The following is a 144179-nucleotide window of genomic DNA, read 5'->3' on the forward strand; positions in this document are numbered from 1 at the left end:
GTTCATAACTTTCATCTATACATGCAAATTAAGAGGTGAAATATGCAAATTAGCAGTTTGCTGATTAGCTGATACAGCAATGCATTAAGGCATATACACTGTATATGTACATGTACCTACGTGTTCACTTCTGTTTTTAATCATTTTAACAAGTTATCGGGCAATCAAAAAGTACTTGGTGTAGGAAGAGTCGAAAAAAAATTAATCAATACAAAAGAATTGAATTACACTTATGCAAATATCTCTGCAAATTGGTATACAAGAGCTGGCAGGATTCTGGATTCTACAATGCATTGCCGGGAGTGTAATAAAGAGATACAAGAACCAATTTTTTTAAATTAAAATACAATATTGCATCTCATTTGCATAATGAATTATGCAAATATTTTTCAATTTTCTCAACATAATTTCCCCTAGAACAAAGTTTTGCTATCAAAATGTACATTGGTGGACTGAAAAATAGATATGCTATCGGTCAAATAAAGTGTACATAGTGTCATGTGAGTCCGAGAAAAATCTAAAGTACTGGCATCAACCAATTCAGAATAAAAAAAAACAATGAATAACAATATTTGCAATAACGTATGCAAATTGGTAATACTAGCTTCGGGATTCTACAACACATTGCCGCGATATATGAATCTGAATCATTATAGTTATAATATCAAGACATAAGTTGATGATTCTTTTGTGATAAAGAGATACAAAAAACAGCTATTAGACATACCCTAATAATCTAATTTCCATAATGAATTATATAAATAGTTGGCCATTTCTATGGATATATTCCCCTAAACAAAGTCTTGCTATCAAAATGTACCTTGACGTATATACAAGTTATTGGGCAAGCAAGTTGCACATTATGATGTCGTCAGAGTCCGAAGTAAATCGAGTACTGGAATCAATCAATAAAGGAGAACTGAATGACACTGAAAGGAAATTATGTTTGCAAATTGATATTCAAGAGGCCGTAGACCAGGAAGGTTTCTAGATTCTACAACGCACTGCAGCAATATATGAACATGTTTTTCTTTTTAACAGTTATAACATCATGACCTGTTAATGATTCCAGGTGTGATTAAGATATGCAAAAATTAACTGCAACTACTAAACAAACACACATCTATTATCTCATTTGCATAATTATGCAAATATTCACCATTTTCTATGCATATTTACTACCAAAACAAGGTCTTGCCATCAAAGTTATCGGGAAATCACATTAATATACATTAGATTTAAAATCAAGTGGCAACTTTCATAATTCTCATCTGCAAACATAATTTATGTGGTTTTTTTTATCTATCTCTTTACCCACTCTGCAGGCTCAAGCAAAAAAAAAAAAAAAAAAGAATTGTAAGAATTGTAAGAAATCTCGGACAGTGTCGGAAACAGAAACGAAGGATGAACTTTGTAATTCTTGTCATCAACGCTTTTATATTTTGGCTGAAAAGAAACATAGTCTGAGTCGAAAAGTTTATTTCTCAATCGAGTTAAATTGATCTACGTTCCTGCAAGGTTTGCACCATCACATTGTTGCTAACATGCGCACTCTGCTGTACATCGTAGGCCTGATTTGTGACATTTGCATCGAAATGTTCTGCATTGCTTTCGCATGCACATGAAATCATCTAAATGCAACTTTGCAGGATTGGAACTAGATATATCAGTTGTACAGGCTGTAGACCAGATCAAAGCGTCCCTACCCATTGTCCAATGGGGAAGAAAGATCAGGTATGGCACAGTGAGCAGGATTTTCTTTTCTTCTTCTTCTTCTTCTTCTTTTTTTTTTTTGATACAGGAGTATTGTCCTTGAGCTGCTTCCGCAAGCGTTCAGTATACTTCTGTCGGTAAAATGGCGGAACATATTTTGTATCAATCGAGCTTGTGTGATGCATCTTTTGAATCGAATATAAGTTTATTCTTATAAAGACGACTGATAACAACCATCACCATGTTCTTGGAACCCTTTATTTTTCTTCTCGTACAAGCAGCATCCTTGATGATTGTGAGTCATTGATCACTTGCTTTGATAAGAGTGCTACTGTCAGTATCAATTTGGCAGAAATTGCACAACTCCAGTATCTACGGAAGAAGGTCTCTTTAAGGTAGCAATCGGATCGATGTTATCTCTCAAGGGAACAAAAGTAACTTCATGTTCGCAAGGTGATGGAAAACCCTGATCCTCCATGAAAAGATCCATTTCCTAATTCTTGGGCAGTAATTCAAGTGACAACATGGATATTCAAAACTATACTTGATAAAGCATATAATGAGAGGCAAAATGGCGACCATTTACGTCTGATACGAAGTGGAATCTTCTGTATGTAACATGGTTTCTAATGAGTATTCATTATTCCTAGGTTCTTACAATCCACTGGCCCTTAAAGCTAGAGGCCTGTTTGCTAATAATGTCATTTCTATGATCTGAATCACACCAGGTGAGATATATCATAAGTCAGACAGACAAGGGAGCGTGGCGACGTCCAGTTAAGAATGAATTGAAATGCATCGAACCTGCATGGTGGTTATCACTGGCGACATGTTATCCACTCATATTGAAAACAAAAACAAAAAGGAACAGGAAGGTGTAAACCCCTAATTTCGCAGATTGCACTGGCCGAGGCAATTTCAGAGTTCGAACTGTCTTAGAAGTTGACTAAGTTACATTCTTATACAGATGTAGAAGGATAAAATATAGGTAGATGTTTGCCACACTTTTTTTCCCCGTTTTTTCTCCGTCACTGCTATTCTAACATCGTTATTTGATTTTATCATGATAACGCGCGATCAGAGTGGCAAAAGATCGCAAAGTTTAAGATCGCGAAGTCTTCACGATCTTTTGTTGTCCGGTCACAATGGCAAGAGATCGAGAAGTTTGGCGGGGACAGCATTATAAAATGAAATATACCTAGCTGTAGTGGGAAGTTTAGAGGAAAGTTTGCAGTCACACGCACTTGAAAAACTTCAAGATCTTATAAATTGCGATCATAAACTTTCCGATAATTTGCCAATTTACCAATTTGGCCACGCCTTTTGAGATCTTGGAGATCGCGATTTTAAACTTCTTGATCTTTTGCCAGTGTGTGATCGCGCCTGTTCTATAACTTTCCAATGGATCCTTCTCCAGTCTTACATATATATATATATATATATATATATATATATATATATATAACTTCGTCTAACGGACTTACAACATAATTTTGTTTATTTATTGGGGCATCAGTAATGTTTGTTGTGACATTAGAAGTATTTTTTCAATTTGCAAGGAAAAAAAAATTACTCTTCAAGAGAAAATAGAATAAAACTACCTATCCCATTTCAACCTATAGACGAATGTTTGCTATATATATAAAATCATATGTAATCATATATCTAAATATGTATACTGTATATGAATATCAGATGTATATGTATATAATATATATGATTACCATGCTCTGGTTAACTGGGAACAATACAATAATGGATGTTGCATATGAACAAAATGGCATTGATCGATGACATTCCCCCATCCCATAAAAAGTTGGGTCATGATCCACGTAGAGAAAGTTTTCATCAATTCGTTTGCGATTATCAATGTACTATTTTTTTTTTTCATGGAATGGACAATTATATGGCAATATTGCAACTATTTTATATGTATTATGCAAATTAGATGTTAAAGTGCATTTTGCTTGAAAAAGATATTTTTTTTTTGTTTTTTTTCCCCTAGCGCAATCAATTTTGGTTAAGAATCGGGTTCCTAACTTGAATTCTTAAAAAAAGGACCTTTTAAGAGGCTGAATGAACTGCATGCACACAAACCTCATGAAGCCTAAATGTAATTTGCATACCAATTAAAATATTTGCATTTATTTTGATACCACTGAGAAGGGATTTTGGTTTTTATCTAACCCTCAAAACCTTAAAGTCTATATATCTAGTGTTTTTAACTTCCCTCTCAAGAAAAAAAAATATGAAAAATCTTCCAGTGTTAATATATGATTATTTGCATATTTCAGTACTCATTTGCATAATTATGAAAGAAATATATTATTTACTACCTGAGAAACGTTTATCCCTCCAGTTGGTAATATCAGTGTAAGTACATAGATTTCAAATCACTTTTCCAACTCGTTTACAAAAAAAAAAAAAAAAATCTAGAAAATGCATGTCCGAAACGGTAAAAACTATTTGGGCACCCGTCCCGCTTCATCATGAATGTTCATCATCTTCATGTATCCGTAATACCGTGGAAATACATGATTTTTACATTTCCCGCAGCGTTTTTACATTTTCCGACAAAACCGAACATTTTTCCATCTCCCGGCGAGACGTTTTAACATTCCCCGTTTATGCAATTTTTCGAGACTTTTATATTTCCCGGCAATACGTTTTTACATTCTATGGCACGTATCAAGCGTTCTGCCATTTACAGTATTTACAGTACAGTATCTTACTGCCTGATGAATATTCATGATCAAGCGGGACGGGTGCCCAAATAGTGCTTACCGTCTGAAACTCACAATTTCTGTGGCTTGGCAGCCATTTTGTTTATGCAATTTAGATGGTCAAGATCCATGAATTTCGATTGGGAACCGGAGTTTTCCTAACCCTCAAAACCTTAAAGTCTACATATTTAGTGTTTAGCTTGCCTCTCAAGAAAAACAAATTAACGATTACTCTTCCAGTGTTAATATATATTTATCTGCATATTTCAGTACTAATTTGGATAATTATGAATAAAATATATTATTTACCACCCGAGAAACGTTTATCCCTTAAATTGGTAATTCTATTCTCTGTACAAACATTTCAAATCCCTTTTTTCCAGCTCGTTTGCAAGAAAAAATTATAGAAAATGGGTGTCTGAAACTGATAATGTCTGTGGCTTGGCAGCCATTTTGTTTATGCAAATTAGATGGTCAAGATCGGTGAATTTCGCTTGGGTACCGGATTTTTCCTAACCCTTAAAACCTTAAAGTCTGCATATTACTTAGTATTTAATTTGCCTCTCAAAAAAAAAAAAATAAATGTCAAAATTACTCTTCCAGTGTTAATGTATATATATATTTATCTGCATATTTCAGTACTAATTTGCATAATTATGAATAAAATATACTATTTACCACCCTAGAAACGTTTATCCCTTAAATTGGTAATTCTATTCTCTGAACAAACATTTCAAATCACTTTTTTTCCAGCTTGTTTGCAAAAAATTTCTTGAGAATGCGTGTCTAAAACTGATCATTTCTGTGGCTTGGCAGCCATTTTATTTATGCAAATTAGATGGTCAAGATCGGTGAATTTCGCTTGGGAATCGGATTTTTCGGATTCAGCATACTCAAATTAGGTAAAAGAGACCGGTTCCCAACTTTTACTCAAAAATGCCTCTCACACCATTTTAGAGAGCCCTTTTTCAGAAATCCCGCTAGACTATAAATACAAATGAATATACAATGCTATACCAAACTCTCACTTCGAATGAATCTCATAAGATGTTGCCACGAGTATCTCCCCGGTTTTGTAAAAGGGGTAAGGGTAATGTATGGGAGCCGTAACACGACAATGCGAGCTACTGAATACTAATTCTGGTCTTTGGTGTTTTATTCCCGATTCAAGGGACGGAGACGTGGTGTTCTTGAGACACCGTCAACCCCCCTCCACCATCTGGATGAACACAACTCCTGCATCTGCAAATGAAACTGGCTGGTCAAATTTTACTGATAACAATATAGCAATTATTAAATCATTATGTTACCTTTGCTGTCTTGATTGAGGTCTAGTAAAAAAAAAAGTACAATGAAAGATATATGATTTTGTGAATGTCGTAAACGTTTGCCGTTTGCGATACAACTCGGTTCAAACAGAGTCGCAGATTCAAAATAAGTTCTAGTTAAACACGATGTACGATTTGTAGAAATTGTAATTAAACTTTTGACACAAACATGATCCGGGCACAAACTGGAAATCGTTTGCCAATTAAACTTCAAAGTGAGCATGTGAATCGTAGGCGTACAAATAATCGCAGTGATCTAAAGATCTGAGATGAAGAAAAAAAAAGTTGATAAACATGATAACATATCTTCGCCTGTAGGATATAAAGGCAACTCGGCCATGAAGACAGTTCCTGCATGGTAAGATTTTCCTTTATTTTTGTTCCATTTTAGGCCTTCGTCAGTGTCAAAGTATAAGCTGACAACATATTTACCATGTCTTACAAAGTAGGAGAAAAGTGACTTAGAGTACAACTCGTTTGTAATGTCTTTAGTCTAGATGAGAGGATCTTAGACCGTAAAGACTTAAATAAGAGATTCTAACAACATTCAACTCTGAACTTGTTGTAAAGTACGAATTACCAGAGTGTAAATTTGACCATTTTTTCTATTCTTTAAATTCAATTCAATTCAATTCATACGTTTATTCAGTAATAAAAATTGTTTGGATATAAAATGTTTTCAGAATGTAGCATGTACAGTTCAGAGAAAGCCAGAGGCTTGTTGAAATAGAATGTACCATTGAAAACAAATCATGCACATATTGCAATTTAAATATTAAAATACCAAATGATAAAAGGTACCAACAATATAAAAGGAGCACAGACAAAATAAAACATATTGAAATAGGCACGAAATCAAAATTGACAAAAGTTACCGATAACATCAAGGGAACATGGAGAGAATGAAACATACTAAAACAGAGGACAAAACAAAATTAAACACATGAAACAAAGCAAACAAAACAAAACGAGGTATCAAACAAGACTACATTTGTATACGTGTTTATAGTAAGAGAAAACATTACTGATTGGAGCACATGTAAAGTACATAATTCAATAAAATATGTAATTCTAATTCTGTAAATACTTCTGTCTGCTGATGATCTTATCAAGAACAAACTATTAACAGTACACATGTTTTATAGGTACACAAGTATACTGCAGATATGCATCGACGTGAAATATTGTGCATTTTACCTTTATGTGGCTGTAATTGAATGGGTGGTATAGTTTTTGTTGAGATGGAGCTTTAGGATTATTTTTTTTTTGTGAGATAATGAGAAACCTGTTATATGTAAGAACTTGATTTGATAAATTGGTTTTAAATTGGCTAAGATTTCCAAGATCAAAGAGGTACTTATGAAAGGTTAGGTCCCACCTTTTATTAGGACCACTTTGTTTTACTTTGTTGTTTTGATATCTCAGTCGTTTAATTCGAATTTTTCTACGAATTTTACGTTCCTTTATTTAATGTTAAACTGGTTTCTACTTATCTCTCAATCAAAATTTTACCATCCCTTTAGAGTAAATTGAAACTGAAAAAAAGTATGCAAATATAACTACATCTCCTCCCTATAAGTCCCCAAAAGTGCAATTTGGGGAATTGTCTATAAGTTTTAATTCATAAGGAAATGTTTTGATACATTTAGTAATATTTAAGTCTCCGCCGTAGATCAATCTTATCGGCAAGTCCTGCGTTTCATGTGTGCATATTCATCGTAAGCTATAAAATCCTGACATACAAAAGGTCTTACAAAAGAACATTCCGTTTCCTATGGTATTGCAAAAGAGTAAGATTGCTTATCAAAGTACGAATGAGTTTCATGAAATCTATGATTGATTTTAAAACTAATTTCCAGATTTTGGTCAAATGTGAATCCTCTGTACAAAATCGAATTTTACGCAGGAACCAATGATGTGTATGTGAGTGTGTGTGTTGTTTTAAAGAACGAAAGAAGAGAGAGAGAGAAAAAAAAATGGGGCCATATACAAATAATTTGCCCCAAAGTGTATGTGAGTGTATGTGTGAGTGAATGTGAGTGAATGTGAGTGCCCCAAAATGTATGTGAGTATGTGCTTACAATGACTCTGAACAATAGACATGAATACCACGAATACCACCTTTTCAGAGCTCTGCTGATTATGCTTCTGGTCTCTTGCTTCAAGGCATATGAATGCTTTATTCATAATTCATGATGGATCGCCCTGGGCACTGCTAGTCTGAATTCATGGTAAAGGATAAAATGCATGCACGTGAAAAAAAAAGTAAGCACATGTTTTCATGTGTTTGCATGCACTGGGTACATTTTGGGATGAATAAAGACTAGCTGTGATAGTGGAATTTCTCATCAATATGTAATAGAGCATTCAAACCCTGGCTATTGTTCAGAACCATTGTCTGGGTGTTAACCACACACTCCCATACACACCAATCGACGCCTGTTCAAAGTTAAAGATTTGTGTAGAGGGTTGAAAATAGAGCAAAATCTGAACCCTAACTTTAAAATCCATCTTGATTTTGATGAAACTGAATTATGCCTTCATTTGTAAATTACCTCCAGCCAAAATTATACACTACTCAGCTATTGCTCGTATCAATGTCAGTGTAATCTGATATATAGTTCTTGAACTATTAAGGATAAAAAGTGGGAAATGTTTTTTTTTTTTGGTAACACCTAGTATATTATATCATATATGTATGTATGTATGTATGTATATATGTATATATATATATATATATATATATATATATATATAATCTATATATCTATCTATCTTTCTTCATACACATGTATAAATTGTTCATTTCATCCCATTACTATCTGTAAAATGATCGTAGTCATAATGTATGTTTTTTGTACAATTCCGGGTTTTTTTTTTTTAATTTAAATGAACATTTAAGTGAACTACTATTAGGCTCCATTTCTCTATAACTCTGACACTGTCTGAATCGCAAATACTTCTTAAAATATACTGAGAGGGCATACGGATAGGATGCACAACTTGCGGCCACAAAGTCCATACTAGCTTTTGTTCACCCGATGTTTTATTTCTTTAAAAGTTGAGGTGATTTTTGTTCGAATTTATCCAGGTGGATGTACATGTAGAATAATCATATTTCATGCCATAAATGATTTTGCACATAATCTTCCTAAATTTTGTACATATTTTTCACATAATGAATCATATCTCTGTGTTATTACTGTTTCCTTTTTTGCTTTATTTTTCTGAAAATTTGCTTAAGAAATTGCATCAAGTTTGTATTGTAGGATCGGCATTGTTAGTCAATCATTTGATTTGCAGCTGTTGTTGCTTTTTACCACAAAGGTGATCGATGGCTTATATTTAAAGCATTATTGCAAATGAGGTTAGATTTATTACTGACAAGATCTATCGTCATACAAAACTTTCGTTTAGATGTAAGATGTCTTAGGTAAAAATGTGAAAGGTGAAATGTGTTAAACTGTTTTGTTAGGTGTAATGAATGCCAGAGATAAAACGTGAGAGGTAAAACTGCTACGTGGGAAATTTTAGATGTACAAAAATCAGAGGTAAACGGATTGAATGGCAGATGTCAAAATTTCCGAGTTGAAAACATATAAAGTGGTGATATAATTATGTTCGGGGTAGAATGCTCTGAGGTGAAGATATAAGAGTTCACAATATCACTATTATAGTACTAATGCAGAGGTGACTTGATCATAAATAAAATACTAAAAAAAAAGTATTCAAAATCTTTCAGTGGCGACAGTTAAAAAAACAAATCATAGGGTACCATTTAAAGAGCATTAAGCGTGAAATTTAGTAATGTTACACGTAGGCCTAAAGCTGTCAGGAGAAAAGCGTGTATAAGGCTAAGGTAAACCTAAAACCTCGCAATTCAACGCGATTCATTTAAAAGTATAATAATAAGTAGTATTAATTGCCCATGACTGCTAACATTTTCTTTTCACAAAAAATCGTCATAGCATAACACATTCTTTGTGAAATCGACTTCTTCATCTCTTCACCCAGTAATGCTTCAGAGAATATAGATTGAAATCATAAGATATAAGGATGATAGTCTTTGACAGTTGCACTTTACTGTAAAACGTAATCCAACCTAATCATTAAGTAATTTGGATAATGTTTACGTCCATTAGACAAAGACTATTATCCTTATATCTCATGATTTCCAATCTATATACTCTGAAGCAAAATTGGGTGAAGAGAACTAGTTCTATTCTTTCTCTTTGGAGTGCTGTTGCATTTTACTGTAAAACATACTCCAACCTAATCATTAAGTAATTTGGATATTGCTTTATCGTGTGAACCCATTTCGATGGATTTGTTTTGTGGTGTCATGTTTTTAATTACTCCAATTCTGACCCAATGAATATCTATTGAATTAATGAGTTTTTTAGTTCATGTAAATCCAGCTGATTATTAAATGTTCTTAAAGCCTGGAATATGTTAGATGATGTCATTTCTATTAGAGAAAACCAATAACAGGCTATGCTGTACTGCTGAATCGTCTGTTTCGTTTGTTTTCTCCGTTTTTATTCGTACATTAGTTATGATGCATCTAGAACATATTATTTTATGTACATATTATTATGTATATATATATATATATATTTATATACACACATTATACATACATATACATTTGTGTATCAATTTTATACGTGTATGTGTGTGTGTGTGTGTATGTGTGTGATTGTAGTTAATTGCTAGACAGGGACACAAAAAAAAAAATGCCGACAGACAGAATTTTGGCGCAGTGAGGAAATAGACCAAAAGCCTCTATAACGGCTTCACCGAGACTTCGGTCCAAAGGTGACAAAACTGAATACCTCTATTTCAAAATCTACCAATGGGATTTGGCAAATAACAATAAGCTGTCTAAAGAATTATAGTAATATAATGATGCATTTGGGAATCTTTCTCATCCATTATGTATGACGATCGTCACGTAAGCACACACAAAGAAATACATACTCTCACATAAAATATACAATATACACACACACTTACACACACACACACACACACACACACCGCGTTATATGACGCTATCTGTTGTTTGTACAGTTGTATAAGATGCATATTTGCACGCAGCCATCGTGGAGGTCAAAGTGCAGCAGTTAGCAACGATGATTCTTGGCAAATTCAGCCCTGAACTTGTTATGAAGTTTTTGACAATTATAGTTACGACAATGATACTTAACTTTTTTTTTTCAAAATACGCTATTACAATTCTTAAGAGTAATTCAGAATGGGATCACTTTAATCCACTAACTTGTCCTATGATTTCTCCTATTACGTCTTCCGTGTATTAGTAATGCATAGTGCGGTGCCGCTCTGTATGTGACGCTGAGATCATATATTTAGTGTAGTATGCGTGATGAGTGCTGATGCTACGATGCTGCTGCACTGCTGTGCTGTATGTTGTAACAAAATGTTCTTCCATAAAGAACTAGAAATTGCTTTCACCCATACTTTGGTAACCCATAGTACAGCGGTAAATGAATAAATCAAAAAAGAGGAATTTCTTTTTGGTAGGCCTACCCTTTAGCTGGGGTACCGAAAAAGAGAACATAAAGATTGCAGCCGACGCTTAAACCCCATTAATCCCAAGCTATTTTGACCCTTTCCAGGCCCAAGGGGGGGGGGGGACACATTGTGCCCCATGTAACTTTATCATTATTTAATGTATCATCGTCATATTTGCCACGTGGGTAGAACAACTTATATTCTACATGACCGTACATTTTAATTTTCTCAAGGTCACCCATGGAGGGCGCTATTTACCAAAATATAAATAAGTACACAGGAAATATAGAATTGAATTGAATTGAACAGGTTATGTTAAAATCCTGCCTGGCAGCCAAGGGCTTACATGCACATTTTTGCAATCATAAGGAGCTCACTGTCAAAATGCTAACACACAGCTAATCACTGAAAAACACCGTTACCATATCAACTATCAATTTCGAAAAATGAAATTTACCCACTCGCACATCACATGAATCACATGTGCCAAATTTCAAATGAAATACATAAAACACTGAACATTTTTTATAACTATTATCATGACAGCTCATCGTTCAACATGAATGAAACATTTCTTTTTGCATATCAAAAACCTATATCCATCAGAAAAACTAAATCTCAAATCAATACCCGAAATACTAAAAAGCTAACTCAATCAACAAATCAGTTTTGTTTTCATCATGAAAAATACGGCTACCATAACAACACAATATTCAACATTAAAAAGAGAAATTTACCCGTCTACGCTATACCAATCATTAATTTTATGGCTCAAAACCCAATACCCATATGCCAAATGTCCAGTCATTTACTCAAATCCGCAATACAGGTGTATTTTATGTATTTTTCTATTACAAATGATCTAATCAACACAGAAGAATGGACTGATGAACAAACAGCCAGAAAACATTATACTTAAAGTGCAACTTATACAGATACATAAAAACTTCTAATCTTTATTATTTAGTAAATTAATGAAATACGGTATTGCACTGTCCTGAAACCGTTTTGTTTTACACTTACATTGCTGGTACATTTACCTTGTGTTTGAACGTAATACGTATTGATGCCCTTGGTGTTTAGCAGGGAGCCAGTGGAATACGAGTGGGTTTTTAGCCATACGACAAGCAATTCAATTTTAGACTCAGCTGTCTTCTCCTGTCGACTAAAGTGCCCAACTTGCAGGTTTCAAGAGCTGTCATGTACGATGTGTAGTTTTTGCCTAATATTATTCTGCAGGCTCTTTTCTGAATCATTTCTAACTGACTTTCAAGTTTCTTTGTGAGGGAGCCATTGAAACCGGGCAGCCATACTCAAGAACAGGACGTGGATCCTGAGTATACAGTTACTAAATCAGCTGTGGGGAGGTTAAAACGTTTAAAGGAACGAAGCATGTATAACTTTTTGTTGCACTTTTTCAGGACCTGAGTAACATGGCCATCCCATTTCAAGTTTGACTGAATCACAACATCTAATATTCTTGCCTGAGTGACAGTACCTATAGTTCAACATCTGCAATGGACAAAGCATTATGCAGAGGAGGATTTTGCAGAAAGTTATTATCATTGTGACACACTTTAAAAGGTTCAGTTTCATGTTGTTGTGTCTGGTCCACTGGCTAATTTCATCCAAAGCTTGCTGCATGTTGGATGGTTGAGTCATTTTCCTACTTTCAATCAAAGTCATGTCATCCACATACTTTAAATGCTGGACTGGCACATTTGGACATGCATCGTTCATCATTATCAGAAATAAACTTGGTTTAAGTTTAGTGCCCCGGGGGACACCTGCATTGATGTTTTTCCAGCTCGATAGCTTTCCATGGTACTTAACACATTGAGAACGAAATTCAAGAAAACTCGCGATCCAAGAAACAAGGCAGGGTCTTACACTCATGTTAAGCAACTTCTGTACAAGAATGTTATGGTCTAAATAATTATGTTATCGAATGCTTTGGAAAAGTCGGTCAACACAATCGTTGATATCGCCTTTGAACTTTCAGCATTTTTCAGTATTTGGTGGAGTAACTGGACGAGGTAGTGATTAGTTGACAGGACTTTTCGATTACCGTACTGGTTGGGATCAATATGCTGAGCTATTTCTTCGACTAACCATTCAGCAAAGAATGAATCCGCAATTTTGGCAAAGTAACTAGTGAGAGCTATAGGGTGCAAATCCTGTACTGTGGGGGATACACACTTGGGGATCGGAACTCTTTCAGCACATTTCCACTGATGTGGTACTATTTCGGAAAGAAGCATTCAAAATATCGGCAAGGGGAGAAGCCAATTCACAAGCGAACTCTCTCAGGATTCGTACAGGTAGGTCTCCTGTAATGCCTTTCCCTGGTTCAATGTACTCAAAATTTTATACACCTCCCAAAGCCGAACAATAGGGCACTGATCTTGGGCTGGAAGGAAGGCTGGTAACCTGCTTCTGTCCAGTGAAGGACAGGTAAGTCAGCTGCTATCGAACAGAAATATTCATTGGTATAATTGGCAATTGACAGGTCATCAGCTGTATCATTGTCTGGAATGTGGATGTTAGTATGATCTTGCGCACCATGTGTGATGAGTTTTATTTGTCTATACCACGCTGCGGGAGATCTTGCCCTCAGATCGCAAATTCTGGTGTTGTGAAAGCGAATTTGTTGCTTTGGTTATTGCCCGTAGTGTCTTGTTTCTTAAAGGTGGCGCCACAGAGATAGTTGTTTACCAGCAAAAGCTATCTGCCTGCGACGTACATTTTATGAGGGTTTTCACTTTAGCAGTAACCTATGGTTTATCTGATTTGTGCAGCCGAATGGTCTTCGTTGGAAGGTAAGTGTCAAGACGAGAGCCAATGTTTTCCAAGAACACATCACATTATTCGGAAGGATCATTATTCTGCGCAAGTTCTTCCCAAGTATGGTGAGTAACCCAATCTCCAAAAGACCCCAATCCACTATCTTTTAGGGGACGTACGACTCTTTTCTTTGTTGTATTTCAACTGGACGCGATCGGTTGGCTGGAATCCAAAGAACACAATGATCGCTGACAGCAATAGGAGAGATAAACTTAGACGTGAGAATATATATTGGCATGATTAGTCACTATCTTATCCAAAACATTGTTTCCTCTGGTGGGTTCCATCACTACTTGGGTAAATTTGTTATTAACGAGAATCGTTTCAAGATTCAAATCGTTGAAATCCCCCATGAATGATATTCCCGCTCCAGGATACTGTAGCATTAGTGCGTCTGTGTTGTAGATATCAGATGAGCGATATATATTGTTCAACATATGGGTGGCGAGGTGATTAGAGAAGAGAGAGCAGTCAGGCAAGGAATATTGTTCCAGAGGTGTCAGTGGCTCAAACCATGTCTCTGTCAGGGCGATAACATCTGCATTAATGTACGTGACCATAACCGTGAGATCATCAAATTCATTATGCAGAGATCGGACATTTGACAGTAACACTGTAGGCAAATCGTATCATTTTACACGAGACTGATGGAGTGGTGTATATTAATGTTAGTGAGGAATCGTTTCCATTTGCGGTATTGTTGAAATGGGAGAGACTCTTACTCTCGGTCTCTGGATCACTGGAATCTTTTGACCAACATTGGGACTTGTGCACAAAAGTTCAGGAGTGGAGGTCATTTTGTTGATTTACCACCACGCTTCCCCCTGTGTGATTTAGGTTTAGAATTGATTCCTAGGTCTGTTATGACCTTCCATGTTTGAGGCGATACCTTCATATCTCTACATTGATCTCGTTTGCTACGTAGGTACTCCATGAATATTTCAGTCTATCCTTGGATATTTCAGGCAAAGGGCCGTGATTGAGATTGACATCGCCACACTGAAGAAGTAATGAGCGGAAAGTGGCGGTAGAGTTGGCGGTGTAGAGGACCCTTTTCCCCACATATTTGCTGGAAACAAGTATACATGTCCGTTTGTATAGTGATGCACCCAAGGGCTTGTTGAGAGTCACAGAAATCCCTGTCTTATTCACACAAATTCCTATGAAGAGAAGGGGCAACAGGAACAAAAGCGTTGCTTTCATTGTTGGGTAAGTATCTCATTCAAGTCGACACTGATAATCCCCTCTCATAATATTGTCAGCTCCAACAGGTACAAACAAGATTCAAAAAGGGTGGTGCTTGATGAGCCTCCGGGCTCATTGACTTTCTTCTTCTGAGCTGCTCTCGGTTGAATGAAAATGCTCGGTATATACAGCAAGATATCTGCCAGTCCTTCTGCAGTTACAGGTGAGGAAATTTGCTTCACATTTACAGGTACGCTGCTTGAGTTGGTGCTTTTAAATTGTCCAGCAAATGTTCCAAACGTTCTACTCATGGATCGTAACAATTCCAGACTGAAGCCAACAGTAATGAGAAAATGGCATGGAAATCAGAGCACCAAGATGAGTGTGTCAGCCGTCGAGGCGAGCATTTCACCAAAGCGGTTGTTCACTTATTGCCTTTCATGATGCCGAGCTTTCGACCATTTTGTCAATTAGTTGCTATTTCAGGTGTGAGTTTCTTCAGTTTGTCTCCCTCTACAAATTAAATTTGTTAAGATCACAACTGCTGATCTGTAAATTAACAAACATGTCGGAAGCTGGGGTATTTGTTCCATGTTCATCGTGTCACTGCCGGCAGCCAGGGACAGCCTGGTGGTAGTGTCGCTGCCCGGAAAGCAGTAGATGACAGGTTCGAGTCCCATTGGTTCCTTTTTCCGACATGTTTGTAAATTTACAGATCAGCAGTTGCGGTCTTAACAAATTTGATTTGTAGAGGGAGACAAACTGAAGAAACTCACACCTGAAATAGCAACTAATTGACAAAATGGTCGAAAGCTCGGCATCATGAACCTTCACCCCTCTGAATAATATCTTTCTTTCATAGTTGCTATTTGTTATATTCACGTCCCAAGCCCCGACGAATACTTGGAAAAAAGGTCGAAAGCTTGGCATCATTAAAGGCATCAAGTAAACAACTACAGTACAACGTTTGCTAGCTCTTCCTTCGTCATGACTATATATATATATGTATATATATATATATATGAAGAGTTTGTTTGCAAAAACCGATAAGTCCATTTTTGAAGATTTTGAAGTACGGTCTCTGTCATAAAGTACAAAATAATACCTTTTAAATGATATATTGGTCACTACATAATAAAGGTATATTTTTGAAGTTATGGTCAAAAGAAGTAAAAAATTTCTTATTATTCTCTTTATTTTTCTTGACCTTTAATCGCAAATATCTCCATTTGACAAATATGGACTTATCGGTTTTTGCAAACAAACTCTTCATATATATATATATATATATATATATATATATATATATAACATTCATTTGGTAGCATACAATAGATCAAAATACAAGAAGGTTGGCAAATCTGGAGCTCAGAATCACGAAGAAAACACTCAAACGTCCTTTCAAAGAATATCATGATCCTGTAGTTAGATAATAAAATGATGAATATGAATGAAAAAAAAAAAAACCTGTTATTCGTGTAACATTTTTGAATACTTTCCACTATTCAATTAATCATTACAAGAGGACCTGACTGATGTAGAAAAATGGTCACTATTAACCTGGCAACTCCCTCTTAACTCTCAAAAATGTGAAACCCTTCACAACATACACAGTTTGTTGCGACACGGATTGTCGCCCCTACACGGATTGTCGCCTCCTGCTCGGGGCGACAATCCGTGACGGGCGCTGGCGGCACGGATTGTCGCCCCCTACACGGATTGTCGCCTGGCGACAATCCGTGACGCTTGTGCAGTTCCCAGTTTTTGACCTCGAAGGCGACAATCCGTGTTGGCAAAAAATTTGTTGCGACACGGATTGTCGCCCCGTCACGGATTGTCGCCCCGGGCTCGGGGTGGTTCCTCCGTTGTTAAGCTTTGGTGGGATGGGTATGACTGGTAAGTTATGCGTGTGTGTGTGTGTGTGTGTGTGTGTGTGTGTGTATTGTGAGCTGCATGATATGTGATGTGTATGATTTGTTGTGTATGTGTGTGTTTGTGTGTGTGTGTTTGGAGTATAATAATACAATATGTAAAAACTGTGCATGTGTGGTGGTTGCATAGTGGTAGTGGTTTGTTTGTCTGTGTGTATACGTGTGCCTGTATGTTTACGTGTGTATGTGGAATATAATGGCGCTACTGTGGCAATACAAACGCCTTCAGAGTGTATGAGCACGTGTTTAAAGAATTCACACCAGCGTTGTTCTAAAATAGTATTGGTGTGTCAACCAAATATCAGCGGTGAGGCAGGCTAGGCGAGAGAGAGACCGAGAGAAAATACATACGAGGGAGGTACTCTCCCCAAATGTTATTTGTCTTTGTTCATTTTTCCCTGCAGTCATTTTCTTCCATCAGTCTTATAAACTAGAACGTCCATACCACTATTCTTTGTCCCAGAATAGGTTTGGCATGCTTTATGCATGAGCGAATAATTTCCACACGCCGTAAAAAATTTGTCAATCGTTACTTGATTTTAGCACAAACGAACTGCACACCGCTAATACATACGTAATACAAACAAACACCAACAAACACTCAAACAAACCTCATAATGCAAATAAACCAACTCAACACTTTTTTCCTTGATATTTATTGATTTCATTCAAATCATTCATAAATCGACCCATTCTGGGTGCAACATGAACAAAAAAAGTTACAAATGGCAATTCGAAACAAAAGCAAATCCATTTGTCAATTTATACCACAAATAATCTCACTTCAACATAGATAACTCGATTATAGACCAACCCTACTAATAATTTCTTCACGAGAAAGTTTTGACATGTATAGGGCCCTACCAAACCTATATTCCTTGAATATATTGGTTTGGATCATGTAACACCTTCTTACTTACAAGGGCATATACATAAAAAAAAAACACACAAATATATTACACAAATCTAGAATGAAATCAGTCATAAAAAACCCGACCACCCCCTCCCCTCCCAAACCGAAACAAATCTAGGGCCTACATCTATCCTAAATATTAAATCCTACCAACATCCGTCATAAAATTTATAACTATCCTTCTTCAAATCCAATCCCCAACCCACCAACCCCTGATTAAACAAAACCTAAATCATCCCACACCCACATTCAGCGACCCAAATACATACATACATACACACACACACACACACATACACACACGAAGGTTCGTTATTCCGAAGTTTTGTTTTTTCCGAGGCTTCATTTATCAGAAACACACAATTCCCTATACCTAGTGGTTCATTGATCCAAAAATGAAATTTGGAATAACGAACCTTCGGAATAATGACCCTTCGGACGAATGAGCCTTCAGAATAACAAACTTTTGCAATAACGAAATGTAACCCCCTTCCCACATACCGACGCACACCCGAACCGATACCACATCCTTCCTAATGAAACGATTTCCCAATGTTGATAAATAAGACATAATGGACCGTATGCAGAAAAGCAGCATCCGCCCGACCGCAAGCTCCACTCCGAATTCATATACAAATCTGCCAAAGAAACTCATCAAATTCAAAGCTGCTGATAAAATCAATATCAATGTTTATGCCAGCAACAGCTTACTAGGTATCCCTCACCACGCGCAGCTAAAAAACACATACGCAAAAAACTGACATAATAAACACATTCTTCCATCACACACACACACACACACACACACGCACACACGCACGCACAAACGGACACTAAATTATCATGTGCACGCGCACATACACACTTCCTTGAAACCTCACCATGACTTTTTACATGGCATGTTTGCATGGATATAGCCATGTAAGTTATGTGTTAGTATTTCAATGATTATGTCCAGAACGATATTACCCAGCAAAATGTGCTTCGAGGGCGGGCGACAATCCGTGCCGCGAGCCCCCTACACGGATTGTCGCCAGGCGACAATCCGCGTAGGGGGCGACAATCCGTGCCGCCAACGCCCGTCACGGATTGTCGCCCCGAGCAAGAGGCGACAATCCGTGTAGGGGCGACAATCCGTGTCGCAACACAGTTCCTACTCGATTGAGAATGTTACATTTGATGATGTCAACTGTGAAAAGGACCTGGGTGTTTTGATTGATAGTGAGCTCAACTTTCGCCAACACATCTATCCAGAAGGCTAAGCAAATGTTAGGCCTTATTAAACGTGCTTTCGTAAACGTCAAACTGATATTTTCCTGCCACTGTACAAGGCTTTGGTTTGACCGCATTTGGAATATTGCAGCGTTGTATGGAAACAAAGGTTTATGACTGATGACAGAAGGATCGAAGCTCTTCAGCGTAGAACAATCAAACTGTTTCCTGAACTCAGCACCCTTTCTTGCAGTGAGAGACTTGTGAAGCTTAATTTCTATTTTTTGCATTACCAGAGAGAAAGAGGGGACATGATCCAGGTCTTCAAAATACTACATGGTATAGACAGAATCAACCCACAGTCTTTCTTTGAACAATCACAGTATCATGGAAGTACCTTTACACTCCTAGGTCGGCAGTATATTAGAATACATAAATTGGACACACCATGCACCACCTTTGTTTATTTCGGAGAGATCATTTACTCACGAACAGAGTAATTTACCAAAGAGCAATAGCTTTAAAAACAACCAACATGAATGAAACATGATTTAAAGAGTAAATTGAATTTCCGAGGACTTCAGTTAAGCGTGCAGAATTATCGTTGTATAACTCCTTAATTTTGCCTAATGTCATCATCCGTTCCGACAGATGGCGACACTGTGTACGGTTGTCATGACAACACAATGCCTCGCATGATATTGGACATCAAATTATTTTCCGGAACATCGATACCGCCCCTTTCCCCTCCCTCTCCGAAAAAGAACAAACGAGCCATTCTGCAAAGAATATTCATTCAGTACTCTTCAGGGGGTTGGGTCTTTCAAATTTTGGAGTCATGACCACAAAGACTGTATCTAGTGAAAGTTGCACTACCGGTAAATACTTAGGAGAAAAGTGTTGTTGCAGTTTAATTGCCCATTGGTATGAACAAACTTGGGTTCTTTCACAACTGTCAACAATGCCCATGGCGTATCTGATCAGGGCGAAGGGGTATTTCATCAAGTATGTCAGTGATGATATTCATTGACAAATTTGCTCTCAGCCAATCGGATGCAAGGATTCAAGTAGCTCAAAACACTCTTGTCAGTTACTGACAGGTTTCACGAAACGCTGCCCAGGATCATTCCGCAGCTAAAACTACTATTCCTCTGTGGAGAGAGACAGTGTGTCAGAAAGACACTCCCTCGTTTTAATACTTCCTCCTTCTTTCCTGCATGCATGGGTCATGCTGATCATAGACAAAACATCTAGTTTATAATGAGCTCAGACAAAGTGTAAACATATGCCACTTGGTGGCTTATCCAAGTTGTGAGAAAGACCCATCTGGAAAACCTGGTGTTTTGCAACTCACTAAATACTGATTACACGTCAAAAAACAGAAAGAAATAAATCATTCGTTTCCTTTCGCTTGAACTACAGTGAAGATTAAGCAGACAAAGGACATCGAACGAGCTGGATTCATGACAGTCAAATTCTGAGTTACTTCTTCATCCGCACATAAACGGGAAAATGGTGAGCTTTTGTCAATGATGCCTTATGACGTATGATGTTTACATGAACGTTAATATTGTCAATTAACGATACTTTATTCGTTTATCCACTGCGATCTGGCAAAGACTCAACCTTGTTATCTATCCTAGGGACTCTTGCGCAGGAAACAAATCCAAATCCCACAGAGTATCTCTGACAGTTTTCCAAAAGTTTTGGAAGACCGTTCTCTTGAGTGATTAGTTGATCACGACATAGTAATTATGCATTAGTCATTAGTTATCCCCTCTCCCTTGATCTCAGTTTGATATCATTTCAAGAAGGACTGTGATGTATGTACCCTCGTTGTGAGAGCTAATATCATAAGTACCAATATTTTTATTGCATTGTTTTCTACCTTCCAATCGCCTGAAGAGATACGGCTCAATATTTAGCCTTATTGTCAATTTCGGCAAAGAATTCCTGTATCTTGTAACGTTCGACTGACGCAATATACGTTTAACTTACTAGTAATTGCAATGAAACATCTGACTGAACGGAAACTCAGCGCAGGCATCGAATACACTTCCAAAGGCCATTGTAGAACTCATAATTGCAAAGGAAATGGGAAATAATGTGGATGGTAAGGTGATACGGCTGTTTGTATCAACCATGCTATTCGTAAGGTGTAATACGTTGAAGATCCTTAGTGTTCGAGTGGTTGCAGGGGCTTTTGTGAAAACATGCATGTAAAAAAAAGTAACTTCTGTAACCTGCTTTTAACACGTTCTATTCTAACCATAGCCTTGTAAAACTTATCACATTCCTTTCGTCTGCTTTCAAACTGTATATTGGCATCATGATTAAGTTTGATATGTTATTGGAATTCAGTCTTTTTATTGTCTGTATTGTATACATTATCATGATTAAGCTTCTTCGCACGCATTGTCAATTTCAAAAGACTGAAATATGTTTAATTGTAGCATGGTATTGATTGCAGCATTTATACAACTTTATCACGTTCTATACTGCCACCCCGTGGAGGAGGCGTAGAACTAGGGATAAGGGCTTAAATTAACGAGTACAAGATGCTCTTTTCAAATTTCACTGTAAAAACTTTGAATATTAAAAGAAATGTTTACTAATTTAAACTATGATGATATTTTAGCAGTTGTTTTTTTTTGCATTTTCTAAGCGCAGATCGAAGCAAGAGTTCTAATCACGGTTAAACGGATGGTTATAGTATTGGTTGAGGTGAGGATTCAGATTCTAGGTTTTGTGAGATACTTAGAAACTATTTTATGAAATGCTAAATAAAATATACAATTCTATGAGGAATTCAAAGTTTATTTGACGAAAACTGGTTTTGAAAATAATGGCTGAGATGTCCAAAACAAAGCGATCCTAATAAAAGGCGGGTCCCACCTTTTATTAGGATCGCTTTGTTTTGGAAGTCTCAGCCATTTCAAAACAAATTTTTGTCAAATAAACATTGAATTCTTCTTAGAATTGAAACCTGAAGCCCCATCTCAACCGAAACTGTACCATCCATTTAACCTTCTCTGCACGCGAAGTGCCGTATATGGTTTTACCTTTTAAAAGTTAGTTTCAAACTTAGACAGATGCAGCTTCATGGCAGTCCAAAAATCAATACCAATATCATATTAAGAATATTAAGATAAGGGATTACAGTCATAAAATAGTCACCACTCTATAAGTAAAGCAAGGTTCCAAAGTCAAAATTGAATTTGTGACACCACGCTTATGAAAAGTAATTTCTATTAACGATTATGAAAAACCATCGAATACATTTCAGTGCATCAAAACCTCAGACATGTTAAGCTCAAAATCCCCCAAATCAGCCTCCTCAGCGGTCGGGAGGCGAGTATTTAGCCAATTGCTGGGCTTTTGATCGAACCTCGCTGTGGTAGTCGTTGAGGCACAATCAGGAGCATCGTAGACCTCGTTCACGGCTCAGATGCAAAGCAAAAGCGTTGTTGTTGATGGCCAAGGAGCAGTACAAGGGGCATGACAACAGCTGTGTACAATACATCCCTCCCACCTCCCCCTTTCCAAATGAAAAAAGACAAGAATATTATGTGGACACGTATACCAGACTGAGAGTCGTTTTTCAACCCATTTTCATTTTGAAGTCGGAGTCTGGATATCATACGGATGTTATTTTCCTTTTTATTAAGCTCTAGTCTAGAAAAAATAGAATAAATTGTATTTTCCATTTTCGATGTCGACAACAAGTACCGACAGTATCGCAGATAAACGATGAGACCTCTTTGAACTTGCTCACATTAATGAATATATCACAAATTGGATTGTAGATCCATTCTCGATTTTTAAATTATCTATGTCTTCATAATCATATTGGTATCATTATTATCATTATTTCAGCAGCTGCACGATTGCTGCTTTTTGCATTAATTAGATATATTGAACATCTCTGTGTGATATATTTACTGAAAGTAGCAAGTGACACACACACACACACACACACAAACACACACACAAATAACGTATTTTTTTTTTTCATGACATCATTTCCATGATTAGGCACCATTATCCTTCCCTGTGAGGATATTAGTATTATAATAGACACACAATTGAAGGGGTCGGCGAAACATAGTGCTAACCCACACTTTTGTCAAAATTGGGTTACATGCATTTTCATAATCCTTATCCTTCACTCTAACCTCCGTGAAAATATCATATTTGAATTCAATTAATAAGATGGTTAAAAATGCATGCATTTATGTTTTATTAATGTACAATGTATGGACTTTCCAAACATTCAATAGCGATTATCTCAAAATGACTATTGTGTGGGTTAGCACTATATTGCACCGACCCCTTCAATTATTGTGTGGGAGTGCATGTTAGTGTGTGTGTGTGCGCAGCCAATATCATGATTTTGGGGCTACAAATCGTCTCCCCATTTAGTTCGAATTCATTCGGGAATTAATTCCATATCTTTCGTATGGCATGTTCAATTTTGATAAAATGTTTATGTACCCAATTCATTAATATGTGCAGCGTCTTTTGGAAGACGTAGTATAATGTGAATCATTTTCGGTAGGTCAGTATCTTATGAAGATAGATGGATATCAAACTGCTATGTCAATTAATTAACAAGTTTGGTGCTGTTATTTCAATGTCAGTGTTCAAAGTAGAACGATGAGAGGACGAGAAAGAAGAGACTCATGGTAACCATGTCCCTTAACAGTGCTTAATCTCCATGCACATACATTGGTGACGTTTTGAGCATGGCTGCTTAACCTTACAATGTACCAATTATTTCCTCACCTGTTCAGGGCGGGCCATGGAACGGACATCATCACATGGCCTTCGGTGTCATAATCCTTGCCGGTATGCTAACAGGTAAAGCATTGAAACGTGCTATCTCTAATGGTCCTCTTAATCCTTATTTGTATAATTTGACGAATACGGTTCTCGGACAATTACCCCCTGGTGCCTGGACAACTGCCCCAGACCCTTCACTTTACCCTAACGCTAATCCTAACCCCGAACCTAATAATAACCCCAACCCACATGATAACCCTAATCTTAACCATAACCCTAATCTTCACTCTAACCCTATCACTAACCAGTGGTTTTTTGGGTATTAAATTTTCCTATACCGAGGAAATTATACCATATTCTTCAAATCTTGGGTTTAAAGTCATTTACATCATATATCAATAAGATTCGATACCATGACATGTCTAGCAAAGGGCTTTTCAATGTCCTATCGACTATCCATTCCTTTGATAATAGGCATTAACAGAGTTATGTTTTTTGTTTTGTTGTTGTTGTTTATTTCTTTTGGGGGGGTTCTTTTTCTTTCAATTCAAACCTATAGTCAAAACATTGCTTCGTATAATGCAATCAGAGCTTTAGATAGGCTTGAATCACACCCCTTCAATTTGCTATGACATGTTTTTAAAACACAGACACACACAGACACACACACATAAAAAAACCCAGAATGATGACATGACCTTGTGTCACGGTTCTTGTGTTATGCATAAATGTTAATTGAGTTAATAAAGCTGGAACGGAAACCAATTTTATTATTCTAAATTCCAGCCTATCTGCCCTTGTGTACTTTCAAGCACTTGCACGCACATTCACCACCATCACACATCAGAGTTTATTTTCTCCTGCTACAATTGTATTTTCGCAGCAGAATTTGTACTGTGGAACGAATCTAGTACGTCCCTACCTTTTCCTCGGGCCGGCCATCTATTCAAGCCATGCTTACAATGGCGGCCCTCTGCATAATCGCTTCTTAACTAAAATTGTTGTTTTAATCCCCGCTGCAAAGACATGCATACAGTATATCATATCAATAATTTCCTTATATCTTTGTTTATTGTAAGTCAAACGACCCTGTCTTGAATTTACTTTGTATATTTCCCACATGTTGATGATAATGTACCTTATGTATATTGATTTGCTGATTGATTTTATGATTTGCAGAAAATAAAGTATCTATTAAACAAACAAACAAATATCTTCGGTGGTCACAATGCCGGAGATAAAGGTTCCCCGGTAATAAAATAAAAACAGAACAAACAATTCAAATGTCTGTAACAGGAGGCGATGTAAGGACATAATGGTCACCAGTGGTAGAGCACAGAAACTTTGCTGATTCACATAAATGATATCAATGCTCTAGGAGCTGAAAGTGATATTCCGACTTCAAAAAGAGCAGGATGGTTTTTCAAGTACGTTTAATCTCCATTAGATATTCTAATATTCACTGTACACATCACGGCAAACCTTCGGAACCTCATGAAAAGGGAAGGTGACAACACCTCAACCTTAGTAATCAAGCAAATTAGATTCCAGCATTTCCAGGGCTTGGCAACAGTAAAGAGTTTTAGTCGACAATTAACATAGTGAGAAGTTACACTCTGATGGACATGCGTTGCCACTAGCTACACTGTATTACTTGGCATTAGTGTTTTAAGCGACACGTAAAAAAAAAAAAAAAGATTCTTCATTGGACGGACAGGAAAACAATTTTGATAAGACCATCGTCTACAGAAGGATATCCCATTCGATTTCAAACCTTTGCCAATTTAAATTTCTAAATGGACAAACAATTTAAGCGATACCAGTCTAGTCATATCTACTGCTCAATCGAATTAATGCAAAGAACAAGTAATTTGATTTTCGAGCAAGCCCTTTTAATTTCACATTATCATTACTATAACAGAAACAAATCATTTAATATTGGAGGACGCAATTTCGTTTGTGAGCCGTCAAAAGAATAAGACAACATTTTCTTCATGTTACGGTAGAATTTGAAATTTCTGCAATTATATCAAAATGTCATGTGTGGTGAGTGTGTTTCGAGCGTTAAAAGTCGTTTTGGAAAGTCGATTTTCTGTTTCATTCATCCTAACTCTAACTCTAACGCCAACCCTAACCCTGAACCTAATAATAACTCCAACCCAAATGCTAACCCTTATCTTAACCCTAACCCTAATCTCTACTCTAAGCCTATCACTAAACCGGTATTTAGTCGGGGTTGGCCTAATTGTTCTCGGGGTGTTAATCTGTTATGGAGGAATGTACCATATTTTAATCTTTATTGTTTTTGAAGTCATTTACACTATTAATCAATGAGATTGGACACCATGACAGGTCTAGAAAAGGGCTTTTCAATGTCCTATCGACGATCCATTCCTTTGATTATAGGGATTGCCAGCATCCTGTTCTTTTTTTTTTGTACGTGTTTCTGTTGCTCATTTTCAATTCGAACCTAGTCAAAACATTGCTTCGTATGCAGTGAGAGCTTTAGTATGTTGGAATCACATCCCTTCAATCTATACGATGACATGCCTTAAAACACACACACACACCACCCCCCCCAAAAAAAACCCCAAAACAAACAAACAAACAAACAAACAAACAAAATGAAACAGAATGATGACAGTTGTCACGGTTCCCGTGCTATGTATAAATGTTGATTAAGTTGATATAGCTGGAACGAAAATATCTTCGGTGGTCACAATAACGAAGAGTAGGTTCCCGGTAATAAAGTAACAACAGAACAAAAAAATCAAACGTCTGTAACAGGCGGTGTAAGGATATAAACATATGAGTATAATGCTCCAGGAGCTGAAAGTGATATTCCGACTTCAAAAAGAGCAGGATGATTTTTCAAGTACGTTTAATCTCCATTAGACAATCAAATACTCACTGTACACATCACGGCAAATCTTCGAAACCTCATGAAATAAAAAGGGGAAGGTGACAACACCTCAACCCTAGACCCCGTTTACAGTGCGGGGCCGGGCTCGGCCGCGGCTCGGTCGCGGCCGAGCCCGACCTCAATTGCGCGGCCGAGCTTCGCAATTTTGTCCGTTTAGACCCCGTTTACAGTGCGCGGCTCGGCCGCGGCCGTGCCCAGCCCCGCTTCAGTGTAAACGCACAAAAGGCCAAATGCGAGGCCAAAATTGGCCTCGCATTTGGCCTCGCTCTGGAGGTGGTCTCGGCCGCGGCCGAGCCCGGCCTTTTCTTGGTGTAAACGCAAACTGGGCCAAATGCGCGGCCAATTGCGCGGCCAATTTTAGTCTGGCTTCCAAACCCTCTGCATGTATATTTTGCTATTCAGAATATTTACCCCCTCAACGTCGAAAACTAGTATAGTGTAAGGTGGTTTTGTCCTACAAAGGATTATTTCCTTCGGCAAAGGCCTTTGCCCGAACGGCGACTTCGTCGCCACGGAATTCATTTGGCAAAGGGTCTGAAAACCAGACAATACCAAATTGCGTTAGTTTACAAGCAGAGCGCCACTACAACAAAATATTGAAAGGTTTGAATCAAAAGCGCGGCCGAGCCCGGCAGTGTAAACGGACAAAATTGCGGGGCCCGGCCTCGCAATTGAGGCTGGGCTCGGCCGCGGCTCGGCCGCGGCTCGGCCCAGCCCCGCACTGTAAATGGGGTCTTTATTAGACCCCGTTTACAGTGCGAGGCTCGGCCGCGGCCGAGCCGCGGCCGAGCCCAGCCCCGCTTCAGTGTAAACGCGCAAAAGGCCAAATGCGAGGCCAAAATTGGCCTCGCATTTGGCCTCGCTCTGGAGGTGGTCTCGGCCGCGGCCGAGCCGCGGCCGAGCCCTGCCTCTTCTTGGTGTAAACGCAAACTGGGCCAAATGCGCGGCCAATTGCGCGGCCAATTTTAGTCTGGCTTCCAAACCCTCTGCCTGTATCTTTCGCTATTCAGGATATTATCCCCCTCAACGTCGAAAACTAGTATAGTTTAAGGTGGTTTTGTCCTGCAAAGGATTTTTTCCTTCGGCAAAGGCCTTTGCCCGAACGGCGACTTCGTCGCCACGGAATTCATTTGGCAAAGGGTCTGAAAACCAGACAATACCAAATTGCGTTTGTTTATAAGCAGAGTGCCACTACGACAAAATATTGAATGGTTTGAATCAAAAGCGCGGCCGAGCCCAGCAGTGTAAACGGACAAAATTGCGAGGCTCGGCCGCGCCATTGAGGCCGGACTCGGCCGCGGCCGAGCCGCGGCCGAGCCCGGCCCCGCACTGTAAACGGGGTCTTTGACTGCTGGGCTCGGCCGCGCTTTTAATTCAAACCTTTCAATATTTTGTCGTAGTGGCGCTCTGCTTGTATACAAACCAGTGCCGTATATTAATATACGGCACTGAAACAAACGCAATTTGGTATAGCCTGGTTTTCAGACCCTTTGCCAACTGGATTCCGTGGCGACGAAGTCGCCGTTCGGGCAAAGGCCTTTGCCGAAGGAAAAATCCTTTGCAGGACAAAACCACCTTAAACTATACTAGTTTTCCACGTTGAAGGGGTAAATATCGTGAATAGCGAAATAGTACGGGCAGAGGGTCTGGAAGCCAGACTAAAATTGGCCGCGCATTTGGCCCAGTTTGCGTTTACACCAAGAAGAGGCCAGGCTCGGCCGCGGCTCGGCCGCGGCTCGGCCGCGGCCGAGACCACCTCCAGAGCGAGGCCAAATGCGAGGCCAATTTTGGCCTCGCATTTGGCCTTTTGCGCGTTTACACTGAAGCGGGGCTGGGCTCGGCCGCGGCTCGGCCGCGGCCGAGTCCCGCACTGTAAACGGGGTCCTAGTAATCAAGCAAATTAGATTCCAGCATTTCCAGGCTTGGCAACAGTAAAGAATTTTAATAATAATAATAATACAGGGTACTTATAATGCGCCAGTTCCACATAGTTAACGTGCTCAAGGTCGACAATTAATAGTGAGAAGTTGCACTCTGATGGACATACGTTGCCATTAGCTACAATGTATTTCTTGGCATTAGTGTCTTTAAGCGATCCATGAAAAAAAAAAGATTCTTCATTGGACGGACAGGAAAAATATTTTGATAAGATCATCGTCCACAGAAAAATATCCCGTTCGATTTCAAACTTTTGCCAATCAAATGTCTAAATGTCTAAACATATTTAAGCGATACCAGTCTAGTCATGTCTACTGCTCAATCGAATTAATGCAAAGAACAAGTAATTTGATGTTCGAGCAAGCACTTTCATTTCGCACTATCCTTACTATAACAGAATTTCGTTTTTGAGCGGTCAAAACAATAAAACAGCATTTCCTTCATGTTACGGTGTACTTTGAAATTTCTACACTTATAACAAAATTTCGAATGTGGTGAGTGTGTTTCGAGTATTAAAAGTCGTTTTGGAAAGTCGATTTTCTGTTTCATTCATTCTAACCCCAAACCTAGTCCTAATCCTGAACCTAACAATAACCAAAACCCAAATGCTAACCCTTATATTAACCCTAACCCTAATCTTTACTCTAACCCTATCACTAACCGGTATTTAGTCGGGGTAATTGTTCTCGGGGTGTTAATCTGATATGGAGGAATATACCATATTTTAATCTTTATCGGGTTTGAAGTAATTTACACAATTTATCAATGAGATTGGACACCATGACAGGTCTAGAAAAGGGCTTTCAATGTCCTAGCGACGATCCATTCAGACTAGGCATTACCAGCGTCCTGTTCCTTTTTTGTACGTGTTTTTGTTGTTCATTTTCAATTCAAACCTAGTCAAAACATTGCTTCGTATGCAATCAGAGCTTTAGTATGTTAGAATCACATCCCTTCAATCTACGATGACATGCCTTAAAACACACACACAGACACACACAGACACAGACACAGACACACACACACACCACTCCCCAAAAAACAAAACAAAAACAAACAAACAAACAAAGCAAAACAGAATTATGACATGTGTCACGGTTCTTGTGCTATGTATAAATGTTGATTAAGTTGATATATAGCTGGAACGAAAATATCTTCGGTGGTTACAGTGACGAAGAGTAGGTTCCCGGTATTAAACAAAGTAACAACATAAGAAAAAATCAAACGTCTGTAACAGACGGTGTAAGGATATAAACATATGAGTATAATGCTCCAGGAGCTGAAAGTGATATTCCGACTTCAAAAAGAGCAGGATGATTTTTCAAGTACGTGTAATCTCCATTAGACATTCAAATACTCACTTTACACATCACGGCAAACCTTCGAAACCTTATGAAATAAAAAGGGAAGGTGACAACACCTCAACCTTAGTAATCAAGCAAATTAGATTCCAGCATTTCCAGGCTTGGCAACAGTAAAGAATTTTAGTCGACAATTAACATAGTGAGAAGTTGCACTCTGATGGACATACGTTGCCATTAGCTACAATGTATTTCTTGGCATTAGTGTTTTTAAGCGATACATAAAAAAAAAGATTCTTCGTTGGACGGACAGGAAAACAATTTTGATAAGATCATCGTCCACAGAAAAATATCCCGTTCGATTTCAAATTTTTGCCAATCAAATTTCTAAATGGAAAAACAAGCGATACCAGTCTAGTCATATCTACTGCTCAATCGAATTAATGCAAAGAACAAGTAATTTGATTTTCGATTAAGCACTTTCATTTCCCAACCTTACTATAGTAGAAAAAAAAAATCATTAATATCGGAGGACGCAATTTCGTTTTTGAGCGGTCAAAACAGTAGAACAGCATTTCCTTTATGTTACGGTGTAATTTGAAATTTCTGCAATTATATCAAAATGTCGAATGTGGTGAGTGTGTTTCGAGTATTAAAAGTCGTTTTGGAAAGTCGATTTTCTGTTTCATTCATTCTAACCCCAAACCTAGTCCTAACCCTGAACCTAACAATAACCCCAACCCAAATGCTAACCCTTATATTAACCCTAACCCTAATCTTTACTCTAACCCTATCACTAACCGGTATTTAGTCGGGGTAATTGTTCTCGGGGTGTTAATCTGATATGGAGGAATATACCATATTTTAATCTTTATCGGGTTTGAAGTAATCTACACAATTTATCAATAAAATTGGACACCATGGCTGGTCTAGAAAAGGGCTTTTCAATGTTCTACCGACGATCCATTCCTTTGATTATAGGCATTACCAGCGTCCTGTTCTTTTTTTTTGTACGTGTTTTTGTTGTTCGTTTTCAATTCAAACCTAGTCAAAACATTGCTTCGTATGCAATCAGAGCTTTAGTATGTTGGAATCACATCCCTTCAATCTATACGATGACATGCCTTAAAACACACAAACACACACACACACACACACACACACACACACACACACACACACACCACTCCCAGCCCCCCCCCCAAAAAAAAACAACAACAAAAAACCAACAACAACCAAACAAAGCAAAACAGAATCATGACATGTGTCACGGTTCTTTTGCTGTGCATAAATGCTGATTAAGTTGATACAGCTGGAACGAAAATATCTTCGGCGGTCACAGTGACGAAGAGTAGGTTCCCGGTAACAAAGTAATAGTCAAGGCGCTAATTCCTGTAAGAGGCGTAATTAAGGAGTTCGTTCAACCCACCCCGCAGAAAAGGTTTGACCAGATAGGGTGGTAGATGGGACCTCCATGAACATCCCCAGGTAGTATGTGGTTCCAAATTGTGGTGTCAGTAGAATTTTACTGGCCACTTTTGATCATTGTTTTGTTGGAATAAACGTAAAAGGGTCTGCGCACGCCAAGACTATTAGACGCACCTCTAGCACGGCATGCTACAGGCGCCAGTGCCAGCTCTGCGTGTAGTAGTCTTTCTGAATAGCGCACACATACTTTTTCTTCGACAAACAAGGGTTTTGCCTGCAAACTAACTTTTCACGCCAAGCTGGGGTCGGTGTAGTGTAGTTTCTAGCCGTTTTTATTTCGTCTTTATTTCTCCGAGTTGAAGCAAGCCGAGTGAGAGCGCATATCCAGTGATTGCGACGCCCGAATCGCGATCACTGGTATGTGCCCTCACTCGGCTTTAATAGCGTAATACTACGGGCTTCTGCACAATACACAAGCTGCAACTCAGAGAAATAAAGACGAAATAAAAACGACTAGAAATTAAGACCAGGGTCGGTGACGCTTGTCGCTATTGGGGCACTGAAACTGACAAACTTATCACAGTTTTTGCATTTATTTCATGAAGAATTCATCAAAACTGCATAAAACTATATATATACACGTTGCTAAAGATGTCAGCAATACAGTGGGATTCATTATAAGTTATGATATTGTACATGGTTACCATGGTAACCCGGATGCCTACAGGTGATTGGTAACCCCCAAATGCCTCCTACTGCTGCAAACTTTGATTGTTTTTTTAATTTTATAGATGCAATCAAAAAAAAACTTTTTATTGATTATTGTAAAGAAAAAAGTTTTCTTCTGTTGCCAAGGCAACCAGTATCATCCGATCAGGGTTCAGCTGTCAATAACTCAAAAACTAAAGCCCATAATTTCAAAAAGCTCAATAAGCATGTCCTTCCTTCTGCATTGTGTACCACTTATGTGAAGAATATATTGAACCATTCTCAAGTTACAGCAAAATTTGTGAACAAAGGCATAATAAACAGCCATTGAAAGAAAGATATCATTTTCGAATAGTAAAATGCATGAAAAAAATTGCATCCGTCGTACTTTCAACACAAATTTGACTTCAAAGTATATATGCAAATGTAGTTTTTAGTAATGTATGGACACAAATTTCCCTTAAAAATATAGGTGAATACAGAGAGCAAAGCCAATTATATTCTAATGTTAGCTCTTTTGAGTATTTACAGAGCGATGGTTATTCAAAACAAGCCTGGAAAAGAGCAAAGGAAAGCAATAACTGTTCATGTTCGTAAAGGAAGTTTATTCAAGAATGCAGATAAATTCCTTTCTAAAGAAGGAATATACACGTGCGCTGGATTATCCATCAAAGAATTAAGCATACTTTTGTGTTCGTTAGCTTTTGTATAAAAAAAATATAGAATAAAATGAAAAATCATGATATGTATTTTGTATCAAAACGTGCTGTAATGAATTAATGCTTAGGAGAGAATGAGGGAAAACTCTTGGGCGTCCTTTCCCTTTTATCCAGGCTAATCTTACAGTGTTGAGGTATATGTACTTTAAGATCCGATCTACAATGGGTGATGTGCACGCAAGGCAAAAGAAACAAACCTGTCTAAATTCCAGATATCTTGGGGGGTTACCAACTTATAACTTATAACTTATAACTTATCTTGGGGGGTTATCAACTTATAACTTACAATGAATCCCACTGTATTGCTGACATCTCTAGCAACGTGTACATTTATAGTTTTATGCAGTTTTGATGAATTCTTCATGAAATAAATGCAAAAATTGTGATAAGTTTGTCATTTTCAGTGCCCCAATAGCGACAAGCGTCACCGACCCTAGTCTTAATTTCTAGCCGTTTTTATTTCGTCTTTATGTCTCTGAGTTACAGCTTGTGTATTGTGCAGAAGCCCGCTGTATTGCGCTAAGCCGAGTGAGGGCGCATACCCAGTGATTGCGACAAAAAACGGTTCTGGCGTCGCAATCACTGGCTATGCGCTCTCACTCGGCTTGCTTTAACTCGGAGTGTTTCAGACCTGAAAATATCACAAGAAGTATATTTTCTGTCGATGTGTTAAAAAAAAAAATGAAGTAATGTCATTAATTTTCAATCTGTGGTGCCTCAAAGTTTGTGTTTGAGCTGACAAACGTCGTCTATCTCTTTCTCTCTTCCTCCCGAAACATAGTTTTTGCTACTTTAGCTCAAACTTTGTGGAACTGCAGATTGGAAAATAAATGACATTTTCTTCAAATGCATTTTGGGATTAGACAGGAATGACATTTCTGTATGATAAAACGAGATCCTAAGTACATCTCTTCTCCTGTATACCCCCTAAAAAGGAGAAAAAAAAAAAATGAAAGAGAGGCCGAAATACGAAGGCCCAGTGATACGGCACTGATTATGATCACGTAAATATACACCCTCTATAGGTCTGTTACTTTTAATGGCGCAATGGCGCCCGTATTTCTCCCATGAGCGTACTACGCGAAATCGCGGGAGTAACTAGCCCTCATAGCGTATAGCTTCATAACTCTTTGAGACAAACTACACGGTACACATGTCAATTTACTGATGAAATTTTACACGAAGTACTGCAAAAGCTGTTATATAAAATTGCAATACATGGAGCTGAAATAAACATATTAAACAATATTTATTGATTTTTTTTAAAGGAATCTCTTCAAAAGCTTTTTATTTAGATAAAATTTGTGGGGAAAATTCCACATATGAAAAATGAAATTGGCATTGTTATCCGAACGTGCTGCCCATAGAAAACTGTGTTTTACCTATAGCAAGATACCTAGTAAGTGGAACATGATTCAAATCATATTCCACATAATGTAATGAGAATCTTGCTATAGGATTGATCACGTGATAAAGCGTATGGTTCTGCCCATCACATTACCTGAGAAGAAAAGTTCGTTACACTCTATATAATGATAGTCACTTTGTTTCGCTGATCTCTTAGTCCACAAAGTCTAAAGTGTAAGTGTAACGTTAGATGCCTTGTCAATTCACGATCTAGTTGGAACCAGTGCATTTCATCCATAGTCTTGTTTACATCTGTGCAGAGGTTTCATATTATTGGTAGTAATTAAATATGCAAAGGATAATTCAGATGCAGTAAACCTCGGATAAGTCGACGTTGAGTGAGTTGAAAATCACTTAATTCGAAGTTAAATAAAAAGTTCTGATTTTTTTCTTTATGTACTTTCTCAAGAAATATATGCATAAGCTGAAGTGCGGAAGTCGAATTTCGGCTGTGTCGAAGTTAAAGGACCAGTTTACCTTTGGGAGCAGTGATTTCAAAAATGTTCAAGATATCACATTTGATGCATATGTGTAGGTCTGTTGTTTCATAAAACATCCTACGATATGAAATATATGCAATAAAACCTGAAATATAAGGAGATATCAGGGTTTTTCTCAATAAACCGTAACTGTATACGGTTTAGTCTCGGAACATTTTTATTATAACTATTGTTCACATTTTGTGTATTTAACAACACTTAACATCGATTATACGGATTCAAATTTTGACTGTGGTTGTTTCTATCCCCAACTCACATTTTAGAACTATTTTAAAGCACTAATGCTGGGTTTTTGTTTCATCAGCAAATGGTAAATTATGCCTTTAAACAGTCGGTCCCTTTTGTATAAAACACAATAAAATATCTACGTTACTTGAGCCGAAGAAGATTTGTCTGGCATTCTCATTACATTAGAGGAGTGCCGTACTGCTCTGCATGCATGTCGAACACATACACACAGTATATTGATCCATACTTTGTCCATTTACACAGCACATCTATACTTTATCCGTATGTCAAGCCAGAACTCCTTGTTCAAGCCAATCGCTGTTTCATTATTTTTAGTGACAGGCCACGTGGGCGGAGCTTATTTGTGCGTGACTGCAATGGAAGTGGGATGGGCCTGGGATCATCTGTCTCGGGGTTGGCGGAGATGGGGGCACGAGGCTGTGAGGGTGTCCGCCAGTGGTGGCTACCTGTGTTGCACAGTGGACATAACACATGTACACACACACACACACACACACACACACACACACAGGTCAAGTGGGCGGAGCTTGCTTGTCTGTGCGCGTGCATGACCGGCTGGTTGTAAAGTTTGGGGAGTGTTTTGTTTCAGGGTCGGCAGGGATGAAAGCACACAGCTAAGAGAATGTCTGCCAGCAGTGGCTACCTATGTTGCATTATTGACACAGCACATGTATGCACACACACACACACACACACACACACACACACACACACACATGCATGCATGCAAATGTACTATACATGTACATAACTGTGAGTCAAAAAAAAAAAAAAATCGACTCTCGCGAAAGTCGCATTTTCTTTTTTCTTTTTCAGTCCCTAGAGCTTCGGCTCGTGCGAGGTTTGCTGTACCCAGGTACATTTGCCATAGCCTGGAGCTTGTCACTACAATGCATTTTCATGCTCATTGTTGCCTCTCTGTACTACTCCCTCTGAGGAATATTTCATTTCAGTGTTGTCATGGGAACTATTATCATGTTTTCGTTGTTTGTTTTTTTTTGTGCTTGTGTTTGTGATGTAATGTATCTTTGTAAGGCAGCTCACCACAAGCTTCGCTTTTTGAGGTTCTGTCTTCCTGTACAATAATTTCATGCATGTGATTTCCTACATGAAAAAAAAGATGGAAAATAAATGTTATACAAACTTGAACTTGAGATTAAATTAGGCCTTAGCGTCGTCTGCTACTCGGTACGAATTGACGCACGCGTATGGGAGTGCTTGTATTCAGTATGTTAGTTGTGCACCTGATACATCGCGACATTCGGGCTCGTCAGCTCATCATTTTTTAGCATAAATAGCACTAATAAAGGTTCATTTTGAATTTGAAATTGCGGACTAAATCGTGATTAAATCCTACTTTTATTTGCACAGCTTGGTCTTTTGGAATTAGAAGAACAACATATCAAAACATAAAATACCGGTACATTCTCCTTTTTAAGCGACACGTGAAAAAAAATGATTCTTCGTTGGACGGACAGGAAAACAATTTTGATAAGATCATCGCCCACAGAAGGATATCCCGTTCGATTTCAAACTTTTACCAATCAAATTTCTAAATGGACAAGCATTATAAGCAATACCAGTCTAGGCAAAAGTCAAAGAACAAGTAATTTGATTTTCGAGCAAGTAGTTTTATTTTGCACTGCTTATGTAACAGAAACATGATTTGACATTGGAAGATGTAATTTCGTTTTTGAGCGGTCAAAAGAATAAGACAGAATTTCCTTCATGTTACGGTGAAATTTGAAATTTCTGCAGTCATTATTCAGAAGTCATGTGTGGTAAGTGTGGGTCGAGCATTAAAAGTCGTTTTGGAAAGTCGATTTTCTGTTTCATTCATTCTAACCCCAACCCTAACCCCAATTCTAATCCTAATCCAGAACCTAATAATAACCCCAACCCAAAAGCTAACCATAATTAATCTCAACCCTAACCCTTATCTTTATTACTCTTACCCTATCACTAACCGGTATTTAGTCGGGGTAATCTTGTCCTCGGTTTATTAATCTGATACGAAGGAATATGCCGTATTTTAATCTTTATTGGGTTTGAAGTCATGTACATAATTTATCAATGAGATTGGACACCATGACAGGCCTAGAAAGGGGCTTTTCAATGTCCTATCGAAGATCAACTTCCTTTTATTATAGCTATTATCAGCGTCCATTTTGTTGGTCTTTTCCAATATTACATAGCTTTTATGTATATAAAGGCCCCATTATATTTCTGCTATTTCCCCGTGACATCCTCATATCATGATATGACCATTATTATACAATTGTGTTAAGTAGGTCTTTTTTTTCTTCAATCAAAAGATATGGTTGCATGTATTTTTGTGTTCTTTCTTGTTGTTTTACTGCCAATCATTTTGTAATTTCATCATCGAGAAAGTGAACTAAATTTGAACTGAACTGAACTGAATTCAAACCTATAGTCAAAACTTTGTTTCGCGTGCAATCAGAGCTGTAGTAGGCTGGAATCACTTCCTTTTGATCTACGATGACAGGTCCTAAATAACATCCAGAATGATGACATGTGTCAGTTCTTGTTATATGTATATAGTATTAATTGAGTTAATGTAGCTGGAACGGAAATAATTATATTCCGTGGTCACAAGGACAAAGGTGATTATTCCCTTTTAACTAAAATTAATAACAACAGAAGAAAAAAGTACAAGGCCTATGACATAACGATTGTCACAAGTGTAAGGACATAGTGGTCAGTGGTAGAGTATAGGGGCCTATACTTACTTTGCGTATTCACATAAATGATTATCATACCCTATGCAGGAGCTGAAAGGTAGTGTAGTTCCGACTTCAAAAAGAGGAGGGTGATCTTTTTTTCTAAGTACGTTCAAGGGTATTGTTTACCAATGGGAGCAGTGATTTCAAAAAAAAAAATGTTCGAGTCATTACATTTGATGCATACGTGTAGGTCAGTTGTATCACAAAACATCCTTTAAATATACCATTAAAAAATTTCCCAATAAAAACAAAAATTTAAGGAGATACATCTCTATTTTTCTCGTTAAACCACGTCTGAAGACGGTTTATTCTACAAACAGTTCTAATACAACTATTGTTCGTATAGTTTACTCTCTAAAAAAAAATCGAGTGAAAATATTCACTCTTGATCATTTTCACTCATTTTGGAGTGACCTAAGGATCACTCGAAGATTTTGGAGTGATTCCTGAGGTAACTCTAAAACGAGTGAAAATGAACGTTTTCACTCAAAATTTACTCCAATTTCACTCTAAATTCACTCTTTTTGTATTCACTCCATCAAGAGTGAATATTTTCACTCAACCTTTTTAAAGAGAGTAATATGTAACAATATTTAACATTGATTACACTGCTTAAAATTTTGTACGGTTTGTTTTATTTTAAAACCATTTTGAAGCATTAAAGTTGGGGTTTTGTTTCATCTGCAAATCGTGAATAATGCCTTTAATCTCCATCAGACGCTCAAATATTCACTGTACACATCATGGCAAAACTTCGAAATTTCATGAAAATAGAAGGTGACAATACTTGAGCCTTAGTAATCAAGCTCATGAGACATCAGCATTTTCGTGGTTTGTCATCATTTTAACAACAATTCAATCAATCAATTCAATCAATTCAATCAATTCAATCATAGTTTATTTCCAGTCAACGAAAGTCAAAGAAAGATAATCCAAATTTCCAATCAACAAAAATCAAAACATAGTACAAAGTATACTTGTCATGAAATGATATTGTTCAAACATTTGCAAAAGATTCATGTAATATCCGAGATAAATTATATTACAACATATGATTATATATATATACAAAATCAGGAGGAACAATACATTATACTTCGTTAACGTGCGGAAAATAGATTCGATTATGGAAAATAGTGATCCACTAAAAAGCAAAGCTTGTGGGACGTGGATCGCTAGATAAATAGTGAGTAGATAATATATTATTCGAGGTCTTTTTTTTTTATAGCTATTATGTTTGATATAGATTATTTAAATCATTTGTAAAAAAAAAAAATATATATGTAGTTATATTGAGATACGCAGGTCGGGAAAAAAAAAATATATATAAAATATCAATGTTAATGCCCGGACACTGTTCACTGAACCACGTGTACCGGGAAAATATGACAAGGACAACACACTCGTACGCACATTACCCACACACATATAATAGTCCATGGGCCAGGCCAGATATTGGTACCATCTGAGGTGGCAAAACCTTTTTGGTGTCATTTTGTTTGTCGGGCATAGATATGCTTATCAAGCTATAGCATTTCCAAATGAGTAGCTTAGTCATAATAAATGAATTTTTAACCAATTTGGTCTCGTTGTTATATCCCTATACTTCTGAATCGAAACTAATCGCTATACAAGACGAGCACTGTCTTCTGTATGTTCCATAGAGCTGTAAAATGCAGCTCTATGGTATGTCCACGGGTGTTGTAAACGCGGTGCGCTTAGTCTTTATTCAATGCAGCGAAGGGAACATCCAATGGTTATGATGTCCACAGGACTTAGTCTTTATTCTAGACGGCGAAGGCAATATCCAAAGCGTATGATACAGTGTATATCCTTTTATCTAAAAACAACAACAGCAAAAAAGCAATTCCTCGTGAATTTTACCGTATTTTTCAATTATTTATCATTTTCCGGCGAAAACGCTACGGTGAAAACGCGAATACCACGTCAATGTCGCTTTATTTCCATCCAACAATATAAAATGATGCAAAAACAATGTACCGGTACACTACGATACATTATAATGAATAATATTGTAAATGAACAGAGTGATTTTTGTTTAAAACTGATGTATTTGTTGATAGGGTAGTATAAAAACAGTATAGATAATCCCTTTTATGAGGAACTTTAGATATGATAACGGTACATTGGTCTAGATAAAGACTAAGCGCACCGGGTGATAGCTGTCGACATCATAACCCTTTGGATATTACCTTCGCTGCCTTGAATAAAGACTAAGCGCACCGCGTTTACAACAGAACACCTGTGGACATACCAGTGCTCTCCTTTCTATAGCGGTTAGTTTCGATTCAGAAGTATAGAGATATAAAAACGAGACCAAATTGGTTAAAAAATCATTTATTATGACTAAGCTACTCATTTGGAAATGCTATCATAGCTTGATAAGCATATCTATGCCCGACAAACAAACTGACACCAAAAAGGTTGTGCCACCTCAGATGGTACCAACAACCCATTTTTCGGGTCTTGGCTCATGGACTATAAGACGCGAGACAGTACCGAGAGGAGAGAAGACGGTAACAATACAAGTCTACGAAGAACAAAAGACAGGAAAGGAAGAGGAGAGAAGAAAGAAGAGAGGTCTGCATACAGATCACGCAAAGTGCTGCAATTAACATTGTAGCTTGCACTCTGATGGCCGTGGGTTGCCACTGGCAAAAATGTATTACTAGGCACCAATATTTCCAAGCGACACATGAAAAAAAAAAAATCTTCCTTGAACGAACAGGAAAACAATTTTGATGAAATCATCATCCACTGAAGGATATCCTGTTTAATTTCAAACTTTTGCCAATCAAATTTGCTAAATGAACATGCCCATTAAGCAATACCACTCTTGTCGTATCTCTTGATCAATCGGATTAATGCAAACAGCGAGTAATTTAATTTTCGACCAAGCAGTTTCATTTTGCACTGTCAAGACTATAATAGAAAAATAATTTAACATTAGAGGACGCAATTATGTTTTTGAGCGGACACAAGAATAAGACAACACTTCCTTCGTGTTACGGTGGAATTCGACATTTCTGCAATCATGTCATAAGTCACGGGTGGAGAGTGTGTTTCAAGCATTAAAAGCCGTTTTAATAGGTTGTTTTTCTGTGTGATTCGTTCAAACTAGAATAAAAGTGTCAAGATGTGTCCGCATGGAGACAATATACATTTTGATTAATGTATACACTCAAAATGATGTCCCTGGGGCCGTATTCTGATTAACACTTAATTACCGAATTGGTATTCTGAGAGCATGATTAAGTAGGGGATATATTAACTACCATAGCAACAAGCGTTTTGGCGGGAAGGACCTACGCGTTTGCGCGTATCAATGCGCGTGCACCTTTGAGAGGACTTAATCACAGAGTTAATTACGAATCGGTATTCTGAGGGTGTAATTAAGTATGAAAGTTAATGGAAAACTTAATGATACCAAAGAGTGTCATTAACTACTCCTATATCACGCATTACATCGTGTTTTCTCTGCCACAACGATGCTTACCGTCTTCGGTAACCGAGGAACGGTTGAATCTTGTTATCATGGTATCCGTAGAATTCAGAGGGAAAAAAAAAAGAAGAAATATAGCCGATCTTCGAGGAATTTTGTCATTTTATGTGAGCAAAGAGGTTGAGATCTTTGCGTGTGTAGGTGAGAGGTTGTAAATACATACCAAAGACGCTTAACTAATAAGACACGAAAGTGCGCGCTAATCCTGTACAAAACAAATGGACAGCGCGCGGTCCTCAAGCGTATTACGCACATCACCTGAGACGCGCTGCCTTGACGCTTGATAAACAGCAGCAATAATTTACTTGGAGAAGAACAAGCTGGCTTTAGAAATGGCCATTCAACTCTCGACCATATTTTTGTTTTACATTCCATAATTGATTTGTATCTAGCCGAAGGTGAAAGAGTATACTGTGCGTTTATTGACTATAAAAAAGCATTTGATTTAGTAGATAGATCAGCTCTATGGATGAAACTTTTTAATGCAAATATCAATGGAAATTTTTTAAAGTTATACATAACATGTATGGCCAGGCAAAATCATGTGTAATAAAAGATAACGAAGAGTCCTCCCTATTTCAATGTAATATCGGGGTTAGACAAGGAGAAAACCTTTCACCCACGCTGTTTGCCCTCTTTCTCAATGATTTCAGCAACTTTCTAAAATGCAAATGTCATGGCTTGGATTTAATGCCAAAAAAGCTCAACACACATGCCAGACAAAATGAAATCCAAGTGTACATTAAACTTTTCACGTTACTCTATGCAGACGACACCTTGATTCTAGCTAAATCACCGGGTGACTTGCAGAATGCGTTAAATGCACTATCTGAATATTGTTACAACTGGTCATTACATGTTAATTCAGACAAGACAAAAATTGTTATCTTCTCTAGAGGTAAAGTTAGGAAACTACCTTCCTTTCATTTCAACAATAGCGAATTATCTGTAGTAGATGATTACGTATATTTAGGCACAACATTCAATTATAATAATACATTTAAAAAAGCGCAGATGAAACAGTTGAATCAAGCCAAAAGAGCTATGTATAGTTTGTTATCAAAATCACAGTCATTGGATCTACCTATTGATATACTGTTAGAATTATTTGACCAACTTGTCATTCCAGTTCTTCTCTATGGCAGCGAAATCTGGGGGTTTGAAGTTATACGTGACCTCGAAATATTTCATGTCAAGTTTTGTAAACAGATTTTGAAATTACATAAGTCAACGGCAAATTGTATGGTGTTAGGCGAACTAGGTAGATACAGTCTTGACAAATATATTATCAATAGAATGATCAATTTTTGGAATAATTTAGAACACTCTGGAGAAAACAAACTTTCGGGAATGATATATAGACTTTTGAAAGTTTTGTACAATGAAAATGTATATCAGTGTTTGTGGCTGAAAAAAATAAAAACTACCATTGATATGTTGGGAATGTCAGATTTGTGGTTTAAATGCGAAACGATAAATAGTACTTGGATAAAATGTTCAATTGATCAACGTTTGAAAGATTGTTTGTCTCAAAACTGGTACTCTGCTATGTATAATAATCCTCAATGCATTAACTACAGAATCTTTAAAAAGTCTCTTCAATTAGAAAAATTTATTATTGATCTTCCTAAAAAATATCGAATACGTTTTTGTAGATTCCGCTGCCAAAATCATCGTCTTCCTATAGTTACAGGGAGATATGAGAATGTTAAGAGAAGTAAAAGAGTATGCAATCTTTGTCAATCACAACTAATTGGAGATGAATTCCATTATTTGTTTGTTTGTCCGGCTCTTTCCACGGAGAGAAAATTGTATCTAGACAGCAACTTCACAAAAAGGCCAAATACTTTCAAAATGGAAAAATTATTTAATACAACCAACTTAGGCACACTTTTAAATCTGGCTAAATATTGCAATACCATAAATGCTTCGTTTTTAATCTTCTTTAGTCATATTGTAATTAATCAAAATAGTTTGACTAATCATCAAGCAATTGTAATTTGTAATACTTTGTAATACTTTGTCGTGTAAATATTGTATAAAATTTTACAATTATTGTTATTTTTTGTTTTCTGTTGCTGCTGGTGCCCTGTTACGCATCATTGTTTTACTGTTAAAGTTCACCTTTAGATGTATTGATATGCCAAATAATTTCACATTATTTCTTATCTAAGGTTATACAAATTGATTTTCGATATACATAATTTTTTCCTCTATGTGTAAATATGTTTTATACTTCAGTGTAAATATGTTTCATCGTATTACTGTGTAAATTAATTTCAAACTGGATTAAATGTAAATATGTGTAATAGTGTAAAAGTGTTTAAAAAGAAAAATCTGCATCAAAGTGTAAATATGTTTCATGTTAATAATTATGTTGAAATTGCGTTCTCCAATACCCTAATGGGGTGACATGAGAATAAAATTACTGTCATTACTGTCATTACTGTCATTACTGCAGCGGCTTCAGGGACAGCGCGTCTCAGGTGATGTGCAAGGGTGATGTGTGTCTTTGCCTGAGACGCGCTGTCTTTGAAGATGTTGTTGTTTATCAAGTGTGTCTTTGATTGTGAGATCATGTTGTTGCCAAATTTTTACCTCCACGAAATAATCCTTATTACTCTAAAATCTCGTTCTTCAAAGTAATCCCCTTAATCGAAAAAAAGCTACGACTATAATTTTTAAATCTTTTTAAGATAATAAAAATACCACTACCTTTCGAAATGAGTGATGTTCCTAGGCGTACTGAGTTTGTACTTAGCTCTCTTTTGTATCGTCATGTAGGGTAGCCATTTTGTGTCCATCTTTATCGCGCGCCTTCGTATCTTATATCTCTACTATCTTTGATACATACCGGAGTGTGCGCACGGAGCTCTCCGGTTGTAATTACAGGGGGCGTGCAGGAGAGCGCATTGAGGGCATATTTGCGCGTGTAATCATCACTTGGCTTCTAACAACGCGTCTGATTGGATGAAATGACAATTAGATGGGAGGGACCTAAGATAATTATAGGGGACTTAATCATACCTTAATTACGTCCTCAGAATACCGATTTTGCCCATGATTAAGGGCCTATTAACTTCACGACTTAATCACGAAGTTAATTACAGACTTAATTACGACCTCAGAATACCACCCCAGATAGACATGATAACCTAACCCTCTCTTTTTTTTTGGGGGGGGGGGGGGGGGGGAGCAGTACTTAGAACAGCCCTGCATTATACCTCAATACAAGAATGTCAGAACTCATTCCCTTCGGTCTTTCAGAATGTCTCCAAGGACCCGCTTCATAAAACTTGTCATCAGTGACAAGTTGTCATAGATGTGACAAGCTACTGAAATCCTTGCATCTGATTGGCTGAGAGAATATTTGCCATAGAAATGTGGCAGTTGTCACTGATGACAAGTTTTACGAAACGGGCCCCAGGCCTCTGCTAAAAACAGTCTCGTGGTATCCTCCATCCGTACGAAGTTTCATGGGGGAAAATAAAAGAACCTTTTTTTTTTCAGCTACACCAACACTCTTGGAATTCTCTGCAGGACCTACTGAGAAGGCAGATACCTATTTACAATTTTAAACAGAAATTCAATTGTCATTATAGCGCAGCATATGTTTATTCACTTTGAATTCATTCATAATCATGTCAGATATATCAATAAACTTGAGCTATCACGTGTTTATAAAAAATACTTTTGCAATTTTATAATACACTGTATATCATATAACTGTGTTGTTATTTTCATTGGTATATTTGTATTATGATATAATTTGTTTCGAAAAGGGCAGCATCTTGTTTTTCAGTAAAAATAATAATATCTATTAACCAATGTGGAACGGCCATGCATGAATCGACAATGAAGAATGGTAATTCTTTGGCCAAATTTCACTTTTTTAAGACAGAGGATAACAACAAGCGTTCATTCTTGTAATAATTATAATTGGCGAATGCATCTTGAGCAGTCGATATTTGCATACTCCCTTACACTACAATACCTTTGTGCAATCATCGTCTCATCCTCTTTACTCTTCATTTTTCTTAAATGTTGTCAGTTTCTGTTCAGGCACAGAGAAGTCTGCGTCAATGTGAGTATTGATGTCACAGATTGATTCATATCAATAGACAGAATGTAGAGAGACATTAGGGAGTGTAGAGCAGGTGTAAACAAATACTTTAATAGGGGAAACACCAATTCGTACATATTCCCCTGTCATTATTTTTCCCCACCAGCTTAACCTTTGAAGTCCATGAAACTTTGATATCCATTTATGATTATTACTTACATTCTTGTCTGTTTCTGTGCTTTTAAAAGAATTTCATTCACGTATATGATTATACTATACATGGCAGTGACTACATTTAATGTAGGCCTACTTACATTGTGTTTATACGTGCTTGTGGGTGTGTGCCTTTATCTCTCTTTTATCTTTTATCTTACCCAGACCAAGGTCGATGTGGTGTTGGTCACAATCTGAGCTACACCTTGCCGTCGTTGATCAAGCGATGCCCAGTGAAGGAGTACGAGGGCATGAACGTGCAGCTCCTTCCAAAGGTGATTACCACGATTCAGGGCACTGCCGGAGCTCGAAGGAGATCCTCCTACCGCATCTGCCGCCTCCCCGGTAAGTTACATCGTGGAGCTTAACTACATCACATACCGAACATAATGATACTGAAGACATAGCGATCAAGACAAGGTGTCAGTATTAACTATTAAAATATATATATATACATTTTTTTGGGAGGATTGTAAAAATAGTAACTTAAGAACAAAGAAAGTAACAATGGCAAAAAAACAAAAACAATGATTTTCACTACTGCTTGATGTACAGCTACGGATCCGACAGTTCGCGGAACAGTCACTCCCCTCCCCCACACACCAGCAACACCACACCTGTCCACCCTTCACCCATTTATCAGTCCGAGTGAGCGGTTTTATGGGATAAACACCATTTTAAGATTATGATAATACTTATGGTAACAGTGTTGAAAATATAGTTGTGATGAACATGATAATGGTTATGAAAATGATTTATCGAGCTTCGTGTGTCGAGCGTGTGTGTTTTGAATTAGCATAATTAGTAAGATCTTCAACTGACTGACACGAAAAAGGGAATCTCGAGCGTCTTGTCTGTTTCTATTTGACACATGTAGACTGCCTGGTGAATCCTTGCATACATGGACGCTGCGAAGAGACCATTAGGGGCTCCATCTGTCACTGTCCCCCGGAGTTCCGCGGAAACCGCTGCGAAATTCGTGAGTTGTCATTGTCTAATAATCTATCAGTAGCCAGGTCACTAGACGAATAATAATTACAACTACAATATTCATTATAGCAAATTATGCCTTTCATATTTCCAGCATGTGTGGGTGCTCGAACTGTTTTAAACGGTCCTGTTAACTTGGTCACTAGCATCAAAGTACACGCGCACTATCACACTGCTTTTAGGGCTGCTGATAAGTGCATTATATGAGGTTGATCATTTAACATTGGTAAATAATGTAAATAATAGTGATGATAATAGTAATGATGATAGCAATAGCAGTTAAAGTGATAATATTATAGTAATGATGATAATGACGATAATTAGAAATAGTAATTATATTGACAAAAATTATGATAGTGATGATATTGACAATAATGTGGTCTTCTTCCTAAAGTATATTCCTAAGGTGTAAAAGCGCTTCCTCCAAAGGGCCTACAGTTCCTGTCGCCAGTGCTTAGTCGTACATCTTAATTTGAATAAGAGGAAAGGGATTCAAACTCGTGATCTTGTCAAGGCCGAACCTTCTTTGACCGTCTCCGCCCAACGTTTGTTTGTTTTTTTTATTTAATGGTTTTACCTTATTTTGAGGACGCTGAATCCGAATCTTGGTGATGCAACCTTTGCATCCTTGAGGAATTTCAGATATTCAAAATGGCTTCCAAAACCTTAAATTCCTACATACATGTATTTTGTTATACAAACGGTGAAAACGAAATGGAAACAAAAAAGAAGGCTTTACCCTACTTTGCAGGTGCATGCTGAATCTGATTGTGGATAGGGCAACTTTTGCTTCCTTGAGGATTTTTAAAAGCCCAAGATGGCAGCCAATATTGCAATTCTCATGTATTTCCTTTTAAAAGCGGAAAAAAAATTAAACGATTTCACGCATAATCCTATTTCAAGGGTGCTGACCCTGAATCTGGCTGATTCATCTCTTGCTCTTTGAGGCTTTTGAGACATTCACGATGGCCGCCAAAATGGTCATCAAAAATCCAGAATATTTCAAAGCACTCATGTGTGTCCTCACTTTTGCCAAAAAGCAATTGGCCTGCGCATCTGTTAATATTATTTAGTCATACTTGTCTCCAGATGATTTATGTGGTTCATTTTATTAAAAAAAAAATCATTTTTGCATAGCAGCTTTTCATCGTATCTGACATTCTCTGCTTTTTAAGAGTGATATTGTCTTCGGTCTTCGGGTTCTGTGTTATAACTCAGACGCAAAGTGATCGGGTACAAGACAGCTATTAAACTGATATACTTCAAAACTCTTACTTGTATATATGTAATATTACATATGTATATAGCCTATCACATTTAAAAGTCAAACTTTGATACATTTGCATAATTTTGATGCTATTACTCGTGCGACAGAGAGCAAATACTCTCACAAAAACTGTTCAATGTTACATTTTTTCGTAAGACCAGAGGAAATATCAATATTCGTTTATGACGTGATAGAGCACTATCTATTCATTACGCAATGCTCAACATTAGTTTTGTAAAACAATTGTTTCGTTCTCAATGCCATTATAAAAATTTTCGATTTTTATAACATGTGTGATATGTAAGAAGCACTTTTCCAAAGTGATATATCGGGAATTCGCTACCAGAACACATAAATTGTGGATTACTGCACTAAAATTTAAGAAACGACTTTTGTCAAAGCAGATTAAGAGGCAAGTGGTAACTTTAACCAAACTTTCTTTTTGTCGCATGGATATCAGTTTGTATTAATAGGCTACCGTTTTCTCCAGGGTAGGTAAAAAGTCCACTGGATTGAAAGGTAAAGTGAGATTTGAACAATTTCATTTCACCGTTTATTCTTAGTTTAATTATTACTCTTGCACGGATTGGCGGACATAAACACACACATATCGTGATATGACAATGAGTTACCATAGTAAAATTTACCTCGTTAACAATTTGACCGCAAACCGAAGTTACGCAAGCTGAATGACTTTTGTTGAAATTCTAGCCTCTGAAGTTCCCTCGACACACCAAGTGACAAATTCGCAGGAAACCGTCACCTCAGATATCCACTCCCCCGAAAATGGACTGACAGCATCAACGCTGCCGGGGACCTTCACCGCCGCACCTGCCACTGCTGAAACTGTTTCCGCCGAGCTGACAACTCAAATTGGGGATGACGTAAACACTCTGCCTGGAACCGAGACTAGTCGAATCACCAGAACCGCTACCGATCACACTTACACGACTCACATCGGACCCGGCCATGACGATACCACCTCGATCACTGTACCTTCAGTATCTTCAGAGGGTTCAGTTGTTCCTGATTCTGGTGGTTATAAGTCATCCAGTGACGGAATCATGCTCACGCCAACCATCACTGGTGGACCCATTTCAGAACCTTCTCCAACGTCTTCTGCAGGTGAATCGTTATAATTCAAAGCAGCTCTTTGTTCATGTCAAAAAAGACAAATAAAAGACGGATAGTACAGCTTTAATCAAATGGAGACAGAAATAGGAAGGCAATGGAAAATCAGTGTTTTACATGATTCCGCGAGATAGAACAATTTCAATGACAATCACGGTTCATAATTACGAATATGAAATGAGGTTCGTTATTCCCAAGGCTTGTTAATCCGAAAATGAATCAAAGGTTCGCTATTCCCAAGGTCCGTTACCGTTCTCCAAAAATGATAAAAATATAGGTTTATATTCCGAAGATTCGTTAAGCAGAAAAAGGAATTTGCGAGTACATTCGGTAATTTCATCACCTTTTACTTTCGGATTAACGAAACTTACTTCATTTTTGGACCATCGAACTTTTGGAATGACAAACCTTATTTTATTTTCTGATTAATGAACTTTCGGAAAACGAATCTTCTTTTATTTCAGATTAAGAAACTTATCTATGCACCCATGGCAAAGAATTTTTCATGGATGAGGGCAGGATAACTAAACAATACAGAAAATCTTGACTGATCCATGCCTCATTTATTATTTTTTTTTTTATATCAGATTGTAATAGCTGATGAGCAGCTTATGTCATATTTATGGACATCTTTTTCAGGAAGCTTAGCAAATTCTGCAAGCGTGGTTGTCCAGGTGGCCATTGATATATAAATAACATGAACGAACTGATATCACAGACCAAGGCAGATGTATTACAGAGTTTGTTAAAAAAAGAAAGGCAACTCCAATAATAACGTAGACATTCCTATGCATCCATGGTAAAGAAATTGGCACAGATGTAAGCAAGAAGGACAATACAGAGAGGATTTGATTTAATAATTTGATATGATTTGTTTTGATTTATTTCTGCATTCAATCAGATACAAATTGAATACATATTTCAAAAGTACAAAGACAAAGAATAGCAAGTGTAGTAGAATGAATTGATACAGTACACAAACAGATACACATAAGTGAATGTATTGAGCAGTATACATTTATACACAAAAACAGAAAATAAGATATTTTTCAGTAAATAACAGAGATAATTGAATGCAGGAGACCGTCATTGGAAGCGATTTAGCTTGAAATGAATGGGGGCCTTATGATAACAGAATGTAATAAGAAAATAAGTAAACAATACAGAAAGATTTGATTTACACATGCCTAATTTATGTTTTCATATAAAATTGCATTAATATGTATATCTTCATATACACTGTAATTCTTCGCGACACTATCAAATTCCGCTAAAGTATCAAATTAATTTTCTTTCTATGTATTGCAGCAGGATTGTAATGACATTTGTATCTGTGTAATATCAAGAATTTAATCGTCTATTATCAAATGTGGAGCAGAACTAAATAATGCTGTGACAAGTTTTGATGGTATGTGTTTGAAAGTGTCTTCACGATATTTACTGACGCTGCTCGCTCGTGCAAATGTTGGGTACCAATTTGATGTTGGGTCTACTGACACGAATTGAAATTTATCTTCTCGTTTACCCCCTCATTTATCCCCTTCCAGGTGGACAGGGAGGATCAGGATCAGGTCCACCTTCGGGTAATCAAGGTAGGCTGCCTAATCCAGGGGCAGGGGCCCCAGTATCAAATTTGTATGACCTTGAACTCTAACAAAACTGGGCTGTTTTGGAGGTTTTGAGGACTGTGGGGGCTAGGGCCATGAAATCTCGGCCATTGATCTTGGCAATGATATGTCCGTTTGTCGCCAAATTCGCCATGTACCTAGTTCATGACGTACCAAACAAGAATGGATACTTAATTTTACAGAAAATTACAATACTTTTCTTATTGTGGTTAAGCAATTATGCAAATATGTTATTTTCAATGCATTTCTGTGTTTGTTTGTTTTGCCAATGTGGTTGTCTAGTGATCCTTTAATTGATAAAAAATATGTGATAGGAAGTTGTTTAACATACTGATTGTCTGAGCCAAAACATTATGTAGTTAATCAAATTTAAAGTATACTCGTTCTGCATATCAAACGCGGGTATCTCGGTATTTCTTATGCTTTGTACCGTTTTATTTTTTTATATTCAGAACAATTAATTTCAACTTGAGATCAGATTGTAATAGCTGATGAACAGCTTGTGTTATATTTATGGACATTTTTTTTTTTTTTAGGAAGCTTAGCCAATTTTGCAAGCTTGGTTGTCCAGGTGGCCATTGATATATAAATAACATGAACAAACTGATATCACAGACCAAGGCAGATGTATTACAGAACTTGTTAAAAAAAGAAAGGCAAATCCAATAATAACGTAGACATTCCTATGTATCCATGGTAAAAAAAAATGGCACAGATGTAAGCAAGAAGGACAATACAGAGAGGATTTGATTTAATAATTTGATATGATTTGATTTGATTTATTTCTGCATTCAATCAGATACAACACATTTCAAACGTACAAACACAAAGGATAGCAAGTGCAGTAGAAATGAAGTGATAAGAGTACACAAATAGATACACATAAGTGATTGTATTGAGCAGTATCCATTTATACACAAAAACAGAAAATAAGATATTTTTCAGTAAATAACAGAGATAATTGAATGCAGGAGACCGTCATTGTAAGCGATTTAGCTTGAAATGAATGGGGGCCTCATGATAACAGAATGTAATAAGAGAATAAGTAAACAATACAGAAATATTTGATTTACACATGCCTAATTTATGTTTTCATATAAAATTGCATTAATATGTATATCTTCATATACACTGTAATTCTTCGCGACACTATCAAATTCCGCTAAAGTATCAAATTAATTTTCTTCCTATGTACTGCAGCAGGATTATAATGACACTTGTATCTGTGTAATATCAAGAATTTAATCATCTATTATTAAATGCGGAGCAGAAGTAAATAATGTTATGACAAGTTTTGATGGTATGTGTTTAAAAGTGTCTTCACGATATTTACTGACGCTGCTCGCTCGTGGAAATGTTGGGTACCAATTTGATGTTGGTTCTATGGATACGAATTGAAATTCATCTTCTCGTTTACCCCCTCATTTATCCCCTTCCAGGTGGACAGGGAGGATCAGGATCAAGTCCACCTTCGGGTAATCAAGGTAGGCTGCCTAATCCAGGGGCAGGGCCCCAGTATCAAATTTGTATGACCTTGAACTCTAACAAAACTGGGCTGTTTTGGAGGTTTTGAGGACTGTGGGGGCTAGGGCCATGAAATCTCGGCCATTGATATACACTGTAATTCTTCACGACACTATCAAATTCCACTAAAGTATCAAATTAATTTTCTTCCTATGTACTGCAGCAGGATTGTAATGACATTTGTATCTGTGTAATATCAAGAATTTAATCATTTATTATTAAATGTGGAGCAGAACTAAATAATGTTGTGACAAGTTGCTGGTAAGTGTTTAAAAGTGTCTTCACGATATTTACTGACGCTGCTCGCTCGTGCAAATGTTGGGTACCAATTTGATGTTGGTTCTATGGATACGAATTGAAATTTATCTTCTAGTTTGCCCCCTCATTTATCCCCTTCCAGATGGACAGGGAGGATCAGGATCAGGTCCACCTTCGGGTAATCAAGGTAGGCTGCCTAATCCAGGGGCAGGGCCCCAGTATCAAATTTGTATGACCTTGAACTCTAACAAAACTGGGCTGTTTTGGAGGTTTTGAGGACTGTGGGGGCTGGGACCATGAAATCTCGGCCATTGATCTTGGCAACGATATGTCCGTTTGTCGCCAAATTCGCCATGTACCTAGTTCATGACGTACCAAACAAGAATGGATACTTAATTTTACAGAAAATTACAATACTTTTCTTATTGAGGTTAAGCAATTATGCAAATATGTTATTTTCAATGGATTTCTGTGTTTGTTTGTTTGTTTGGTTTGCCAATGTGGTTGTCTAGTGATCCTTTAATTGATAAATATGTGATAGGAAGTTGTTTAACATGTATTTGTAAGAAAACTGATTGTCTGAGCCAAAACATTATGTAATTAATCAAATTTAAAGTATACTCGTTCTGCATATCAAACACGGGTATCTCGGTATTTCTTATGCTTTGTACCGTTTTATTTTTTTTATATTCAGAACAATTAATTTCAACTTCAGATCAGATTGTAATAGCTGATGAACAGCTTGTGTTATATTTATGGACATTTCTTCTTTTTTTTTTAGGAAGCTTAGCCAATTCTGCAAGCTTGGTTGTCCAGGTGGCCATTGATATATAAATAACATGAACAAACTGATATCACAGACCAAGGCAGATATATTACAGAACTTGTTAAAAAAAGAAAGGCAAATCCAATAATAACGTAGACATTCCTATGTATCCATGGTAAAAAAATTGGCACAGATGTAAGCAAGAAGGACAATACAGAGAGGATTTGATTTAATAATTTGATATGATTTGATTTGATTTATTTCTGCATTCAATCAGATACAAATTGAATACACATTTCAAACGTACAAAGACAAGGGATAACAAGTGCAGTAGAAATGAAGTGATAAGAGTACACAAATAGATACACATAAGTGATTGTATTGAGCAGTATCCATTTATACACAAAAAGAGAAAATAAGATATTTTTCAGTAAATAACAAAGATAATTGAATGCAGGAGACCGTCATTGGAAGCGATTTAGCTTGAAATGAATGGGGGCCTTATGATAACAGAATGTAATAAGAGAATAAGTAAACAATACAGAAAGATTTGATTTACACATGCCTAATTTATGTTTTCATATAAAATTGCATTAATATGTATATCTTCATATACACTGTCAACACTATCAAATTCCGCTAAAGTATCAAATTAATTTTCTTCCTATGTACTGCAGCAGGATTGTAATGACATTTGTATCTGTGCAATATCAAGAATTTAATCATCTATTATTAAATGTGGAGCAGAACTAAATAATGTTATTACAAGTTTTGATGGTATGTGTTTAAAAGTGTCTTCACGATATTTACTGACGCTGCTCGCTCGTGGAAATGTTGGGTACCAATTTGATGTTGGTTCTATGGATACGAATTGAAATTTATCTTCTCGTTTACCCCCTCATTTATCCCCTTCCAGGTGGACAGGGAGGATCAGGATCAGGTCCACCTTCGGGTAATCAAGGTAGGCTGCCTAATCCAGGGGCAGGGCCCCAGTATCAAATTTGTATGACCTTGAACTCTAACAAAACTGGGCTGTTTTGGAGGTTTTGAGGACTGTGGGGGCTAGGGCCATGAAATCTCGGCCATTGATATACACTGTAAATCTTCGCGACACTATCAAATTCCGCTAAAGTATCAAATTAATTTTCTTCCTATGTACTGCAGCAGGATTGTAATGACATTTGTATCTGTGTAATATCAAGAATTTAATCATTTATCATTAAATGTGGAGCAGAACTAAATAATGTTGTGACAAGTTTTGCTGGTAAGTGTTTAAAAGTGTCTTCACGATATTTACTGTGCAAATGTTGGGTACCAATTTGATGTTGGTTCTATGGATACGAATTGAAATTTATATTCTAGTTTGCCCCCTCATTTATCCCCTTCCAGGTGGACAGGGAGGATCAGCATCAGGTCCACCTTCGGGTAATCAAGGTAGGCTGCCTAATCCAGGGGCAGGGCCCCAGTATCAAATTTGTATGACCTTGAACTCTAACAAAACTGGGCTGTTTTGGAGGTTTTGAGGACTGTGGGGGCTAGGGCCATGAAATCTCGGCCATTGATATACACTGTAATTCTTCGCGACACTATCAAATTCCACTAAAGTATCAAATTAATTTTCTTCCTATGTGCTGCAGCAGGATTGTAATGACATTTGTATCTGTGTAATATCAAGAATTTAATTGTCTATTATTAAATGTGGAGCAGAACTAAATAATGTTGTGACAAGTTTTGATGGTAAGTGTTTAAGAGTGTCTTCACGATATTTACTGACGCTGCTCGCTCGTGCAAATGTTGGGTACCAATTTGATGTTGGTTCTATGGATACGAATTGAAATTTATCTTCTCATTTACCCCCTCATTTATCCCCTTCCAGGTGGACAGGGAGGATCAGGATCAGGTCCACCTTCGGGTAATCAAGGTAGGCTGCCTAATCCAGGGGCAGGGCCCCAGTATCAAATTTGTATGACCTTGAACTTCGCGACACTATCAAATTCCGCTAAAGGATCAAATTAATTTTCTTCCTATGTACTGCAGCAGGATTGTAATGACATTTGTATCTGTGTAATATCAAGAATTTAATCATTTATTATTAAATATGGAGCAGAACTAAATAATGTTGTGACAAGTTTTGCTGGTAAGTGTTTAAAAGTGTCTTCACGATATTTATTGACGCTGCTCGCTCGTGCAAATGTTGGGTACTAATTTGATGTTGGTTCTATGGATACGAATTGAAATTTATATTCTCGTTTGCCCCCTCATTTATCCCCTTCCAGGTGGACAGGGAGGATCAGCATCAGGTCCACCTTCGGGTAATCAAGGTAGGCTGCCTAATCCAGGGGCAGGGCCCCAGTATCAAATTTGTATGACCTTGAACTCTGACAAAACTGGGCTGTTTTGGAGGTGTTGAGGACTGTGGGGGCTAGGGCCATGAAATCTCGGCCATTGATATACACTGTAATTCTTCGCGACACTATCAAATTCCACTAAAGTATCAAATTAATTTTCTTCCTATGTACTGCAGCAGGATTGTAATGACATTTGTATCTGTGTAATATCAAGAATTTAATCATTTATTATTAAATGTGGAGCAGAACTAAATAATGTTGTGACAAGTTTTGCTGGTAAGTGTTTAAAAGTGTCTTCACGATATTTACTGACGCTGCTCGCTCGTGCAAATGTTGGGTACCAATTTGATGTTGGTTCTATGGATACGAATTGAAATTTATCTTCTAGTTTGCCCCCTCATTTATCCCCTTCCAGGTGGACAGGGAGGATCAGGATCAGGTCCACCTTCGGGTAATCAAGGTAGGCTGCCTAATCCAGGGGCAGGGCCCCAGTATCAAATTTGTATGACCTTGAACTCTAACAAAACTGGGCTGTTTTGGAGGTTTTGAGGACTGTGGGGGCTGGGACCATGAAATCTCGGCCATTGATCTTGGCAATGATATGTCCGTTTGTCGCCAAATTCGCCATGTACCTAGTTCATGACGTACCAAACAAGAATGGATACTTAATTTTACAGAAAATTACAATACTTTTCTTATTGAGGTTAAGCAATTATGCAAATATGTTATTTTCAATGCATTTCTGTGTTTGTTTGTTTTGCCAATGTGGTTGTCTAGTGATCCTTTAATTGATAAAAAATATGTGATAGGAAGTTGTTTAACATGTATTTGTAAGAAAACTGATTGTCTGAGCCAAAACATTATGTAGTTAATCAAATTTAAAGTATACTCGTTCTGCATATCAAACGCGGGTATCTCGGTATTTCTTATGCTTTGTACCGTTTTATTTTTTTTTTCAGAACAATTAATTTCAACTTCAGATCAGATTGTAATAGCTGATGAACAGCTTGTGTTATATTTATGGACATTTCTTCTTTTTTTTTTTTCAGGAAGCTTAGCCAATTCTGCAAGCTTGGTTGTCCAGGTGGCCATTGATATATAAATAACATGAACAAACTGATATCACAGACCAAGGCAGATGTATTACAGAATTTGTTAAAAAAAGAAAGGCAAATCCAATAATAACGTAGACATTCCTATGCATCCATGGTAAAGAAATTGGCACAGATGTAAGCAAGAAGGACAATACAGAGAGGATTTGATTTAATAATTTGATATGATTTGATTTGATTTATTTCTGCATTCAATCAGATACAAATTGAATACACATTTCAAACGTACAAAGACAAAGGATAGCAAGTGCAGTAGAAATGAAGTGATAAGAGTACACAAATAGATACACATATTGTGATTCTATTGAGCAGTATACATTTATACACACAAACAGAAAATAAGATATTTTTCAGTAAATAACAAAGATAATTGAATGCAGGAGACTGTCATTGGAAGCGATTTAGCTTGAAATGAATGGGGGCCTCATGATAACAGAATGTAATAAGAGAATAAGTAAACAATACAGAAAGATTTGATTTACACATGCCTAATTTATGTTTTCATATAAAATTGCATTAATATGTATATCTTCATATACACTGTAATTCTTCGCGACACTATCAAATTCCGCTAAAGTATCAAATTAATTTTCTTCCTATGTACTGCAGCAGGATTGTAATGACATTTGTATCTGTGTAATATCAAGAATTTAATCGTCTATTATTAAATGTGGAGCAGAACTAAATAATGTTATGACAAGTTTTGATGGTATGTGTTTAAAAGTGTCTTCACGATATTTACTGACGCTGCTCGCTCGTGCAAATGTTGGGTACCAATTTGATGTTGGTTCTATGGATACGAATTGAAATTTATCTTCTCGTTTACCCCCTCATTTATCCCCTTCCAGGTGGACAGGGAGGATCAGCATCAGGTCCACCTTCGGGTAATCAAGGTAGGCTGTCTAATCCAAGGGCAGGGCCCCAGTATCAAATTTGTATGACCTTGAACTCTAACAAAACTGGGCTGTTTTGGAGGTTTTGAGGACTGTGGGGGCTAGGGCCATGAAATCTCGGCCATTGATATACACTGTAATTCTTCGCGACACTATCAAATTCCACTAAAGTATCAAATTAATTTTCTTCCTATGTACTGCAGCAGGATTGTAATGACGTTTGTATCTGTGTAATATCAAGAATTTAATCATTTATGATTAAATGTGGAACAGAACTAAATAATGCTGTGACAAGTTTTGCTGGTAAGTGTTTAAAAGTGTCTTCACGATATTTACTGACGCTGCTCGCTCGTGCAAATGTTGGGTACCAATTTGATGTTGGTTCTATGGATACGAATTGAAATTTATCTTCTAGTTTGTCCCCTCATTTATCCCCTTCCAGGTGGACAGGGAGGATCAGCATCAGGTCCACCTTCGGGTAATCAAGGTAGGCTGTCTAATCCAAGGGCAGGGCCCCAGTATCAAATTTGTATGACCTTGAACTCTAACAAAACTGGGCTGTTTTGGAGGTTTTGAGGACTGTGAGGGCTAGGGCCATGAAATCTCGGCCATTGATATACACTGTAATTCTTCGCGACACTATCAAATTCCACTAAAGTATCAAATTAATTTTCTTCCTATGTACTGCAGCAGGATTGTAATGACATTTGTATCTGTGTAATATCAAGAATTTAATCATTTATTATTAAATGTGGAGCAGAACTAAATAATGTTGTGACAAGTTTTGCTGGTAAGTGTTTAAAAGTGTCTTCACGATATTTACTGACGCTGCTCGCTCGTGCAAATGTTGGGTACCAATTTGATGTTGGTTCTATGGATACGAATTGAAATTTATCTTCTAGTTTGCCCCCTCATTTATCCCCTTCCAGGTGGACAGGGAGGATCAGCATCAGGTCCACCTTCGGGTAATCAAGGTAGGCTACCTAATCCAAGGGCAGGGCCCCAGTATCAAATTTGTATGACCTTGAACTCTAACAAAACTGGGCTGTTTTGGAGGTTTTGAGGACTTTGGGGGCTGGGACCATGAAATCTCGGCCATTGATCTTGGCAATGATATGTCCGTTTGTCGCCAAATTCGCCATGTACCTAGTTCATGACGTACCAAACAAGAATGGATACTTAATTTTACAGAAAATTACAATACTTTTCTTATTGAGGTTAAGCAATTATGCAAATATGTTATTTTCAATGCATTTCTGTGTTTGTTTGTTTGTTTTGCCAATGTGGTTGTCTAGTGATCCTTTAATTGATAAAAAATATGTGATAGGAAGTTGTTTAACATGTATTTGTAAGAAAACTGATTGTCTGAGCCAAAACATTATGTAGTTAATCAAATTTAAAGTATACTCGTTCTGCATATCAAACGCGGGTATCTCGGTATTTCTTATGCTTTGTACCGTTTTATTTTTTTTTTCAGAACAATTAATTTCAACTTCAGATCAGATTGTAATAGCTGATGAACAGCTTGTGTTATATTTATGGACATTTCTTCTTTTTTTTTTCAGGAAGCTTAGCCAATTCTGCAAGCTTGGTTGTCCAGGTGGCCATTGATATATAAATAACGTGAACAAACTGATATCACAGACCAAGGCAGAAGTATTACAGAATTTGTTAAAAAAAGAAAGGCAAATCCAATAATAACGTAGACATTCCTATGCATCCGTGGTAAAGAAATTGGCACAGATGTAAGCAAGAAGGACAATACAGAGAGGATTTGATTTAATAATTTGATATGATTTGATTTGATTTATTTCTGCATTCAATCAGATACAAATTGAATACACATTTCAAACGTACAAAGACAAAGGATAGCAAGTGCAGTAGAAATGAAGTGATAAGAGTACACAAATAGATACACATATTGTGATTCTATTGAGCAGTATACATTTATACACACAAACAGAAAATAAGATATTTTTCAGTAAATAACAAAGATAATTGAATGCAGGAGACTGTCATTGGAAGCGATTTAGCTTGAAATGAATGGGGGCCTCATGATAACAGAATGTAATAAGAGAATAAGTAAACAATACAGAAAGATTTGATTTACACATGCCTAATTTATGTTTTCATATAAAATTGCATTAATATGTATATCTTCATATACACTGTAATTCTTCGCGACACTATCAAATTCCGCTAAAGTATCAAATTAATTTTCTTCCTATGTACTGCAGCAGGATTGTAATGACATTTGTATCTGTGTAATATCAAGAATTTAATCGTCTATTATTAAATGTGGAGCAGAACTAAATAATGTTATGACAAGTTTTGATGGTATGTGTTTAAAAGTGTCTTCACGATATTTACTGACGCTGCTCGCTCGTGCAAATGTTGGGTACCAATTTGATGTTGGTTCTATGGATACGAATTGAAATTTATCTTCTCGTTTACCCCCTCATTTATCCCCTTCCAGGTGGACAGGGAGGATCAGCATCAGGTCCACCTTCGGGTAATCAAGGTAGGCTGTCTAATCCAAGGGCAGGGCCCCAGTATCAAATTTGTATGACCTTGAACTCTAACAAAACTGGGCTGTTTTGGAGGTTTTGAGGACTGTGGGGGCTAGGGCCATGAAATCTCGGCCATTGATATACACTGTAATTCTTCGCGACACTATCAAATTCCACTAAAGTATCAAATTAATTTTCTTCCTATGTACTGCAGCAGGATTGTAATGACGTTTGTATCTGTGTAATATCAAGAATTTAATCATTTATGATTAAATGTGGAACAGAACTAAATAATGTTGTGACAAGTTTTGCTGGTAAGTGTTTAAAAGTGTCTTCACGATATTTACTGACGCTGCTCGCTCGTGCAAATGTTGGGTACCAATTTGATGTTGGTTCTATGGATACGAATTGAAATTTATCTTCTAGTTTGTCCCCTCATTTATCCCCTTCCAGGTGGACAGGGAGGATCAGCATCAGGTCCACCTTCGGGTAATCAAGGTAGGCTGTCTAATCCAAGGGCAGGGCCCCAGTATCAAATTTGTATGACCTTGAACTCTAACAAAACTGGGCTGTTTTGGAGGTTTTGAGGACTGTGAGGGCTAGGGCCATGAAATCTCGGCCATTGATATACACTGTAATTCTTCGCGACACTATCAAATTCCACTAAAGTATCAAATTAATTTTCTTCCTATGTACTGCAGCAGGATTGTAATGACATTTGTATCTGTGTAATATCAAGAATTTAATCATTTATTATTAAATGTGGAGCAGAACTAAATAATGTTGTGACAAGTTTTGCTGGTAAGTGTTTAAAAGTGTCTTCACGATATTTACTGACGCTGCTCGCTCGTGCAAATGTTGGGTACCAATTTGATGTTGGTTCTATGGATACGAATTGAAATTTATCTTCTAGTTTGCCCCCTCATTTATCCCCTTCCAGGTGGACAGGGAGGATCAGCATCAGGTCCACCTTCGGGTAATCAAGGTAGGCTACCTAATCCAAGGGCAGGGCCCCAGTATCAAATTTGTATGACCTTGAACTCTAACAAAACTGGGCTGTTTTGGAGGTTTTGAGGACTTTGGGGGCTGGGACCATGAAATCTCGGCCATTGATCTTGGCAATGATATGTCCGTTTGTCGCCAAATTCGCCATGTACCTAGTTCATGACGTACCAAACAAGAATGGATACTTAATTTTACAGAAAATTACAATACTTTTCTTATTGAGGTTAAGCAATTATGCAAATATGTTATTTTCAATGGATTTCTGTGTTTGTTTGTTTGTTTTGCCAATGTGGTTGTCTAGTGATCCTTTAATTGATAAAAAATATGTGATAGGAAGTTGTTTAACATGTATTTGTAAGAAAACTGATTGTCTGAGCCAAAACATTATGTAGTTAATCAAATTTAAAGTATACTCGTTCTGCATATCAAACGCGGGTATCTCGGTATTTCTTATGCTTTGTACCGTTTTATTTTTTTTTCAGAACAATTAATTTCAACTTCAGATCAGATTGTAATAGCTGATGAACAGCTTGTGTTATATTTATGGACATTTCTTCTTTTTTTTTTTCAGGAAGCTTAGCCAATTCTGCAAGCTTGGTTGTCCAGGTGGCCATTGATATATAAATAACGTGAACAAACTGATATCACAGACCAAGGCAGAAGTATTACAGAATTTGTTAAAAAAAGAAAGGCAAATCCAATAATAACGTAGACATTCCTATGCATCCGTGGTAAAGAAATTGGCACAGATGTAAGCAAGAAGGACAATACAGAGAGGATTTGATTTAATAATTTGATATGATTTGATTTGATTTATTTCTGCATTCAATCAGATACAAATTGAATACACATTTCAAACGTACAAAGACAAAGGATAGCAAGTGCAGTAGAAATGAAGTGATAAGAGTACACAAATAGATACACATATTGTGATTCTATTGAGCAGTATACATTTATACACACAAACAGAAAATAAGATATTTTTCAGTAAATAACAAAGATAATTGAATGCAGGAGACTGTCATTGGAAGCGATTTAGCTTGAAATGAATGGGGGCCTCATGATAACAGAATGTAATAAGAGAATAAGTAAACAATACAGAAAGATTTGATTTACACATGCCTAATTTATGTTTTCATATAAAATTGCATTAATATGTATATCTTCATATACACTGTAATTCTTCGCGACACTATCAAATTCTGCTAAAGTATCAAATTAATTTTCTTTCTATGTACTGCAGCAGGATTGTAATGACATTTGTATCTGTGTAATATCAAGAATTTAATCGTCTATTATTAAATGTGGAGCAGAACTAAATAATGTTATGACAAGTTTTGATGGTATGTGTTTAAAAGTGTCTTCACGATATTTACTGACGCTGCTCGCTCGTGCAAATGTTGGGTACCAATTTGATGTTGGTTCTATGGATACGAATTGAAATTTATCTTCTCGTTTACCCCCTCATTTATCCCCTTCCAGGTGGACAGGGAGGATCAGCATCAGGTCCACCTTCGGGTAATCAAGGTAGGCTGTCTAATCCAAGGGCAGGGCCCCAGTATCAAATTTGTATGACCTTGAACTCTAACAAAACTGGGCTGTTTTGGAGGTTTTGAGGACTGTGGGGGCTAGGGCCATGAAATCTCGGCCATTGATATACACTGTAATTCTTCGCGACACTATCAAATTCCACTAAAGTATCAAATTAATTTTCTTCCTATGTACTGCAGCAGGATTGTAATGACGTTTGTATCTGTGTAATATCAAGAATTTAATCATTTATGATTAAATGTGGAACAGAACTAAATAATGTTGTGACAAGTTTTGCTGGTAAGTGTTTAAAAGTGTCTTCACGATATTTACTGACGCTGCTCGCTCGTGCAAATGTTGGGTACCAATTTGATGTTGGTTCTATGGATACGAATTGAAATTTATCTTCTAGTTTGTCCCCTCATTTATCCCCTTCCAGGTGGACAGGGAGGATCAGCATCAGGTCCACCTTCGGGTAATCAAGGTAGGCTGTCTAATCCAAGGGCAGGGCCCCAGTATCAAATTTGTATGACCTTGAACTCTAACAAAACTGGGCTGTTTTGGAGGTTTTGAGGACTGTGAGGGCTAGGGCCATGAAATCTCGGCCATTGATATACACTGTAATTCTTCGCGACACTATCAAATTCCACTAAAGTATCAAATTAATTTTCTTCCTATGTACTGCAGCAGGATTGTAATGACATTTGTATCTGTGTAATATCAAGAATTTAATCATTTATTATTAAATGTGGAGCAGAACTAAATAATGTTGTGACAAGTTTTGCTGGTAAGTGTTTAAAAGTGTCTTCACGATATTTACTGACGCTGCTCGCTCGTGCAAATGTTGGGTACCAATTTGATGTTGGTTCTATGGATACGAATTGAAATTTATCTTCTAGTTTGCCCCCTCATTTATCCCCTTCCAGGTGGACAGGGAGGATCAGCATCAGGTCCACCTTCGGGTAATCAAGGTAGGCTACCTAATCCAAGGGCAGGGCCCCAGTATCAAATTTGTATGACCTTGAACTCTAACAAAACTGGGCTGTTTTGGAGGTTTTGAGGACTTTGGGGGCTGGGACCATGAAATCTCGGCCATTGATCTTGGCAATGATATGTCCGTTTGTCGCCAAATTCGCCATGTACCTAGTTCATGACGTACCAAACAAGAATGGATACTTAATTTTACAGAAAATTACAATACTTTTCTTATTGAGGTTAAGCAATTATGCAAATATGTTATTTTCAATGCATTTCTGTGTTTGTTTGTTTGTTTTGCCAATGTGGTTGTCTAGTGATCCTTTAATTGATAAAAAATATGTGATAGGAAGTTGTTTAACATGTATTTGTAAGAAAACTGATTGTCTGAGCCAAAACATTATGTAGTTAATCAAATTTAAAGTATACTCGTTCTGCATATCAAACGCGGGTATCTCGGTATTTCTTATGCTTTGTACCGTTTTATTTTTTTTTTCAGAACAATTAATTTCAACTTCAGATCAGATTGTAATAGCTGATGAACAGCTTGTGTTATATTTATGGACATTTCTTCTTTTTTTTTTTCAGGAAGCTTAGCCAATTCTGCAAGCTTGGTTGTCCAGGTGGCCATTGATATATAAATAACGTGAACAAACTGATATCACAGACCAAGGCAGAAGTATTACAGAATTTGTTAAAAAAAGAAAGGCAAATCCAATAATAACGTAGACATTCCTATGCATCCGTGGTAAAGAAATTGGCACAGATGTAAGCAAGAAGGACAATACAGAGAGGATTTGATTTAATAATTTGATATGATTTGATTTGATTTATTTCTGCATTCAATCAGATACAAATTGAATACACATTTCAAACGTACAAAGACAAAGGATAGCAAGTGCAGTAGAAATGAAGTGATAAGAGTACACAAATAGATACACATATTGTGATTCTATTGAGCAGTATACATTTATACACACAAACAGAAAATAAGATATTTTTCAGTAAATAACAAAGATAATTGAATGCAGGAGACTGTCATTGGAAGCGATTTAGCTTGAAATGAATGGGGGCCTCATGATAACAGAATGTAATAAGAGAATAAGTAAACAATACAGAAAGATTTGATTTACACATGCCTAATTTATGTTTTCATATAAAATTGCATTAATATGTATATCTTCATATACACTGTAATTCTTCGCGACACTATCAAATTCCGCTAAAGTATCAAATTAATTTTCTTCCTATGTACTGCAGCAGGATTGTAATGACATTTGTATCTGTGTAATATCAAGAATTTAATCGTCTATTATTAAATGTGGAGCAGAACTAAATAATGTTATGACAAGTTTTGATGGTATGTGTTTAAAAGTGTCTTCACGATATTTACTGACGCTGCTCGCTCGTGCAAATGTTGGGTACCAATTTGATGTTGGTTCTATGGATACGAATTGAAATTTATCTTCTCGTTTACCCCCTCATTTATCCCCTTCCAGGTGGACAGGGAGGATCAGCATCAGGTCCACCTTCGGGTAATCAAGGTAGGCTGTCTAATCCAAGGGCAGGGCCCCAGTATCAAATTTGTATGACCTTGAACTCTAACAAAACTGGGCTGTTTTGGAGGTTTTGAGGACTGTGGGGGCTAGGGCCATGAAATCTCGGCCATTGATATACACTGTAATTCTTCGCGACACTATCAAATTCCACTAAAGTATCAAATTAATTTTCTTCCTATGTACTGCAGCAGGATTGTAATGACGTTTGTATCTGTGTAATATCAAGAATTTAATCATTTATGATTAAATGTGGAACAGAACTAAATAATGTTGTGACAAGTTTTGCTGGTAAGTGTTTAAAAGTGTCTTCACGATATTTACTGACGCTGCTCGCTCGTGCAAATGTTGGGTACCAATTTGATGTTGGTTCTATGGATACGAATTGAAATTTATCTTCTAGTTTGTCCCCTCATTTATCCCCTTCCAGGTGGACAGGGAGGATCAGCATCAGGTCCACCTTCGGGTAATCAAGGTAGGCTGTCTAATCCAAGGGCAGGGCCCCAGTATCAAATTTGTATGACCTTGAACTCTAACAAAACTGGGCTGTTTTGGAGGTTTTGAGGACTGTGGGGGCTAGGGCCATGAAATCTCGGCCATTGATATACACTGTAATTCTTCGCGACACTATCAAATTCCACTAAAGTATCAAATTAATTTTCTTCCTATGTACTGCAGCAGGATTGTAATGACATTTGTATCTGTGTAATATCAAGAATTTAATCATTTATTATTAAATGTGGAGCAGAACTAAATAATGTTGTGACAAGTTTTGCTGGTAAGTGTTTAAAAGTGTCTTCACGATATTTACTGACGCTGCTCGCTCGTGCAAATGTTGGGTACCAATTTGATGTTGGTTCTATGGATACGAATTGAAATTTATCTTCTAGTTTGCCCCCTCATTTATCCCCTTCCAGGTGGACAGGGAGGATCAGCATCAGGTCCACCTTCGGGTAATCAAGGTAGGCTACCTAATCCAAGGGCAGGGCCCCAGTATCAAATTTGTATGACCTTGAACTCTAACAAAACTGGGCTGTTTTGGAGGTTTTGAGGACTTTGGGGGCTGGGACCATGAAATCTCGGCCATTGATCTTGGCAATGATATGTCCGTTTGTCGCCAAATTCGCCATGTACCTAGTTCATGACGTACCAAACAAGAATGGATACTTAATTTTACAGAAAATTACAATACTTTTCTTATTGAGGTTAAGCAATTATGCAAATATGTTATTTTCAATGCATTTCTGTGTTTGTTTGTTTGTTTTGCCAATGTGGTTGTCTAGTGATCCTTTAATTGATAAAAAATATGTGATAGGAAGTTGTTTAACATGTATTTGTAAGAAAACTGATTGTCTGAGCCAAAACATTATGTAGTTAATCAAATTTAAAGTATACTCGTTCTGCATATCAAACGCGGGTATCTCGGTATTTCTCATGCTTTGTACCGTTTTATTTTTTTTTTTCAGAACAATTAATTTCAACTTCAGATCAGATTGTAATAGCTGATGAACAGCTTGTGTTATATTTATGGACATTTCTTCTTTTTTTTTTCAGGAAGCTTAGCCAATTCTGCAAGCTTGGTTGTCCAGGTGGCCATTGATATATAAATAACATGAACAAACTGATATCACAGACCAAGGCAGATGTATTACAGAATTTGTTAAAAAAAGAAAGGCAAATCCAATAATAACGTAGACATTCCTATGCATCCATGGTAAAGAAATTGGCACAGATGTAAGCAAGAAGGACAATACAGAGAGGATTTGATTTAATAATTTGGTATGATTTGATTTGATTTATTTCTGCATTCAATCAGATACAAATTGAATACACATTTCAAACGTACAAAGACAAAGGATAGCAAGTGCAGTAGAAATGAAGTGATAAGAGTACACAAATAGATACACATATTGTGATTCTATTGAGCAGTATACATTTATACACACAAACAGAAAATAAGATATTTTTCAGTAAATAACAAAGATAATTGAATGCAGGAGACTGTCATTGGAAGCGATTTAGCTTGAAATGAATGGGGGCCTTATGATAACAGAATGTAATAAGAGAATAAGTAAACAATACAGAAAGATTTGATTTACACATGCCTAATTTATGTTTTCATATAAAATTGCATTAATATGTATATCTTCATATACACTGTAATTCTTCGCGACACTATCAAATTCCGCTAAAGTATCAAATTAATTTTCTTTCTATGTACTGCAGCAGGATTGTAATGACATTTGTATCTGTGTAATATCAAGAATTTGATCGTCTATTATCAAATGTGGAGCAGAACTAAATAATGTTATGACAAGTTTTGATGGTATGTGTTTAAAAGTGTCTTCACGATATTTACTGACGCTGCTCGCTCGTGCAAATGTTGGGTACCAATTTGATGTTGGTTCTATGGATACGAATTGAAATTTATCTTCTCGTTTACCCCCTCATTTATCCCCTTCCAGGTGGACAGGGAGGATCAGGATCAGGTCCACCTTCGGGTAATCAAGGTAGGCTGCCTAATCCAGGGGCAGGGCCCCAGTATCAAATTTTTATGACCTTGAACTCTAACAAAACTGGGCTGTTTTGGAGGTTTTGAGGACTGTGGGGGCTAGAGCCATGAAATCTCGGCCATTGATCTTGACAATGATATGTCCGTTTGTCGCCAAATTCGCCATGTACCTAGTTTATGACGTACCAAACAAGAACACGTACTTAATTTTACAGAAAATTGATTACCTTTCTTAATGAGGTTGAGCAATTATGCAAATATGTGATTTTTGAATGGATTTCTGTGTTTGTTTGTTTGTTTGTTTGTTTTTTTGCCAATGTGGTTGTCTAGTAATCCTTTAATTGATAAATATGTGAAAGGAAGTTGTGTAACATGTATTTGTATTAAAGAAAACTGATTGTGTGAGCCAAAACATGTAGGTAGTTAATTAAACAAGTATACTCGTCATACATATAACATAAGCTGTTCATCAGCTATTACAATCTGATCTGAAGTTGAAATTAATTGATCTGAATATAAAAAAATAAAACGGTACAAAGTATAAGAAATACCGAGATACCCGCGTTTGATATGCAGAACGAGTATACTTTAAATTTGATTAACTACATAATGTTTTGGCTCAGACAATCAGTTTTCTTACAAATATGCGTACTTAATTTTACAGAAAATTACATAACTTTTCTTATTGAGGTTGAGGAATCATGCAAATATCTTATTTTTCAATGGATTTCTGTGTTTGTTTGTTTGTTTGTTTTTTTTGCCATTGTGGTTGTCTAGTGATAAATATGTGAAAGGAAGTTGTTTAACATGTATTTGTAAGAAAACTGATTGTCTGAGCTAAAACATTATGTAGTTAATTAAATTTAAAGTATACTCGTTCTACATATCAAACGCGGGTATCTCGGTATTTCTTATGCTTTGTACTGTGTTATGTTTTTATATTCTGAACAATTAATTTCAACTTCAGATCAGATTGTAATAGCTGATGAACAGCTTATGTTATATTTATGGACATCTTGTTCAGGAAGCTTAGCCAATTCTGCAAGCGTGGTTGTCCAGGTGGCCGTTGATATATAAATAACATTAACAAACTGATATCACAGACCAAGCCAAATGTATTACAGAGTTTGTTAGAAGAAAGGCAACTCCAATAACAAGGCAGACATTCCTATGCATCCATGGTAAAGAAATTAGGGCAGATGTAAGCAAGGACAAAAACAGAGGATAAGTAAACTATACAGAAAGAGTTGATGCATACAAGCCTGATTTATGTTTTCATATAAAATTCCTTTGAAAATATATCTTCATACACACTGAAATTCTTCGCGGCACTATCATTATATTTAGCCAAAGTATCAAATTATCTTCCCTTGTATTACATTTGAATGACGCTTGGATTTGTGTATCATCCGGCATTTAATCCATTGATATAAAATGTTGAGCGAAATTAAATTATATTATGACAGGTTTCGATGGTATGTGTTTGAAAGTGTCTTCACGATAGTTACTGACGCTGCCCGCTAGTACAATTGTCGGGTTAGACATTGTCGGTTCTATGGATACAATTAATTGAATTTAACCTTCTCGTTTACCCCCTCATTTATCCCCTCCAAGGTGGACAGATGAGAACAGGGACAGGTGCAGTTTCATTTGGATGAGGTAGGCCACCTCGTCCAGGGACAGGGCCCTCGTATCAAAGCTGTTTGACCTTTATAGATTATCTTTGTTGTATCTAAAGAAAAGCATAAATATACAGCCATACTGTGAATAACTGGACTCGTTTATCTGACAGTGACAATGATGACAAAAGTTGTGCTCGACGGGGTAATTCAGTCAAGAAGGGAGCATGTTGTTGATTTTTGTCAAAAAGACCTACATTATTTAAAAGTGACAAAATTTAATCCTTTAGAGGTGGATATGCAATCCTATTTGAACAAAACATGACTGCAAAGCAGTCCAAAGGTTTTATACACTGTTAAATAGTGTACACTCTTGGTATTTTGTGAATACACTTGCATATTTGTACAGTCTTCAGCTTACCGTTTACACATCTTCAGCAGGAGCTCTCGTAAACTTAAACCACTGATTGAAAAGTATCTTGAAAAGCACCATCTCTAGGGGGAAAATGGCGATTTCAATGAACAGTCGACAGTTGGTCAGATTGTAAATGTGGGGTCGGGGGGGGGGGGGGGGGGAAGCAGGGATACCGGGGGCTGAAGCACTGACTGTAATCATCATTAATTGTTTCAATATGCAATTTCGCTGTATTTTAAAACATACCTTCATTGTAGATAATCCCCATAGATAAAGGAAGTAATCATTATCATTGTTTCTGTGTCCCTGACGAGGTTATTCAGGTAATTTAAGTGAGATTGAGTAATGTAGGAACTTCATGATAACCTTCATTGTTTTCACAATAACATCAAGGCAATTACTTATCTTTTTGATTTTCGTTAAGGAGGACATTACTTACTTAAAATCAAAACATTTGTCAGGTACTTGCTGTGAACAAAGTAATATGAATAAGCTCCAAAAGAAAGTTTCAGTTTCCTTTTTATACGGCTTGATGGTCCTCTTTACCATTAATTTGTGTATTTACTACTCTTTCAATTTTTCATTAAATGACGCCATCCTTGTTTTTTGTTTTTATTTGGCAGCATTATTATGTTATATTTTAAGGATTTTAACAAAGTCATACAAGTCATTCAGGTATATTTTGGTCTAAAAAAAGTGTCGATGGATACGGCACATAGTCTGCTATCAACTCTAAAGCTAGTTGACTCATTATGAACCTTCTAGATTTTTATGTCTTTCATAGTAGGTTTTCCTGTTTAATTTCGCAGTTTTTTTTTCAGTCCAATTCCTAATTGCTGCATTCAGTTTAGCACGATTTAGCCTAGATGGCATGATCGGTATTTCAATTTTATAATCTTTTCATTCAAATTCATTTTGGAGCATTCAAATTACCTTTAACATCATTCGAATCAGGACTTTTTCAGTTGAAATTCGTAAGACAAGCACCATTTCGCAAATCGTTCATTCAATTTAACATGATATAGTCACGCGATCCCGTACACGCTGCGCTCGTTCATTCGAATTCATTCTTGGACATCCAATTTCGCATTTATACTGCAGTCTATTTAGCAGACACGTTTATGCTTCTATTCCTTTTTTTTCATTTTCATTTATCATAGGTATTGTTTGCAAGCATCATAACATTTCATATTTTCGTATTCATTCTTTATTCTGATATCACCTTTGCAACAGTACTTTCAAAACATAGGTATGTGTTTATGATGTTCGATAGCATTGTTTCATTCACAAATACATTAACTTTAAGTTTGTTTTGACATTAGTTGGTAGAAGGAGGTTTCAATTTACATCGTGATTATTTCTTTCATCGGTATGTTTCATTATTTTCATTTGTGACCCTGCACCTCAAAACAAACAAAAAGTCGCCAGATATGAATTTTTAGTTAAGACCATATTCTGAAAGAGCAGACTTTAAGCTTTAAAATGATGTATAATTCAAATCAAATGGACTCTCCTAACCTATCTAAATATTGGAAAGAAATCATAAACTCAGGAAAAGTGTGAACTGAGAAAAGAGGCTCTGAAGTACAGTGTCTATTCAAGCGCTTAATCTTCACCAAACTCTGCTGGCTGTGAGATGAATGGGACAAAAAACAGGAAGTAAACCACCAGAGTAACAACAATGAAGGAATTATCAGATTAAATTGAAATTAAACATGACTTATTAACACATTCTGTCCATAATTAATGCCAACTTTCAAAGCAGTAGCACTATGCTTTCAAAAGTTATTAGAGTTGAAAGTGAAGAGTGTGGACAAGGTTTTTCAGAAATGGAAAAAGGGATTCTAAAGACACACCAAATCACACTATTCTACCAAAAATGTTCGAGATAAACTGCTAAAAAACACACACTTTCCTGCCCGTTTTATGATACCAAATTTTAGCATAATGTAAAAGAAGACACGCTCTTTCAGAAAATATGAAAAAGTCAAGTTCGGCTTGGTTGACCCATTTCACTTACTTTCTCTCCTCACGCAAAATCAGTGTGTGCGACTTTATGTTCGTTTTGAGGTGCACGGTCACATTTGGTGGGTGCTATATTGCGTTAATCATAATTAGGAATAAAGTTCCTAAGGAATAAAGTGTCAAGATTATTACCCTTAAATACTTCGATGATTCTTTCCCTGTCTTCTTGAGATATACGCCTGTATCTAACTCGTGCTGTCATGACTGGACATAAGAAAGTGAAGTGATGGTACTGGTACATGTATATTTCTGATAACATGTATGAAAGAAGAGGGGCGTTACAAAACAACAAACTTGAGTTATTTAAGGTCGAAGATACCTTTACTATATACTTAACAGTGTGTGGATGAAACAAAAATTCACATTCAAATACGCATAAATCACGGTTCTCACCTTTTCAAAATAGAAATAACATTACGCCAATTTGAATGAAAATGTTTGGAATTTGACTGCCCATACGCGAAAATGAATGACTGAAATACCATTTTCCGCCAGTGCTGGCGAATTTGAATGACTGAAGAGCACGTGCCAATTTGAATGCCCGTTTTACGAATTTGAAAGGCAAATGTGCGAATTTCATTGATCGAAGTGCTAAATAACGAACAAGTTGCGATTTTGAATGACAGAATGTGCAGTGACGAGGATTTTCGCTAAACTGAATGAACCTTTTATCAAATGGACTGACAAAAGTGCGAAATTGGCCGGGAAAAAATATATATATATACATATATATGAGATATGAGAAAAGGAAGGAGAAATCGCTTCGTAGCTTTGACATCATAATTCCTCTTACTGTTCCTTCTTTTCGAAAAAGCGCAAGAGTTGAATAGTCTCCGCCGGGAATATGTAATATATATATAATGATATAGATATAAATGTGTAATTGTTCATTACATTGTCTTTTCTTTCACGTTGCTCTTATCAGTCAACATACCCTTCACGTACGCTTTCTGCAAAATAATGATTACTGATGAAAAAGAGTATAAAAGCGATGAAGCAAAATACCAGGAAAATTAAATCGCCCAAACCGGCATTCGTCTTTAAGGAGATGATAATGTCACCGGTACGTCCACACCCTTGCATTCGAGGTACATTGTTGTGTGTGGGGCCCTATAGTGCAATGGTAATAAAGGCATGTTTTAATCCTAGTTTTTGATGTTTTCTTCCTTCGATCTGTCACGCACACTTCGACAGCGACGGGAACAGAGTCGGAACAAGCCTCTAAGATTCACGGACATGACAGAGATATCAAACTCTAAGCCACCCCTCCGCACCCCTGTCTTTCATCCGCCTCTCGTTCGTCCCTCTTCTGAGAGTGTCTGATGCCCGTCGCATTATTTAGAAAAAGGGAACTGGATTTAACAAATTGGACCTTACCGATCTTTTGCTATTGATAGTGATGGCAATGGCGATATTACCTGTTGTCTTTTCATTAGATTTTAGTCATGATGCGCAACGTAGGAATGGTAAGAAGCGTGATTTTCTGAAACCATTGAGTGTAAGTCGATGCATTTACAGTGCAATATGTAATAATTCTACATACAGATTCCGGGAGTTTATACAAGCAGAATGACCCCGAGACTGTTTTAACATAATTATGTACTTAACAAGGGCACTAAAATGAACATCTTCGTACAAATATCATTACTACGAAACATTGTAGTAACGAAGTGAATTTTCGTTTGTCTGCATAATACATTAGCATCTCGGCAGTTTCGAGTGTTGGTGAAAATACATTATCTTTTTTAGTCAAACAAATATGTAGACAAGAACGAAACCATGATGTATGATACTCTTTCGTGACATAATGTGGTACTTACGAAGCCATCTTGTATCCTTCAACTATAGCTTAAAAAACGGTGATGTTAGCTGCATACGCAAAGGCACTATTCATGATCCTAGTCATTACAAACGATGCATTCATTTTATACCGTATGTCCCCCTAAAATTACAACGGGACCCTCCGAAATGATATCTTTGAAAATAGTGAATCAATGTAAATACAAATGAGTATATGAATATAAGAACGACCCAAGTCCATGGAAGACCATTTCGAGTAAAGTAAAAAAAAAACTTCATATCTTTTTTATTTGTCCAATAATATTATATTTAACTGTGATGGGAAGGCAACATTGTATAATATACAAATTAGAACATATATTATTATGACAATTAACATTTACATTAATTGTGGAGAGGCCATTTTGTGTGGTGGACTTTGGTCGTTCTTTGATTCATATGGACTTGGGTCGTTCTTTGATTCATATACATGATATTCTGCTATAGAGATGAGAGGAGGATGAGAGAGGGCGCTATTATATGAATGTAAGAATGACCCAAGTCCTTCATTCTTACATTAACGTAACATTTAACTCATTCATTTCAGGCACTTCCGGGGGTAATTAGGATTCATCATTTATACACAAGATGAGTCCATGCATAATCTACAATTTCCCATGTCAAACTGAATTTTGCCAAAAGTTGGACTTGGGTCGTTCTTATATTCAGGTCTTCAAATTCAGAGTATGAAACTACAACTCATTGTCCACATCTAAAAAAAAAAAAAAAACGCCATTCGATTTGCTTCAGTGGACAAAGAGAAATGAGGAGTTTTGTAGAGGATGTCGGGAATCTCTTCCCTCAAGTTCTGTCTATTGTATTCACACACAAGAGCACTGAAGTGCTAAACTTGGAAGAATCAGACTCATGACATGCTTTACAACAATCCACATTTCTTTGTGACCGCTTAACCAAATTGAATGGGATTTTCTGCAAAATAGAGCTAAGATGTTATATTTTAAGACTCTGAAGTATAGAATTTAGACAGTTTAATCATATTTGTTGTTATCAATACGAAAATCTGATTGTAATTTCTTTCTTTTTTTTTTGGACATGTATACTGTAGGCCTACATAAAAAAAAAAATCTGTAATAATCCATCTCGTGCCTGTTTGAAATCGATTCTTTTGAGTTTGTTACGCTGTAAGATGTGTTTAATCCGATTTTCTGTGCTTCATGAATATTAATCGTGTGTCTCAGACGGTTAAATAATATTAAAGGAGTATTGTATGATTATATGCATATTATTCTTATAGATCTTAACAGGAACATTTTGAACAACTTGTGCTATAATAAACAGACAATAAATTGTGTCAACAGCAATTTTTTTGAAGATTCTTGCTTGAAGTTTTCGGGCAAAAACGTTCAGATCATCTAATGACCAAATCTTTGTCCTTGATATGTTGTTAGATATGATATATTAGATATGATAGAATGTTACATTTGTGTGATATTGTAGGAGATATTAGCTTTTGATTAAAATGCTAACAAGAAAGAGGAGAGAAGACGGTTTTACATACGCGTAGATAAGACTGATAAACATTTTTTCATGACTGTAAGCAGGCCATCTAAGAGATACTTTGGAAATGATTACTTTAGAGATGATTATTGTAAATACTTAGAGGAATAATTTATCAGAATCTTATATCTCTGAAAAATATGTCGATTACGTGAAAGAAAAATGTTTAACCTTCTACATATTTTTCGTAGAATAAGAGCGTCTTATGATAATCGCACGTACTGCAATGTTTTATAAATCAATCATTCAGCCCACTTTCGAAAGCTGCAGTGATCAAATACATACAAGTCTTATCTTTAAATGAGTTGCAAGTACAAGTGTGTCACAAAATTGGACATTTCTGATCCCATTGAATGCGTACTATTTATTTCCTACACAAAACGCGTATGATGTACATGAATTAGACAGACTTGAGTAAAATCAAGACATTCAAACGATCATAACGTCATCATGTCAAGTGAACCTTTCCCGTTAATATCCTATCGTGAACCCCCCCCCCCCCAAAAAAAAAAAAAAAAAATTGCATCAGTGTTCAGTTATCAAATTTCAATTCCGTTCATCCTTCACTTACTTTGGTATCATAATCTGAGAAACTTAATAAATAGCATGTGTGAATGAATGTACCTGGCAATCCGTTTAAAGTGATTGCTGTGGAGCTTTTGATACCGTTATTGTTTTTTCCTTTTCTTCCAACGGGAAGACTCAACATTCTTGATTGACCCTACCATCAGAGCCCTATCATGCAATGGTTGCTTGCGTTTTCATTATGTTTGGGTTTCCCACCATTAATTTGGATGTTGCGAGAACAAGGCAGTCTTGAGAAGTTATAATCATTTCAAAGTTTTAAATCCCTTCCTTTAAAATGTGACCTTATCTGTGTATAGGTATCATGCAGTGCAATGTGATAGTAGGTTATGCGATTATACTATACATATTGTCACGTATTTTCCTTAAGATATTTGATGTAACATTATGTGTATAGCATTACATGTTTTCATTGCTTTCATGATTATTGTACAAATCTAGGTAGAGGATGTCTCGATAACGCTATTGTAAATTACTAGTTTAGTTCGCCCAATCTCAATTGCTTTGCATACAGCGGAGTTCTCTCTTTGCCCATTTTGCTTTGTTCATTCATAGTCTCTGCACTTTGACCTTGTGCTCACTTGTTCTTCTGACCTTCACATGTCCATTCTGTGCTTCCCTCGTTTTGACCTTGCTCTCACTTTCGTTCTGTCCCTTCTCAGATTGACTTTGCTTTGTCTTTCAGAAGTCTTGCTTTGCTCTCCTTAAAGTTCAACTTTGTCCTGACATTCAGAATCCTTGCCCTTACCCTTCGCCCTTGCCTCTCACTGCCCTGCAGCCTGCTCCCTACGTCCTCGATTCTCACTGTTCTTCAGCCATTTCAGCTTGCTCCCTTTGCCCTTGACCCTCACTATCCTTCAGCCCTTTTGTGCTTCCTTCTTATCCTGGCTTTCTCCTGTCCTTGTATCCTCTCCTTGCCTATGACTTTGAGCTCCTCATCTATGTGCTCAAAAACGTCCTTCTCCTTTATACTCCGCAGCGCGATAAAACGTCTTTCTCGTGACCTTCATGACTGGTCCTCTCTATCTCTCTCGAACAAGACGAGCTTGTTTGAAAGTGGTATATAAGACAGACTTTGTACTTATCTCAAAGGAACTGACCTAGAGGAGATGGAGTGAAGAGTTTGTCAGATAAGAGTGAAACCCGTGTTTGAACAGCGAGAGAGTAACCAACGAAAAAGATAAAGAGTCAACCAGTCGAGAAACGGTCTCCAGTCATGTAAGCTTATAGTTAGTCATAAGACCTTCACCGCATCGTTCCTCTCATGCCTGGCGAGACTTCCTCAAAATCCATCCCTGTAAATGTGTTCGAGTGATTCTCCATAATAAACTTCTTTAACCGTGATTTCTGCCTGATGACTATAATTTCTCCTTGAGCGACCCTCAGCATCCTTCGACAATGAACTTTAACATATAGCGGGACTTTATTTTGGGACTTTTACAGAATCGGAATTATATTCTGCCCATCTTCGACAATTTAATATAAATCGCCGTTCTTCTAATGGATTGTAACAAATGCAGACTGAGATCAAGTTAGTAATGAGAAAATGGCATGGAAATCAGAGCACCAAGTTGAGTGTGTCAGTCGTGTAGGCGAGCACTTCACCAAAGCTCGCCTTTCCCTGGTTCAATATGCTGAAAAATACCACTCATTGCCTTTCATGATGCCGAGCTTTCGAACATTTTGTAAATTAGTTGCTGCTTCTTATATTCACGTCCCATGCGCAAGCCCTGACGAATACTCGGAAAAAGGTCGAAAGCTTGGAATCATTTTAGGCAACAAGTGAACAACTGCAACGTTTGCTAGCTCTTCCTTCGTCACGACATATATATATATATATATATATATATATATATATATATATATATATATATATATATGTATATATATATATGTTTATATATATATGTATATATATATGTATATATATATATATATATATATATATATATATTATAATTATATATATATATATATATAGGGCCTAATATAACATATTTATATACAAGTATATAACACATTCACTTGAAAGCATACAATAGACCAAGATACAAGAACCTTGGCAAATGCGGAGTTCAGAATCACTTCTTGAAAACTTTTTATATCAAGTTCCAAGGCAATTTTCTCTCGCACAATAATCACGTGATAATATTTAAGAAAAAGAAACTAAAAAAGGAAGAAAAGAATCATACGTCCTTTCAGAGAATATCATCATCGCGTAGTTAAATAAAAAAAAAAATAAATACGAATGAAAAAAAAAAACTGTCAGTGTTATTGGTTTACGATTTTGGAATACTTTTTGATATTCAATTAATCATTAAAAGAGGACCAGACTGGTAAAGAAAAACGGTCACTTATCTGGCAACTCCCTCTTAACTCTCAGAAATGTGAAACCTTTCACACTTGGTATAAGAACGTACACAGTTCCTACTATTGAGACTGTTATATTTGATGATGTCGACTGTGAAAAGGACATGGGTGTTTTGATTGATAGTGAGCTCAACTTTCGCCAACATATCTCCTCATTTATCCAGAGGGCTAACCAAACGTTAGGCCTTATCAAACGTGTTTTCGTAGATGTCAAACTTGATATTTTCCTGCCACTGTACAAGGCTTTGGTTTGACCGCATTTGGAATATTGCAGCGTTGTATGGAAACCCACAGGTTTATGACCGATGACAGAAGGATCGAAGCTCTTCAGAGTAGAACAACCAAACTGTTTCCTGGACTTAGCACCCTTTCTTTAATACAGTGAGAGACTTTTAAAGCTTATTTTTTTTTTTTTTGCATTACCAGAGGGAAAGAGGGGGACATGATCCAAGTCTTCAAAATACTACATGGTATAGACAGAATCAACCAACAGTCTTTCTTTGAACAATCACAGTATATATAGCGGAACGAGAGGCCATCCCTTCAAATTATTTGCCACTCATTGTCGTTTGAACATCCGCAGCTACTGTTTTAGCAAAAGAGTCATCCAGTCATGGATCAGTTTGCCTACATCACTTGTGACATCAACAAGTATAGATTCTTTCAGACAAACATTTTGAAATTGTCTGACATCCACGCTCACGCTTGGTATAGACTGTTACTCGTGCTACCAAGCGCTGACGACCGGGAGATTTGACAGGATCTACCTACACTCCCGTACAGATGATGATGATGATGATGATGATGATGAAGATGATTGATCAATGATCAAATAATCAAATTTGTACCTTGATGGCAACTGTCAACATTGTATTCTCTCACCTCTTAAAATTGAAGAACAATTGAACAAGGCAAATGATATATGAGCAGGTATTGCTGTCTAATATGTTATGATGATATTTTTATGCGATATCTCAAGCGGTTCTTTAAATGAAGAAATACATTTTAGATTTTCTACCTTTACACTCCTAGGTCGGCAGTATATTAGAATACATAAATGGACACACCACCACCTTTGTTTATTTCGGAGAGATCATTTACTCACGAACAGAGTAATTTGCCAAAGAGCAGGAGCTTTAAAAACAACCAACATGAACGAAAAATGATTTGAAGAGTAAATTGAATTTCCGAGGACTTCAGTTAAGCGAGCAGAATAATCGTTTTAAAACGCCTTAATTTTGCCTAATGACAACATCCTTTCCGACAGATGGCGACACTGTGTACGGTTGTCATGACAACATAATGCCTTGCATGATATTGGACATCAAATTAATCTCCGGAACATCGATACCGCCCCCTCTCCCCTCCCTCTCCGAAAAAGAACAAACCAGCCATTCAGCAAAGAATATTCATTCAGTTCTCTTCAGGGGGGTTTGGTCTTTCAAATTCTGGAGTCATGACGACAAACATGACAAAGACAAGGTATCTAGTGAAAGTTGCATTACCGGTGAAGATGGTAAGGAGAAAAGTGGGGATGAAGTTCAATTGCCCGTTGGAATGAACAAACTTCGATTCTTTCACAACTGTCAACAATACACGTATTCATTCATTCATTCATTTATTTTTCATTTCCAACAAAAACATATAAATATATTACAAAAATTGAATACAGTGCATAAATTTCATCATACAAAGTAAAGGACAAATTTACAGAAAACTTGTAGGTATAGGAAAATGTTGGAAATGGGGAGGAATGCTAAAAAGCTGAGCTTGTAGGCTGCATTCCCCCCACACGTAATACAAGAAATTATATGATCGATAGACTGATAAGCATTGAAAATGGATGAAACAAAGAAACTAAGACAAAAAGACCTATAACCTAACTTATCCGAAACAAAAACCCTGAACAAATCCCTACACCAAGTCGCTGTCATGCCGGAAAAGAGAGGAGAGAAACAAAGTAGTATGTGTGTGTGTGTGTGTGTGTGTGTATGAGAGAGAGAGGGGGGGGGGGGAGAAAGCAGCTTAATGCGTGGAGTGAAGATAAAAGACAAAAAAAATAGAAGGACACCAATACCAATGGCGTATCTGATCAGGGGGAAGGGGTTTTTCATTCAGTATGTCAGTGATAATATTCATTGACAAATTTGCTCTCAGCCAATCGGATGCAAGGATTAAGTAACTCAAAACACTCTTGTCAGTGACTGACAGGTTTCACGAAACGCTGCTCAGGACCATTCCGCTTTAATACTTCCTCCTTTCCTGCATGCATAGGGCATGCTGATTTTAGACAAAACATCTATTTTATGATGAGCTCAGACAAAGTGTAAACATTTGCCACTTTGTAGCTTATCCAAGTTGTGAGGAAGGCCCACCTGGAGAACCTGGTGTTGACTCACTAAATATCGATTACACGTCAAAAACAGAAAGAAAGAAATTATTCGTTTCCTTTCGCCCGAGCTACCGTGAAGATTATAGCAAACAAAGGACATCCGACGAGCTGGATTCATGACAGTCAAATTCTGAGGTACTTCTTCATCCGCACATAAACGGGAAAATGGTGAGCTTTAGTCAATGATGCCTTATGATGTTTACATGAAAGTTAATATCGTCAATTAACGATACTTTATTCGTTTATCCACTGCGATCTGGCAAAGACTCAACCCTGTTATCTTTCCTAGGGACTCTTGCACAGGAAATAAATCCAAATCCCACAGAGTATATCTGACAGTTTTCCAAACGTTTTGGAAGACCGTTCTCTTCAGTGATTAGTTGGTCACGACATAGTAATTTTGCACTAGTCATTGTATCCACCCCCTTCCCGTGATATCAGTTTGATATAATTTCAAGACGGATTGTGATGTATACCCTCGATATGAGAGCTAACATCATAAGCACCAATATTTTTATTGCATTGTGTTCTACCTTCCAATCGCCTGAACAGATATGGCTCAATATTTTTGGCCTCATTGTCACTTTCGGCAAACAATTCCTGCATTTTGTGACGTTCGACTGACGCAACATGAGTTTAACATAATTGAAAGAGAAGCCTGAGTTAATTTCATGTGACTGAAAGGAAGATCAGCAAACGGATTGAATACAAACGACTCTTTCCAAAGGCCACTGTAGATCTCTGAATTGTAAAAGAAATGGGAAATAATGTTGATAGTAAGATAATACGGCTTTGTGTATCACCATGCTATTCGTAAGGAGTATACGTTGAATATCCTCAGTGTTCGAGTGGTTGCAGGGGTTTTTGTGAAAACATGCATGTAAAAAAAAATAACTTCTATAACTTGCTTTTATCACGTGCTGTTCTAAACTTAACCATGTAGATTTATCACATTATCTTCGTCTGCTTTCAAACTGTATATTGACATCATACTAATTAAGGTTGATATGTTATTGGACGTCAGTTTTTCATTGTACAAGGGACAGATCGGAGCAGAAAATTCTCATCATGCGAATGTCATGATCTGATGATTAAGCTTCTTTGCACGAATTGTCAATTTTAGCAAAGACTTAAATATGTTTAATTGTAGCATGGACCTTATTGCAGCGTTTATAAAACTTTATGACGTTTTATAAAATGGGCTTTAGAATCTCTGCAATCTGATTGGTCAATTGTCATGCATTGATTTTTACTGATCCACACTGAGCCATGCATCCGGTAAAGTCTTGTGTAGTGTTGTAGGTGTACCGGACGCATGATGGGGAAAATGGTTGTATTTCATGAATTTACGGGCCCATTTTATAACACAAATGATGCACAGCCTATTTCGTAGATCAGTGAGAATTGCATGCTGTCGTTTAACTTTGGAACAGTCTAAAACCCACGAGCGGAGCGAGTGGGTTTAAACAGTCCCAAAGTTAAACTAACGCATCCAATTTTCACCGATCCACCCTGTCGTGTGCATCATGTATACTACTGCCACCCCGTGCGGGGGGCGGAACCGGGGATGGGGACATGAATTAATGCATATAAGCTGCTCTTTTCAAAGGTCACTGTAGAACTTTGACTGGTAAAAGAAATGTTTACTAATCTACTTGAAAGTAAGATACTACTCGCAGTTGTCTGTACTTATCACCGTGCTATTCGCATAAAGAGTGCGATCCTAAGTTTTGGAATGTCTGCAGTAGGTTCTGTGAAAACATGGCGTACAAATCAACTCCCATATTTTATATCACGTGCAATTGTGACGGAACTTTTAAAATTCTTCTCGTCTGCTTTCAAATTGTATATTGACATCACAAGCTTTATAGTATGTAGTATTGGACTTTATTGTTTTTTTTTTTTGTCATTGTCTAAGCACAGATCGAAGTAAGAATTCTAATCACGGTTGAGATGAGGATTCAGATATTATTTTTTTTATTTACTTTAGATTACTTTATGAAATGTCAAAAAACAAACACCACCATACAATTCTAAGACAAATTCAAAGTTTATTTGACGAAAATCGGTACTGAAATGACTGAGATATGCAAAAACAAAGTAACACAAAGCGATCCCAATAAAAGGCGGGTCCCACCTTTTATTAGGATCGCTTTGTTTTGGATATCTCAGCCATTTCAAAACCAATTTTCACTAAGTAAACATTGCCTTTTAGAATTACAGTGTACACAAGCTCTTCCATATTTCGTAAGAGGTTTCTATCTATCAAAAAAAAAAAAAAATCACCATAAAAAAAGGTTGGAAACCTGAAGCCCCATCTCAACCGAAACTGTACCAACCGTTTAACCTTCTCTGCACGCGAAGTGCCGTATATGGTTTTACCTTTTTAAAGTTAATTTCAAACTTAGACAGATGCAGCTTCATTACAGTCCGTAAATCAATACCGGTATCATATTAAGAATATAATTATTATGTAGATAAGAAACCCACAATAGTCACCACTCAAAGTTAAACAAGATTCCAAAGTTGTTTGTTTGTTGTTGTTTGTTCATTTTCCATCTGTGAAGATGGCTGGATAGCCCATATTCAGCTATGTTAAGCTGGTCTTCCATGGGGTCCAGTTGGATGTGAGGTGGGACCACTTCACCGGGTTAAACACCCTGCTCTTTGCGATGAATGAAGCGGGTTCTTTTACGTGCATGAGTTGTTACTCTCTCATACACGGGACCTCCATTTTATGTCCTATCGGAGGGACAGAGTGTTTTGCCTCTTGCTAGAGGGGACGGTATGCTTACACACAACATTGCTCAGTCCAGACTCGGGTTCGAACCCGGGCCGCGTGATCGTGAGGCAGACGCGCTACCGACTGGGCCAACTCACCGCCCAAATGGGCGTCAAATCAAAATGGAATATGCGACACCACGCTTATGAAGAGCAATTTCTTTGAAAGATTATGAAAAGCGATCGAATACATTTCAATGCATCATAACCTCAAACATGTTAAGCTCAAAATCCCCCAAATCAGCCTGCTCAGCGGTCGGGCGGCGAGTATTTAGCCAAGTGCTGGGCTTTTGATCGAACCTTGCTGTCGTAGTCGTTGAGGTACAATCAGGAGCATCGTAGACCTCGTTGCCCGCTCAAAGCCTGCTCGTTGCCTGCTCAAAGCAAAAGCGTAGTTGTTGATTTTTTTTTAAAGCTTAAAGCCTGCTCTTTCAGAATATACTCTTTTTTTTTCTTTTGCCTCATCTGAGGATTTATTCAGGATTCCATTCAAAGTACACAATCAAAATAATATCATCGTAATGATGTCACATAAAAGTGATGCAAGCACAATCGTGCATTAGAGGTTCAACAATTCGCTTGGTAACAACTGTTCATTTCTCCGTAGTGTTCTTCTATGTTTCATATAACATTGTATTTCTATTCTCGTTCTAATTTCTCTCATAAACACATACTTTAAAGAACAACTTCTTTTATCATTACTGGTTTCATTCCGTTTCAAAATAAGCTCATAAATACTCCAAAATGCTATTGTCAAAAACAAATTATACTGACTCTTACACTGTATTTTCAGTAAATGTGAAACATTGATATTTGTTACTGTTACATGGTATACATCTTGTAACAAACTCCTTACGTATGAAAGAAAATTTTCATTAAGTTTGCATTCAATGAAAGCATGAACAATATCTTCTTTTACGTTGCAGTTCGGGCACAAATCATCATGACTTAAACCCCATTTGAATAGATTACTTCTCACTGGCAATAAATTATACAACAATTTCAAATTAAATTCTCGTAATTTGTTTTCTTTTATATATTCTAAATTATATCTGAATACACTGGCCCAATCAGCTTGGAAATGAAACTTGTTCTCCCAATATAAGGAACATGTATTGGTTAACAAGTTTTTTGAAGGTATCAAATTATACAATGCCTTGCTGCTTAGATCCATAATGAAAACTACTTTTTTCGAAACACATACACTTGGTATACACAATATTGTTTCTTTTCTGATATAACTATCAAACATTTCCTTACGTATCATCTTATACCATACTAATGGTATTGCTTTTTGTAATGTTGCATAATCAACTAGAAATGTCGCTTTGGCGACTGGTATGCCTCCGCCATAATGCATGATTTTCCCAATAGGTCTAGATAGTACATGTGGACACTGTGTGATTACATTTTCCACAAAATTGGTAAAATATTGGAACGACAAGTTTGTCACAAATGTGTTGAATGTTCACCTTCCTTGACGTAGGTTTAATTGGATGAATAGGAGAGCATGTATCTAGGGATTTAAGGACTTTAACTTGACTTTGACCAATTCATACATTTAGGCAATGAGTAATTTTCAAGGTACAGGTGTGGAGAAAAAGTGCAATTTCTGAATTGAATAGTAAATTGTTACCATTTTCATCTGGCCCTTGACCCTAAAATTCATAAGATAATTACTTTCAGGTAGAACATGCATAATATGTACTAAGTTTCAAGGTAACTTGAGCCACTTCCGAGATATGGAGGAAAAAGTTAGTTCAGCACTTTCACTTGATCTTTGACCTTTTGACCTTTGAGGCAAAAAGAGAAAAAAAAAAACTTTCCAGAGAATTTCTATTAGGTTACACACGCATACACCAAGTGTAAAAAAATAACCCTGCTGGCATTGCATAAATATGAGGGTAATAGTAAAATTTTGAAGTCTTGCACTTGACCTTTGACCCCTGACCTTTGACCCCATGAATCCTACATTCTCTAGATAATCACTTCCAGTCAGTACATGTATATACTATGTTCCATGAAGATACCTTGAACAATTTTCCAAGGTACGGAGAAAAAAAAAGAAGTTTTAATATTTTTACTTTACCTTTTGACCTTTGACCTTTGACCTCATGACTCAAACTTTCACCAGAGAATCTTAATTGGGTAATACATGTATACACTAAGTTTCAAGAAAATCGCTTCAGGCATTCAATAGATATGGTGGAAACAGTGAAATTTTATGTATTTGACCCTGACCTTTTGACCTTTGACCTTTGACATCATGACCCAAACTTTCACCAGAGAATCTTAATTGAGTAATACATGTATACACTAAGTTTCAAGAAAATCTCTTCAGGCATTCAATAGATATGGTGGAAATAGTGAAATTTTATGTATTTGACCCTGACCTTTTGACCTTTGACCTTTGACCTCATGACCCAAACTTTCACCAGAGAATCTTAATTGGGTAATACATGTATAAACGAAGTTTCAAGAAAATGTCTTCAGGCATTCACTAGATATGGTGGAAATAGTAAAATTTTATATATTTGACCTTGACCTTTTGACCTTGGACCTTGAGCATGTGCACCCAAAAGTTGATAGGCACAACTTCACCCCCTAATACACATACATGCCAAGTTTCATTAGGATACCTCAACAGGTTTCGATAGTTACCTTGTCCACAAAATTCATTACGGACGGACGGAAGGACGGACGGACGGACGGACGGACGGACGGAAGGACGGACGGACGGAAGGACGGACGGACGGACAACCCGAAAACATAATGCCTCCGGCACCACTTCGTGGCGGAGGCATAAAAATTGCAGTACATTTTCTTCTCTTAAAATTAATTTCTGACATAATGTATTCAAAAGACCGGAAACCATTTATTGTTACTAAATCTCCAAAATAGAGTACGCCAGGAGCCAGGAGCATCGTAGACCTCGTTGCCCGCTCAAAGCCTGCTCGTTGCCTGCTCAAAGCAAAAGCGTAGTTGTTGATGGCCATGGGGCAGTATACCCAGGTAGCTCGTTAGAAATTTCCGGCTGTCCGCCGGCGGTAAACCTACTAATGTTGTGTTGCGGTGTTTAGCTACTCGGGATCGGTATGTTCATTCTTTGATATACTACAGTAGTAGAGGTACCAAGTCCAGATATGTATAAGTAGACGCAAGAGAAATATAGGCTCCGGAGACTGGATTTGTCTTTCAGAGTATGTTTATTTCTTGAGTTTAAGTTTATAACTCAAGACTCCAAAAATTTACAAGTGCAAGCCGCCTTCACAATAATATCAGAGAGCAATGCAAAGGTGGCATGCTCCCATGGTGGATGTTGAATCAGAACTTTATAAGTCTTCTTCTCCGCATGATCCAATTCTCCTCATACATTCAATGATACACATTGGTTATACGGTTGTAATATACCGGTACAATTGTACTATGAATGGGTGAATAAGGGTGGAGTCTTCGTGTTAAGAGAGGTTTTAATTGGGCAAAACTTTAGTTGTTATAGAAACAAAGGCGGAACTAGTTTTATAAAGGAGGTGGTATTCTTGGTTTTGGATTCAACAATAATAATATTCTAAGTAATCAATGGGGGAAGGGCAGGATGTTTGGGTTTGACTTAACTTGGTCGTAAATTAGATGGGGCTAGATGTACAGTGCATACTCGAGGGATGATGAAGGTCGGTGACTCACTGGATGAGGTGGAGAGTATTGGTAGGGGTCATTGACTGGCGGAGGTGAACAGGTATATCCAGTCATCATTGTGGAATGGGAGGGGGTAGTGATAACTTTACGTATCATTACACAACATCCCTTTGTTTGGAAATTAAGACTCCTCTCTTTTCTTCTTTTTTTTTTGAGGTGGAAGGGGTTTACACACAATAATTCAGTATATACTGGATGACAAACATAAATGCGATTGACCATGTACAAAACATGCTTGTGAAACCGTTTATCATTGTTCCAGACTCTCTCATACTTTCTCTCTTGCTCTAATTTCTACAGTATTAATTCACAGTTAAATTAATTAGACCAATTACTCTGGATTAAATGGACAATGTAGGCATTCATCTTCTGCCTAAATGACTTAGTCATGCCAAGGGTGTATGATACATATAAGAACTTGTTTTACCACTGAGTGAACTTTCCTTGTCTTATATGTATTGTGGGAACTATTCAAGTTACCAAGTCAAAGTATATACTTTATATTCAATAATTCCAGTTGATACCCTTTCTAAGATATAAAGTGAAAGAGAGCAAGTGAATTGTGCAGACTTATGCATTGTAATAATACATGTATTTACACAATGTTGTGCAGACTTATGCACTCTACACAAAGCATTAATGTGATCTTGCCTACCAAACAACGGCAATTCATGTAACACAAAACCAAAGTAAAAACGATTCGCTAGTCATTATGCTGTTCAGATAGAAAAACCATCCGATCTAAATAACAACCTTGAGTACTTGTATCTAATGCACTTTCCATGCCTATGACTTCACAATAAAATCATTGGGAAGATAATAAGAACGCTCAAGGAGTGAAAGTCAGATCTATAATCCAGGCAAAGTGTCATTCAGTTTTGAAGGACTATCAGATCATGGCTTACAAACCTTTCCTATTAAAGCATAAATGCAAATTTCCCAATGAGACAATTAACATAATGGATTACGAAATGAACGAGGGAACAAGCACTTTCAAGCTTGCCTTAATTCTAACAAGTATAATCTCAACTTGTATGTAATGTTCACTTATAAACGAAGCAATGATACTTCATGACAAGTACGTTCAAACTTAGTCATGTATTTTTCAAAGCAATTTATCAAGCATAAAAATGACATCAAGAGTACGTGGAAGGTGATAAATGAAGCGCTGAACACTAAAAATAACAGCGAACCACCTAGGCATATTATTAATAATGATAAGTACATTGAAGATGAAGCTGATGTGGCAGAAGTATTCAATGAATACTTTTTAAGCATAGGACCTAATCTTGCCAGCAGTATTCCGCATTCAAATACTGATTTTTATTACTTTCTAAAAGACCAGAATCAGCAGTCTCTTTTTTTTGAACCTGTCATTGAAGAAGAAATCAAAGATATCGTGCTAAATTTGAACACTAAGAAAAGCTCTGGATGTGATGGAATCACCAATTTTCTCCTTAAAAACATCATTAATGAAATAGTTATACCATTAACACACATTTTTAATTTATCGTTATCTACTGGCACAGTTCCACAAAAAATGAAAATAGCTAAAGTAGTACCAATTTTTAAAAAAAGGACAAAAAGAATCTGTGACAAATTATCGCCCTATATCTTTGTTAACTTCATTTTCAAAACTTCTTGAAAGGTTGGTATACACGCGCACACACACATTTCTTGAAAAGTGTGAAGTTTTTTGTAACTCCCAGTTTGGTTTTAGGAAAAACCACAGTACGACCCATGCCTTACTCACTTTTATCCATAAAGTTGCTCATGCTATAGATGATGTCTCCCACACTATTGGAGTTTTTCTTGATTTTTCGAAGGCCTTCGACACAATTGACCACGATATTTTGATTTACAAGCTACGACATTATGGTATACGTGGGAAGGCTTTGGACTGGTTTCGAGATTATTTATCAAACAGAAAACAATTTGTGAGTATAAATGGCCGTGATTCTCAGTTAAAGTTAATTTCATGTGGTGTTCCACAGGGCTCCTTACTAGGCCCACTATTGTTCATTTTGTACATTAACGATCTTCCCAGTTCCTCGCCAATTCTTTCCTTTATATATTTTGCTGACGACTCCAATCTGTTTTTTACACACAGAGATCCTTATACTCTTGTGAACACAGTAAATAAAGAACTTAAATCTGTGCAATCTTGGATATACGCCAACAAATTGTCACTTAATATTGATAAAACTCATTGTATGCTTTTTAGCAATAGTCTTAAAACCCTTCCTTTTCATATTAAGTTTAATGAAACTGAATTAAATCAAGTCAGTAGTATAAAATTTTTAGGGCTTTTTATTGATAGTGGAAATCCCACGTTAGTTATTTAAGTAATATTCTTTCTAAAAATACGGGTGTTCTTAATAAACTTAAGAGTGTTTTTCCAAGTCAAATTCTGCTTAATCTTTATTCTACTTTGATTACTCCGTACCTTAATTATGGTATTCTTGTGTGGGGGAATGCAACTAGAAATCTTCTTGATATACTGTTCCGTATTCAAAAACGTGCCATCAGAAATATCAACCATGTCGGATATTTGTCCCACACGAATGATTTATTTTTGAAAAATAAAATACTGAAAATATCAGATCTGTTCAGTTACAACGTCGGCATATTTATGTACAAATTTTCTGCCAACGAGTTACCGGATGTTTTTACTCGCATGTTCAGAAAAAACTATTTGATTCATAATTATCCTACCCGCCAAAGTGACGCATTTCACCTTCCACGTACTCGAACAATTTTCGCTAAAAAAACGATAAAGTATACGGGCCCTAGATACTGGAATGACCTCTCCCCCGAAATAACAAGCTGCTCGTCTTTATATTCCTTTAAACGTAAATTGAAAGAGTTTTTATTGAGTGCATATTTTGCAGACACTGAACAGTCGTAATGTCTTATGTAATACTGTGGTATGTTATTGTCCAATCAAACATTTTGTCAACACGTTGCAGATTCCATTTAGGGTCTTGCCATCAGGCTCTCTGAATTCACCATTAGCAATTCCACATTCTACTTCGTTTCCCCCTCTTCCTCTTTCCCTCTACCCCTCTCTAACCTTCTATGCAGAGCTTGACGGCAGGCACCAAATGGCTTAATAGCTGTACATGTTACTTTTTGTGTCTTACTGATCATATCCTGGTGAAAGTTTTAATGCAACAATAGGTTATAGTATATATACCAAAGTAGGCTGTATAATAATGATGGCTCGGTCACAGTAAGTTCATATTAATGTATAGTTTGTTTGTTTTCTTCTTCTTCTTTTTCTTCTTCTTTTTTATTACATAAAATTTGGCAACCTACATCATCATTCTGGTCTTATCTTCTATCCGTTCTCCGTTTCTTTTTCACAAACACTGATTACTCGGGGCTTACAGCCAAACAAGCTAGCTTTCATGTAGGTCCCGTCATACTTCTCTTTGATCAACCCCATTTCGATTTCGATTTTGACCAGTTATCATTACATGTAATTACTGTGTTATCACCTTGTATATTGTTTGTTTTCTGCACATTGTTCACAAGGTAAAAGAACTTGTCTGGTTTCTGTTGTAATGTTCATAAATGAGAAGTATGAAAATAAAATGAATTGAATTGAATTGAATGTCACATGTATATTACTAGAAACAATCAAATTGAGTCATAAGCCCTTAGGCTTATAAGGCTTCAAGATATGTTCAAATCATCATTTGAACCAATTACATATGCAAATTCATATCAAACAAGAGTTCAAGAAGTTCACCTTGAACTTATTCATAGTCATACATACATTAACTCAGTGTTAGTCTGCAATGTGACCTCGTTATTTACATCCTTTTATAGAGTCTCTTTACAAATTTTTTAGGTGTACCTGTCACAGGGATAAGTCGTTCAGAAAGCAGTTTTCTTATCAGTTCGCTGGAATCCTTGCACAATTCGATATTCCACCAGAATTGCATTTCTTTGTCAATTTTCTCTTTCGTTGGTCTCTTAAAAGAAACAAGAATTTCCAAACGTCCTGATCTGAATCGTCCTCTCTGGAGAGTCATTACATTGTCAGTTGGGGCAGTCATCATGAGGTCAAATTGTTTCTCTAATCTCCACTGGTTAGGGATCGGGGTTCAGCAATGCCATGATTGTCATTCACTGCATTCATGTGATTTATCACGTCAGCTTGTTCAGTTGTTTGGAAACTCATCATCGGGTCAGAATCAAACTCAGGCACATTGTCATCATTTTCATCAATGAATTGTAGTTGTACTGATTGTTTGTCATGAATTACTTTGCTTGCCTGTGTCTGTTCATTGCCTTTTCCTAGAGCTTCTTTTAGCTTTTGCACGTGTGTGATGTTTTTCCTTTGATTTGCAGCTCTCATGAAGCATGGTTGAGTCTGTTGTAATTGTACACGTCTCTGAGAATTACACCTTGCATCGTAGCCAAAATGAAGTGAGTTCGATCAAGAACTTCATGAATTACAAGCGGTACACACCATTCAGCAGCTATTTTCTTTGAACTTGCTGTGAGTGATGATGAGGATGGCTTGTAGAGATAAACAAGTTGGCCTACCGAGTAGATGGGCGTTTTGCCGAGTTTGTTTGATATTTCTGCATTTTGTTTGTCTTGTTGATTTCGTTGTAGTGACAGCATTGTGCGTGAGATTTGTCCAAACTTCTTTTTGAGGTGTTCTATGTACTCTTCGTATACGAGTGCGAAACATACCAATTCTTAGTAAGGTTATGCCATTATCAAGCAGAAGGTGAAACGTCTTCATTTTGAATTCAATTTAAGCCTATTGCGAACATATATGTCTTGCGACATTTAACAAGATTGAATTGCTTGTTGATAAAGTTCGTTGCTTTAAACAAGATGAGCGGAAGAAAATTTGTTTGAAAGTAATTCACATCAAAGGTGGAAGTCATATATTCTTGGTAATACGAAGATATTATCAAGCAGAAATTTGATTGTCTTTATCTTGTATTTGTTTCACGTTTTCCTTATTACTTTAACTTGTGTTTATTTGTTACTTATTATACGAGAGATTTGAGCAAGAGAGAAAGCACGAGAGAGTCTGGAACAATGATAAACGGTTTCACAAGCATGTTTTGTACTTGGTCAATCGCCTTTCCCTACCAATACTCTTCACCTCATCCAGCGAATCACCGACCTTCATCATCCCTTGAGTATGCATTGTACATCTAGCCCCATCTAATTTACGACCAGGCTAAGTCAAACCCAGACATCCAGCCCTTCCCCCATTGATTATTTAGAATTGTTGTTGAATCCAAAACCAAGAATACTACCTCCTTTATAAAACTAGTCCCACCTTTGTTTCTATAATAACCAAAGTTTTGCCCAATTGAAACCTCTCTTTAAAATGAAAACTCCATCCCCATTCACCCGTTTATAGTATGTTACAACCGTGTAACCAATGTTTATGATCGACTGTATGAAGAGAATTATAACTTGCAGAGAAGAAGATTTTCTGACGCTCGAAGAGAGAGGATCGCTCCCAAACGCCTTTCGAATAAAGTGCTCGCCAAAATATACATGTACTCAACTGTGTGCCACGATACTTCATTGAACGTACCTCTGCCGTTGGGTCATCATTCGGTGACTGCTCAGACTCTGCGCGGAGAATATACTCCTGTTTCGGGAAGTTTAGACCTAAAACTGGACCTGCGACAGACGGGAAATCGTCAGGGCATCGTTCGGGCATAGCTCAGGCCTTACAGCCCGCTCGACTTCTCCAATAATTGTTAGGCGATGCCTAAATTCCAGCGGCGATCGAGCAGGCAACAAATCGACCGAACGCTGCCCTGGGTTGTGACCATATCTAAGACAAGATGATTACACGGCTACTATTCATCCTGATACTGTCAGTTTGTTACATTTTCTTTCACGCTTTTGTATACAGTGTATTTAGAGTCCCTTTACCATTTGCCTGTCACGAGTTCGACACCCACGAGTCATATAGCTCAGGAGTAATACAGCCCACGGTGTACGAGTTATACAACTCACTGGCCATAATGTCCACGAGCTGTTGGCTAGGCAAATGAGGCCCACGAGCTCGACATCATTGCATAAATTAAGCCCAAGGGTGTCCAGCTTGTAAACCCTCTTTCTTTTTTGCCTAGTGTCGAACTCGTGACCTTCATATTGTAGCTCGTTGGACTGCTTTACCTGTTTTAATTGGTGTCTATCTCGTGAGCTGCATGATAGGTGGGCTAGAAAAAATAGAATAAATTGTATTCTCCTTTTTCAATATTGACAAGTACCAACAGTACCGCAGATAAACGATGAGACCCCTTTTGAACTTGCTCAGATTAATTCATTAACCACGAATTGGATTGTAGATCCATTCTCGATTTTTTAATTTCAATGACTTCATAATTGTATTGGTATCATTATCATCATTATTACAGCACCTGCATGATTGCTGCTTTTTGCATTAGTTAGTTATTGAACGTCTCTGATATATTTACTGAAAGTAGCCGGTAATGTTGCGTGGAGAAAAAACAAAAACAACAACAACAACACACAAGCAAACAAAAATTAACTTTTTTTTTTTTATCAGGACAGCATTTCCATGATTAGGTTCCATTAGCCTTCTGTGATATGGTATTAGTATTATAATAGACACGTGTCTGGGCATGCATATTAGTGTGTGCGCAGCCAATATCATGATTTTGAGGCTAGAAATCATCTCCCCATTTAGTTGGCATTCATTTGGGAATTAATTCCATATCTTTCGTATGGCATGTTCAATTTTGATAAAATGTCTATGTACCCAATTCAGATAACTCATCTTTCCACTATATCCATTAACATGTGCAGCGTCTTTTGGAAGACGTAGTACAATGTGACCCATTTTGGGAGGTCAGTATCTTATGAAGATAAATTGATATCCCACTGCTATATCAATTAATTAACAAGTTTGGTGCTGTCATTTCAATGTCAGTGTTTAAAGTAGATCGATAAAAGGACGAGAAAGAAGAGAATCACAGTAACCATGTCCCTAAACACTGCTTAATATCCATGAATTTTTTGAGCATGGCCGCTTAACCTTACAATGTACCAATCATTCCCTCACCTATCCTTAACAGGGCGGGCCATGGAAGGGATATCATAATATGGCCGTCATCCTTGTCATAATCCTTGCCGGTATGCTAACAGGTAAGCATGGAAACATGATATCTTTAAAGGTCATTTCAATCCTTATTTGTATAATTTGACGAATACGGTTCTCGGACAATAATTATCCCCTTGTGCCTGGCCAATTGCCCAAGACCCTTCACTTGACCCTAACAGTAATCATAATCCTGAACCTAATAATAACCCCAACCCAAATGATAACCCTTATCTTAACCATAACCCTAATCTTCACTCTAACCCTGTCAATAACCGGTATTTAGCCGTTTTTTTTTTGTTTTTTTTTTAGGTATTAAATTTTCCTTATACGGGGAAATTATACCGTATTATTCTAATCTTGGGTTTAGAGTCATGTCCATCATTTATCAAAAGATTCGATACCATGACAAGTCTAGCAAAGGCCTTTTCCATGTCCTATCTTTGATCCATTCCTTTGACTATAGGCATTAACAGCGTTCTGTTTTTTGTTTGTTTTTTTTTGTTATTGTTTTTTTTTTCAATTCAAACCTATAGTCAAAACATTGCTTCGTATAATGCAATCAGAGCTTTAGACCTTCGATCTACTATGACATGTCTTTAAAAACACACACAAACACACACACACACCACCCTCAACCACCCCCCCCCCACTCACACACACAAAGAAAAAACCCAGAATGATGACATGACCTTGTGTCACGGTTCTTGTGTTATGTATAAATGTTAATTGAGTTAATAAAGCTGGAACGAAAATATCTTCGGTGGTCACAATCAGACAATGACGAAGATAAAGGCTCCCCGGTAACAAAATAACAACAGAACAAACAATTCAAATGTCTGTAACAAGCGGTGTAAGGACATAATGGTCACCAGAGGTAAAGTACCAACTTTGCTGATTCACATAAATGATTATAATGCTCTAGGAGCTGAAAGTGATATTCAAAAAGAGCAGGATGATTTTTCAAGTACGTTCAATCTCCATTAAAAGTTCAAATATTCACTGTACACATCACCGCAAACCTTCGAAACTTAATGAAAAAGGTGACAACACCTCAACCTTAGTAATCAAGCAAATTAGATTCAAGCACTTCCAGGGCTTGGCAACAGTAAAGAGTAAATAGTCGACAATTAACATAGTGAGGAGTTGCACTCTGATAGAAATGCGTTGCCACTAGCAACAATGTATTTCTTTGCGTTAGTCTTTTTAAGCGACACATGAAAATAAAAGAAGATTTTTCGTTGGACGAACAGGAAAACAAATTTGATAAGATTATCGCCCACAGAAGGATATCCCGTTCGATTTCAAACTTTTGCCAATCAAATTTCTGAATGGACAAACAATTTAAGCGATACCAGTCTAGTCATATCTATGCTGCTCAATCGAATTAATGCAAAGAGCAAGTAATTTAATTTTCGAGCAAGCAGTTTCATTTTGCACTATTATTACTATAACAGAAAAATGATTTAATATTACAGGACGCAATTTCGTTTTTGAGCGGTCGAAAAAGAATAAGACAGCATTTCCTTCATGATACGGTGGAATTTGAAACTTTTGCAATATGTGGTGAGTGTGTTTCGAGCATTAAAATTCGTTTTGGAAAGTCGATTTTTCTGTTTTATTCATTCTAACCCTAACGCTAACGCCAACCATAACCCTAATCCTAATCCTAATCCTGAACCTAATATTAACTCCAATCCAAATGCTAACCCTTATCTTTACCCTAACCCTAATCTTTACTCTAACCCTAACAGGTATTTAGTCGGGGTAGGCCTTATTGTTTTCGGGGTGTTTAACTGATATGGAGGAATAAACCATAATCTTTATTGGGTTTGAAGTCATTTACACAATTAATCAATGAGATTGGACACCATGATAGGTCTAGAAAAGGGGCTTTTCAATGTCCTATCGCGATCCATTCCTTTGATTATAAGCATTACCAACGTCCTGTTCTTTTTCTTAAAGTGTTTTTGTTGTTCATTTTCAATTCAATCCTTGTCAAAACATTGCTTCGTATGCAATCAGAGCTTTATTATGTTGGAATCACATCCCTTCAATCTACGATGACATGCCTTAACACACAACCCCCCCAAAAAAAAACACAAAAAACAACAAACAAACAAACAAACAAACAAAACGAAACAGAATGATGACATGTGTCACGGTTCTTGTGGTGTGTATAAATGTCGATTAAGTTGATATAGCTGGAACGAAAATATCTTCGGTGGTCACAATGACGAAGAGTAGGTTCCCGATAACAAAGTAACAACAGAACAAAAAATCAAACGTCTGTAACAGGCGGTGTAAGGATATAAACACAAATAATTATAATGCTCTAGGAGCTGAAAGTGATATTCAAAAAGAGCAGGATGATTTTTCAAGTACGTTCAATCTCCATTAAAAGTTCAAATATTCACTGTACACATCACCGCAAACCTTCGAAACTTAATGAAAAAGGTGACAACACCTCAACCTTAGTAATCAAGCAAATTAGATTCCAGCACTTCCAGGGCTTGGCAACAGTAAAGAGTTAAATAGTCGACAATTAACATAGTGAGAAGTTGCACTCTGATGGAAATGCGTTGCCACTAGCAACAATGTATTTCTTTGCATTAGTCTTTTTAAGCGACACATTAAAAAAAGAAGATTTTTCGTTGGACGAACAGGAAAACAATTTTGATAAGATTATCGCCCACAGAAGGATATCCCGTTCGATTTCAAACTTTTGCCAATCAAATTTCTGAATGGACAAACAATTTAAGCGATACCAGTCTAGTCATATCTATACTGCTCAGTCGAATTAATGCAAAGAGCAAGTAATTTCATTTTCGAGCAAGCAGTTTCATTTTGCACTATCATTACTATAACAGAAAAATAATTTAATATTGCAGGACGCAATTTCGTTTTTGAGCAGTCGAAAAAGAATAAGACAGCATTTCCTTCATGTTACGGTGGAATTTGAAACTTTTGCAATATGTGGTGAGTGTGTTTCGAGTATTAAAATTCGTTTTGGAAAGTCGATTTTTCTGTTTTATTCATTCTAACCCTAACGCTAACGCCAACCCTAACCCTAATCCTAATCCTAATCCTAATCCTGAACCTAATATTAACTCCAATCCAAATGCTAACCCTTATCTTAACCCTAACCCTAATCTTTACTCTAACCCTATCACTACAGGTATTTAGTCGGGGTAGGCCTAATTGCTCTCGGGGTGTTTATCTGATATGGAGGAATATACCATATTTTAATCTTTATTGGGTTTGAAGTCATTTACACAATTTATCAATGAGATTGGACACCATGACAGGTCTAGACAAGGGCTTTTCAATGTCCTATTGACGATCCATTCCTTTGATTATAGGCATTACCAGCGTCCTGTTCTTTTTTTGTAAGTGTTTTTGTTGTTCATTTTCATATTCAGTCCTAGTCAAAACATTGCTTCGTATGCAATCAGAGCTTTAGTATGTGGGATCACATCCCTTCAATCTATACGATGACATGCCTTAAAACACACACACACCACCCAAAAAAAAAAACCAAACAACAAACAAACAAACAAACAAAACGAAACAGAATGATGACATGTGTCACGGTTCTTGTGGTGTGTATAAATGTTGATTAAGTTGATATAGCTGGAACGAAAATACATCTTCGGTGGTCACAATGACGAAGAGTAGGTTCCTGGTAACAAAGTAACAACAGAACAAAAAATCAAACGTCTGTAACAGGTGGTGTAAGGATATAAACATAAATGATTATAATGCTGTAGGAGCTGAAAGTGATATTCAAAAAGAGCAGGATGATTTTTCAAGTACGTTTAATCTCCATGAGACCTTCAAATATTCACTGTACACATCACGGCAAACCTTCGAAACCTCATGAAATAAAAAGGGAAGGTGACAACACCTCAACCTTAGTAATCAACAAATTAGATTCCAGCATTTCCAAGACTTGGCAACAGTAAAGAGTTTTAGTCGACAATTAACATAGTGAGAAGTTGCACTCTGATGGACATACGTTGCCACTAACAACAATGTATTACTTGGTATTAGTGTTTTTAAGCGACACATAAAAAAAAAAAAGATTCTTCGTTGGACGGACAGGAAAACAATTTTGATAAGATCATCGTCCACAGAAAAATATCCCGTTCGATTTCAAACTTTTGCCAATCAAATTTCTAAATGGACAATCAATTTCAGCGATACCAGTGTAATCATATTTACTGCTCAATCGAATTAATACAAAGAACAAGCAATTTGATTTTCGAGCAAGCACTTTCATTTTGCACTATCCTTTCTATAACAGAAAAAATCATTTAATATCGGAGGACGCCATTTCGTTTTTGAGCGGTCAAAACAATAAAACAGCATTTCCTTCATGTTACGGTGTAAGTTGAAATTTCTGCAATTGTATTAAAATGTCGAATGTGGTGGGTGTGTTTCGAGTATTAAAAGTCGTTTTGGAAAGTCGATTTTCTGTTTCATTCATTCTTACCCCAAACTTAATAATAACCCTAACCCAAATGCTAACCCTTATATTAACCCTAACCCTAATCTTTACTCTAACCCTATCACTAACCGGTATTTAGTCGGGGTAATCTTGTCCTCGGGTTATCAATCTGATACGAAGGAATATGCCGTATTTTAATCTTTATTGGGTTTGAAGTCATTTACATAATTTATCAATGAGATTGGACACCGTGACAGGCCTAGAAAGGGGCTTTTCAATGTCCTATCGAAGATCCATTTTCCTTTTATTATAGCCATTATCAGCGTCCTTTTTGTTGGTCTTTTTCCAATTACATAGCTTTTATGTATATAAAGGCCCCATTATATTTCTGCTATTTCCCCGTGACATCCTCATATCATGATATGACCATTATTATACATTTGTGTTAAATATGTCTTTTTTCTTCAATCAAAAGATATGGTTGCATATATATTTGTATTCTTACTTGTTGTTTTACTGCCAATTATTTTGTAATTTCATCATCGAGAAAGTGAAATAAATTTGAACTGAACTGAACTAAATTCAAACCTATAGTCAAAACTTTGTTTCGCGTACAATCAGAGCTGTAGTAGGCTGAAATCACTTCCTTTTGATCTACGATGACAGGTCCTAAGTAACATCCAGAATGATGACATGTGTCATTTCTTGTTATATGTATATGGTATTAATTGAGTTAATGTAGCTGGAACTGAAATAATAATATTCCATGGTCACAAGGACAAAGGTGATGATTCCCTTTTAACGAAATAACAACAGAACAAAAAGTACAAGGCCTATGACATAACGGTTGTCACAGGTGTAAGGGCATAATGGTCACTCGTGGTAGAGTATAGTTACTAACTTTGTGGATTCACATAAAATGATTATCATGCTCTATGCAGGAGCTGAAAGTGTAGTTCCGACTTCAAAAAGAGCAGGATGATCTTTTTTTTTTCTAAGTACGTTTAAAGGTATTGTTTACCAATGGGAGCAGTGATTTAAAAAAAAAGTGTTCGAGTCATCATATTTGATGCATATGTGTAGGTCAGTTGTTATCACAAAACATCCTTTAAATATACCATAAAAGAATTTCCCAATAAAAACTAAGATTTAAGGAGATATATCTCTATTTTTCTCGTTAAACCATGTCTGAAGACGGTTTATTCTACAAACAGTTCTATATAACTATGGTTCGTATAGTTTACTCTCTCTAAAAAAAAAGATCGAGTGAAAATATTCACTCTTGATCATTTTCACTCATTTTAGAGTGACCTCAGGGATCACTCGAAGCTTTTAGAGTGATCCCTGAGGTCACTCTGAAACGGGTGAAAATGAACATTTTCACTCAAAATTCACTCCAATTTCACTCTAAATTCACTCTTTTTCGTATTCACTCCATCAAGAGTGAATATTTTCACTCATTTTTTTTTTTAGAGAGTAATATGTAAAAATATTTAACATTGATTACACTGCTTAAAATTCTTGTACTGTTTGTTTTATTTTAAAACTATTTGAAGCATTTAAATTGGGTTTTTGTTTCATGTGCAAATCGTGAATAATGCCTTTAATCTCCATCAGACGCTCAAATATTCACTGTACACATCATGGCAAAACTTCAAAATTTCATGAAAATAGAAGATGACAATACTTGAACGTTAGTAATCAAGCTAATGAGATAACAGGATTTCCATGGTTTGTCATCATTTTAACAACAATTAACATCGTAGCTTGCACTCTGATGACCCTGGGTTGCCACTGGCAACAATGTAATACCCCAGTACTAGTCACTAATATTTCCAAGCGACACATGAAAAAAAAAAAAAAATCTTCCTTGAACGAACAGGAAAACAATTTTGATAATATCATAATCCACAGAAGGATATCCCATTCGATTTCAAACTTTTGCCGATCAAATTTCTAAATGGACAAGCATTTTAAGCAATACTAGTCTAGTCATATCTACTGCTCAATCGAATTAATGCAAAGAACAAGTAATTTAATTTTCGAGCAAGTAGTTTCATTTTGCACTACAACAGAAAAATCATTTAATATTGGCGGAGGACGCAATTTTGTTTTTGAGCATTTCCTTCATGTTACGGTGGAATATGAAATTTCTGCAATCATATTAATAAGTAATGTGTGGTGAGTGTGTTTCGAGCATTAAAAGTCGTTTTGGAAAGTCGATTTTCTGTTCCATTCATTCCAACCCCAACCCTAACCCTAATCCTAATCCAGAACCTGAATAACCCCAACCCAAAAGCTAACCCTAATCTCAACCCTAACCCTAATCTTTACTCTAACCCTATTAAAGGTATTTCTTCGGGGTAATTGTCTTCAGGGTTTTAATCTGATACGAAGGAATATGCCATATTTTAATCTTTATCGGGTTTGAAGTCATTTACATAATTCATCAATGAGATTGGACACCATGACAGGCCTAGAAAAGGGCTTTTCAATGTCCTATCGACGATTTATATTCCTTTGATTATAGGCATTACCAGCGTCCTATTTGTTGTTCTTTTCCCAATTACATAGTTGTTGTTGTTGTTGTTCATTTTCCATCTGTGAAGATGGCTGGATAGCCCATATTCAGCTACTTAAAGCTGGTCTTCCATGGGTTTCAGTTGGATGTGGGGTGGGACCACTTCACCGGGTTAGACACCCTGCTCTTTGCGATGAATGAATGAAGCGGGATCTTTTACGTGCATGAGCTGTGACTCTCTCATACATGGGACCTCCATTTTATGTCCTATCCGAGGGACAGAGTGTTTTGCCTCTTGCTAGAGGGGACGGTATGTTTACACACAACATTGCTCAGTCCAGACTCGGGTTCGAACCCGGGCCGCGTGATCGTGAGGCAGACGCGCTACCGACTGAGCCAACTCACCGCCCTTTTTAGTTTTTATGTATATAGGCCCCATTACATTTCTGCTATTTCCTTGTGACAGCCTCATATTCAAATAATATACATTTGTGTTCGGTGGGTCTTCTTTTTTTCCTTCAGTCAAAAGATATGGTTGTATATATTTTTGTATTCTTGTTTTACTGCCAATCATTTTGTAATTTCATCATCGAGAAAGTGAAATAAATTTGAACTGAACTGAACTGAACTAAATTCAAACCTAGTCAAAACGTTGTTTCGTATGCAATCAGAGCTTTAGTAGGCTGGAATCACATCCTTTTGATTTACGATGACATGTCCTAATTAACATCCAGAATGATTACTTGTGTCAGTTCTTGTTATATGTATATGGTATTAATTGAGTTAATGTAGCTGGAACGGAAATAATTATATTCCGTGGTCACAATGACAAAGGTGATGATTCACTTTTAACGAAATAACAACAGAACAAAAAGTACAAGGCCTATGACATAACGGTTGTCACAGGTGTATTCTAAAGGGCATAATGGTCACCCGTGGTAGAGTATACAGAGTACTAACTTTACGGATTCACATGAATGATTATCATGCTCTATGCAGGAGCTGAAAGTGTAGTTCTGACTTCAAAAAGAGCAGGGTGATTTTTTTTTTTTTGAAGTACGTTTAAAGGTATTGTTTACCAATTGGAGCAGTGATTTAAAAAATGTTCGAGTCATCACATTTGATGCATATGTGTAGGTCAGTTGTATCACAAAACAACCTACCATAAAAAGATTTCCCAATAAAGACTAAAATTTAAGGAGATATATCACTACTTTTCCCGTTAAACCACGTCAGTAGACGGTTTATTTGATTTGATTTGATTTATTTCTGCTTAATTCCGTTACATCAGATATGATTATGTACATGTCATTTATGACAAACAGTATATCGACACATAGTTTTTAGTACAATTATACAAGACAAATACAAACAGCTTATGGAACTTAAACAGAAGGGTCTCCAAAATAAGCCGAGGCTTGACGGTATGGAGACTATATGCTTACCTACTCTGGATAGAATAGGGAATAGAGAAAGAGAGAAATAGGGAAGGGTAGGGGGAAGAGGGAAAGTTACAGAGTGTATGTGTACCACTCCAACTACTTTACAATAATAGTAATGATGATAGATACAATATGATAATGATATTAAAGTTTACACGTTCAGTTGCCTTTGCCGGAGTAATGACCGAATATGCACTATGAAAATAATAATGTGTGAATACAAAGTATCCTATACATATTGTTATCTGATATGGAATGAAATATATCGTGCTTATCTTATGTACGCAGTAATGGTAAGGCACATCGTACACATACATATACATGGTCATATGATATACATGATGTTCCTATCCTATACATACATATATATTCATATTCATAATATGGATAGATATTAAATAAATCGATATATGTATGCACACATACATGCATCATGTACCACGTACATATTCATATACATTTGATTATAATACAATAAAGGAATCAGAATGTTATCCTGGGGAATACTGCTTAAGGAGGTGAAGTTTTACAGCCTTCTTAAATGAATACATAGTGGTCATGTTTTTAATTTCGATGAGAAAAGAATTCCAAGTGTCAGGGCCGGAGTGTCTGATAGAATGATGCGCGAGTGCGGTTTGGGGGTTAAATAAATGTAAATTTGTGGATTGTCTGGTTGGATAAGAGTGAATCTCTGAATTTGACCGACATATTCTGTTAAATATTGGAGGCAAGAGGTTTGACTTGAGACAAAACATAAATACAGCTTTTTGGAGAAAATTTATGTCATTTATCTTAAGGGATTTAAGCTGGAAAAACAATGCGTCGGTGTGATCTCGAGAGCATGCTCGACTGCACACTCGAATTGCTTTTTTCTGTAGGAGAAGTATACGGTCTGTGTTACATTTGTGGGTTGCCCAGATAATGTTGCAATACGATATATATGGTAAGATTAAGGCATTATACAGGGTAAACAATACACGAGTTGATAAAAAATACTGAAGCTTGCCAACGTTTCGGGATATAGGCAAAATGATGCGTTTTACATGATCATCCCATTTTAGGTTTTCATTTATATACACACCGAGAAATTTATTAGATATTTTCCTTTCAAGAGATATACCATCAATATACAATTCATATTCTGGGAGATCAGCTTTATTACATTCAAAATGAATGAAATTAGTTTTGCTTAAATTAAGTGCCAGTATATTACTTTTAAACCATGTAGATAATTTCGGTAATTCATTGTTCAAAGTAGCAACTACGTGGTTTAGGTCAGTATGTGAGTAAAACACATTTGTATCATCAGCAAATAATATATACTGTAACATAGATGATGCGTTTGAAATATCATTAATGTAGATTAAAAACAATAACGGCCCTAAGATTGAACCCTGGGGAACTCCACATGTTACAGGTAACGTATTGGAGGATACTGAATCAAAGGAAACAAATTGTCTTCTACATGACAAATAGTTTTCAAACCATGTAAGTGCAATACCCTGAACCCCGTAATGTCGTAGCTTATATAATAATATTTTGTGGTCAAGAGTATCGAATGCCTTGCTCAGATCCATAAATATACCAATTACATGTTTGCGATCTGCCAAGGCACTCGATACTCTATCAAATAACTGCATTAGCGCGTGATCAGTAGAATGATTGGTTCGGAAACCGAATTGATCAGGATTGAAGAAATCATTCTGACACAAAAATCCATACAACCTATTATATACAATTCTTTCGAGTATTTTGGAGAAACTAGAGAGAATGGAAATGGGACGGTAATTAGTCACACACGTGGGATCATCTTTTTTATGAATCGGTATTACTTTAGCAATTTTGAAGGAACTTGGAAAAATACCAGAAGAAAGAGATAGATTAAAAATATGGACGAAGGGAGACAAAATACTACCTATAATCTGCTTAAGTAAATTGGTGCTGATTTCATCATGACTGACAGAATAACTATTTTTAAAAGCACGAACGATTCTTAATATTTCAATAAAATCAGTTGGGTTTAGGAATAAGGATGAATCTATTGGTTGTGGCAGGAAATCTGCGAAATCACAATTACACTTATCAATTTTAGAGCCCTGTTGTGGACCAATATGCACAAAATATTCATTAAACATATTACTTACATCTATCGGAATACTTTAGGTATTGGCATCTTTATAAAATACTTGAGAATCGGATGATGATTTACTCCTATTAAGAATTTCATTAATTATTTCCCATATAGTTGAACTTTTACCTTGAGCATTATCTATCTTTTTAGAAAAATACATTTGTTTGGACTGTTTGATAATGCTTGTTAATCTATTTCGATATGTCTTATAATTGGAAACATTTTCAGGGCTAGCTTGATGAAGACTTATTTTGTACAAAATATTTCTTTTATTTATAGAATTCAAAATTCCTCTTGTTATCCAAGGTTTTATACGTTTATTACGTTTTCTCCCTGCCTTGGTCTTAGGTATACTAATGTTGAAATATATCTCAAATTTAGCCCAGAATAACTGGTATGCTCTTTCGGTATCGTCACAGGTTAAAACATCTTCCCGATCTTCATTCTGCAAATTTTCATTTAACCTAGCTACATTTTCAGTGGTGAATTTACGAGTAGAAAATGTTGCCCATTTCTACGAGGAGGAGGGGAATCAATCATTACAAAGACAGGGATATGATCTGAGATTTTAGAATATACAAGACCTGAGTGAATATGACAATTGTGTACATTGATAAATATATTGTCTATAAGGGTAGACGAATTACCTACAATTCTTGTAGGTTTGTCGATGACGGGAAAACAGGCGTTTGAGTATACTACACTTTTGAATTGATTTACATTGTTGTTATCCTGTTGCAGGTCTACATTAAAATCTCCCATTAAACATATAATTTTACTTTCTCTATTCAGATTATGTAATATATCATCAAAATCTTCTAAAAAACTATCAATACAATTATTAGGGGGACGATATTATATATTACATACAATTAAGTTTTTTCTAGAAACAGTTCTATTATAACTATTGTTCGAATAGTTTAATATGTAACAATATTTAACATTGATTATACTGCTTAAAATTGTTGTATTGTTTGTTTTATTTTAAAACTATTTTGAAGTATTAAAGCTGGATTTTTGTTTCATCTGCAAATCGTAAATAGTGCCTTCAATCTCCATCAGAAGCTCAAATATTCACTGTACACGTCATGGCAAAACTTCGAAACTTCATTGAAATAGAAGGTGACAATACTTGAACCTTATAGTAATCAAGCTAATGAGATATCAGCATTTCCATGGTTTGTCATCATTTCAACAACAATTAACATCGTAGCTTGCACTCTGATGGCCCTGGGTTGCCACTGGAAGCAATGTATTACTAGGCACCAATATTTCCAAGCGACACATGAAAAAAAATCTTCCTTGAACAAACAGGAAAACAATTTTGATGAAATCATCCACTGAAGGATATCCTGTTCAATTTCAAACTTTTGCCAATCAAATTTGCTAAATGAACATGGCCATTAAGCAATACCAGTCTTGTCGTATCTCTTGCTCGATCGGATTAATGCAAAGAGCGAGTAATTTAATTTTCGAGCAAGCAGTTTCATTTTGCACTATCAGGACTATAATAGAAAAATAATTCAATATTGGAGCACGCAATTTTGTTTTTGAGCGGTCACAAGAATAAGACAACACTTCCTTCGTGTTACGGTGGAATTCGACATTTCTGCAATCATGTCATAAGTCAGGGTGGAGAGTGTGTTTCGAGCAATAAATGTCTTTTTGAAAGTCGATTTTCTGTTTCATTCATTCATTCATTCATTCATTCATTCATTCATTCATTCATTCATTCATCCAAATTAGAATAAAAGTGTAAGGTGTGTCCGCATGTACACAATAAACATTTTGATCACAACGGTGTCCAAATAGACACCATGCTCTTGGCTCCCCCTTTTTTGTGAGGGGGGACGAAACAGTTCTTAGAACTGACAGCCCTGCATTATATCTTAATACAAGTAGCTCAGAACTCATACGTCCGTTCAGTCCTTCTGGATACTTAATAAACTTGAGCTATCATGCGTTTGTAAGAAATACTTTTGCAGGTTTATAATACATTGTATATCATAATTGTATTGTTATTTTCATTGGTATATTTTGTATCATATTATGATTTGTTTCGAAAAAGCGCACCAATTTGTTTTTCAGTGAAAGTAATGATATCTATTACACTATATAAAACGGCCATGAATCGACTACCGAGAATGATAACTTAAATTTCACATTTTTAAGACAGAGGATAACAAAAAGCGTTCATTGTTGTAATCTTATTGGCGAATGCATTTTGAGAAGTCGATATTTGCATACGCCCTTACTCTACATCTGAAATGCCTTTGTGTAGTCTATTCAAATCTCATCCTCTTTACTCTTCGTTTTTTCTTAAATATTGTCAGCTTCTGTTCAGGCACAGAGGAGTCTGCGTCAATGTGAGTATTGATGTCACAAATTGATTTGACTCTTCTTAATAGACAGAATTTACAGAGATTCGAGAGTGTAGAGCGCAGTTAGGGGAAATACCAATTCGTACTCATGCCAAACATTGCCAAAATATATTCGATATTTCATATTCATTGAAACTGATTGGCAAATTGCCCTACATCGACGTAAATATTCATTGAATTGATCAGTGTTTTAGTAGTAGCCATGATAAAAAAAATCATGGGCGTACATCTTCCATTGAGATATTTTTCAATGCAACTGATTGACAGTTAAAGAATTTCATGAATTTGAATGATACGCAGTACCCGATTAAGGATTAGAACCAATACTTGCCGTCGTGCGAATGCTCGGTGGTCTAGTGGAGATGACGCCTGTCCAGTGATCAGGAGGTCGTAGATTCGAATCCTGCTTGAACATGTACGCCCATGAAATTTTTATCATGGCTACTACTAAAACACTGATCAATTCAGTGCTTATTTACGTCGATGTATGGCAATTTGTCAATCAGTTGCAATGAAAAACATCTCGACGGAAGAATTTAATGAATTTGTATTTCTTTTTCATCTCTCATTATTTTTCCTCACCAGCTTAACATTTGAAGTCCATGAAACTTTGATATCCATCTATGATTATTGCATACATACTTGTCTGTTTTTGTGTTTTTAAAGGAATTTCGTGCATGTATATTATTCTACTATAGATGGCAGTGCATAAATTCAATGTAGGCCTACCTTTGTATACCATACGTGCTTGTGGGTGTGTGTCTTTATCTCTCTTTTATCTTTCATCTCTAAATCCAAGACCAAAGCCGTTGTGGAATTGGTCATAATCTGAGCTACACCTTGCCGTCGTTGATCAAGCAATGCCCAGTGAAGGAATACAAGGGCTCGGACGTGCAGCTCCTTCCGAAGATGATTACCACGATTCACCCTAAAGCCGGGGCTCGAAAGAGATCCTCCTACCGCATCTGCCGCCTTCCCGGTAAGCTACAAAGTGGAGCTCCACTACAATACACACCGAGCATAATGATACTGAAAACATAGCGATCGAGACAAGGTGTCAGTGATAGCGATTAGAATAATTTGGTTAAGGATAATTGTATAAATAGTGAGAACAAAGACAATAACGATGGTAATTACAATGATTTTCACCATTGCTTGCTATATAGCTGCTGATCCGACAGTTCGCGGGACGGTCGCTCCCCTCCTCTACACACCAGCAATACCAAATCTGTCCACCCTCCACACACGTATCAGCCCGAGTGAGCGGTTTGTATGGGATAGGCACGATTGCAAGTTTGTGATAATACTTATTTACTTGTTGAAATAATCCCAAAACTGCAGCTCCGTTGAAGCTATACCGGGATGAACAATCCCTGCCCTGTGTCAACAAGGGTGCAGAGGTGCCATAATCATAACCCACATATTTACAATAAAAGTGGTTGAACCCGTGCAAGTAAAAAAATAAGGTTGGCTCCTTACAGGACACTGGAACCAGAAGAAGGCTGCATTATGATGATAATATGTTGGAGTGCAGCCTCTCTGAATTTTGTTGGGTTGGTGAGTTGAACAGCTGAGCCTGGCAAACTGTTCCACAGTCTTGTTGCTCTTGGAAATAGTGAAAACTTGTAGGGGTCGATGGTTGCTGTGGGTACTGTGTACTTGAGTTGGTGGTCATGTCTTCCAATATAAGTTGCAGGTGTGATGACTTGTGGGTGTGGGATGCAAACCAGTTGATAATGAATTTTATGGAATAGGATACACTGTGCTAGAAGTCGACGGTTATGAAGGGTGTGCCAGCCTAGGGCAGAAACTAGGGCTGAGGAAGATGTTGTTCTTCTATAGTCCCCATGCACGAAACGGGCCGCTGCTTTCTGGACTAGTTCAAGTGCATTTATGGCTGTAACAGTGTGTGGATTCCATGCTTCAGCTGCGTATTCCAGTTGTGGGCGGATTAACGCAGCATAAGCTCTGGTCTTGACCTCCATAGAACATGGTGACAGTATTCGCCGGATAAGACCGAGAGTACGGCTTGCTTTTTGTCTGGTATTCTGACAGTGCGTATTCCATCTCAGATCTGGTGTAACCGTAACTCCTAGGTATTTGTACTCAGTGGGCCTTGGTATTACATCGTTGTGTAGACTGCAGTTGAAGATGCTTGGGGAACGTTTGCGAGTGATCGACAGAACACCGCATTTGTTTACATTGAAGCTCATTTGCCAGACAGATGACCAGGTAGACAGCTGGGTGAGATCATGCTGCAGGATTTGGTGATCTAACTCTGTTGCAATGTCTCTGTATACAACACAGTCATCTGCAAATAGACGGATTTTGGACTGGACTTGATCAGTGATATCATTTATGAAGATGAGAAAGAGGGTGGGACCAATAACAGAGCCTTGTGGCACTCCAGATGACACATTCCTCCAGGAAGACTGAGTTCCATCGACAACCACGGCCTGCTGTCTGTCTGCGAGAAAAGACATGATCCAGTTGAGCGTGTCTCCAGAGATACCTTATAGTAGAGCAGATAAGCTGAAGAATTGTGCAAAATTTGACTAAAGCATGAAACTTTCACCATTGTTAGTACATGCTATAAGATTAATTTCAAGATCGGGAGGTAAGTCTGAGTTGACCTCTGATGACCTCCAGAGGTCAATGACCTCAAAATGTAAGAAAATTGATATTTTGCGTCATTGGTTAATGATAAACACAGTAATGATGTACTAAAACTTAATTTTTATCACAGTGATATTGTCTTCATGTTCAACAGAGCCTTGACAGGTTTTTACCTTTGACCTCTGACGACCTCCAGAGGTCAATGACCTCAAAATGTCAGAAAATTGATATTTTTGCGTCATTGGTTAATGATTAACACGGTAATGGTGTACTAAAACTAATTTTTTGTTGTAGTGGAATTGTTCTTATGTTCCACAGAGCCCTGACAGGTTTCAACCTTTGACCTCTGATGACCTCCTGAGGTCAATGACCCCAAAATGTCAGAAAATCGATATTTTAATGCGTCACTCGTAACTGAAACACGATAATTATGTACTAAAAACTAATTTTTGTAAGTGGAATTGCCTCAGTGTTCCATAGAGCCTTTCAAGTCAGATTTCTACCTTTGACCTCTGATTAACTGAGATGACCTATGATGAGGTCAATGACCTCAGAATATCACAACATTGATATTTGGTGCAATTGGTTGATGATAAACATGATTAAGATGTCATATTCATTTGTATTACAATTGAATTGTTTTCATATTGCACAGAGCAAGAAAAATTACTCACGTGTCTCTACCCCTGACCTCTGAGGAAGGTGACCGGTCAATGACCTCAAAATATCAGAATATTGATATTTTATGTATAGTCGATGGTCAACTTATACCTGATGTACAAACATGCATTATGCTATTAGCATTTATGCTATAATAGAAGAATCTTGTCATTCCATGGAACATTGGTCATTACCCTGTGCATTATATCCAACTTTGACCTCTCACGACAATGAGAAGTCACTGACCTTTTAGAATATCAGAATTTGTGTAGGCTTACCTGCATCGATGTTTGGCTTCATTGGTTTAATTGTAAATGCTTAATCATGTACAAATCACGCCTTGGCGTTTTGATCAGGAGTATGTATGCATATTCCACAGAGCACTGGTTTATAGTAACAGGTCTCTGGAATGTGAGAGGTCAGTTACTTCAGAAATAAAGCTTAAGTGTCTTGAGTGATGGCAGTGACATCAAATATAAATTTTATGTTTGGGTTAGTTATGCAGACTGGCAAATATAGGCAAATATGGCCATTATCTCGACACTCAAGGAAAACAAGGCACACGAGACTGATATACATCAGAGCGTTTAATCTATTCAGTGTAGGTCTCATAGACCTTTTTTTTTCCCTCATGTGTCGGACTCATGGGACTGGTTTGCCTATAGTGTCAAGTTCATGGGCAATATTTGCATAGTTTCCAGCTGGTGGGCCTGTACTGGCCAGCGTCAAGCATGTGGGTTGTTACAGTATGACTGCAATGAATGACTCATGGTCCTGGAGTATACACTCCACAGCTGCGACATCATGGACCATCTTGAAAACTTCGACATACTGCGAGGCCCAACATGCATTCCACATGAAGCAATCCTGTGTTTTGCAACTAGCTATTGCCATCCGAGCCTTACCCAGGGAATAGATAAGCATTCATAGCAAACCGTGGAGAAAGTGGATTGTGCAAAATATTTTGGAGTCTACTCCCATAGGAAGCTCAGCTGGAATCACATCGCCACAGCAGCTTAAAAAGGCTGTACTTCAACCAAAGATTCTGTCCAGACGAAGATATAAAGTTCAGGTGCTTTGCCACTCCACACTGCTCAGGACTGTCCTGGAATATGCATGCATCACCTGGGATCCATTCACCCAGGCAAACATCATGAAATTTGGAATGATCTATTCTTCAGCTGCACTGACCATCACATGCAAAACAAGCAGTGTTACAGCCACACTTAAAAAAAAAGAATACAATGCCAATCCCTGTAAGAAAGTACAGCACAGGCAAATAAGTCTTCAGCGATGATGTTCTGCATCAAGAACTCCACAAAATCCACTCCGCAAGAAGTTGTGGCTCCATTGCTGCATTCTTCAAAAAGGGCCAATGACCAGAAATGTCAGGCATCATTTGCAAGAACACGAAGTAGGCCTACTCCCAAAGAATTGTTTTGTTTGTTATTTTTTTTAAAGTCGCTACCCTAGGCCACTGACTCTTGTATCTCTTTGAAACACTTCAGGAGAGAGATACTCAATACTCAGCTCTGCTATTAAAGATACAGATGTCTGTCTTTTTGTTTTTATTTGTTGTTGTTGTTGTTGCTTTGTTTTGTTGTTTGGTTTTTTTTTTTGCTGCATATAGCTCTTTGGAGACCTTTTTTTTAACCAATTAAGAAAGGGCTCCACGGCAAAATATTACAAGATTACACAGAATAGTGAAGAAAAAGAAGAAGAAGTAGTAGAAGAAAGAGAAGAGGAAAAGAGATGTGCTGTCAATGATGCAGAGCCAATACCAATCAGTTCCATCTGCAAAGGTTCGGAAGTCTCTGTTGGCAAAGGATATTCTAAAGCTCCAAGTAAGTCCTTGGGGTGGTTTACATTGTCTGGGCATAGAGGGCTGGGTTGGGTATATGAGGATATGATGCTTTGTTATAACAATTAGGTCTGAGATATCTGGGGGTTTTTTTATGTTTGTTTTGACCATCCGGCATGGATCTCCACACAAAAGAATGATAATGTGTTAGACCCATCCACCACCGTGTTTTTTCAATGGATTTTCATATTACAGTGTAGTTGAGAAAAAAAAAATAACCTCTCATTCTCATCGATGGAAGTCAAAATTGAACAGTGTGTGGAATACTCTGCATACAATTTTGGACACACACACACAAAATGCATTTTTTTTTTCCCGGTATATTATTTCATAAACACCTGGCCATTACAAACCGATGAGACCAGACATCAATATTATTTTTTTTTTTATTTTAAAGTTTTTTTTTATTTATGTTTTATTGAAAAATTATTCAGAATCACAATATTTACAACAATTAACTTGATTAGAATTACGCAATCACTGAACAACATAGAGGAATTGTAAAAAAAGAACAAAAAAAAAAAAGGCAGAACATTAAGTTACTATATACAAATTAGATCTTGTTCAAGAGCGATATTCCGAGATGGGAAAGGAGAATATAACAAACAAACAAGTAAACAAACTAATGAGTGACCAATTAGCAGTTTCACCCTCCCTTCCAACTGAAAAAGGTGTATGCACTGCAGAGACTGGAACAAGCCAAATCAGGGGGCAAGAAGATCCACCTTACCCAAATATAACTTGAACTTCCACACAAACTACACCTCCCTCCCCCCCCCCCCTCCTCCACACACACACACCCCACACATCCTCATCCCAACACATATACACTCACACCACACACACATACCCTGTACATATAAATATAGATGTAGATCATCCCACCACCCGACCCGGCCCAATCCAGCCACAATGCACTCTGTAAGATGTCATGCAAACCCTACATCCGATGGTAAAGTTTAAAAACACTCATCAATTCACTGGAGGTCAGGTCACGTCAATGCCAAAGAAGGCTACCATCTCAGAAATCGCCCCTGAAGAGCCAAAATCGACAACAAATGGCAGCGTTACTAGTACATTACAATGTATATTGTACTACATGCACTACATGCGACTACAAATAAATAACGCAATATGGCTTTCTATATACAAAAACACACAAACAAACAAACAAAATATGGCACCAATAAGCATTTAATGTACTTGGTCTATTACAATGGCCTGAGGATTGCATGGAGGAGTTAAATCTCAAAACGCCATTTCTTGAAATGGGAAGTTAATTTGTTTTTCTTTTTTGCTATATAATATTCAATTTCCTTCTGTTTTTTAACAAAAGATTTGAATGCTACTGTATTGGGGAGTCTATTACCAAACTTGCAACTGTAGATATGATATTTCATTAACAGAAATAAATATGAAACGAATTTATCATTACAAAATCCAAAAAGTTTCTCGAAATTGGTTACATTATTGATTGAACTGTTATACCGTGAAATTATGTCAAAGAGGTCCTGCCAAATTGGGGTAGCCTTTTCACATTCACAGAATAAATCAACAATTGTTTCCTCCTTTTTATCACATAGGGAGCAGTTAGGAGATTCCTTCCGTTTAATCTTAAAAAGAAAATCATTCAATGCACTAGCTTTGTGGAAAATCTTAAAATAAAAAGATCTTAGTTTGGTATCAATAGTACAAAAAAAAAAAAATTAGTATTGTGTACCTTTTCCCAATCCGTAGCTACTGGCACAGACAAAATTTCACTCCAAAATGCATATCTTTTGTTCGGGATGTGGGAACCGAGTAATAAGTTGTACGTACTTTTGGGGACTTTTTTAGTGTTCACTAGTTTATGAACAATTGTTTCATGAACTCCCACTATATCAGGATCGAAGTCTTCATCCATTCTTCTGGTATATTCTTAATCAAAAAATTATATTTCCTCCTGTCTGTAACAGGGATACCAAAATCCAATACAATTTCTTCAAAAGGTTTATGGCCAGAAAGGGGTGGATTAAATAAATCAGATAAAGTAAATATTTTTAGACATCAATATTCTTACATTTCGATGCATATCTTTCAATATTCTCCAGAGGTCAAAGGATAACCGCTAATGTTCATGTGAAATGAGTATACGCCTTTTGAGTTGCTCACTTTTATTGCTATAGAAATACACAATATGTGCATCGTGTCAATCATTAAGTAATGTATCAGTTTCATTTTCAGTCTTGGATTATTTTTTTTTCTACGTGTACAAATAAAATCGTGGCAAAGTGAAAAACTTTCACATCAAAATATAAAGGAGAATACTAAAAACGAAATAGATATAATAACGTGCAAAGCAAACACCAGGCCTACATCATCTTAAAGGTATTCAGGTGAAGGAAATCACCTTATTGATAAACCATTTAATTGACTGGGATAGCGACCACTGAACAATATCGTTTCTTACAATTCTCTCTTTTAACAAGTGGACTAAAACACATGCACACACCGGGGCATCAGTTTGGAGGAGGGGTGGGATGGTGGCAGAAATAGATGACCCCCACCCCAATTATAAGATGTGGATTTTGTTTTGTTTTGTTTTGTTTTGTTTGTTTTTGTTCTTGTTTTTGCTTTTTAGACAGAAAACTGCCCAAGTTTTTCACTTTAAGTGTGCATGAGATTGTTGAAATTTAATTCTGAAATGCAAAATATCCCTTCTGTGAAAGGGGATACATCCTTCCAATAGACTCCTTCCCCCTGCTTGGTTCCTTCCACAGATATCATATACTTTGGGGATTGATAATTTCCCTAATTCTGTGAAAAATGTTTTTAAGAGATATTTTAATTTGAATTCTAAAGATGAAAAGGTTTTCCTATATATAATGCACTAGTGTTCATCTTGGAGGGCAAGAAGCAGTTGCCCCGCCTCACGACAAAATATGGGAGGGGGAGTGGTGGGGACATAAAACTTTGCCTCCAAGTATTTCGTGAGATGCGGATTTTTTTTTTTTTTTACTTTTTTGATAGATAATAAATAGTCTGCACATTTCACCCATAGTATGTACCAGATTAAAAGGCAAAATTTCCGTTGCATACCCCCTCTCCCACACCATCTTCCGTTAGGTCACCTTCCATATATACCTAGTGCTTTTGAGATTAACCGTTTTTGTTTCTATATCATCAAAAAGTATGTACTAGATCTCTAAGTTCAGTTCCGACAAAGTAAAGAAAATCCCTCTTGTTGGAGGAGGTAGGGTATCCTCTTTCAATTAACCCTTCCCTCCTCGATTTCTACCCTTAGATTCAATACACTCCTTTTACTATTAATTTCCCAAATATTGCATCATAAATGTGTATAGAAGATATATATATTTTTTAATTTCTACGCTTAATGCAAAGGCTCCCTCATATGGGAAGGGTTTAGGGACAGCCCCTTTCATACCCTCCTCTCGCTATTTCAACCTCCCCTCCATGCATTTCTTATGGCTACACATTTGGGGATGGATTTTTTTTTTTTTCAAAATGGTGGTTCAACCAAGAGTGACACGAGATCATTGAATTGCAAACAAAAGAATGCAAAAGCTCTATAATGTGGGAGGGGGATACCTCCACCCACATCCTTCCCTATATAGACTTGGTACACTTTGGCGATCCATGATTTTCCAAATATTTCCCGAAACGTATGCATCAGATTCTAAGAATTCAAAAACTTCGTCTTCGGGAGAGGGGAGGGGGGTGAGATGCGCCCACACCCCATCAACTTCCATATAAGTGATGACGCACACGTTAAACAAGAGCTGCACTAAATCACTGATTTCAGGTCTAAAACTGCAAAAATCTAACCCCCACCCACACCCTCCCCCTCCCCTTCCGCTCCACTCCTTTGCACCATGGACTTATGCTTACACATATTTTCCAAGTCATCCCCCCCACGTGAAAACAGATCGACACCCCTTGCTCTGTGCACATACCCGATGTACATGTAGATAATTACCTGGTGGAATGAGTAGCCACTTGTTCGGTAACAGAAATGCATGGTTTATACGCTCTACATTATAAACCATTAACTATTAACTATCGCAATATCAATATTAATATCCTCACAGTGAAAGCTAATGGCTCGTTAATAAGCAGAGCCTACGAGTGCTCTCTAGAACATCATCATGTTTACCATTAATGATGCCAAACTATTCTGATACTATGAGGTCATTGACCTCTCCAGATCATCAGAGGTCAAAGGCAGAAACTCGTCTGTGTGCCTTGGAATATGAAGACAATGTCATTGTAAAACAGATATGCTTGTTTTGTACATCTTTACCATGTTTATCACTAACCAACGATGTCATAGTTCAATATTCTGATATTCTAAGGTCATTGACCTCTCAAGGTCATCAGAGGTCAAAGGTAGAAACCTGTCCGCTCTTTAGAATATGAAGACAATTTCATTGTAAGACAGATATGCTTGTTTTGTACATCTTAACAATTTTTACCATTAACCTATTACATCACAGATCAATATTATATTCTGAGGTCATTGACCTCTAAAGGTCATCAGAGGTCAAATGTAAAAACCTGTCAATGCTCTGTGGAATCAGAAAATGGTTTCCCTGAAGTATAGATGCATGTTTAGTGCATCATAACCACATATATCATTCACAAATGTCTCAAAACATCGATATTCTGATATTTAAAGTTCATTGACCTCTGGAGGTCATCAGAGGTCAAAGGTAAAAACCTGTCAATGCTCTGTGGAATCAGAAAATGGTTTCCCTGAAGCATAGATGCATGTTTAGTGCAATATAACCACATCTATCATTCACAAATGTCTCCAAACATCAATATTCTGATATCTAAAGTTCATTGACCTCTGGAGGTCATCAGAGGTCAAATTAGACTTAACTCCCGATCTTATGATAAATCTTATGGTATGTACTAGCACTGGTGAAAGTTTCATGCTTTAGTCAAATTTTGCACAATTCTCGTGATTTTGAGGGCTTAACCGCTCTACTATTATGGTAACAGTGTTGAAAAGACAGTTGTGATAAACATAACAATGGTTATAATAATGATTTGTCGAGCTTTGTGTGTCGAGCGAGTGTGTTTGGAATTAGTAAGGTCTTCGACACACACAAAAAAGCTAATCTCGAGCATCTTGTCTGCTTCTATTTGATATATGTAGACTGCCTGATGTATCCTTGCATACACGGACGCTGCGAAGAGACCATTGGGGGCTCCGTCTGTCACTGTCCCCCGGAGTTCACCGGACACCGCTGCGAAGTTCGTGAGTTGTCATTCTCTAATTTATCAGTAGCCAGGCCACTAGATAAATAATAATTACAATTACAACATGAAATGCCTTTTATATTTCCAGCACGTGTGGATGCTGAAAGCGTTTTTAAACGGTCCTGTCAACTTGGTCACTAGTATCAAAGCACATGAGCACTATAACTGCTTTTAGGGCTGCTGATAAGAGCATTGGTGATATACGGTTGATCACGTAACATTGGTTAATAATGTAAATAATTAGTAATGATAATAATAATAATGATAGCAATAGCAGTTAAAGTGATAATAGTTGGCCTAGTAATAGTAGTAGTATAGTAGTATAGTAATAACAATAATGATAACACAAATTATGATAGTAATGATAATGACAATAATGTGGTCTCCTTCCTAAAGAAGCGCTTCCTCCAAAGGGCCTACAGTTCCGGTCGCCAGCGCTCAGTCGTACATCTTGAATAAGAGGGAGGGGATTCAAACCCGTGATCTTGTCGAGGCTGAACCTTGTTTTACCGTCTCCGCCGAATGGTGTTTTTTTTTTTTTTGATGGTTTTACCTTATTTCGAGTATGCTGAATCCAAATCTGGGTGATGCAACCTTTGCATCCTTGAAGAATTTCAGATATTCAAAATGGCTGCCAAAACCTGAAATTCCTACATTAATTATTTTCTTATACAAACATTTGCAAACGGTGAAAACAGATTGGAAACAAAAAAAGAAGGTTTTACCTAACTGTGGAGTGCATGTGGATAGGGCAACTTTTGCTTCCTTGCGGATTTTAGAAGCTCAATATGGCCGCCAATAATTGAAATTCTCATACATTTCCTTTTAAAAGCTGAAAAATAGAAAAAAAAATTACGGCATAATCCTATTTCAAGGGTGCTGACTCTGAATCTGGCTGATTCATCTCTTGCTCTTTGAGACTTTTGAGACATTCACGATGGCCGCCAAAATGGCCATAAAAAATCCTGAATATTTCCAAGCACTCAAGTATGTCCTCGCTTTTACCAAAAAGCAATTTGCCTGCGCATCTGTTAATGCTATTTAGTCATACTTTTCTCCAGGTTATTTATATGCTTTATGGTTTTTTATCATAGCATAGCGACTTTCCATTTTATCTGACATTCTCTGCTTTTCAAGAGTGATATTGTCTTCTGTCTTCGGGTTCTCGCGCCGTCTGTGTTTATAAGTCTCAGACGCAAAGTGATCACGTACAACGCAGCTAACTGATATACTTCTAAACTCTTCTCTTCTCATCAGATTATTATGTAATATTATATACCCCTTCACATTTAAGGGCCAAATTTCGATAAATTTGCATAATTTTGATGCTATGTGATGCATTGCTAAAATGTGACTCGTGCGACAAAGAGCAAATACTCTCACAAAACTGTTCAATGTTACATTTTTCAGAAGACCAGAGCAAATATCAATATTTGTTTATGACATGATAGAGCACTATCTATAATATTTACCAATGCTCAACATTAGTTTTGTAAAATAATGATTTCGTTCTCAGTGCCATCAAAAAGATTTCGATTTATATAACTTGTGTAGCATGGAAGAAGCACTTTTCCAAAATGAGATATAGGGAATTCGCTACCAGAATACATAAATTGTAGGTTACTCTATAAATGTCTACTAAAAAATAAAGAAATGGCTTTTATTTTTTTTTTTGTTGTCAAAGCAGATTAAGAGGCAGCTGGTAACTTTAACCAAACTTTCTTTGTGTAGCATAGAAATCAATTTGTATTGATAGGCTACCGTTTTCTCCATAAACCTTCAAACACACCGATATGTTGCTCTAAAATACGCTTGCCGAAAACCCCCCCACTGGATTTAAAGGTAAGGTGAGAATTGAACCATTTCATTTCATCGTTTGTTCTTAGTTTGATTATTACCTTTGTACGGAATGGCAGACACAAACACATAATTATCGTGATATGACACATCAAGTGACAGATTCGCAGGAAACCGTCACCTCAGATATCCACTCCTCCAAGAACGGACTGACAGCATCAACAACACTGCCAGGGACCTTAACCGCCACACATACCGCTGCTGAAACTGTTTCCGCCGCGCTGACAACTCAAATCATGGATGACGAAAACGCTCTACCTGGAGCCGAGACTAGTCAAATCACTAGAACCGATACCGATCACACTTACACGACTAACATCGGATCCGACCATGACGATACCACCTCGATCATAGTACCTTCAGTATCTTCAGAGGATTCACGTGTTCCTGTTCCTGGCGGTTATGAGTCCTCGCGTGACGAAATCACCCTCACGCCAACCAGCACTGGTGGACCATTTTCAGAACCCACTTCAACGTCTACTACAGGTGAATCGTTATAATTCAAACCAGCTCTTTGTTCATGTCGAATTGTTTAATACACTAAAAGACAAATAAAAGACGGACAGTACAGCTTTTATTAAATGGAGACAGAAATAGGAAAGCAATGGGAAATTAGTGTTTAACGATTCCACGAGATAGAACAACTTCGATGACAATCACGGTTCATAATTACGAATATGAAATGAGGTTCGTTATTCCTAAGGCTTGTTAATCCCAAAATGAAACAAAGGTTCGCTATTCCCATGTTTTTTTCAATATATGTTTTTAAGGATGAAGAACTCAATAAAATACATATCAAGAGATGCTGACGCACACAAGTACCGTAATCCAAGATGGCGTCCAAAATGGCCGCCATTTCCTGAAATTCTTATAACTTTTCAACCAGGTAACACTAATACAAAAATTAAGTGTCTATTATGTTTTTACGGATGAAGAATTCAATAAAATACATATCAAGAGATGTTGATGCACACAAGTACCGTAATCCAAGATGGGGTCCGAAATGGCCGCCATTTCCTGAAATTGTTATAACCTTTCAACTAGGCAAAACAATACAGTTCAAAATTTAAGTGTCTATGTTTCGAAACATGAAGAACTCAATGAAGTACACAGCAAGAGATGTTGAAGCACGCATGAACCGATTAAACCGCTCGAGCTCTTCCTAAAATGCAAAATTTTGATGGCGTGCAAACTGGCCGGCAGTAACAATTTTATCTCCCAATTATGTAAATAAATGTCAGTATAGTTTATAAGAATTTTTTTAATAGTTCTTATAAAGTATACAAATAAAAAAATTCGGATGTCAAAATCAAGCAGTGTGTCCTTGAGAGGAGTTAAAGATTTTACCATCAGATTTGTTGCTAAACAGAGAGCCTACTAGAAGGCAATATTTTTTTACCACATGGTCTATTTTCATCACCTCAAGCACATGAGATGAAAATTTAGTGCTAGCCTTTTTTTTTTTTTTTACTACCAACGCATTTGATGTCTATACCATGAGGTGAGTTCCATTTGAAACTGTTAGTTATCACTTAGGAAGAAAAAACAATTCTTTTTGGTGTCTGTGCTATATGTATACATACATGATCAAAATCAGTATCGACATGTGCTACAAAATAATGTGTAATTCATCACATGACAGTGAATTTCTTTGGTGCAGTATATTGCTCCACCTAAAAACATAGGGTCTAAATTATCTTATTCATTTCATGTAGATTAGGTAAAACTATGTAATAGATAGAAATTAGAGAATATGACACTCATAGTTATTGGTACATGGAGGAGGGACATGAAAGTGAAACATATATTGCAAAAGTTTGGTAAGATATTGAATTGTTTCCATCAAAGAGTAGGAAAAAAAATATCTTTTAGGGAAAAGGGCATTGGGAGGGTTTGGAAGGGGATCCCCCCACCCCCAATATGAGAGAAATTCTGCATTTTCAGACTTCATATTTAGACATCTGATGCACCCTTTTGGTGAAATATCAGATTTCTGTTTCCATCAAAAAAGGAACAAAAAGATATAATCATGAAAGTGTGCAGTCATAGGGTTGCCCGCTCCCACAAGAGGGAAAACTTCCTATTTTTAGACTTTAAATTCACAGATCTGTAACACCCATTTGGTGAAATATCCGATATTTGTTTTCTATTAAAAAACGTTGGGAAAAATGTATATTCAGGAAAGTGTCGGGGAGGGGGAAGTGTGGGAGGAGAATACTCCTTCCCGTACGATGAAGATTTTGGCATTTTCCAATTTGAAATTCAGAGATTTAGCGCACTCTTTTGGTAAAGTATTTGTTTTGTCTTAAAAGTAAGAAAATATATAGACCAATTTATGGAAATATGCGGGGGAGGTGTATGAGGTGAAGCACCCTCCCACAAAATGGAGACTTTTTTTTCAGATTACGGGTTTTATGGTGCGCACTGTTGATGAAATACTAGATTTTTGTTTTCATTAAAAGTGTAAGTAGTATAAAGACTAGTGTATTCAAGGCAATGAGCTAGTGGAGGATTTGGGCGGACCCCTTTCGACTGGAGGGAGTTTTGCATCTTTATGATCGTCATTAAATACACAAAATGTTAACAATAGTTACAATAAAAATGTTTCCAGACTAAACCGTCTACAGTTACGCTTTAATGAGAAAAATACTGATATCTCCTTATATTTTAGGCTTTATTGGGAAAATATTATATGGTAGGATGTTTTGTGATACAACAGACTTACACATATGCATCAAATGTGATATCTTGAACATTTTTTAAATCACTGTTCCCAAAGGTAAACAGGACCTTTAAACGGCCTAGTGCACCTTGGTGTTATATTGAGAAAATTGTCCATCCTCAAAGAGTAGATAATTCATAGTCTCAGTATCCCAAACCCCTCCAACACGAGGGATCTTTTACGCTTGAAATGAAAATAATTAGATCATTTACACATATTTGATGGAGTATTTTGGAATTGTTAATCAAAGGGGTATTTATGTATATCGGGGAAGTGAGCGGTGGAAGGGTTAGGAAGGGCAAATCACCCTCCGATATGAGGGAACTTTTGCATTTTGTTAGTGAAAGATCTAGTGCACACTTTTTAATGACATATTCAAAAATTTGGTAATCTCAGAAGTGTACAAAATTTATGGAAAGGGGCCGACCGAGGGACGTTTAGTATTCTTATGATTACTATTTAATGACAAAGTGCATATACATGTACTTCAGATTGAATATTTGGAAAATAATGATTGTACGGGCCACACCCTCCCTTCCCCAAGGGGGGAGGACGCATCCAACCCAACCTATACCCATGTTGTGCACGTTTAAGGGAATGATTCCGCTAGACCTTTTGAGTTGTTAAATCTCGAACATTATGTTTAACTCTTTGTCTCTTGAAACAGGCTAAAAAACAGCAATGTTTTGATAAACAAAATGGCGGCCATTTTGGGCAATATTTGGTTTTCGCGAAGAACTCGCGTGGTTTTATTGGTACTTTCGTGCTTCATGATCTCTGAATAAGTATTTCATTGGGTTCCTTATGTCTCAAAATATATATTTAAACATTCAAGTGCGTATCGCGGTTACCTAGTTGCAAGGTTATGAGAGAGAGAGAGAAAAAAGGAAATGGCAGCCATTTTGGGCACCATTTTGCATTTCTGAAAGTGCTTCAGTGCTTTATGTGTGTTTCAAAATCTCTGAATATGTATTATATTTGGTTTCTTGTGACTCAAAATGTATATTTCGACATTCCAACACAGTGAGCACAGGTAATGTACTTGCAAAATTATGAGAAAAAAACATTAATCAGGAAATGGCGGCCATTTTGGACGCCATCTTGGATTACGGTACTTGCGTGCTTCAACAACTCTTAATATGTATTTAATTAAGCTCTTCATGTTTCAAAACATATATTTAGACATTTAGATTTTGTATTTGGGTTACTTGGTTGAAAAGTTATAAGAATTTCAGAAAATGGCGGCCATTTTGGAGGCCATCTTGGATTACGGTACCTACGTGCGTCAACATCCCTTAATATGCATTTTATTGAGTCCTTCATGCTTCAAAACATATATTTAGACATTTAAAATTTGTATTTGGGATACAATGTGCCTGGTTGAAAAGTTATAAGAATTTCAGGAAATGACGGCTATTTTGGACGCCATCTTGGATTGCGGAAAACGCTCAAAGAGGATTTATGAGGACTTTTATATGTTATTCTAGACACATTTCTGGAGCTATCCTGAAAAATAATCAGCATGTTACCACAAATGTCCAGGTGAAAACTAATACTCTTGGACTATTTCCTATAATAGTTATGGTATTTGTAATCATGCCACTGTGGCCAAAAGCATTCCTTGGGGATAAGGTTGATAACGTCGCCCTGATAACTAATGTAGATGTTGGTAATGTTAATAGTGATCAAAGTGATAATAGTAGTAGTGGTATAATGTAGTAGTAGTAGTAGTAGTAATATTATTCACCATAATTATAGTGATGATTATGATGACGATAATAGTAACAATAATGACAATAATAGTGATGATGATGATAATAATAAAAGAAATAATAATGATAATAATAATGATAAGAGTAATGATAATAATAATGATGATAATAATGTGATTTTCTCCTTCTATATTTTCTTTAGCAATGGCGCTTCCTCCAAAGGGCCTACAGCGTTGAAACTCTTTAAACACACAAACACGCCGATAAGTTTGTAACTAAATAATAAAATAAAAAAATGAAAAATAAATAATAAAAATATATAAAAAAAGATATGTAGATTTGGGCTACTTCGGGCCTGAGCTGGCTGAACCCGCCCCCCCCCCCGAAAAAAAATTATAATAATACTTTCGAAAATTTTCTCCCTCTGTGCTTGAAACATAAAGACTCATGCCAGACAGATACTTGCAAACATGGAAGCTGCGTACAGACTGTTTCGGGCTACTTCTACTGTCACTGCTTGCCGGGGTTCACGGGAGTCCACTGCGACACTTGTGAGTTGTCTTCACTCGATAAGTAGCCAGGTCACTGGAATAATGATGATCACAACTGCAACAACAATCTATATTGTCCTCTATACACCATTTTCCCTGCATTTCCAGCCTTTCAAATGGCTCTTTAAACTTTTATGAAAGACCTCAGCATGTACAGTCTTATGTTTTGAAGACTGTTTCGTCATAATAAAGAATTTCTTTCAGTCATGCCTACCCTGTAAAGACAAACACTTCCCCGTCGAAAGTCTAACGCTTTTAGGGGGAGATTATAACCTTGGATGACTGTTGATATTTTGCAATCTGTAAAATACAGAAATAAACTATGTAAACAGTATTGTTGAAAGCCATCTTTAGTAAATGAATCTGCAAATGAATTGTATAAGAATAAACTGACTTTATTACTTCGGATCGCTAAGAGAAAATATCGTGAAATAAAGTTGTTGTTTTTTCAGTGCAACATAGCGTTACATTAACCCGTAACTTACCAACTTTGTGCTAAATAAAAAGCAAAGTGACAGTGTTGACCGGTTCAGGAATTGTAATTCTGATGTAATTGATGGCCACGCTGTCTTTACGCTTCAACTTTGATGGGAAAGCATTGGAACTCTTTAAACATACAAACACGCTGATAAGTTTGTAACTAATCACTAGTCACGAAATCAAGTTGCAAAGTAAACGGTCATTTAACTTGCTTAACCGATCATTAATCGATCGTTCTGAATAATTCAATCTGTTGCAGGTATAAGAGACACAGCGTTGGATAGTACGGAAAGAAAGACCTTTGAAGAAGCGACGTCGTTTTGTCAGTCTATAGGCAATTTTACTCTGCCTTTGCCATATAACCATTCTTACATTGAAGGACTTCTTAGTCTCTGTGTTTACAATAGCGAGGCGTCATGGGGATCAAACGGCCAGCGTCGCTTTTGGCTTGGTTGTCGTCCCAACGATCATCAGTGCGTCCCAAGCACCCTTGAGTCGACAGGTAATTAAGACTTTGTAAGAGATAAAAATGTCGAATGGGCATTCCAATTCAGAAGAGTTAAGAGGAAGAGGTACAAGTAAAGCGATTGGACAGATCACACACACACAAACGCCTACACACAGACACGGACACAGACAGAAACAGAGAAACATCCATGCAAACCCGAGCAAATAAACAACACAGGACAGAAAGCTCATGAGGCGAGGAAGTCAACGTGCATTCGGCATGTCGGTACAGAATTTATTAAAATAAGATCAAGCATGTGAGAAATGAAGATGATTACTGGATTTGAAAGCAAAGTTGTCCGTTGTATTCCGTGTTTCAGTAACACTGATTTGTTTTACCTGAATTTAAATGTGCAAAAACTAACTGAATTTTTTAATTCAGCAAGAAAGGAGTTACATATTTTTTGGTCTACTGTAAAACAAAAGCGTTTTTGGGAAAAATGCATGTTCTGAGGGTATACTATATGGATGCAGCTAAAGACTGTCTTGTGGGGGTATCTATTATGCATTGAGTTTAAACAGGAAGAGTAAACATTGAATTGAATACTGATTGAAAATTATTGTTATGAAGGTTGTACATGAATTGACCGAGTAGCATTCCGTCCATATCAGTGATTTTCGAAGGATTTTATTCTTAATAATGACATTTTGAATGGTTGCATAAATATTCCTATAAACAAGGATTCTAAGAACCTTTTTGTGAATAGTAATGTTGATGAAGCAATTCCCGAAGCTTAAAATACTATTGTTTAATTACAGAGAAAGTAACATAGAAAGCATTAATGAATTTGCTGTTGGCAAAACACATTTGACGTATGTTTGAGTTTAGCTATACTTCCTATTTTACGAGAAATCACCTTACAAATGGCATGAATGGTATGAATATGAACATTCCAAGAGAGTTTCTTATCGAAAGAAACACCACGAAATTTAGTGGAGGTAATGTCTGTTATAGGAATATCGTCTAATAATATTGACTTGGAAAGATCCGGTAAGGTATAACTGAAAAGCCATATATTATGAATTAAGTCTTGTTTTTTTTTTTTTTTTTTTAAATGAAGGAATAATTTGTTAGCTTTTATGTGATCAATAACAAGTAAAGGTTCATTGTTTAATTTGGTAACAAGTTCAAAGGCTTTGGAATGAGAGCAAAGTATGTTGGAATAATCAGTAAATGGTATAAAACGAGGTTTTGAGGACATTTGAACATCATCGATGTAAATGAGGAATATGAGTGGCCCAAGTAAGCTACATTGACGTACACCGCAAGAGAACTGTATGGAAGAAGATAAACCGCTTTAAGGTTTGATAGATAATTTCTGAACCACTCCAAGGCACTTCATCGAATCCCATCGTGATATTTTGTAATAGAGAAATATTTCTTGGTTTATGGTATAGGCCTTGGAGAGGTCCAGAAAGATTCCAACAGTATGAAGAGATGAGTCAATTGAATGAGCAATGGTCAATGAATGTCAGAAGGGTATGCGATGTGTCGTGTTTCTGACGAAAGCCAATTGATTAGAATACAATTGTACTGTGTTTGTTCAAAAAACCTGGATACAAGTCCAATTGTCCTGTTGTATACAAATTTTTCAAATAATTTAGAAAAAGAAGTAAGTAACAATGATTACTCACAATTTGATTGTATTCTTTTTTGAATATGGGGATAACTTTAGCCAGTCTCATATCATTTCTATGAAACTTTGCCAGCAGTCATGAACAAATTTAAATATGAGCCAGAGACTCACTAATTTTGGTCAATGATAATCTTTAAAAGATACTTTTCCATTTCATCAAAAAACATTAACAATGTTGGTTACCTCCCTAGAGTTGGTTGGTTAAAAAAAATAGGACTTGGATTTGGATCCTGAAGAAACTCAAATCGTTTATTAAAGGTGGGGATAGTTCGAGATTAATTTTCACCAATTTCAGAAAAATAAGAGTGAAATCATTTAGCCATTTTACTGGGGTCACTCATTATCCGTGACTTTTATTATGTTATTACGAAATAGATACTATTGCGCCCTCCTTTTTCTTGCCACTCAAATAAAAAAGCAACACTCAGCCTCCAGTACTTTTAACATTCATGATTGACTGTCTTAATTTATCTATAGCAGCCTCTTGAAACGTCCATATCTATACACACGCCATTGTCCAAGAGAAAACCAATGTAAATTACATAATAGGCGTTTTCACATCAGCCCGATGTTTCGAAATATCGCGCTATTTTCAGACTCTCGAGCTTGGATTTCCATTTAACCTGATGACGAAATGTAGTGCGCTATTTGATGATATGAATGCAAATTAGCGCGCTAATTTGAAAGCTAAGCTCGATAAAATTTCTCGACCCAAACTCGGGAATATTTTCCCTATATAGCAGTATGATTTGCGAACTAGTGCGCAATTTAGTAAAGTGAATTCGCCTCATAGAGCTCTATTATACGTACTAGAGTGCGGACTCGTCATACGCGCGCACGTTAAGGCTCTGTGATCGCATGGAGCACGATCCGCCATTACTAAGAGTGGCAAAACTTCAGTACAGTGCGAATCTCTTGTGTTAATAGTAATGTACCGTTGCGTTGACAACCGAGGTTGACAACGCCGGATGCGATGAAAATCAACGATTTGAGTCATAATTTGATAATCTCATTCACAAAACCACGCGTTACGCAATATAATTGCTATTTTTAATGTAAATTAAAGCTAAATAATTATCTCCTCAAGACTGTATCAATTTTCATACGCTGAGCGCTGATTGTTCATCGCGGACATTCAAGTGCAGCTAAGTGATTAATCGAGTGGTGAACGCGACTTGGAGATAACCCCGGGGGCGGGAATCAGTGGCATAGCTAGGATTTCTCCAGTAGGGGGCACTGGGGGCCTCGCAATTTTGTAGGGGGCACCCGGCCTGAACTGCTACTGTGATTATTTTTTTTATTCAGCATATATATATATATATATTATATATATATATATATATATATATATATATATATATATATATATTTTTTTTTTTTTTTTTTAGGGGGTGGGGGTGGGAGGCACATGGTGGCATACATTTTTTTTTTTTTTTTTTTTTGGGGGGGGGGGGGGGCAGGTCTCCAATACCTCCAGCCCTGGTGACACTGCCATCACAAGTCATGTATTAAACAATGCGTGTAAAAGGGGTTGTTTTTCACGGACGGGCGATGTACGCGCGTATGTGAAAAGGGTAGCAAAATCGCTGAAATCAGAGGAAAAGGCCATACTTTTACAGAAGTAGCTAGGCAATTTTAAAAAAGGTAGCTTCAGAGTGAATTTGGTGTATTTTGAGATGAAAGGATCATTACTTGTACACCCACACACACACACACGCGCGCGCGCGCACGGGTGACACAAACACACACACACACATACATAACAAACATAAATACACACACATACACATCCATAACAAATCCATAACAAACACAAGTAGGCCTACACACACACACATACACATCCATAACACATCAATAGCAAACACAAGTAGGCCTACACACACATTTTACACATCCATAACAAACACAAATACACACACACACACACACTTACTGAAGGCCCCCACCTCAATAATTTGAATGGGACATAGTGAATATGCCTGCACACACAAACACACACACACACACACACACACACACACACTCTCTCTCTCTCTCTCTCTCTCTCTCTCTCACACACACACAAAGTCCTGAACATATCACACAAATGAATACATGTACTACAGAGTATATATTCTATGCATTTAATCTTGTCATGGGATATTAATTCCCAAATTATTCGACATAAATCATAAATGGCTGTTAGAAAATCTGTAATACAAAATAAATAATTATTTAAAGCCCAAAAACACGCACTGGCAATATCGTCTGCATGCACAATTTTGGCAGATGCAGTGCGCGTGCATATGCACTTGCCACTCTCACTTGCCACTCTTAGTAATGGCGGCGAGCTCTCCATGCGATCACAGCGATTTAAATGAGTACGCCTTCTAGCGATATGTAAATACAGCTCTATGATTCGCCTCAAGAAAGTTGCGCGATGCAATTTCGATTACCGACCAGTGCTTACGTCCTTGGACAAGATGTTTTTACCCACCATGTCCCTCTCGATCCAGGTGTATAAATGGGTATCTGGCAACGCTCGGGTAATAATAATAGCAGGGCCCTCTGGTAGAGCAGTGGCAACACTGAAGAGGCTACCCTGGGTAAAAAAGACCCTATTATTATTATTATCCCATCATGTAAGTGGACCCGATCGATAGAGGCAACCTGCAAACAAATCGGTACAATGTACTACTACACAAATCGCGGGTAAATTTTTTGAAGGCGCGCGCTCTACGACGCTGTTTTGCACATGCTCAGCTATCGAATTACTAGAAGTCTGAAAGAACAATTCGGGCTAATCCTCTTCGGGCTGAAATTGCGATCGCGAATAAAAAAAGTCTCGAGCTTGGATTTCATCGGCCCGATGTGAAAACGCCTAATGTTTGAGAAGTGGAGTAAAGTGGATGGATTGCAGAAACAAGTCTGTTTAGTATTCGCTGAAATTTGCCTCACTATGTGTCTGACTGTACAGTCAATTATTATCAAGTTCACTAATCGCAAGTGAATAAGCTCCTGTTGTCATTTTGTCAAGAATCTCATCCCTGCAAGATGTTTGCTCATATCATGTGTTATATGAACAGGAAATCCCAACGATGACTGCGTCTCTGTCAAAGTAAGTAGTGGCCAAATTTCCTACCAGAGACGTTCTTGCACCGAAGAGAATCACGTGGTATGTGTGCCTGTCGACGATCCTGCCCAAACAGCCAACCATGACGTAATTTTAGGTAGATCTCACATATGAAATCATCATTATCGAGACAAAAAGAGAGAATTTATAGTCTGAGCTATCTGGTTCAAGTGTAACTTGTTATCAGTTTGCATTGATCGCTTTAAACAACGTGGACAACGGAGTGCAGACCCCTTCCTAACAATCTGAAAAACAATCAAATCATATTTACAAGACCTGTATACTTTAACCAGCTAAAAAGCTTCAAGCAACGCATACAAACATTTCTCCCTTGAAAGAAAGAGCCATAACAATGTTTAATCATCTCAGAGGTGTATTTTTATGAAAGAGGAAATGAGGGAAGGAATTAAGCCAAAACCTTCACCATCTTGTAAGTACCACTGAAGTTGACATCAATTCAATTCATGATTTCATTTTCCTGATAAATGAAATTCTCGTGTTTTGGGAAGCTCACGATAAAAATGAACCTTTTACTACTGTGTGCATGTGTGTGTGTGTGTGTGTGTGTGTGTGTGCCTGTCTGTCTGTGTGCGTGCGTGCCTGTCTCTTTGTTTGTATACCTGTCCGTTAGGGAATGGGAAGATCAAAGGAAGGTTGAATGGATTTAATTTTGTACATTTAATAATAATAATAACAATAATTCAAGCGCTTTGTGTCTGTTTAGAAAAAGCGCTATATAAATATTGGTTATTATTATTATTATTATTATCATTATTATTATTATTATTATTATTATTATTATTATTATTATTATTATTATTATTATTATTATTAATTTCAAAACAATTCTCCCTCTCTGCTTGAAACATAAAGACTGCCAGACGTATCCTTGCATATATGGAAGCTGTGTACAGACCACATCGGGCTACTCCTGTTACTGCCAGCCGGGGTTCACGGGAGTCCGCTGCGACACTTTTTGTGAGTTGTCTTCACTCGATAAGTAGCCAGGTTACTAGATAAATGTTAACTGTAATTACGACATAAAATGTCTTCTATATTTCCAGCACTTGTGGATGCTCAAAGCACTTTTCAAGAGTTCTTTAAACCTGGTCACTAACATCAAAGCACAAGCACACCACACTGTACTCCTTTTGGAGCCTTCATGCTGCCACTCTATGACACACAGATACGAACTCTAACCACAGTACACAGTTGAACTTAAAGCAGGGTATATACTTCTTTTCGGCAGAGCAGAATAGCTATATAAAATGGATAAAGTGTCCTGACACAAGTGTCGCGGCAAAATTAATGATCGAACCCGGGCCCCTGTTACAGAAAGCGCAATGCGCAATAAAATTTCATTCCGACAAATCATTTTCCTATAATAGTTATAGTATTTGTAATTATGCCACTATGGCCAAAAACATTCCGTGGTGATAAGGTTGATAACGTAACACTGATAAACTAAAAGCACTCTGAGAGCGCAGACCTCCGCCAAGCAGCTACTTTCCACCGATGATCTTGCTCCTTCCCAAAGAGATTTTTCTCCTCTCCACCACTGGGGAAAGCTCTTTGGGCTCTTCCATAGAGATAAGTGATCTCCATCCATAAGGTATACATGCTAAAAAATCGCCCGATTTCCCCAATATAGAAGCCTTTGTTACGTCATAAACCTTCAGCTGCGCGGCGCGCCTTGCCCTAGCAGAAACTTGAGCACGCACCTTGGCACGCACTTTAGTGCGAGTTTGAAAACCTCATATAAATTTATATAAATTTACATAAATTTATTCACTCTTTTGTACGCTGACGATACTATTGTACTTGCTGAAAGTGCGAATGATTTACAAGATACTCTTAACGCTCTTTCTGATTATTGCCAATTGTGGCATCTTACTGTTAATACCACAAAGACGAAGGTTATTATTTTTTTCTAGAGGAAAAGTTAGAAATATTCCAAAGTTTTATTTTGCCAATGAACTTTTAAGTGTAATTGATGAGTATGTGTATTTAGGAACAATTTTCAACTATAACAATAGCTTCAAAAAAGCTATAAATAAACAAGTAACTCAAGCACAAAGAGCTATGTACTCCATGAAGAGCAAAATTGCATCTCTTTGTTTGCCTGTTGATATTCAACTTGAGCTATTTAATGAAATGAAATGAAATGAAAAAAATGAAATTGATATTACCAACTCTGTTATATGGATGTGAGGTTTGGGGATTTGAAAATGTAATTCAAATTGAAACGTTTTATTTGAAGTTCTGTAAAGAATTGCTTGGTCTGAACAAGAGAACTCCCAATTGCATGACTTACGGTGAACTTGGGCACTACAAATTAGAAAAAATTGTCACTAGTCGAATGCTAATGTTCTGGTATCGTCTCGTAAATGGGAAATCAGCTAAATTATCAAGCATCATTTATAGCTTTGAATTTTTCTCCTTTTTGAAGGGGAAAAATCAAATGGGTTGGATTTTCAAAGTAAAGAATACTCTTGATATCTTAGGCCTTTCTGACGTGTGGAAGAGTCAAGCAAGTAATCTATCTTTATCTTCATTCAAAAGAATAATAGATACAAAAATAAAGATATGAGTCAACAGGAGTGGCACAGTGATGTTGAGTTAAACAATCAATGCACTGTTTATAGAATTTTTAAGCAGCAATTATGCTTTGAAAAGTATCTGATTCGTCTTAATGAAAATGATAGGAAATCTTTAACACGTTTTCGTTGCCTTAATCATAAGCTTCCAATAGTGTCTGGGCGTTACAAAGACATTCCAAGAATTGAACGTTTGTGTACCTAATGTTCTGAAAATGATATTGGTGATGAATTTCATTATTTGTTTGTATGTCCCTTCTTTAAGACAGAACGTAAAAGATTTCTTGAAAAATATTATAGGAAGTATCCTGACACATTTAAATATGATCAATTGTTCAATTCCACTAGGAAAAAGACTTTGTCAAACATTTCGAGGTTTTGTAAGGTAATAATGTCCTTTTTTAGTTAGTTACTGCACTTTATTATTTCGTTTGATTTAGTTTATTTTATATACCCTTTGCATGATTATTTGCATCAGGCAGTGCCTGCATCATTCGTAATTCATGTGATAGATTTACATCTGTATAGTATATTATTTATAACATACTTTTATGCAAATTATATTTGAAAAGCATGTTGATATCTTGTATATATTTGTATTATACATGTATATATGTTAATTCTTATTCGGAATTTTTCTATTTTGTGTATTCTTAATTGACATTGTACTCCCATACCCCATGAGGGTCGTTGAGTAATAAATCTAACTTCAAACTTCAAACTTCAAACTTCAAACTCAAAAATGCGCAGCTTGAACTCACAAGTTCATTGACCCTACCTGTCAAAATATCAAAAATCCTTCATTAATTCCCCAAAATTCTTGGATCACTACCAAAATTTAATAATATGTTTCTTGTGTCATTCTCAAACTTTCCTGTAAGTCTCATCCAAATCCGTTAACTGCTTTTTGAGTTATTTTGCACACGGACAAACAAACAAACAAACAAACTAGAGAAGCACTCTGAGAGCCCAGACCTCCGCCAAGCAGCTAATTTCCACCAATAATCCTGTTCTTCCAGAGTTCAGTGATTTCCACCCATACGTATTGAATGCTAAAAATCATCTAAATTCACAATTATCGAAGGCTTTTGTAACGTCATCAACCCTCAGCTGCGCGGTGCGTTCGCAATTTTTTGAGTTATTTTACACACGGACAAACAAACAAACGGTAACGAAAACATAACCTCCTCCCTTGGCGGAGGTAACAAACCAACAAACCAACAAACCAACAAACCAACAAACCAACAAACCAACGGTAACGAAAACATAACCTCCTCCCTTAGCGGAGGTAATGGAGGTAATAATAATAACTAGAGAAGCACTCTGAGAGCGCAAACCTCCGCCAAGCATGCAGCTCATTTCCCCCACTGATCTTGTTCTTCCACAGAGATATCAGTGATTTCCACCCATACGTATACGACGTCGTACTGTTTAATATAGTAGCAATGTTTGCTGAAAGCCGCCCGATTTCCCAATATAGAAGCATTTGTTACGTCATAAACCCTCAGCTACACAGTACGCCTCGCCCTAGCGGAAACTAGAGCACGCACTTTAATGCAAACCTCAAATACGCGCAGCCTGAACTCCCAAGTTCATTGACCCTACCTGCCAAAATATCAAAAATCCTTCATAAATTCCCCCAAAATTCTCGGATCACTACCAAAAGTTAACGTTTGTTACTTGTGTCATTCTCAACCTTTCCTGCAAGTTTCATCTTAATCCGTTAACTACTTTTTGAGTTATTTTGCACACGGACAAACTAACGAAATGTTCTCCCTCTGTGTTTGAAACATAAAGACTCATGCCAGACGTATACTTGCATACATGGATACTGCAAACAGACCGCTTCGGGCTACACCTACTGTCACTGCCTGCCGGGGTTCATGGGAGTCCGCTGCGACACTTGTGAGTTGTCTTCACTAGAGCCAGGTCACTAGCTGCAATTACAACATAAAATGTCTTCTGTATTTCCAGCACATCTGGCTGCTCAAAGCGCTTTCAGCAGTTCTGTAAACTTGGTCACTATAGTATCAAACCACAAGCACACTACTTCACTCCTTTTTTAGTCTTCATCCGCTGTTCATGCGGTCACTTTACGGCTCACAGATACGAACTCCAACCACAGTAACCACAGTATAATGATAATACTCCTATATAGTAATAATTTAATGATATTAATTGTAATAATGTGATTTTCTCCTTCAAGTATTCTTTTTAGCAATGGCGCTTCTTCCTATCGGTATGATTTGTATCAGAGCTTGATGAGTTCAACCAATCTAGCAGATCTGCTTCTCATCATTTGCTAATTACTTACCGGTCCTATATTCCCGTCACACAGTCATGAGCACTCAGAAAACAATGACGGTTTATAAAGTCGGGTTATCATATATATTTTAAAGATTCTCTTTAGTGTATATTGGGTACGATTGGTTTGTTTGATTAATTACACATGATGAGCAAAGTTAACTTAATTTGTGAAGCAAATTGCACGGTACAGTGATTCGCTTCATTTTCGGGTGTAGTAACCCAAGCTCGTAGATTCATCGCTGTAATACCATGAAAGTGTTCAGGGCTTTCGTGCATCCTCGTCAATTCAAAGACAAATGCATTACGTGCGTGTGCATATGAAATGTATAAGGGCCTTCAGTTTACAGAACATTAAAATGCAGATTTGGACTAGTTCGGGACTGAGCTGGCTGATCCCACCCTCCTCCTCCCCCCCCCCCCAAAAAAAAAGAGAGATGATAATAATACTTTCGAAAATTTTCTCCCTCTCTACTTGAAACATAAAGACTCATGCCAGACGTATACTTGCATACATGGACACTGCAAACAGACCGCTTCGGGCTACACCTACTGTCAATGCCTGCCGGGGTTCACGGGAGTCCGCTGCGACACTTGTGAGTTGTCTTCACTAGAGCCAGGTCAGTGGAATAATAATTTATATTTGGACTGGATTTCCGCTTTAAACTTTTAATAGGGAAGACCTCAGCATGTACAGTCTTGAGTTTTGAAGACTATTTCGTCTTATAATGAATTTCTTTCAGTCATGCCTACCCTGTAAAGACAAACACTTCCCCGTTGAAAGTCCAACGCTTTTAGCGGGGATTATAACCTGGGATGACTGCTGACATTTTGCAAGTTGTAGAATACAAGAATAAACATTGGAAATGGTGTTTTCGAAAATCCTCTCTAGTGAATAGATCTGCAAAGAAAGCGTATAAGTATAACTGACTTTGTTACTTCGGATCGCTAAGAGAAAATATCATGAAATAAAGTTATTGTTTTTTTCCATTTCATATAAAATAGCATTGCATTAACCTGAAAATTTACCAACTCTGTGCTAAAAAAAAAAAGAACCAAAGCGGTAGTATTGACAGGTTCAGGGATTGTAATTGTTCTGTAACTAATGAAATTCACATCATTGCGAATTCTTTTGATATAGTATGTACACTTTTTTTTATGCCTCCGTCACAAAGTGTCGCCAGAGGCCTAATACACTTGTACATTATTTCCTTTCTTCCGTCCGTAATCAATTTTGTGAACAGTGTAACTTAAGAACGGTTTGAGGTATACAACTTGGCATATGTATGTTTGGGTGGACGAAGTAGTGTCTATGAACTGTTGACTGCACATAATCAAGGTCAAAGGTCAAGGTCAAAGTCGTATTTTTAAACATTTTCCCCATATCTCTGCAATATATATGCATTAAAGTATTACCAGATAAAGATTCTCTAAGAAAGGTTTTGGGCCTTAGAGTCAAAGGTCAAAGGTCAAAGGTCAAAGGTCATGCGAAAATGTTATAATTTCATTTTTTCTCCTTATCTCGGAACTGGCTCAAGGAATCTTAATGAAACTTGCCGTTACATAATGTATGCATGTACTGCCTGTCAGTGATTTTCTTGGGACTTTGGGGTCATGGGTTCAAAGGTCAAGGTCAAATTCATGTCATTGCCTTTTGTAGTAAAAATCGTTTACTTTTCATTATTTGCCTCAAAACCTCTTAATGATTGTGCTCTAGATAACTAATCAGTACGACATCACAACACATTCTTTAAAATAAAATCAAGACAATGTCTAAGACTAACCTCACAAAAAACCTAAATAAGTGATTTTTTTTTTTTTTTGATAAGTAAAGAAATAATTGACGCCAATTCAGGTCAAGTGACCAAGTCTTTAAATGACGAACTATGACTTTAAATTTTCAATTTCGGAAGCTTTGCAAGATTCCACTCAGATCTTAGATATTCTGATGCTCTTATTTCTCGTATCATTTCTTTTAAAACAATGCTGCCCCCCCCCCAAAAAAAAGGGTCTCGTAGGAGAATAGGGTAACCACATTCAACCTGACTGTAGTAGACAGTGTAACGTCAAACAGATAACACGGTGAGGGTTCAATGTTTGACAAAGAAAAGGGAAAAGGGATGTTCCTGTCACTTCCCAAGTTTTTCATAAGCTTGTTGACATAATCAAGCTTAACTTGATAATAAAGGGACTCTACCATGCACAACACATTACAAAGAATGTTTTGATTTTTTATGTGCGAGCCAGATAGAGAGTCGTGATGTCATCGCATCATCTCACCTCCATAATGTGAATGTAGTTCATAAACGGTATGACTGATTCCTAAGAATATGCCAACGAAGACTATTATTCATTTTGCTTGTTTACCAAAGTCAATCTTCAACTTTGAATAGAGTTTCTTTTTTAACAAGTCACGGACCTGCCTTTAGGGCCTCTAGGGTGTTTATTTCGTTATTTGCATGCTTTGTTTGTGTTTGTTCGATTTTTCCCTTCAACGAAATGATACATCATTGTCTTATAATTGTCTTATAATTATGCTTCAACATTGATGGAAAACGTTCTAGAAGCAGGGAACTCTTGAAACACAAACACGCCGATAAGTTTGTAATAAAATTCACGAAATCAAGTTGCAAGGTAAACGGTCATTTAACTTGTTTTATAGGTCATTAATCGATCGTTCTGAATGATTCAATCTGTTGCAGGTGTAGACACAGCGTTGGATAGTACGGAAAAAAAGACCTTTGAAGAAGCGATGTCGTTTTGTCAGTCTGCAGGCAATTTTACTCTGCCTTTGCCATATAACCAGGCTTACATTGAAAGACTTCTCAGACAGTGTGTTGGCGAGACGTCGTGGGGAACAAACGGCCAGCGTCGCTTTTGGCTTGGTTGTCGTCTCAACGATCATCAGTGTGTCCAAAGCACCCTTGAGTTGACAGGTAAATGATATTATGTCCGAGGTAAAAATGTCGAATTGGCCTTCCGATTCAGACAAGAGTTCAGAGAAAGAGGTCCAAGAAAAGCAATGGGACAAGATCACACACGCCAAACGGTTTATTGACTGTGTTTATTCTGAAAACCAACTGTCCTGTTGTATACAATTTTCAACTATGATTTAGACAAATATAGGGATAACTTTATTCAGTTTCATAGTATTTCCATGGAACTTTGCCAGCAGTTATGAACAAATTGAAATATTACCAGAGACCCACTAATTATGGTCAATGACAATCTTTAAAAGATAATTTTCCATTCCATCAAAAAACAAAACTTTTATGAAGTTTAAAATCATTAACAATGTTGGTTACCTCACTGGAATTGATTGGTTCAAAAAAAAAAAAATAGGGCTGGGATTTGGATCCTGAAGAAACTCAAAATGTCTATTAAAGGTGGGGATAGTTCGAGCTCGATTTTCACCAATTTCAGCCAAATAAGTTTTAAATAATTCAGCCATTTTACTGGGCTCACTCATTATCCACGACTGTTTTATGTTATTACCTACTATTACCCCCTCCCTTTTCTTGCCACTCAAATAAAAAAGCAACACTCAGTACCTTCAATATCCATGATTGACTGTCTTAATCTATCTATAGCAGCCTCTTGAAACGTCCATATCTATATACGCCATTGTCCAAGGGGGAACAAATGTATATAAATCCCATAATAGGCGCTTTCACATTCAGCCCGATGTTTCGAGATAGCGCGCTATTTTCAGACTCGAGAGTTTGGATTTTCATTTAACCTGATGATGAAGAAGTGCGCTATTTTATTTTAATGATGTGAATTCAAATTAGCGCGCTAATTTGAAAGCTAAGCTCGAGAAAATTTCTCGACCCACTTTCCCTGTATAGCAGTATGATTTGCGAACTAGCGCGCTATTTAGTAATGTGAATTCGCCTCAAGAAAAAGCGGGATGCAATATCAATTCCCGACCAGTGCTTACGTCCCGGGCTTCGACAAGATGTTTTTACCCACCATGTCCCTCTCGACCCAGGTGTATAAATGGGTACCTGGCAACGTTAGTGTAATGAAAATGGCAGGGCCCTCTTATAGAGCGATTGCAACACTGAACAGGCTACCCTGGATAAATGAGACCTTATTACTATTATCCCATCATGTAACTGGACCCGATAGATCAAGGCAACCTGCACACAAATAGGTATAATTATGTACTACTACACAAATCGCGGGTAATGTTTTTGAAGGCGCGCGCTCTACCGACGCTGTTTGCGCATGCTCAGCTATCGAATTACTAGAAGCCTGGGGACTGTTTCATGAAAGTTGTCGGCCCTGACAAGTTGTCAGTCTCCGACAGTTTCAGTAAAATCCTTGGTTTTGATTGGCTGTGAAGCTCTGCTCACTGACTGTTACTATGGTAACTGTCGGAGACTGACATCTTGTCGGGGCTGACAACTTTCATGAAACGGTCCCCAGAAAGAACAATTCGGGCTAATTCTCTTCGGGCGGATGTGAATAGGAAATTGCGATAGCGAAAAAAAAAATAAATCTCGAGCTTGGATTCCATCGGCCTGATGTGAAAACGCCTAATGTTTGAGAAGTGGAGTAAAGTGGATGGATTGCAGAAACAAGTCTGTTTTGTATTCGCTGAAATTTGCTCACAATACATTATGTCTGACAGTCAAATACTATCAAGTCTACTCATCGCAAGTGAACAAGCTCCTGTCGTCATTTTGTTAAGAATAGGGAGCTTTAGATTTTCGGCGCGGACGTTTGAGACGACGCTTGCGTTGGACGTTCTCCCCTCTCCCTGCGTCGTGCTGAAAAGTAGCTTTAGATTAGGCCCTACGCTGGGACGCAACTTATAAAAAATAAAATGGCGCCCCCATATTATGATCGGTGCATGAAGTAGCTCTCTACATTGTGAATTGAGCGGACGTAAAAATAGCCCAGAACGCGTAGTGAAAAACTCAGACGACGCAAGCTAATGAATAGATCGACTTGATGCGCGTTATTGCGCATGCTCAGAACATGTTTTGTTTTGTTTTTCCTCGTTTGTTTTTCTGAACGTCCCCGTCGCGAAAATGTAAAGCTCCCTATTCCCATCCCTGTAAGATACATATCATGTGTTATTTATGAACAGGAAATCCCAACGATGACTGCGTTTCTGTCAAACTCAGAGGAGCTAGTGGCCAAAGTTCCTACCAGAGAAGTTCTTGCACCGAAAGGAACCATGTGGTATGCGTGCCTGTTGATGATCCCTCCCAAGCAGCCAATCAAGACGTAATTTTAGGTAAATTTCACAAATGGAATCATCATTATTCAAACAAAAAAGAGCACATAGTCTGACCTATCTGGTTTAAGTTATCAACTTGTATTGACCGCTTTAAACAACGTAGACATCGGAATGCGCACCCCTCCCTCAAAACCTAAAAAAAGGAAAGAAATAAATGTGATCACATGAATACAAGACCTACTTTAAGCAGCTAAAAAACTTCAAGCAATGCATAAATACGTTTCTCCCTTGAAAAAAGAAGAAGAAGAACATAAGTTATAACAATGTATAATCTTCCCAGAGGGCTTAAAAGAAAAGAAATGAAGGAAGGAAAACATCATCAGTTCAATTCGATTCAGGCAGTGTTTGTCAGGATGTAATTTTCCCGATAAATGAACTTCTCGTGTTTTGTGAAGCTCATGATTAAACTGAACCTTTTACTACTGTGTGCATGTGTGTGTGTGTGTGTGTGTGTGCGTCTGTCTGTCTGTCTGTGTGCGTGCGCGTGTGTGCCTGTCTCTTTGTGTGTATACCTGTCCGTTAGGGAATGGGAAGATCAAATGAAGGTTTAAAAAAAAGAAGACTACTGTTGAGATAGTATATTTCCTCTTCCCACTTAATTCGAATCAAATATAGCTTCTACAAAGATACCAAACATTGCAGCATCGATATACAGACAAGAGTATGCATGGGTGGAAGCAAGAACACAAAACGATACATGCTATTTTTTTTTTCATGCCATGGGGGGGGGGGGGGAGGGAAATCTTTACACAAGCTTAAAAGTTTGGTAGCACCATTATTTCCCCTGGGTAGCAAAGTAATTTTTCCTTGTATTGCACCACGATGGCAATTGCATTCGTGTAAAATATAGAATTCATTCTTCAATGGCAAAGTAAATTGATCAATACCGTAAACAGCTCGAAATACCATGCTTTTAAATAAAGATAAATTTGGGTAGAAGTGCTCATATCTGTCACATGAATTGTAAAGTAAAGTGTATGTACCTTTTAAAGAGAATGAGGCCTTGTATATCCCAAAATGATGCATTGCTAATACTTAAAAAAAAAAAAAAAACAACCTTAATACAATGTCACATGGATTAAGGTAATGGCGTATGGAGCAATGCATGCAATGGATTATAAAAAGTCACTTTGTTGCAGAATAAAGTCCTCAAAATACTCCTCATGATGAATAGAAGATATCCATCAGAGGAACTCTTTCGTCAACTCAGAATAGATAGGGAAGCAGAAGGTTTGAATATGAGAATGCTGTCATTTATGCACAAGGTCAATTATGTGACGTTGTTCCGCAATGTATCAGTGGAAAGGTAACTATTACCGGAGCCACTATATCGTGACTACTATAACTTGCAAATCCCATTACAGCGTACACGTTTGTATTTTTCAAGCAAACTACGGAAAAAATGAGGATAATATTGTTTGGAACAATTTAACAAATTATTTAAAAAGAATGATTTCAAACTCCATTTGTAGAATCGTACATGTCACTTGAGAGGGGTTATTGATTATACATAATCATAACAGCATTATCAAGATAATGTTAATTCGTTTGTTCAGTATTTTTTTTTTTTTTTACAGGTTTATCAGGAGGGGAGGGGATGAGGCAGCTGATCACGTGACAAAATAAAGAAGGATTGATTCGCATTCGTAGGATATCATTGGATTTTCCATTTGCATCGAGTTTTATGAAAGCAGAATGTTATATCTTATGTTGTTCCTATGTACAGGTATTATTGTTCATGTTAAAGAATTTTCCTAATATGAACAATATGCACTCTGTGACGGCCCTTTCATAACAGCTTTTCAGATGAATGGGTTTTACAAAAATGAATGAATACAAGAGATGTTATGATTTAGTATAGGTATCAATTTCAAGTTGAAATACCTGTTGTTCATTGTTGAATATGATAAGAATTGTAATTTCATCACACTCACTCATCTGTATGATGTCAGAACACATGAACCTAACTAATTTGGTTGGTGTTCCATGAGTGGAACTTCTACATTGCTCTCATTAATTAGTTTGCCAGTGGGGGTATTCGTTTGATTCATCGAGTATCGTTGTTTCTTGTGTGTATATATGTGTGTGTGTGTGTGTGTGTGTGTGTGTTTGTGTGTGTTCTTGTTTACTTGATTTTTCATTCATGGAAGTGAGACATCAATAAACATAAATGTTCTACAGACAGTAATACTTCCGGTATAATTAAGTTACTAGTTACACCCCACCACCGCTTGTTCATAGACGCTGGTCTTACGATGGTAATGTTTTGCGCAGTTTATGTGCTTCATAACGATCCATGTTTCACCAAGCGTCGAAATTCTTAAAGCACATTGCACAAAAAAAAGGAATACTAAACCTAGCTACAAAGTAAAAAATGATTTTATTACGTCATTAAATTGCTCATTCTGCGTAATCCATTGTTCTACAGGTAATCATGGCAATAGTACAACGTTCTACAGCACGGATAAGAAAGACTATGTCAACGCGAATTGGTTTTGTGGGACTAAAGGTTTTAGTCTGCCTTTACCGCACAATACGACCTACGTTGAAAGCCTTCTTGACAAGGTGTCATCTGAATGGGATGACCCGAAACAGTTTTGGCTTGGTTGTCGTATCTTCGGGACCAACGGAAATCAGTGCGTTTCAAGCATCCTTGGAACTACGTTCAGTCTACCTACTGCAGACCTAGATACCACTGCAGGTAAGAATCAGAAAATATTTCTGGTATCTGACCTTCGTTTAAAGCTGGCATTGATATTAAGCCTTCAACAAGGAAGGGGCTAAAGGCTGGAGACCATGTAGTCGTTCAAAACGACACTTGGATTCGCAACGAAAAGCCACGCGTTGTAATACCATATTGTTGAATATTAAAGGCGACTATAGCATGTATCCCTCACCATTACCTCCGATAACAAGATTAATCGTCATCATCTTTGAGACCATCTCCGGTATCCCCACTCGAGATGCGGTTCGCCATTTTGAACATAAACACCACGTAGATCTGCGCATGCGCGAATGAATATTCATGTATGACGTCATCTGCCATATTATGTACAATGTTGCTCGTACTTCTCGGCCTCATTAGTGTACTCCTGTTTGAGTTCCAAGATGCTCTAAGGGAAGAAGAGGAGGAGGCAAGTTCAAAGTGGAGCAAATAGAGATTATTGAGAACGCAGTGAGACAAAATGACACCTTAATGATATTGCCAACTGGGTTTGGCAAGAGTGCTTGTTTTGGTTTTCATCACCAAATCTTGGATAAAGTGAGTATGGTAAATTTTCTGCAGTAAGCACAGTGTAGCGAACTGAAGCAATACAGAGTAGATATTTCAAATCATGATAATAATCATTATTATCATTATCATAATCTTATATCATTTATTAAGAAAGGCAGGCTCTGATGATATAGGAATGATAATGAAATATTGATTAATTAAAGCAAGCATGGTATGAGATAAGGAACAATGATTATTGATCGAGCACGAATAGAAAGGCTAAAAAAGTATTGATCAAGCAAGGCAGCATCAAAAGAACAGAAATGTGTCGGTGGGGGTCTACAATCCTTCTCAATAGCAATACTGATTAGATTTTAGGAAAAGATTTTTCCTCAAACATTTATGGGCTTACAGTTCAACTATTTGACAAATTTAACCATTCAACAAAATTATGTTAATCCTTTTAATCTAGTTCTATTTATCATCACAATCATGAGAATGATGAAGATACAGACGATTACAAGGGACATGACATAATAGTGCTTAATTATTCCTAATACGCATGAGAAGGAGGAGAATAAGTGTATGAATATGCTTGTACATTACCATCGCTAATACATAAAAGGTGTAATCACAGCACTCGCATGTATAAATAACAATA

At 37.0% G+C, this 144179-nt stretch overlaps 1 long non-coding RNA gene across 1 annotated transcript; it reads left to right on the plus strand.

Annotated features, from left to right (window-relative positions):
- The first annotated feature begins 14177 nt into the window (after positions 1-14177).
- On the plus strand, positions 14178-107154 carry LOC140240327 (uncharacterized). Its single transcript, XR_011902026.1, has 3 exons — positions 14178-14208; positions 94222-94291; positions 107122-107154. It is a non-coding gene; the product is annotated as an uncharacterized lncRNA (long non-coding RNA).
- Positions 107155-144179: the final 37025 nt, after the last annotated feature.

The sequence above is a fragment of the Diadema setosum genome, chromosome 16 (genome assembly GCF_964275005.1).
Source record: "Diadema setosum chromosome 16, eeDiaSeto1, whole genome shotgun sequence".
Lineage (NCBI taxonomy): Eukaryota > Metazoa > Echinodermata > Echinoidea > Diadematoida > Diadematidae > Diadema > Diadema setosum.